At 35.1% G+C, this 126,747-nt stretch overlaps 1 protein-coding gene across 1 annotated transcript; it reads right to left on the bottom strand.

Annotated features, from left to right (window-relative positions):
* Positions 1–5,741: 5,741 nt before the first annotated feature.
* Positions 5,742–110,131, bottom strand: LOC148952658 (uncharacterized). The gene is made up of 12 exons (XM_089087325.1): positions 110,052–110,131; positions 104,236–104,369; positions 96,546–96,774; positions 54,839–55,103; positions 48,836–48,947; positions 41,477–41,643; positions 37,918–38,045; positions 34,986–35,189; positions 25,128–25,281; positions 22,828–23,187; positions 21,603–21,855; positions 5,742–8,665 (listed from the first exon to the last, which is right to left on the bottom strand). Exons 1-12 carry the CDS (start codon positions 110,129–110,131, stop codon positions 8,568–8,570), a joined length of 2,184 nt encoding a protein of 727 aa, XP_088943451.1. The 3' UTR covers positions 5,742–8,567.
* Between the last annotated feature and the right edge of the window lie 16,616 nt (positions 110,132–126,747).

The following is a 126,747-nucleotide window of genomic DNA, read 5'->3' on the forward strand; positions in this document are numbered from 1 at the left end:
ACATTTTTTTTACTTTGATATTGTTACTTTGATACTAGTTTTGACACTTTGATAAACATTTGATGTAGAATTAAAAATTTTATATTGAGATGAGGAATTTTTATAAACTTGAAACTTTTTTGCAATCAAAACGAACAAAATTAATTTAAAAAAAAAATCCGGAAAACAAAATTTTCAAAAAAAAATTGAAGGCCATTTTAAACTTAAGATCAGAAGATACAAATACCTGTTAAAATTTAAACTCAAAACGTACAGAAATTAAATAAACAATCATACAAAAAAAACATACAACAAGTAATAATATAAATGAATAAATAAATCTTAAAAGCTAGTAATGCTTAAATTGAATATTCAAATCAAGTCTAAAACGAAAAAAATACTTTGCTATTGAAGTATAAATGAAACCCAAACGAACGTAAATTAAATTAAAAGCAAATGAAAATATACATAAATTAGGTACCAACATAAATGAATAAATAAATATTAAAACGAGTTAAACGTGAACTTAATTTACATAACAAGGTTGAAACAAACAAATATCACCACAAACAAGAGTTTGGGTACCGCCTCTTTCTCACACTGTAAAAGTCTAAAACCTATTGCGTCATTGGCGCTTTACTGAAAACTATATATGTCTTAAACAGTCTTTGAAAAGTATAAACAAAATCAATTTTAATATTTGATATATGATGATATTAATTGTTGAAAGATCCATCAGTTCAAGATTTTATTTTACTGTAATTTAATATCATTTTCAATGTTGCAATAATTGGAAAAGTAAATATTTGTCATATAATTCGTTTTCAGTGAAGCGCCAATGAAGGAATAGGCTTTAGATTTTTACAGTCAAGGAAGGGGGCGGTATCAAAACTCTTGTTTGTAGTGAAACTATATTTGTCTTGAACAATTTTTGAAAGAACTAATAAATTAAACTGACTATTTGATGTATAATGATATTAATTGCTGAAAGCTTATCAGTTCAAATTTTACTGTAATTTTAAGGTTTATTTTCGATATTAAGTACAAAAGAGAATTGTTGGGGTTCCACCCCTGTTTCTTTTCCTTTCAGATAAATGACCTGTCTTCGTTTTCTTAATTACATTTGCTTATAGTATAATTCTAAAAGACAGGTTAAATACTCGTTGATAAGTTAGAGGTGTCGCAATAAGTAAGCTTTGAACCAAGTTCTATTTTTGTACTTCCTGGTTTGGGAGTCATTGAAAGATAAATCTAAGAGGTAAAATTGGATTTGAATGGGGATGGAGCTGATTGGCTGGGCCAAGTGAAGATCCACTCCTATAAACATTGCTGTGAAAATTATTATTATGTTTTAGTCTGCGTTTTGACCCCATTCGGGGATATATATATTTTTGTGGTACTATTGTGACCTTTTGGAAGAACACAAGTAAGGTATTTTCTACAAACTGTGTACTAGTTTCCGTAACCCAGGTAGGGTAGGAATAGAGCTACGAGGTACCGTCATTATTATATTGACAGGGAGGTTTGTTACCTCCAAGGAGAGAGTTAAGAGATTTTCTAGCCGTAACCCAAGGCGGGTACATTTGTCTTTAGAAAGTGGCCATTGGACCACTCGATCGCGTTATCATACCCGGGGACAGGGTATACTGTAAATCGGGTAGTACCAAACCCGATATTTGCAGAACGGTCGGAGTAAGAGCGGGAATCCCACTAACATTGGGGCCGACAAGGGGTTCTCCCCTTCGAGTAAGTGGCATAGCAACCTTCTTGCGCCATTTTTGCATCAATAAGTGGCGACACCCGTACATACACCCCAATAAAAATATTCGTAATAAAATTCGTTTTCAGTAAAGCGCCAATAACGCAGTACCTTTTAGACTTTTACAGAGAGAGAAGGAGGTCATACCTAAACTCTTGTTTGTGGTGATAATTGTTTGTTTCAACCTTGTTTTGCATATTCAATTTAAGTTTCGCTTGTTTTAAGATTTATTTATTCATTTATATTAGTATCTATTGTATGTATGTTTGCATTGACTGTTTATTTAATTTCCGTTCGTTTGGGTTTCATTTATACTTCAATAGAAAAATATCTTTTTTTCGTTTGAAGCTTGATTTGAATATTCAATTTGAGCATTACTCGCTTTTAAGATTTATTTATTCACTTATATTATTACTTGTTGTATGTTTTTTTATATGTTTGTTTATTTAATTTCTGTTCGTTTTGGGTTTCATTTTTTCTTTAATAGTAATTTCTGGTCGTTTTGAGTTTGAATTTTAACAGGTATTTTTATCTGTTAATCTTAAGTTTAAAGTAGCTTTTACTTTTCTTTGAAAAACTTCTTTTTCGGGAAGTTTTTTTTTTATTAATTCAAAAGAAACATCTGATTTCCAAATGTCAGGTAAGGCGGAAAAAACTTGTCCCTGTTACAAGTTTAAGTACAGCACAAATCAATAGCAGAGGAAAAAAACTAAATTGTTTCGCAAAAACTATATCGTTGTGCAAAAATTTGTTAGACAATAACTAGACACGTATATTTCATTATATTTTGAAGAGGGACCGCTATGAACCTTTCTTTCAAACCCTCCCTCTAACTAAATCAATGTTGTTGGAAGCAGTGTAGTTTAGACAGTGTATGTAATAAACTTTAGACATTTTAACAAAAAAAAAACTATACGTGTATAAAAAACGTGTCAGTGGTAGCGCTTAATTAGGCAGTGCGTGTAATAAATTTTAGACATTTCAACAACAACCCCGTATTCTGTCCGATGAGTATTTTGCCATAGTGTGATTCGCCAACCTATTGTTGATTTATTGATAACAAACTAAGAATAACTTGTTAATTCATTAAGATTAAATATTTATTTAGAACTGATCAGGACTAAATAACAATTACTAGTACTAACTAATCAGAACTTATAAGATTCCAACATATGGACTAAATACACTTAGAAAGATGGCAATCACAAGTGGCTAAAAAAGACAAAAAAGGGTTATTTAAGTATAATTATTTTTTCTTTATCTCAAACAATGATTATAGTCTTAAAAAACCTATTACTTTACAAACAACTAAAATAACTAAAAATCATTGAGTAAATTCAAAGATTGTCACCAGCACGGACGGACAAAGTTAAATAAAACAGCTGGAATGGGCACAACAACAAAAAATTTCAAACACAATATTTCTTTTTTCTTTTTTTAAAGGAACACTGGATTCGTAAGCACAAAACACCGATTTTCCTTAAGATGTTTTTTTTTTTTTGTCTTTTTTTTTATAGACAGAGAAAATCACAAATACAAGCAATGAAAAAAAAAATGCTAAATCATGATTTAATCGAATTATATAGATGGCGATCTGACAATTCCATGTTTTTATTGAAAGAATTAACCAAAAGTGTACAATCCAATGAATTGCTTGAAATTGTTTTTGATCAAAGTATAAGGGAACTTTTTTGGGCTGATTTTTTTGGCGTTTCGTCCGTAAAGCAGATCATGAAACCGGGTCTTACCGCCAGTCCCCGATGGTTTAAAAATTAAATATTACAAACACAGATAACAGGATAGCCTGACCTTTTTATGCTAATCAAGTCGTCAACATCCTAATTCTTAGGTTCAAGGCATTTCTTATCTGACTATATTTTTTTTCACTTAGGCGTCATTACAACAAGGAAACACTAAAAAATATAACTTTTTTGGCTAGTTATTTATACAAGATTACCAACCCTATTGTCAATTGTCCTATAATCCTTTTTCCCTAATCAAACATCTAGGGTGTTTTATGTTTCTAATGCTTTTCTAATATGATTTCTTTTTAAATTAAATTTAAGCTTTATTACAAAAAATACCAAAAATATTATTTGAAAAGTCGGTCCCTTAGACAAAATTTTAAATAGTACTGTAAATCGACCTCAAGCTCTTTTTTTTCATCAAATTGCTAAGGTGTTTAATTTATATAAGGCTTTCCTTTTCCTTTTTTGTGATTTTTCTCTTATGTGCAACGCAAAATAACGTCTATTATAAACCGACCATCAAGCCTTTTTTAAACCAACTGATAAGATCATTTATTTATCTAAGGCTTTCTCATCAGACTATTATTTTCATCTGGCATCAGCGTAGAAACACAGAAAAAACATATTTTTGATGCATAAGTTAACATTTTCGCCCAATCTTTTTTGTCAATACATTTTTTAACAAATTTGACTAGTATTTTTTTCACTAACCTACTGTTCACACAGAAAGGGGCGTTGTGGAAAACGCAATGCGTTGCGTTTTCTGCACCTCATCACTGCAGCGGTAAAACCGCAGACTCGGTTCACCTCAAAAGTTGCATTTATTACCTATCTCATTATGGTCCTATATTCCAAATTTACATGGATCTTCACAGTTTGTCACTTTTTCTGCATCCGAGTCAATAAATTCAATTTTTTAAACAAGTTTACCCTGCATGATCCCTGACATAGGATATTGCATCTTCCCAATGACTAAGGCCCAGCTATGACCCACAGTTTAGATATAGATAGCCTTGGCTGGTCTATTACAGTAAAATTACCAAGTCAATATGTGCATTTGTCAAAAAGAATGGTGGGAACACAGAATAGTGAAATAGATATTTCCCTCATTCGTTTAGTGGATTATGAGCCTTGGTTTTCATTTTTCTTATAAATTTACCGTTTTCATTTTTTTTTTTTTTTTCTTTTTTTTTTTTTACTAGTCAGATTTTCTGATGAGAATATAAATAAATTTGAACATCAGCAAGAACAACTTTATAAATCATATGAAACCTATTATAATAAACCCAATGCCTTTTTTCATTAAGAAAAATGATGTTACTAGTCAGACTAGCAAAGAACGGGGCCTATGTTATCAATATCGTCACTTATTTGAAAAATCAGCTATTTTCGCTTTTAAATCTTTTAGATCAGGCAATTTAAGATTTAAAATATCAGAAGAAAAATGCTTTATCACTTTTAATAAGTGAAGCACTACAATAATAAACCATCGCAAAAAAGAACAAATATCCTCAGTTTCATTCTAGTTAAATCTTCTAACTCTCTTATCACTAAAATAAAACTACGGTTACCAAAACAATGTAAAGAAGGAGGTATATTTAATCTACTTGTTACTGGGTATGTCATTTTCACTATTTCGGCTTTCTGATTGAAGCTCTAATCAGGGAAATTCCTGTTTGAATTGTCAGGTCAATTGTGTGCTAGTATAGAGCTTACCACATTTTTGTTGTTCTTATTCTAAGAAATATTTTATCTGCTTTGATGACGAAATTAATTCAGAGGAGTTAAATTAAAGAAAACGGAAAATATCGGCTGCAATAATTCAAGAGATAGTGTGCCATATAACTCAAATTTTATAGAGGCGAAGAAAAACTGAAAAATTTGAACTCAAATTATTCAACTGTTATTTTAAAATGATTATTCATAAAAGATGTAAATCGAGGAGAGGGGGATATAAGTTTTTTTAAGCCGTCAATTAGCTATTGAAGGAAAGAGATTTTTCGGGAGGTCTTGACTCAATTGCTTGTGCCTAAGAGAATGGTTTTAGGTACAAAAAAAAAAAAAAAAAAAAAAAAAAAAAAAAAAAAAAAAAAAAAACTCCATTAAGAGCTTTGTTAATGCTTTTGTTGCAAATTTTCAATTTTCTATAGAAATTCAAAATTTCTCCGAAATAGCAACAAATATTCAAAATTGGTTTTAAATTTGGTGGCAAGAACCTTAACCTTAATGCGTGAAATTAATCATTTGAAAAATTTCCCAACCGGAAAAGCGAATTCTTCGACTCTGATCCGAAATATGAAGGAACCAGATAGTTGCTTAAAAAAAGCTCATTATTTATGAATACAAAATGTGCCTGCCACATCAAATTTTACCCTGTCCAAAGAAAGCAAAAAAAAGGAAGCTAAAGCCTAATTATCAGAAAAATAGAGTTGACTTGGTCTTATAAAAGTGGAAAGGTTTGTAAAAGGCGCATATATCTATTTACGTAACACTTAAAGATGAAGACCGAATTAAATTAGGTTAGGTGGGGATACCTTAGCTACCCATTAGGTTTTAAATTAGTAAAAATTAAAAGAGAAATATCTAGTTACTTCTTTGAAGCTACCCATCACGATTGCAACCAGTAGCTCCATGTAACAAAAATTACAAAAATGTACATAATCATGTTAATAAGCCCTAGATCAAAGCACTAGATTTACAAAACAATAAAAAAAACGAAAAAGGAATAAAAAAAACTAAATATAAGTCAGAATTGTCTGAAAAAAATATAAAAGATACAAACAAGCCTTAAAAGATCTTATGTGACCAATAATATATATATATAAAATAATACCGAAATCAAAACATTAACAACAAAACAATTATAGACACAGTAATATATTAACTACAAACTCTTAAAATTTTACATCAAAATGTTAATACGTGGCTTTCACTCTTCGAACTCCTAACTAATTTTACTCTTATCCCTCTATTTAACATAAAACATGAGGATGGCCAAAATAGGGGCAGAACCTATTCTGCCATCCTACCATGTTCCAAGCTTCTGCTTTGGAAATCTACCAAAAATATAAATATAAAAACAATGATCTAAAGTCATTTTAACAATTCCACACAGACAAATACATCCAACCCAATCCATAATCCTATATTCACATCCGAATAGCTCCTGCCCTTCCTTTTACCTCCTTATATGGTTTTCAGTGATACTCCTGTGGCTATACGGCCTTTTTCCTCCTAGTGGGTGACAAGGAGAGAGCCCTCCTCCTCAATAAAGCCCTATTCGAAGCTTATGCTTTGATAGTCACCCAAGAAATCTCAGAAGATTGAAGACATTTCTATACTGCCTTCAAACCTTTTTATTGATGCACGATTTGACCAAATATTCAGTGGATGATTATTCGTTCGGCATAGTTGATGTGCAAATATATTCTTTATATATATAGTATATATAATATATATTCTTTATATATTAATATATATAGCAAATTTTCACATATATTTTTTGTTGCCTCTTTATTCCATATTCTTTTACCTTATCTTTAGTTCATTTGTGTTTTTTTTTCTGTTACTCTTTTTTCTCGTTGCATTTTTCTTATTTTGATTTTTAAATTCGGATCCCCCCCCCCTCAGCTTGCGATGAATGTTTAAATAGATAATTTTTTTAAATTCATTCCAGTTAATAACTTCCACCCAAACCTCAATCCAATAATTCCCCACTAGTAATCCTTATCTGTCTTTTACACCTTCACAAGTCTATTCAATAAAACTACCGTAGGTATACGATCTTTGTCTAAGAAGGAATTGAAGTTTAAGCAAGTTCAACAACGTATCTAATTATAAATACACAAAGTAGAGTCGAACCACTTCGCCGTAACAAAGGATCACTAATTTCAATTCCAAAAGTTGTTCTAAAGGTCGTGTCTTAGAAATAGCATGAAAAATGTTTAAGTAATTGAATCAAAACAGTAACTGAAATCTTAAAAAAGTGATACAATACGGCACTAATTAAATATCACATCTAATCAGAAACAAACATAAAAAAGAAGACTAACGGCAAAGAGGCAGTTCTCGCAAATGTCTTACTCGTTATTTAAGATATTCTGCTTGTCACAGCGAATTTACTGTAAGATATTCACAAAATACAAGGTTTCAAAATTGGTATTAAAAGATTAAAAAAAAGAATTGAGAACGTTTTTTTAGTTTATTTCTGAGTTTGGCCAATACAGATGTCCAGTTCTGGAGGAGGGCCTTATTGGAGGAGTTTCGGAGGCACCTTTTGGAGGAGTAACATGAAACATGTATTTGGATTTCAAAAATAACATGAAACAACGGTTGGCAAAACATTTTCCGATCTCTTACCAGTTCTTTCATTTAAATGACGTCTGGTGTTATACCCCACTCGCCATTTTACCACTTTTGGTACCGATGAACAACGCCAAACTCTACATTTTACTTTTTCCTCCTTTTTTAGACTTTATCGCAACTTACTATTTAATTGTTTGTAATATTCAGTTTATCTAACAAAGGCCATGGTGACGAAATTATGAATTTATTCTTTTAATTCAATTTATTTTTTCTATTTATACACGATAAAATAGGCGTAAAATAGGGAAATTTTTAAAGCTTGTATTGGCCAAGTATGAAAAAGAAAAAAAATCGAAAGATTTTATGCAGGTTGTTGTTTAAGGTGTGACCATGCAACCACCATCAACAGCAGCTAAACAGCAAACTTAATGCGAGGCGTAGAATAAAAATTATATTAATGCATTTTCTTGGGTTTTAGAGTCCGTTTTCTTTCGCTGTTATTTTGGTAACAGCTTACTTAGTTTTGGGACCTTAGGACGAGGCCTGAGAAACCTTGACGGATCTTCTATGGGATCTTGGTGGAATATATGATATGATTTTTCTTTGTCGATTTGTATTTCTTTGTTCTAATTTTTTTAGTGCTTAGGACAGTCCAAAATATTTTCCATTTCTGTAGTGTTCTTGGGCTTACCCCGTTGGTTTTATTGAAACCTTACGTCTTCGTATTCTAAAACAAATTAATTAGATCACACTTTTCTAAATACGATGTCAGAAATTTAATGTCCTTCTTCTTTAATTACTTTGACCAAATCAGTGAGTATATCTTCAATCTCAGCCGCTGCATTTAAAACTGCTGCCTCTTTGGGATTTTTGGCTAAAGAAAAGACAAGTAGGTTACAAAGGATACTAACTTAAATCCATATGAAATATAAGTATTAGTACACCTATAAGTAATTATTACATTAATAAATTGTTAATAATAAATTGTTTCATTAAACCAGGGCTATCATGACAAAAGGTGGAAATGGCTCAGCCACGTTTTACGGACAAAGGTTGGCAAATTGCCAAGGATTGTATTTTTTGGCCATCAATATGGTGCCAAACGAAAAGCAGGTCGTCCCGAAATTAGGGAGGGGGAGAATATGTACTTTACATTCCACTAATTGACTTCACAATTAATGGCATTGGCACCAATTTTAACGCATCAGAACAAGAATAAAGGTAAATGAAAATAGGAAACCAAGGGGAAATAAATAAGATTTATGTTTAAATAAGCAAATATTATAAACTAATTCTAGGCAATAACGAGGTTATGGGTTGCAAACTGCACGCAGATTGGATCTCTCCTCCTTCTCTAAGCATTCCTTGATAGCTTTAAGAAACTTCTTGTTTTTGTCATTTTTTTTGTTATTATTTGTTGTTTGTTTTTTGTTTTGTTTTTTGTAGTTTTTAAGAAGTTTTTCCCATCCCCATATCCTTTTCCTTGCATTATCATCTTAAAAAAAAGGAATATACATCAGCATACTTGTCAGGTCTACTCAGGGAGTGTCCTCCTCAAAAACATATTTTCTATCGGGAAGTCAACTACGCTGAACAAAATAGGCCTATATAAAAATTTTGATATAATGTGTTTGGGGGAATGATGGGCGTGGGGGGCTAGTTGCCCTCCATTCACTTTCGACTATTAAAAAGAGCACTAGCCCATTGAATTTCTAATCGAATGAGCCTTTTTTGAAGTTTCTACGACAACGCCTCTTATAAAAACATTATTTGCCCCCTGGGCATAACTTAAAACCCTTGCCCTGAGGGTTGTGGGGGAGTGTCCTCCTCAAAAACATATTTTCTATCTGGAAATCAACTACGCTGAACAAAATGGCTACATCAAAATTTTGATTGAATGTGTTCTAGGAATGATGGGCGTGGGGGGGGGGCTAGTTGCCATCCAATCACTTTCGACTATTAAGAAGGGCACTAGTCCGTTGAATTTCCAATCGAATGAGCTTTTTTTGAAGTTTCTACGACAATGCCTCCTATAAAAACATTATATGCCCTCAGGGCATAACTTAAAACCCTTGCCCTAAGGGTTGTGGGGGAGTGTCCTCTTCAAAAACAGATTTTCTATCTTTAAATCAACTACGCTGAACAAAATAGCTATCTCAAAATTTTGATTGGATGTGTTTGGGGGAATGATGGGCGTGGGGGGGCTAGTTGCCCTCCAATCACTTTCGACTATTAAAAAGGGCACTAGCCCTTTGAATTTCCAATCGAATGAGCCTTTCTTGAAGTTTCTACGACCATGCCTTCTACAAAAACCTTATATGCCTCCAGGCTAGTTGCCCTCCAATCACTTTCGACTATTAAAAAGGGTACTAGCCCTTTGAATTTCCAATCGAATGAGCCAGTTTTGAAGTTTCTACGACAACTCCTTCTATAAATACCTTATAAGCCCCAGAGCATAACTTAAAACCCTTGCCCTGAGGGTTTTGGGGGAGTGTCATCCTCAAAAACATATTTTCTATCTGGAAAACAACTACGCTGAACAAAATGGCTATCTTAAAATTTTGATTGGACGTGTTTGGGGGAATGATGGGCGTGGGGGGGGGGGAGGGCTAGTTGCCCTCCAATCACTTTCGACTATTAAAAAGGGCACTAGCCACTCCAATTTCCAATCGAGAGAGTCTTTTTCGAAGTTTTTACGACAACTCCTTTGATATGAATTCCCTGGTTGTAAAGAAAAAAAAACAAAAAACAACACATTTCGTCCCCGTCGGTCAGTAATGTGACACTATGAGCATGGTGATTATAAAAATGGTGGTTTGTAAGGGGGGTTATGTGACGTCCAGTACGGTTCAACTATTTTACAGGGATCGCGGACACTAAAAATCTAACTAAATTAGCCTTTTTTGAACTTTCAACGACAAAACTTTCTATAAAAAACCTGAATAGTCCTCAGGGCCCGACTCGAAACCCGTATATTTAGGATTGTTAGAGAGATTCTTTCTAAACCGAATTTATATTTGGAAATTAACTATTTTTCATCTAGTGACTACATAAATGTTCTTACTGTGTATGTTTGGGGAAAAGCTCAGCGTCAGAGGGGTTAGTCACTCTCAAATCATTTTTGGCTATTAAGGAAGGGACTAGCCCTTCGAATTTCTAATCAAATGAGCCTTTTTTGAAGTATCTACGACAACGCCTTCTATAAAAACTTTATATAATCCGAGGGCATAACTTAAAACCCTTGCCCTCAGGGTTGTGGGGGAGTGTCCTCCTCAAAATTTTTATTTGATGGGTTTGGGGGAATCCTGGGCGGGGGGGGGGGGCTAGTTGCCCTCCAATCACTATCGACTATTAAAAAGGACACTAGCCCTTTGAATTTCCAATCAAATGAGTCCTTTTTGAAGTTTCTACGACAACGCCTTCTATAAAAACCTTATATGCCCCCAGGGCATAACTTAAAACCCTTTCCCTGAGGGTTGTTGGGAAGTGTACTCCTCAAAAACGTATTTTCTATCAGGAAAACAATTACGCTGAACAAAATGGCTATCTCAAAATTTTGATTGCATATTTTTGGGGGAATGACGGGCTTGGGGGGGGGCTAGTTGCCCTCCAATCACTTTCGACTATTAAGAAGGGCACTAGCCACTCCAATTTCCAATCGAGAGAGTCTTTTTCGAAGTTTCTACGACGACTCCTTCGATACGAAGTGTCCTGGTATGGAGAAAAAAAACCCAAAAAACAACACATTGTTCCCACATCGTTCTTTACTTTGGTAGCGTTAGCGCGCTGCCTATGAAAAGGGGGGCGTGAAAGAGGGGCTATTTACCGTCCAATCACTTTCAACTATTAAAAAGGGCACTAGCCCTTTGAATTTCCAATCAAATGAGCCTTTTTTGAAGTTTCTACGACAACGCCTTCTACAAAAATCTTATATGCCTCCAGGCTAGTTGCCCTCCAATCACTTTCGACTATTAAAACGGAAACTAGCTGTTTGAATTTCCAATCGAATGAGCCTTTTTTGAAGTTTCTGCGACAACGCCTTCAATTAAAACCTTATATGCCCCCAGGGTCTAACTTAAAACCCTTGCCTCGAGGGTTGTGGGGGAGTGTCCTCCTCAAAAAGATATTTTCTATTTGGAAATCAACTACGCTGAATAAAATGGCTATATCAAAATTTTGATTGGGTGTGGTTGGGGGGATGATGGTTGTGGGGGGGGGAGCTAGTTACCCTAAAATAACTTTCGAGTATTAAAAAGGGCACTAGCCCTTTGAACTTCCGATCGAATGAGCCTTTTTTGAAATTTTTACGACAACACCTTCTATAAAAGCCTTATATGCCCCCAGGGCATAACTTAAAACCCTTGCCCCGAGGGTTGTTGGAGTGTCCTCCTCAAAAATATATTTTCTATCTGGAAATCAACTACGCTGAACAAAATGGCTATCTCCACATTTTGATTGGATGTTTTAGGGGGAATTAGGAGCGTGGGGGGGCTAGTTGCCCTGCAATCATTTTTAACTATAGAAAAGGGCACTAGCCCTTTAAATTTCCAATTGAATGAGCCTTTTTTGAAGTTTCTACGACAAAGCCTTCTATAAAAATCTTATATGCCCCCAGGGCATAAATTAAAACCCTTGCTCCGAGGGTTGTGGGGGAGTGTCCTCCTCAAAAAGATATTTCTTATCTGGAAATCAACTACGCTGAACAAAATGGCTATCCCAAAATTTTGATTGGATGTTTGGGGGAATGATAGGCATGGGGGGGGGGGTTAGTTGCCCTCCAATCACTTTCGACTATTAAAAAGGGCACTAGCCACTCCAGTTTGCAATCGAATGAGCCCTTTTCGAACTTTCTACGACAACTCCTTCGATACGAAGTGCCCCGGTATGGAGAAAAAAAACACACTGTGCCCACATCACTCTTTACTGAGGCAGCGCTAGCGCGCTGCCTATGATTTACAAACCTGTATGGCAAGTTTTTCTTTATAATAGGATATTCATTACAAGCTTTCAAGATTAGCTGTCGGGCTGAAATTCCCGGCGTATTTAAGATTGGATTTCGGAGTGAATTTTCCCTCCAGCTATGCAAGAAGGTGATCGCGTATTTGCGCAGTTTAAATATTACAAACTTTGGCCGTGCAAAATTAAGAGTGATTACTTTTCGTGACGGTCGATTCAATTATGAAGTTTGCTGTTATAGAACGGACGAAAGCAAGATCGTGACGTCTGATAATATTTGGCGCTATTCGATAAATTATTCAGAAGCGGTAAAAGATGGGAGAAAAAATGTACAAAGAGCGATTAAGCTTTGTATCGAAGATTCGGATGTACTGCCAGATGACTTATCTGAATCCGTGCTATCTCTACAGACTGATCTGGAGGAATTGCGAAGCGGTGTAGAAGATAAGATCCGGAAAAAAGTGGATGAAGAGTTTTCCAAGTTAGATATATCTCCGTCGCAGTTTAAAAACGAATTTTTAGACATGATTACGTAAGCGGTGTATAAAGCAATTGAGATGCAGTTTCAGTCAAAGTTTGAGCAGGTTGAAAAGGCTCTCAAGGATTTACGAGTGAAACTTGTTCAAAACGAGTCCAAGCTTGAAAAACTTGAGCCGAAGTTAGACCATTTAGGTCAGTCTGCCCTTCTAAATAAAGTCATTGTTGCTGTTGTCGAGACAACTGCCCGTGATCTCCCGGTACTAGGTGAGAAAGTTCTTGATCGTTTAAATTTGCAAATGGGACTTCAGCTTGAAAAATCGATCATTAAGGGGGCTAAACGTCTAGGAGCTAATGATCAAGCTCTAGCCCCTATCGAACTTACATTGATTTCAGAATCTGCAGCAGTCGAAATACTTCGCAATCGAAAAATGCTGAAGGGTTCCCGCGTCTTTGTTAATGAAGCATTAACTAGGGAGAGGCAGGAGGTTTTCAAGCTTGCTCGCAACAGATTTGAAAATAAGAATGTGTGGACGACGAGAGGCATCATTTTAGTGAAAAATGGCTCGCAAATTTTACCATGCAAAACAATAGCCGATGTGGCTCAGACTCTAAATCTGGCTAATGAACCTTCACTGTGAATAATTGAAGTTTGATTTGGTTTTCCTTTGTTTATTTGTGATATGGACAGATTTCAGTCGTTTTTGGAGTCCCGTTTAAACTTAGTTGCGATACTTAATGATTCAATAGGGAGTGATAAAAATGTACAGTATGTGAGAAATCTACCGGATTGTGATTTTTCGGATGACCCTTTAACTAATGAAGTTGAGCAATGTGAATTCCCGATGAGGGTATTACATGTTAATGCAAAGGGTTGCAGAGTGCGTATAGTGAACTTAAGTTTTTATTAAATTCTATTCCTAAAGATATTGTAGCTGTATGTGAAACTTTTTTGTCGCAAAAGTCTCCAATGTCTATGCTGTCCCTTTCGGGTATGAAATCTGTTTCAAGGTGTAGGTCTGAGAGTGCGAAAGGTGGTCAATTAATCTGGGTCCGACAGGATTGGTCTGTTAATATACTGATGATTTTTTCAGTTTGGGAAGAAGGTTTATGTGAGACTCTATTTGTTGAATTACATCCCATTGGCTGCGAACCTTTTATTTTTGGGTCAGTATATAGACCGCCATCTAGTAAACCCAAAGAGTTTTTAGATTTTTGAGCCCCTATTCGTAAAACTTAGCGGATGTAAAAGACCAGTAATAATTTCAGGTGATTTCAATTTTGATTTGTTGAACTTAGATGTTGCTTTTCATAAAGAATTCTTGAACATTATGCTGTGTTCAGGCCTTTTTCCAAGTATGTCACTTACTACGACAGTAACAAAGACTACTGTAACTTTTCTGAATAACATTTTCTTTTCTGGTGTTTCTTTTAAAGCGATAAAGTCTTCTGTTAGTATATGTGACATGTCTGATCATTTTCCAGTTAGTGTTGTTTTAGATGTAGCCCAAAGTTTATCTCAACCTGCATTTAAAAAAGATGGAAATAAAAATTCTTACTGACAGAAAAATTGATTAATTTTAAGCTTTTGCGTGAATTGATAGATAATAAAGACTGGACCCCCATTTTTGATTCAAATGATGTTAATGATGCTTTTTCGAAATTTATCCATGATATGATGCAGCTCCGAGATCAAGCAGCACCGACTAAATTTTCGCGCGGAAAGTTTTCAAAAAAATTTGACCCGTGGATTACGGATGTTATTTTGACGTCACTTAGGATGAAAAGGAAAAAACATCGTCAGTATCAGGCTGCCCAATCTGATGTATTTTATGAGGAATATAGAACTTATAGAAATAAACTGAATTCTATTATAAGATATGCTAAAAGAGAATATTTTTCCGATAAATTTTTACAGTATAAGTCAAATATGAAAAAGACATGGCAGCTAATCAATGATAAAATCCGTCCCAATCATCGTTCGAGTTCTGGAGTTAATTGTCTTGAACTTGATGGTTCAAAAGTGGCGGATACAAAAAAAAATTTGGATATTTTTGGCAAGCATTTCAGTACTACTGGGTCTAGGATTGTATCGAGTAAAAATAGGCAAGAGTCAGTCGACTGATTTTGTTGTTGAAGATGAAGCACCAAACTCATTTGATTTTCCTGAAATTGCACCCAGGAGGTTAAAAGACATATAATGAAACTAAAGCAAAGTTTTTCATTGGATGAATTTGGGTTTTCTACACAAATTGTGAAACAAATATCTCCTAATATTGCCCCATTGTTGGCACATATTTTTAATTTGTCTTTACTAAATGGAGTTTTTCCTGATCTTTTAAAAAATACCCATGTATTAGCTTTGTGTAAAGGTGGTACTTCTACGGATCCTTCAAATTATAGAGAAATTTCACTGTTATCTGTTTTTAGTAAAATTTTGGAAAAATTGCTCATAAACAACTTCAAAATTATTTATGTAATAATAAAATATTGCATCCTTCGCAGTATGAATTCATTAAAGGAAAATCAGCAGAACTAGCAATACATCACATCAGCTTTTAATTGAAATAAATAATGTGCTGGGCACTGGTCAAGGCGCCTTGGCGATATTCTTGGATGTGGCCAAGGCGTTTGACTCGGTGGATCACCGTCTTTTACTAAATAAACAAAATAAATATGGATTTCCTTCAAAATCTTTGAATTTTTTTGCATCTTGCTATGCTGAAAGAAAAATTGAATGCCATGATAGTAAAAATGGAAGCCGATCTAAGTCATTTTCCGTAAATTGTGGGGTTCCTCAGGGCTCTGTTTTGGGTCCTACCCTATTTCTTCTTTTTATTAATGATTTGCCTGAGTTTCTTCCAATCTGCAAAATTGTTATGTCTGCTGATGATGTTGTTATTTTTTCTTCCCATTCAGACTTAACACAGCTTTTCCTGAACATCCAAAGTACTCTATCAACTACTTCAGAGTGGTACTGTCGAAACCTTCTTCTATTATCGAGAGGAAATGCCAGTATATGCTATTTTCACGAGTTGGTTCAGCCAATTCTGATGTTTTTTCTCTTTATTTAAATAATGTGGAACTGAAACGGGTACAACAGTTTAGATATCTTGGGATAATTATTGATGAAAATTTGTCGTTCCATGAACATGTTAAAACTCTATCGGTAAAATTTTCTAGGAATGTTGGGATTCTGTGCCGTCTCCGCCATGTTTTTCCGGTTAATATACTTAAATCAATTTACTTTTCTCTGGTCCACCCTTTTTTTCTATATTGCGTTTCAGTGTGGGCTTCAACTTTTCCTTCAGTTTATAAACCCCTTCAAATTTTTACAAAACAAAGCGATAAGAATACTTTTTCAGATTGATAATAGGTCTTCTGTTACTCATCTTTATGGATTAGCTGGAATGTTTTCTTTACATTAACTTCAATTCATTGCAATATCCCAGATATGTCACAATTACGTTTTTGACAAGCTAGCATCATATTTCCATGGAATTTTCCCTCTTAACTCACAGCGTCATTCATATCCGATATAACTCAGGTTCAATTTCTCACAGGAGTTTAGGCGAACAACTAGAGCAGGATTTAGTTTGAGGCATATTGGTCCGAAGGTGTGGAATTATATTCCCCTGGATATTAGAGAGTGCGCTGATTACCAGCAGTTTCGCAGAATGGTAAGAAAGTTTATCTCTGAGAGTTGACTTTGGTTTTATTTACCTTGTTTGTATTTGGGCAGTTGTCCAAGAGGCTTGTTTTTTTTTTTTTTTTTTTTTTTTTTTTTTTTTTTTTTTTTTTCATTTAAATTGCTAATGGTGTTTAATAATTTGTTGTAATTTGTAATGCGCTCAATTATGCCACTAGGCATGTGCGCAGGTGTATTTTGTAGCATTATGTATAGCTCATAAATAAATTATCTATCTATCTATCTATCTCTCTATTACGTATATGAATGGGATTACCCCCTAATCAACACCTCACTCTCCTCACTAAAGTTTTTTTTTTAGTATTTAAAAAAAGCTCCTTATTGTTCTAATTAAACAACTCTTGTGTTTTAGGAGTCGTTATTAAAGAATTTTGAACTTTTGAATTTTGCCGGGACAAAATTCAAACTTTGGCGTAAAGAGACAGGTGTTGAGAAGAGAGTAACCCCCTTTAAATACGTAATAATTTCAGTTTGTGTTAGGTTTTAATGTTGCTCCTTACTTTCAGTTGAAAAAACTTGTTATCTTAATTTAATTTCTGATGAGTATTTAAATAATTACGGGAAATCCGGCTCCACTTCCAAGGAAAACTCCCCCCTTTCACTGAAAGATCCCCTAGACAATTCCATCCTGGTAAAAATTTACCCTAGACAATTACCCTTAACATCTCCACACGTAAAATTGAGTTGACAAAGGGAAAGTAAGACAAATGACAAGAATTTCGCATAGAGATTCTGGCATAGGGAAAAGTCTCTCTCTCTCTCTCTCTCCCCCCTGAAAATTTCCTCCCCCCCCCCCCCGCCCCGAAGAAAAATACATGCAAACTTCCCAATAACAGATGCAATACGTAAACAATACGTAAATTTCCACATTTTTGCAGATAAGAGCATGAACAGTTCTCTCATACTCTAAATCTTACGATGTGATTTTCGTTAAGATTCTTTGACTTTTAGGCTGTGCTTCCCCCCCTTTTCGAAAAGCAGACAAATTTTCTCAGACTAATAACCTTAAATGGGTAAAATTAAACTTAATGAACATTACATTTGGTTTGAGTCTGATAAGCCAATTCTTTTGATATATCTGTTGATATCCAAATTCCGTTGTTTAGAGTTTCGGTTACTATTGACCCGCGTTGCTCCTTACTTAACAGTTCGTTACCAAGACCTGTTTAAACCACAATCTTTCTCTCTCTCTCATGAAATATACTATAGTCAAAAATGCTCAAGAATCATGAAGAGGAGTCGAAACAGGGTTCAGAACTGCTCCAGGACCATTTTGTGGCCTGAAAACATTCAGGGGTTGGAGTTGGTTAAGGGAAAGGAAAAATTATATATTCATTGGTAAATAGGTGTGAAAAGAACTCTTCTTCTGAAATTTGTACACCAAAATTTAGATAAATTTGCTTCCAATCAGATTACAGAATTTACAGAATAACTTCATTTTATCATTTTCGTTCGAAAAACGTTTTACTGTCCGTCTGTGAGAATTGTTCACAAAAAGGTTTTTCAAATGCAAGTAAAGACCTATAATAAAACTTAACGCGAATATAAATTGGCAGTAATAGAGGGAGTCCTCCCCCTTCTCTTAACACACACAAATTCGACTAATTGTCCCAAAGGTATTTGACAGTGGCAAGGCATTTCAGACTGGTTAGTGTATACTTTTTATTTTGATTCCCTTTAAAAATGCTTGAACTAAGCATTTACTATTTAAAGCAAATTTGAATAATAATAATTGTCGTTTATTCTCGAGGCAATGTGAAAGAACATTTAAGCCTTTCAATATTTATCTAGTGTCGGAGGCGTCATTCCTGAAACACTGCGAAAAAAGGAAAGAAAACTTTAGCAGAGCTGAACTCAAGAGGAGGGCGACCCTAATAGCATAAAAAGAATAATTTAAAACTATTTTAATTTTTACACCCTTTACTTTCATTTTAAAAATACTTTTTATTCTAAAATAAATTTCGTTTTTTTTTTTTTACACAATGTTCAAGCTTATCCAGAATTTAAGTGCTATTGTCCTCTCGGTATAATCCCCAGTACAGCCAAAGTATATCCCTTCAAATAAAAGGGAGTAACAGGACGGTTTGAAAGTTTTGTCTTAACATGAAATTTTGAGGCTTGAGAACCCCTCTCTTCCAAAGAAATTCACTGACTTCTCACGTAATAGCTGGTTTACACTTAAGCAAGACAGCATAACTGTTAGCATTACTGAATAAATGAAATGCAGTCAACGGTAATTTTCGTAGAGTACATGTATGTTTAGGGGCAAAGACACCACCACGCGGCAGTGTGAACTCAGTAGCTGAGAAGCTCCACAGTTAGCTGTTTGACGGTTCTAAACAGAAGAGATAACTCAAAATTCTTGTCTGATAACTTTTTGACACTAATAAGGCAAGTAGTGCTGTATTGGAGCGAAAATGGCAAAAATATGGCACTGTTATGCCAAAAATAGCACTACACTCTACTCCTCTTCTATTACTACAACTGCTAACAACTCATCGCAGCACCAAGGCACCTGAGGCCAACATAGCTACGCACGCTCCTTCTCCATCCCGATCTTTTAAAAGCTTCCTTCTTTACACCCTCCCAAAAAGTTCACATTTCCTTTAAATCTTTCTTTATGACATCTTCCCACCCCAACTGCGGACGACCTGCCTTCCGTTTAGCCCTACACGGTTGGCCGAAAAGAACAATCTTCGGCAATCTGTCATCCTTCATCCGAAAAACGTACCCTAGCCACCTCAAGCTTTCTTTCATTATAGCCCTAGAGAGCGGTATTGAACCACATTTTTCGTATAGCCTATTGTTTGGAATACGGTCAGTAAGCCAGGTACCCAGAACAATCCTTAAGCAATTTCCCAGGAAAAGATCTAGCAAATCTTCAAATCACGCTCCTCCTCCATCCCGATCTATTCAAAGCTTCCTTCTTTACACCGTCCCAAAAAGTTCCCCATTTCCTTTAAATCTTTCTTTATGACATCTTCCCACCGCAACTGCGGACGACCTGCCTTCCGTGTAGCCCTAGACGGTTGATCAAAAAGTACAATCTTCGGCAATATGTCATCCTTCATCCGCAGAATGTGCCCTTACCATCTCAATCTTTCTCTCATTATAGCCCTAGAAAGCTGGATTGAACCTCTACTCCTCTTAGGGTTGATTCAGGTTGATTAGGGATGATGGATGATGTGTAGTTGTTCGAGACCAAGATTTTAAGAAAAATAATTTGTGCATGATATTAAGGTAATTCCACGGTGGAAGCGGCGCCCTATTGACGGAAAGACGCTCTACAAAACCGGGAAGGTTAGTTTTCGGTTTGGTAGTAGTATATTTTGTTTTAATCAATTATGTTTGGTTACCCAAATTTTAAAAAAATAATTGAAGATTGAAATTTATATCGATGACATTAAAGTAAAAGTAACTTTAAAGGAAAAGATTAATATGTCATTGAGTGGAGTTCAAGTGGGGTTTAATAAAAAAAAAGACAAATTTAGACTTCCGTATCTTTTATTACTTACAAAAAAAAAACTAAAGTTTAAATTTATATTTGAATATACCCTCGCTCGAAAGTCAAACCACTGGTTCAATCTTCACCCTTGACGAAGATAATGAGCCTCTCCTATTTCTGTTGATAAGAGCTTGCAAAACTCCATTCTAGGGTTCTCAGACACGTTGAATTTCATGGTGTATATTGAAGTTAAAATCAAATTTTGTTTATGGGGTATTTTTCCAATTTTCTAAAATATCGTAAATGTTTTTATACTGATAAATTTTTAGTAAGCATAAAACATAAGTAAGCATAAAAACATAATAAAGAAAAAAATAAGGATGAAGGAGGAGCGTGCTTGGTGGTATATGCCTCAGGTAGCTTGGTACTGAAGTGAGTTGTTAGCAGTAGTATTGGCATAAAATTCAGATTCCTCTGATGTAAAGAATGCTATCAAAATTCTGATTTTTAGACTGCCAGTTTCAGGGCCGTATCCAGGGAGGGGGGGGGTCTTATCGATTTTGACCCCCACCTTTCCTCTGAATTTTTGTCCGACTAGCAAACTGCATATAAAAAAAATGGGTTTTTGTTTTAATTTTCTGTAAAATCTCCGCCCGAACAAAATCCTGAACGCTCCTGGCCAGTTTCTATTGAAAAGCCTCGCTCTTCACTTATCCTTTTTTACTGTGCACGTTTTTAAGAGATCATTAAAGCAACAACAAATAGCTTCACCTCATTTTTCTTGGGCATATATTTTTCATACCCTTTACTTATATGAAAAATAAAGTATTTTCATGGTAGCTAAAGAGTGGCTTTAATCTGACAGAAAGACAGGCAGAAAGTGGCAGAGAGAAAAGGGCAAGGAATAAATGCTTTCAAAACAATCAAGTTTACTGAAGTCAAAGATTAAGTTAACATTTCCGAATTTTGATAACTCTTACAAGGGTCCCTGTTTACTTATGGCTCATTACTATCAGTGGTTTGACTTAGTTTCAAGAAATATTGGCCAGGATTTCTTCATAATACTTCTTGGTACGAAGAAAAAAGAAAGTTTTCAGGGTAATTCAGTTTTCAGGGTATTCTAAAATGACAGACAAACAGAAGGTTGCAGGTAAAAAGAAAAATCAGGAATTACTGGCTTCTTGACACATAAATTACTGATACAATCAAAAAAGAGTAATTTACCATTGGACACTGTTTTGTAATCATTTTCCTTAGGGAACATTCGTTCAACAGAGGCCATAATCTCTTCAAGCTCGGTAAAAATTTCAGAAACTGGCTCTTTGAAAACACCCTTATTTGCTTTGTCTTTAATAAAAGTAGAAAAAAGAGAGCGTTCCCCTTCGTAAGGTGAAGAAGGTCCAAGATGTCGGCTTAAATCTTCCAAACCTCTAACTGCTAGCCTTGATGTATCAGCATTTAAATTTCCAGAGGGAATCTAAGAAAGAAAAATACATTAAATTCAATAATTTATAGTTGACAAACACTGAAACATCAGTTATAGACCCAAAAACATGTCACCTAGAGTGGAGCTAGGCAAAAAAAAAGTAAAAAATAAATTGACTTCTTTTGAGAATTTAAATAGGTAAAAATAAAATCCACGGAAGCTTAAGCCTTTCTTTTTTTTTTAGAACGCGTAGATGCAAGGAAGGGGATAAAAACTGCGTCAAAATCACCCTTTACGGTGACCCTTGGTGGCATCAAGAAATTGCGTCAGCTATAGACTTATCTAACAAAAATTCTTATCTTTTATATATTTTTTTACTTTATCATTTTACAAATCTAAAAAATTATTTAAAATATGCAATCGACGGCTCTTCAAACAAACAATTAACGAAAATAATGGAGAGAGAGACTGTGTCCCACTCAGCCTTCTGTTAGCTGAAGTAGAACTTTATTATATTTACTATAGTTAATCCCACAAAAAACAAGGACAAAGCAATTGTTTTTTCAAGAATAAAGTAGATTGAATAAATTTGTAAAAATCTGATTAAACTGATATTAGCAATTAGGCTTACTGCAGCTTACCAACACTCCAAGTTACGTTACATAAGTTGTTTGAATAGATAGATAGATTTATTCTAAGCAAAACAAGGTCATAAGACACAGTACCCGAAAATTCAAATCACAAAATAGTAACTTCAATCTACTCTCCCCTCCCGGCAAAAACAACAACATAAAAACAAGAACTTACTCCTTTCCTTACATGATTAAAGAACGGGTTGCTTTTGAAGCTTACTATTTATAAAATTTTTATTTCTCACTTGATTATCAAACTTGAACACAGACTAATCAAAATTAGTATGATATCGCTTTTCTGCAGTGTTTTGTATACTTTTTTTGCAGTACAGCCTCCAAACAGGTAGGATTCTGGACTCCTTAATTAATGTCACTCATCTTCAAAACTTACCTCAAGTTCAGCTTCTTCGTCAATTTGTTCAATAGCTGTCGACCATCTACTTGTAACGGCTCTCATACTCTGCGTGCGATATGGAGTCTTCAACAATGTTTTAGGTGTTTCTCCCTTACAAGTGTCTCCAATTGATGCCACGTACTTATTTATATTGAGAGGAGTCTTCAGGCTAAAATCTGAGCGTACTGGGTTAATGGGCGACATATTCTCAATGGACTGCAAGTGTTTGAAGCGTTTTTCAAATACATTTTTCTGAGGATTTACAGGAATAAGTGGAGTGCTTTGCATCATTGGTGCTGTCGATCTGACGGGAGACACATTTTCCTTTTGGCTGGCATCGTTTGCGTCTCGTAAAAACTAAGGAAACAAACATTTACAATTCAATCAAAATTTAGCTTTGACAAAATATGGCTCTAATGGTTGTTTCCATGTGTTTCAGATGTTGGTATAAGCCTAAATAAGCCCCTTCACATAAAGAAACATGTTAGGAAAACAATTCTTACTTCATAATATGCAGAATAATCATAGTTAATACATTTGGCATGGAGGGATGGAAAACTTCTTTCATTGTTTTGCACTTCTTATACCACATTTCTAATTTCTTTCGAGTCTACTCTCTGCCTTAAAAGCCGTGTTCAAATAAACGCCCAACCCCCATCTAACCTAACCTAATTTCTCACTATTTTTCAATTACAATGTGGTATGAGAAATAATTAGATGGTACTGATAGTGTTTAATTTATATTTGAAAACGGAGAAAAACGTTTATGGAATCCATGCTTACTTTTCAGGAATTTGTTTTAAGAAAATTGTAGAACAATGAAAGAAGTGAAGATAAACGTCCCCCCCCCCCCCCCATACAAAATGCGTTAACTATGATTATTCTGCATATTATGAAGTAAGAATTGTTTTCTTAATATGTTCCCTTATGTGAAGGGGCTTATCCAGGCTTAGAGCCTGGATAATGTTTTTCGGACATGGAGCCAAAATCTTCGGACTTTTTTTTTCATTGCCTTAATTAAAAGTTTTACTCGTTGTTATATACTTTATTTTTAGTATACGAAAATGAAAAGATAGCATGATCTAAGGTACTATTTAGAACTTAAAGAGAGAGATAGAGTATTTTATTAAAGAGAGAGATAGAGTATTTTATTAAAGAATTAGACAATTTTAATGAACCCAGAACATTTAGTACTAATATGCCTCAAATAAAATACTTAAGTTACATACTTCTATATTTTCATTTTTATATACGTGGAATGACTGCTATATGTTTGCTACAACAAATTATTTAGATATTTAGGAAATATAAAAAAGGTTTTTTTAACCTCAAAGAAACAGAGAAAAATTTGTAAAAAAATGTTACGGCTAAAAAACTTTTCGCTCTTTTTTCTTTCTAAAAACTACGAAAAAAAAACTATTAAGGTTATGAATACTATACGTTCCTCATCCCAAACAAATCCATTTGATGTATGTTCAGGCGTTAATATTGAATTGAATTTATGGCTGAGCCGTTGTAAATACCCTGGCAAGCGGAAAATAGTGCATAAAAAAAGAAAAGACAGGAAATGCCAAGAAAATGCCAAATAAAACACAATAGAAATTCATAAACATAATACAAGCACTATAATTACACAAATAAAAATGCGATACATTTACTATTTTAAAATGGAATATTAAAGTAAATTCTAGGTATCTGCAAATTAAAGGGAGTCTTTGGATTAAGGGGACCTGATTTTAAGAGGCAAAGAAACATTTTTTTTAGTTTTTTAGGAGAAATTGTCTTTTACGTGAATATTTACGACCCATTGACAAGTCGAAGAAGTGTTTTGCGATAGAAGAGGGGGAGGGGGTTCAAACCCGGTATCCCACCTGGATATGGCAATGGTTATGATACAATTTTTTTTTTACAAATCTGAAGTTAAATGGACGATAATTTTGCATGTGTGGATTGTGAGATATATAATGTGGGGTTAAAGACGAATTTATAACAATCAACAACTATATGAAATCTTAGAAGACAGTAGGGTGTTTCAAAATATACAATTGATAAAAATGAGTTTTAACAAAGCAAGACGTTGAAAAGCAATTAAGGTTTTGAATTGCTTTGGTTTTTTTTTATTAGATTTCCTTTTATTTGTACGAGGGCCCTTCTCTCTGCTCAAACCCGCCATTATCTACTGTCTGATTTTGCTGTCCTGTCATCTTAACTTCATTTTCTTTTACCTTTGATAGATTTATGAGCATGTCTATAGCATCATTATTATTATATCTACATTTTTGTAAATACAAAAGTACCTTCAATAGGTTCCTTAACCTCATCATTTGAGCCTTTTGGTCCACCAATGTTTCTAGAACAGGCTCATTTGAAAGTTTCACATGTTTACGATTAGCTAAAGGAGTCACCAGCCCATCCAAGTTTTTGTGCTGAACGAGGTTCTGCTCCAATTGCCTTTCAAAAGTAAAAAAATTAAAAAAGATTCTATTTAAATTAGAATGGGAATATAAATATTTCTAGCAACATATTCTAAACCAGTGGTGGGAGGAGCAGTGTTAGGGGATTTTTCTATGATAGATTCACAATACACTAATTATAAAAATATATAGTATTATAGTATTATAATATATATATATATATATATATATATATATAATATATATATATAACATAATATATATAATATATATTATATTATGCAGTATATAATATATAGTATTATAGAAATATCTGGTAGAGAAAGAGGTTCGTTTTACGAAAACAAAAAAAACAATAAGGAAATCAATAGGTCTCCAATCAAAATGAAAACATTACAGGCTGTGTCATCGGCGAAGAGAAGGGTCAACCCTGGCTCCTCAACTGAACTACTAACATCATTAACTTATATTAAAGCAACACGGGCCCTAGAATTGAACCTCGGGGTACTCCAATCTGGTTTGACTGGTTCGAAGACGTTAATATAACTTCGCCCCCATCAATACACTTAACTCTATCACTTAAATATGGCAAGAATATTGATTTAGCCTGGTGACTTGTGTCACAATTAGACAATTATTCATTTAAAATCAAAAGACAAATAGTATCGAACATTTTCCTTATATCCACGAACATAGAAGATGGAATTTCATCCCTATTAAAGGCAGGATGAGAGAGGAAAGGATTTTCAGGAACAATCCTTTCGCAAACCCCCTCAGAGGCGAACCATCATCTAAAAAAATAGACCATTTTTTCTTTTTATAATCAGAACAAGAATAAATTCTTTTGCCCAAAATCTTTTTTTTCTAATTTATTCCTGCTTGAGGATCCTGAAATAAGACAACTAATTCTCCAAAGTTTGCAAAATTTCTAGTGAATTTTTTTCTTTCAGCATATTTAGTATATCCAAGAAGCAACACATCACGCTCCTACCTCAAAAATAAACTACTTAGGGACAACTTAATATCAAACACATACGAAACCCGTAACTGTCTTCTAGAGTCTAATGATTGAAAACATTGTGTCTCTTCTAGATTCCTAGAAAAAAAAAATTTGGAAAGGTCAATTTGAAAACCCCAAATTTCGGCTTTTTGTTGTTTCTTCAATTAAATTTTTGATTTTGCCAAGATTTGTCGAATTTTGTATGCATAAGTTGCTCGGGACCAGGAGTAGACTGAATCAAGTCCAACTGCGATTAAATCCATAGGTAAGGGAGGAGAAAGCTTTTTTTATTCTTGTCATAGGCAGTATTACCAAATGAGTAGTCAGATCTAACCAAACTATATAGGAAAGAAAAGCTAGTGTCTCATTGGGGTTTTGTCTAGTCCGGGTGGATTCCAACGGGGGGAGGTGTCCCAATTCTTGAGGATATCTAACAGAAGAAGCTGTCGGATCTTATCTAAACTTGTGAAAAGTAAGAATAGGTGTTTTAGTTAAACGTTTAAAGATCTATATCTAATCCGAGATAAAAGTGTGTGCAGGGGGGGGTTGTCAACGGGAAATTTAGCACACGACTAGCAGGTATCAATTACACTTCAAGCAAGAAAGAGAAAATTGCCTAGCTTCCGTTTTTGGTTTTACACTCATTCTGAGATCTCTTGGGAAAACAGGTAGCTAAAATCTTTTCTTCGAGACATCTACCAGAACGGGTTGTAACAACTCAGCAAACTGTAAAGGAAAGTGAGAGTATGTGTATAATTTGTGCTCTTACCCAATCATATTTCAAATCAACCAAACTTGGTTTGAAGTGAAAGTAACTGTGCTAGTCATGCTTTCTGGGAGTCATTAGCCTTTTTTACCTTGAGGGGGGGGGGGTATTTGGCACCGAAATCCTTATCTTCCAAGATATTTATAAAGAGAGGTTATCGGATCGTAACAAAACTCGGCGAAAAGGTTAAAGCTGATGTTCAAGTTTTACCTTCTGAAATAAGGACTGGATCTCAACTCCATTGGGGAAGGAAAGAGGTGTTCTTAAATTACCACAATCAGAACAATAACCAAAATGCTTTATCGAAGCTCAACCAAATTTAATTATACGCAATATATAATGTGCTATTCCTACCTTTCTGAAATCAGGAACCAATTCAACCTGTGCGGGGGGATAGGAAGGCAAACTCTAACTTCTTGTCATAAGACACTTTTCAGAAGGATTTTCGGATCTCAGCGAAACATATTGAGATGAACAGTAAGTTTTCTATTTGTAAATTTTGAAGCCCAGACCCGTTCCTGCCTTGCTAAGAAGAGGAGTTCCTTCATCATCGTTATCATGACCTTAACCAGAATGGGCTTCCAGATATAAATAGAGCTAGGTGGGAACTAAGATCGAGTGTCTCACTTGTGCTGTTTGGATTCCAGAGTCATTTCTAACCCTGTCAGTAAGGGCGAAGGGGGGAGAGCTTGAATCTTGTTGTCAGAACATGTTTTCAACTAAAGTTCATCTTGCGCTTTTTGAGGGGTAGAGCCAGGGAGCGGCTTAAAAAACTGTTCCATAAATAATGGCCGATTTTATAACAGGATTTAGTGGAAAGTTAGCGATGGCTTCCAGTTTTACTGGATGTTCAGGGTCCAAACACAACCCGACCCTTCCTTTGACGGAGGTCCCAAATTTTTGTCATCGTAAGATCTACCCAAGATGCCTATAAAATTTTCATCAAACGTGATGAGAGGTGTTAAATTTAAACCAGATTTCATAAGAGACAGCATATACTTGTCCTACTACTGGTTTTTGAAGGGTACGAGACCAATAAAAACCATTATGGAGGTTGGGGGGTTGGTATGTATTTATTACGACGTCTAACGAAATAGTTTGCTGTATCTCAACCCTCCAATTAATAGCTGTCTTAGTGGTGCCTCTTCATAATCAGATTCCACTTCCACAGCAGTAATGGTAGGGAATTTCTGAATTCTTGTCAAGAGCAAACAGCAGGGCTCATAGTTGTTTCTTTTTATTTTCTGAAACTCCCCCAAGCTCTATGGAAGTAGAAGGGCAAAGGTATTAGGAGCTCGTTTCATTAGCCTAATTGCTAGTTAAAACCCCTTTATAAGAAAGGTGATGAAAGTTAAAATCTCGTCGACATGTCCTCTCACATATTTTTTTCACTCTTAGATTAATAATTGAGAACTGTCTCAATCTTAAGACCCCTTTTGTCTTCAAGTCTTATAGATTTATGCTTGAACCTCACATCTGGCCGGATTGGCCGAATTGGGGCTTCACTTTTGACGGCATCATGACAGTATTTTCGTTATGGCTCCCTGCTTGTCGCAGTCCTTACCAGTACTGAGAAAAGTGATCAGAAAAGTTTTCGCGCCAATGCTTGGGAGGTCGTCCTCTTGGGCAAGAGGCATTAATTTTTCCTTCCGAGGCTGTTTGGGGAATTTGGTGTGGGGATATACGCTGAACATGTCCAGCCATCAAAGCTGTTGCAGTTGGATGGTGTGCATGATGATTTAAGAGTAGTTTAGAGACGACAGGAGCCGCTGGTTACATACGCGAACCAGGTAAGTGATTCCAGCAAGTTTTAAGAGTAATTTAGTTTCTAAAGCCGTCAGTAGGTGTTTGTCACCGGCTTTTAGGATCAATGTGTCCTCTTTACCTTGCCATCCGAATCACTAAAGCATGGTTAAGTCGTAAAGGAACTTATCATTCCAAATAGAGCGCAGTAACTTGTGGCAAGAGACAGACTCCGTCAAATATCTTTAGAGATATTATTTGGGGATGTCAGCACATTTCCCAGGTAAACATTCTGATTAAATTACTCGATTTCCTCACCGTGAATAGTGACTTCGGTGTGAGTGAGATCACTCTCTGTGTGTCGTACTACTCTCATCACCTTGGTCTTGCTTGCGTCTATTTCACCAGAGCCAGGAACAACCGGAACTAGTTTCGTAGTTAATAGTGTCTGCACTGGCTTGGCACCCTTTTATTTTTTCATTCAGACGATTAACGTCATCAGCAAATGCAAAAAGGCCGTATAGATATCCCCCTAATACTACTCTGGTGTTATTAGGGATAAGTGCCATCACCAAATTTAGGAACCGGGAAAAAAGTGGCTGAAGAGGCATCCTTGAAGAACGCCTGTAGATGTAGAAAAGGCTTCAGCAAGCCCTTCATTAGTCTACCGCATACTTCTCGCCTTTTTGTATACGCTCCTTATAATATATTTCAAATCAGAGAAAATTCGTAGTAAGTCAAGGTATGCCAGCGACCATCTCACCCGACCAGGTCGGATGCTCGCGTGAAGTCAAGGAATGCTAGCGTGAACAGTTGGTATAGTTCTTTGATATATTAAATTTACTATCATTTTCTATTATTTATTTGAAGATATAAGTTTGATTTATGGTGGATCTGTTCTAATGAAGTCCGGACTTCATTCTCGGGTATTATATGTCTTGCCACATTTCCCACGCGATCTAGGGTATTTTCATGAGGATTTCACAGGGATGGCAAGTAAGCTATAGGCTGTGCAATTACCACATTTACTTTCAGAATCTGTCTTGTGTGAGTAGACTATGACAGATTCTGATCAGTCTTATAGATTATGAAGAGGCGTCTGGCTAAGCCAAATTGAGAGCTTTGGTGAAGGTCCTACCAATGTAGAGTACACTAAGTAAGTAACATAAGTGACTAGTGCAACGTACGCGAGCAGTGTTATAGCGGGTAAAAAATTAGGCTAGTAGCTGGTTATGTGGTGAAAAAGGAGTTAAGTATGGTTGTATCCAGTCCCTATTTATATTGACTATTTTTATGGAAATTGTCCTAAGAAGCAAGGGAAAGGCTATGGGAAAACATTGAATCAAATGGGAGGGTAAAACTCTTCTAAACTTATATTATGTAAATGATTTGAGTTTCCTTGATAAAAAGTGGTACCAAAATAAATGAATATTTCGAGTTTTGTGAGTTCACGGTGCAAGAATGGTTTGAGAAATAGTTTCAAGAAGACTAAGTGGCTTAAACTAGGAAACAATGAAGGTAAATAGGTGACGTCGGGTAAGGAGAATTTCAGTCAAGTGTATGGCTTCACTTGCCTGGGTTAGATTATGAGTAATGAGGAACACAATGAAAATGTGAAATTCGAAAAGTTGAGACCCAGTTTGCTTTTTCACAGATGAAAAAAAATTGGAAGAATAGGAAAATAAGGGCGCAAACTCAAATTAGAATATTTGTAGATAAGATAATGACCATGGTCAATCGTAGGTCATAAAGAAAGATTTTGATGACACTGAAAATTCATGAAGGGGGGGGGGGTAGCGTGAAGCTTTAAATAAATTGGGTTGGAAGAAGAGCGTGCGTAACTGTGATGGCCTCAGGAAGCTTGGTGCTACAATGAGTTTTTAGCAGCAGTAACAGTCATGTGAGGCCTTAGATCCACACTTGCCACCAGAGACTATCAGGGTATCCGAAAGATTTCTTAAATCTCTTTAAGAATCTCATATATCTTTAATTGGGGTAAAGTATAAGGTGGCCTGATGGAATTCATTCAACAATGGCTGATCATTAACTGAAGTTAGAGTCAAATGTCTAGTTTTATCTGAATTCTGTCTGGGAAAGGCTACATTCTTGTCATACTTATCAGTAAAATAGCTTATTGGATTTCCAATTATATTTGTTAGGGACTATCAGAAAGGACTTTTATTTTGCCTTTAATGGGTTCAAGTCCAAACAAATAGACAGTGTGGCTTGTGTTGCTCCTTACCAGAGACACATGAATTACCAATACTCCATCAATTCACAAGACATTGGCACTGAAGGTTTAGTTTGTTATTATGTATCAAACAGTTCGTGGTAACGAACTGTAAGTAAGGAGCGACCCGGCTCAATGGTAACCGAAACTCTAGAAAACGGGTTTTTGATACCAATAGATATATCAAAAGAATCAGATTTCAATGTTGATTTCAAATATATACCTTTCATCAAGTTTAATGCTACCCATCAAAAGTAAAGCGCCTGAGAAAATTTGGCTGATTTTCAAAAAAAGGGGGAGAGACTCCCTAAAAGCTATAGAACCTTAATCGAAATCAAAACATCATATTCAGCGTATCAGAGAACCCTACTGTAGAGGTTTCAAGCTCCTATCTACAAAAATGTGGAATTTTACCTTTTTTGCCAGAAGAAAGATAACGGATGCGTGTTTATTTGTTTGTTTGTTTTGTTTTTTTTTCCCAGGGGTGATCGTATCGACCCAGTGGTCCTAGAATATCGTAGGAGGGCTCATTGGAACGGAAATTAAAAGTTATAGTGCCCTTTTTAAGTTACAAAAAAAAATGGAGGGCAACTAGGCCCCCTCCCACGCTTATTTTTTTCCCAAAGTCACCCGATCAAAATTTTGAGATAGCCATTTTGTTCAGCATGGTCGAAAATATGAAAAATATGTCTTTTAGGATGACTTAAGCCCCCGATGTTCCCAGAGGGTTGGATAAAAGAAATCAACTTTACCCAATGTAAACATATTGTTTGGTTTATGGGTATGTATAAAGAATTTTTATTGTTTTTTTTTTTCTAGTTGTGGTTGGTTGGGGTGGGTCGGTGGTTATGTTGGAGGATCTGTTCAAGAAGGAAGTTTTCATGGGGGAAGGGAAATTGCCATGAAGGGGGCGCCGGACTTGCCAGCATTATTTATTGGTTATTGGGAAGTATACAACCATTTTCAGGAAGGATTTTTTCTGGAGGGGGGGGCTAGAGGAGGGGGTTACTCTGGATAATATTTCCGTGGAGGATGTTTCTTTGGGGTAAGGGACATTTCTATGAAGGGGGCGCCGGATTTCCAAGCATTATTTAAGAAACATTCAGAAATTAAATAAAAAAAAATAAGTTTTTTCAACTGAAATGTAAGAAGGAATATTAGAACTTAAAACGAACAGAAATTATAACGTATATGAGGGGGTTCTTCCCCAAGTCAATGCCTCGCTCTTTACGCTACAGTTTTTTTTAGTGCTTTCAAAAGAGCTAGCTATTCTAATTAAACGGTCTTTGTGATTCAGGGGTTTGTGAATTAAAGTTTTTTTTAACTTTTAACGTAAAGAGCGTGGTATTGACTAAGGGGATAACCCCCTCATATAAGTAATAACATATACGTAATAAAAAAAACAATAAAAAAAACAAGCGATACGGCTCAATAGTAATCGAAACTTTTAAAAACAAAATTTTGATGTCAATAAATGTATCAAAAGAATGTGTTTATAATGCTAATCCTAAATATATAAATTTTATTAAGTTTAGTATTACTCATCAAAGGCTACGAGCCTGAGAAAATTTACTCGATTTTTTAAAGAGGGGGGAAACATCCCCTACAAGGGAAAGAATTTTAATGAAAATCACACCGTCAGATTCAGCGTATCAGAAAACACTATTATATAGGTTTCAAGCTCATATCTGCAAAAATCTGCAACTTTGTATTTTTTGCCAGAAGAAAAATATACGAATATAGAAGTTAGTTACGTAAGTTAATTTGTAAAGACATCCATTTAGCAAAAGAAAAGTAAAATTTTTATGCAAATAAGAGCTGCATTAACTAAAAAACGATCAGAAATTAAATAAAAAAACAAGTTTTTTAAACTGAAAGTAAGGAGCGACATTAAAACTTAAAACGAACAGAAATTATTCCGTATATGAAAGGGGCTCTCCCCTCCTCAACGCCTCGCTCTTTACGCTAAAGTTTGACTCTGTCTCACAACTTTATTTTTTAAAACAATAAAAAACTTTAGCGTAAAGAGCGAGGCGTTGAGGAGGGGACAGCCCCTTTCATATACGGAATAATTTCTGTTCGTTTTAAGTTTTAATGTCGCTCCTTACTTTCAGTTTAAAAAACTTGTTTTTTTTTATTTAATGTCAAATAAGGTCAAGTAAGCTTCTGAAGGATGGGCGCTCCGAGACACGGAGGAAGATTTGCTAGGTGTTTTTCAGAGAAATTGCATATAGATTGTTTTGGGTACCCAACTGACTGACCGTATTTCAAACAGTAGGCTGCAAGAAAATTGTGGTTCAGTCCCGCTTTTTACGGCTAGGGGCTTTAGATGGTTAAGGCAAGTTCTGTGGAGGAAGGGTGACAGATTTCCAAAGATTGTCCTTCCCCCCCCCCCCCGTCTAGGCCTAAACAACAAGCAGACCGTCCAGGTTTGGAGTGGGAGAATGTCGCAAAGAAAGATTTAGGGGAAATGAGAACTTCCTGAGAGGGTGTAAAGACGGAGGCTTTGAATAGAATGGGATGGAGGAGTGTGCGTAGATGTGTTGGCCTTAGGTGGCTTGCTGCTGCCGTGAGTTTTTATTAGTAGTGGCATGTAAAAATTACATAATATTAGGTTCTAAATATTCAATTCCATTTAGTTTCTTGGCAATCATGTAAATTTAAATACATTATAAAAATCCCCAGAAACAAACATAATTCTAAATACAATATATACTCTGAATAAATATAATATATACTCCAAGCATATTAAATTGATGATTTCACGTGGTAAGGCAGCTGCTTGCGCTCTACTTCGACAAAAACATATCATGGGAATCAAAAATATGAAGATGCACAAGAACCTTTTTATGACTAAAGTCCTACCTGTTGCCCATTATGGATTCGAGTTGTGGGGGACTACTAAGGTAAAACAACTGAAATCTCTGCAGTTTATGTATTTTAAAAGAGTTATAGGCCTCCAAAATAATTTTAGTAGTTTGGTCCTAAAGGGTGATTTGGGTTTGCAGGATCTACATCTTATGAGGAGTGCACAAATGATTGAGTTTCGGTTACAGGTTACGTGCTTGCCTGATAATCGCCTGAGAAAAGTGGCCTACACAGAGTTGTTGACTTATAGCAAAAAGGCGGCATGGCCCAAACAAGTTAAAGTCCTGTTGGATAATTCTGGTTTATAATGGGCATGAAATGAGGGGCAGGGTCCTCTAGTTAAACCTGAAGATTTCCTCGGTAAGTTTGTATCGCGCCTTCGGGACCAGGAGATTCAGGTTTGGCTAACGGGTCTGGAAAAGTCTAGTAGTCGCAATTTTTATAGATAGATTAAAGATGTGTATGGGGAGGAGTTTTATTTGAAGCTGAACCTACCGTGGAGAACCCTTAAGTATTGGTTGCAGGCACGGGCAAATTGCATACCACTGCGTAAAGGCTACTGGGAGTCTTATGATGAGGATGGCTCGGGAAGTAGGCGTGCCTGCCCCCTCTGTAGGGAGTTTGAAGATGGGATAGACCATTTTCTGAGTAGATGCCAAAGTTTGGTGAATTTTAGGGATAATTTTTTCCATGGGGATGTACCGCTGCTCCCGGATGTTTTGGGGACTACTTCGAGGGACCTAATTATTGCGTTAGGTTGTTTTATAGAGAATAGTCTGATGGTGCGGGCGGAAAGAAGCTGTAGTCTAAATTTGTTGAATGTTATTGTTCTTTCCTTATTGTTTTTTTATTTATTTGTTTTTGTGTATATGGCCACTGGTTTTTAAATACACGCATGTATGCATAATCTAAATACACTATATATTTTTAAGCTCCGTCAATCTGATACTGTTCCTTTAGTCAATCTGTAATCACCTGACTTTCCTTAACTAATTTATCTGTAGCTAACAGATATGTAGAAGATAACGAACATTTTGAATTTGTATATAATGTAATTTCAACTCCTTTGGGGATGTGAAGATTTTTTTTCTTCGGTTAAACACTTTTTGATTTTAGTAATTCAAAAATAAGAACCTGCTTCCACTTTCCAAGTGCCCAAGAATGGATTCCAATTCCCTCACAGCATTTGGCCTCTTGGAAAATATTTGTCGGCCCGTTTCTTCCGAAAGAGTTATGACAGTTCTTGATGCTACTTCATCTGCAAAATCATTAGCCGATTCAGTTCTCTCATCAGAATCAGCTCCCGGACTACTTGTAGAAGATCCATTACGATTCGGCCTAAATAAACAATAATCATTAAAATTTCTTTTAACATTAAAAAAAAGTCAATAAATTCAATCCATTTCACTTTCAGATGCTAATCTCATCAAAGAAGCAGTCTTTCATTCCAAAACAGGTGATGTCCTTCACTTTTAACCAAATATGGCAGCAGAGACATTACGCATTTTGCAGGACACATGTTGGTGAATTGGTTTTCTAGATGAACCCTCCAGAAAAATGCTACTTTCACAGAGTTTTGCATACCGAAAGCTATGCTTAGATCAAAAAGCACTAAAAGTACTTGGGTTCTACCCCCCCCCCCCCCAGCAACTCTGTTCTGAACCTTTGTGCTTTTGTCAAAATTAGTGCATAAAGTATACGTTAAGCTAACGAAAAGAGGGGAAACCCCGACCTGGAGTATCAAAGCGACTTTTAAAAATCGTAACATCGGAAAATTGTTCAACCCTCTCGGACAAATTGTTCAAGCTAGAGCCGTAAATGCTTAAACTTTAAAAATACACGTTTCTCTGAATAATAAATATTGAAATAACGCGATAAAAAGTTTTACATTCATTTATTTTTTTCTGTAAAAATTGAAATCGTAAAAATATTGTAATGCAGCACAAGTGGTACATGAGCCAAAGTTTGAGAACTCAAAGGATAAAATTTCTGCAAAATTTCAGTGCCTTCGAAAAGTCAGAAAAACTGCTCGAGGCACCGTAAGTTGAATTGAGGCTTCCTGCTTTATCTTCACTCTTTATTGGCAACTTAGTAAAACAATTCTAGGGCATATGGCTATCGCTGTTAATGTCAGCCACAAAAACGAAACAAAAACACTCACAAATTACATGAAAATACACGAGATTATTGGAAGATCGTAAAAATTTGGGATTTCAGGTAGATGGCCCAACCGACAGGTGCCCTCCATACATAGAGGCCTGGCTCACCATCCTACAGGTGCCCCACATACACAGAAGCCTGGGTCACCAACCTACAGGTATCCCCCATACAAAGAGGCCTGGTTCACCAACCTACAGGTGCCCCCCATACAAAGAGTCCTGGTTCACCAGCCTACAGGTACCCCCATACACAGAGGCCTGGTTCACGAACCTACGGGTGCCCCCCATACACAGAGGTCTGTTCAAATACAATAAACCCTGTTGGGAAATAATGTAAAAGTACTGAAAAAGAAAAATTGACCTTTGAATCAAATAGAAATCCAAAGATAATTTTTTTTTTTTTTCACCTATGATAATTACAAAGACCCTGTAGTATATAAAGAGAAATTTATTACTCGATAAAAGTACAAACAAAAAGAATATACAATAAAGAGAAAAAGAAAATTAATAAATACACACAGCAAATCTAAGTAAAGACACCAAACGGGACTCTAAAGAGTCAAAATGTTCAGGGATGGACTCTTTTTTTATACAATAAAAGAATAAACTATCCAAAATATCCCTTTTTACATTCTTTTTTATAGTAGAATAATAACAAATTTCATTACAATGAAATCAATTTTTAGCAAAACGAGATACTTATAATGTCTGAAATATCGCACTCACAGGGTTTTATTAATTAGGGAGGATATTTTGAGGATCAGATAAATTTAGAAAGTTCTGAAAATGCGTCATATAATTTCGCTTGCTCATAGGGATTTAACAATCCCTATTGGCAACTTTTGCAAAACTAGCTTTTGATTTGTCATTTATATTTTGTGGTAAATTAACTTAAAAAAAAAAATTTCCAAAACATAAGTTTTTTTTAGAAAAAGTGAAGAACTCCATTAAACCAAAAATGATCAAAAATAGAATCAAATAATCTACCAAGCATACAACTACCACAAATAAGTATCAACAAATAAATGAAACCCAAAACAAACAGAAACTAAAATATATAAGAGAGTCAAACTCAAAACGATCAAAAACTAATATGAGTAGGGTTCTAAACCCCATGCTTCCTAAAAGCCAGAATATAATTTGTACTTCACTGAAAAAAATTTTTAATGAATTTACTAAAAAAAAATCTGCATTGTCAGTTTAATAAAAATGCTGATATTTATTCCTTAAAATCTTAATTAATTTTTGATTTCTTAAAGTTATAAAAGTGAAAACATTTAAAATGATTTTTTTCAGTAAAGTACAAATTATATTCTGGCTTTCAGAAGGCGTGGGGTTTAGAATTTTTTTTTTTTTTTTTTTTTTTTTTTTTTTTTTTGCCTAAATACAAGAGATTATAATCTTGTTATATATATTACATGTGCTCAGGATAAGGTAACGATTTTAATACGCTGTTTTCTAAGTACATCCTGTTTTGTCTCACGGCTTGGGATCAAGTTGAAACATTCAGGAAATTTTTTGTCTTTTTTGGTGAAGGGAGATAACTTCAGGGGACTTGTAATTTTGGGGGAGGGAGGTGAGCTATTTTTCATTCAAAAGACCTCACAAAAATAGTATATACTATCTTTTTTTCTATCCTGTCGTCCCAAATAGGCTTTTTGGTTATTTATGCTATTAAACCGCGTAGTTAAAAAGTTCAACTACGAAGAATCATCAAACGTAAATTTTAGCATATTAAATTATATTTCTCGCCAAAGAATTGTCACTATAAACAAGTGAATTGCTACTTATTCTTTTTATTTTATTTCCAAGAAATATTTCTGAGATAAATAGAAATTATGTTATTAAGCTTTGCTTATTATTGTAGTTAAAAAAGAACAAGAATATAAAAAGAAAAAAAAACTTACGAATCATTGGGTTCTGATCCATCTGACGATGCACCGAACTGAAGATGTCTTGGATAGGGGTTGGACTTTCCTGCAAACTTCAGTTTAATTTTCTGCAAAAATGTCTTGGTGCGCTCCTTCCTCGAAGCCTGAACAGACAATGAAATGAACAAATGAATGAAATGAACAGATAACGAAATTAAACAGTTTTGTTTTATTTTTTGTCTTTCTTGAAAAGTTAGTTGATTTCCTGATTTATTTCCTCAAAATTATTCATTAAAACGTTATGTGATTTTTATTGCCACCTAAAACCAGTACAATTTCGACTTTTATGGCCTAGGTAGCCAGTGTGATTTTTATAATTATAGCCACCTATTGCCAGTACATTTTATATATTTTCTACTTATTGCAATAGTTGCAGTTTTTTGTAATAAGTTGTTTCAATCTAATGATTTGATACAAAAGGGCGTTTATTTCCATGATCGAGTGTTTAAGTTGCCACGATCAAAAGTCCAGTCATCACCCAATCCTTATAACCGATGAATAAATTATAAATTCTATTAATTTATTTGTAATTAAAAAAGCATTTAAAATAAAAATTTGCCACTTATAAAGAATTTTGTGCGCAAAACGAATATATTCGCCATAATTAAATTCTCTAAATGTAAAAGGTTTCTGGGAAGTAATGACGATAGATATTGTGTCGTTTTCCGTTTTGTTGATCTTTATGCCTATGGAGACATAAAGCTGAGCTGGTTGGGAGAGTGAAACATTCAACCCAGCTGTGTCCAAGATGTAGTGCAGTCCCTTGATATATCTTGTACAAGTGAGATGACAGAGAACTGGAAAGATATCAGTCAACTATGTTAAAATGAAAATAAACACAAAATTTTGAAGAAATCTGCATGACAGTGTTCTTGCATACACAGGGCTAATTAAACATGCATGGCAAAAACACGATTCAGCCCCTTTCTTCGGCATAACCAACCAGCGTTAGAATAGTACAAAAGTAACTCAAAATTATATCTCATTTCTTTATACAGCTCCCTAAAGATGTGATTCTCCAGAGCATTTTTTTCGGAAATAGTTCATACATTTCACTATGATTTTTAATACTTTTTCCAGTTTTAGAGGCAAAGTTTTGGTTACCAATGCATGCTGTTGCAAAGTGCTTAAAAATGATTTATGGTGCATCGCCTTTCAGTAGCGCAGTAAAGCCAGATTTTCTTCCCAGCATAGCTGGAGCTCCCCCGTACAAACTGCATAAACCATTTCCCACGAAATATTGCCGTCTTTTCAGAAGTCATCCACAAGTTTCTTAACATCGGCTGCATTAGTTGTTGTTGCAAGAGGCTTACAGCAAAAAAAATTCCTTTATCAAGTCGTTTTTCGCATAGCGCACGAATATTACTACGAGCTGCCCTATTTTTGTATGGTCTGTTGACAGTTTTGACGGATCTTGACAGTTTTTAAATTTAGCTATTAAATCTAAGTTTTAATTAATGTGTCTAAGTTTTAATTAATATTGGCTGGATGGTTTCAAAAAAGGGATCCAAAGATTATGGGACAATAAGAAAGATAGCAAGATATATAAAATATGTAATCACACAGAGGGAGATTGTTTTTTGTAAGGGGGAGGGGGGCGAGTGCTGAAAATATTGTTGTATGTGTGTTTTTTTTGCAATTTTTTGTGGCCATGGCCCTTGCTGCTTTAGAGCATCAAATATCTATCTATTTATGTAAGTACAAAGTTAAAAAAAAAAACAAGTTTTTTCAACTGAAAGTAAGGAGCAACATTAAAACTTAAAACGTCAGAAATTAATACGTATATGAGGGGGTTCGCCTCCTAATAAATACTTCGCTCTTTACGCTAAAGTTCAAATTTTGTTCGAATCACAAATCACTGAATCATAAAGGCCGTTTAATTAGAATAGATAGCTCTTTTGAAAGTACTAAAAAAAAAATTTAGCGTAAAGAGCGAGGTATTGACTAGGGGGCGAACCTCTTCATATATGGAATAATTTCTGTTCGTTTTTAATTTTAACGTTGCTCCTTACTTTCAATTGAAAAAAAAATTTTTTTTTTCTTTATTTAATTTCTGATCGTTTTTTAAATAATGCTGGGAAATCCGGCGCCCCCTTCATAGAAATGTCAGTTCCCCCATGAAAACATCCTCCGTTGAAAGCTACTCCCACGTAACCAGGAACCAAAAAAAATCACTACCAAGTATCTTATTTTCTCCTTACGTGTCAATAGTCCTTAACTCAGTTTGAAATTAGGGTATGCAAATCGGTTAAACCTTTTCTTGAAAAAAGAACTTGTCTCCTTGCTGCCAGGCAAAGAAAACGGCAGTTATAATGTGTACTGATGAGGTTGGTAAAAATCAGCTCCCACTGACTTTCTTTTCCTTATATATTCAACACCTGCTCTAGAAAGAAATCCGTTCTCGGTTGAACATTAGATTGTGCTAAATGGGAATCATTAGTATCTTTTATAATTCTGCTTTTTATCATTTTCACATTATTTCCGGTTTTTCACAGTGTAAAGAAGTGCAACTAAAAACTGTTATCATCATAAAGATCAACTAGAGGAAAAAAGAGAAAAATCAAAAAAATCGACTGAATAAAGTACAGGACAAAGTCTCTGAAATTCCAAAGACTTTACAGGACAAAGACTCTAAGTTCCACAAAGTTTAAACTTTAAGGAAAGTCACCAAAATAAAGGAAATTACCAAAATGGAGTGAAAAATTAAAATTTGTCATTTATATACCTCTTTGTGTAGCTATGACTATGCTGAAAATTACGTTTCTGACATCAGGAACTGATGTTTGACTCTAGGGACTCTAGGGGATTACGGTATAGACAGCCATGGCTGACGACTAGGGGTTTCACATTGAATTTTTAGCTTGAATATTACAGATTCCCAATTCGGCAAACATTTCACCATATGACCATAACACCCATAATGCCCTGTCTACAGAAATATTTCTAAAAAATAGGCGTCTAAAAATATTATAAGGTATGAGAAATTAAAGAATTTACTTTGACCATATTTTGGCCATTTTGACCATAAAAACATTTGACTTTATGACCATAATACCATGTTTTCGTAAATTCTTATAAAAAAAAGACCACTAAAGAAAATTAAAATCCATGCGAAATAAAAAAGTTATTTTGACCGTTTGATCACATCTTGGCCATTCTGACCACATATTTGACCACATTACCGTAATCCCATAATGCCCTATTTGTGGAAACCCTTATAAAAAGGGCGCTATAGAAATTAAAAACGAGAAATTATAGAACTTATTCTGACCACGTTTTGTACATAATCATATGATCATAATACCCATAATGCCATGTTTTTGTAAACCCTTATTAAAAATAAGAGGCTAAAGAAATTAAAAGGCATGAGAAATTTATGAAAGTAAAAGACAATGAATTATGAGAGAAGAAGCCACATTTTGTTGTTTTTTTTTGTATGTCATTTCGGCTGAAATTTCGGGATGTAAGGGAAATTTGCTGACCAGACTAAGCCTAATTATAGATTTTGAATAGTAAAAAGAACATGGGACGTTACCAGTCTACAATGCTCCTGCATTGGATGCTGAGTTTTGTGATTACTAGCGACACGACCAGCCCAAAAACAGGACTGACAAGATTCATATCTCATGCATCGTAAACACTCGTATCTTAGACCGATAATCGGCGCAGTGCCACATGCGCTGCATTGTCCTCCATGCGAAACTAAAAGCAAGCATAATATAAATTTTACTGATTAGCATATCGAAATCAAAATGCACAAAGTAGGCGTAAACCGTTTCTAATTACTCTAATTTATAGATAAGGTGGACAAAATTGACACAAATAGATAGAGGGATGAAAATCATCATTTATACAAGTGAAAACTACGTTTGAATTCGATACATTTTGTTGCCCTTAGCAACATGATTACTAACAATACAGCCAGCCGAAGTAATGACTTCTACGATTCCTTTATCATGCATTGTAAATTAACATATCTTAAAACTAATTATTGGCGCAGTGCCACATGCGCTGATTGCTCCCCATGAGAAATTGAAAACAAACAAAATACATATATTATTAATGATAATAATATCTAAATCAAAGTAAAACAGAACCATGAGAAAGTTCTCATTATTTTTTTCTACATAATAATTTGAATAGTTTAAATTCAAACTATCAAATTTAATTTAAACTGTCAAGCTGTCAAAAATCAAATTTAAAACTTAAATTAAACATAAACCTAAATTAATTTTAAATAAACTAACCTACAAACTACCAAGATCCTGCACATAAAAATCGAAACTGAATGGTTGAACAGACGTAGCACAACATAACTTCAATTCCAACACATTATGTTTCTTATACCGACAGCATTGTTTGACATTTATAGGGTGCTTTTTTCAATTAGTCCTAGAAATATTTAGAGTATTTAGCCCTTGGGCATTTAGTCCTAGAGCATATATATTTAGTTACTTTTTCAAGTCCTTTCAGTAGTTATTTTGTATGCAAACTTTTTGTTTTTCGTTAGTGATTGTTACCATCAGCTTGTGACAAAATAAACAAAATTTCTCCTTTTTAAATTTTATTTTATTCTTTTCCCTAAAAATTAACTAAGTCAAATTATAGTAAATGTTAACTTATTAAGTAAGTAAGCTGTAAGTAAGCATAGTTAAAATAACTAAATTAATAAACAGATTACCTTTGTAAGCAGCTATTTTCAGTTTTTTCACTGCTATTAATTTAAAAACGTTTAAAACTACAACAGCTGATTCAAGGTCCCTGTGTATGAGTAAATAAAAAAAAAACAAGCTATCAACTGAAAATAAGGAGCAATATTAAAGCTTAAAATGAGCAGAAATTATGCCGTAAAGAATTGGGACAAAATTCAAACTTTTGAGAGGATAGAAACTTGAATTAGTGCAAATAAATTATATGTCAATATGTCAAAAACCAATTTCATGATTTTCTCTCGTACTGACCAGTCATTACCTGAACTTAGTAGACTACCCATTGATGAATCTACTTATTTAGAGCATGTATCTACTATGAGATATTTAGGTGTGCTATTTGATCAGAATACGAGTTGGAAGGAACACATTGCTAAATTGCGGATGAAGTTGGGAAAGAATGTTGGAATATTGCAGCATTTGAAATTTATTCTACCTTTTCATGCAATGAGATCGGTATATTTTGCCCTAGTCCATTCTTATCTGAGTTATTGTCCCCTGACTTTTCTGAATACATTTAAAACTCTTATAGAACCACGTCAAAAGCAGCAAAATAAAGCACTGCATATCCTCAAAACTTTCATCCCCTCCCAATATCCCTACCATCAAAGTTGTCAATTAAAAGTATATATTCTTTCCTTAATATATTACCAGTGGAATTATTATTATCTTTTCATTGATTAATGTTTTGTGTTAAGTACGGTATTTTGCTAAAATTCTACCGAAAAAATGTTATGCATGGATCTATTTAGCCAGTGTGAGCATGATTATGGAACGAGGGGATCTTCTAAGTATTTTGAAATGCACTGAGAGATCGAGGTTCTCACTCAGGCACTGCATAACAATTTTCTGTTGGTACACTGCGGGGGCTATTAAAAACTCTTTAACTAACCCTTTGATCATCATATTTTTTTTTTTTTTTTTTTTTTTAATTCAGTTATGGTCTTCCCGCTGGCTCATTCTCTTGGTAGGGTTTCCCCACGGCTTCACTTCCCTATTTTTGGTGTTTTTGTTTTAGTTTGTTCTCAATTTGGCTGCTGGCTTGGGGTGATGCTTGGTAAGTCATACATTTTTTTTTTTACTTATTTATTTACTAAGTGTGATTGTGTACAAATACAGTTATATATTATGTTTTTGTTGTTTTTTATTTGTTATTGGTTGCCTGATAATACGAGCTAGACTCTCAGCCGGGCATATCCATATTGTAGTTATATTTAGTTTGTAAATAAAAGAACCTGAACCTTTTCAAGAAACTTTTTTTAAACAGGTAAATCTTGAGGGTAAACTTTCTCACCCTTATATAATTTATCTCCCAATGAAGGTTTTGCTACTACTTCTTCTACTGCTAACAACCCACTGCATCCCTAAGCTGCCTGAGGCCAATGCTGCTACACTTGCTCCTCCTATATTCCAATTTATTCAAAGCCTCCCTCTTTACACCCTCTGAGGAATATCCAATCACCCTTAAATTTTTTCTTACATCCTCCTTCAACCCAATTTGGGGAAGACCAACTTTTCGTTCAGCCCTAAACGGTTGGCAAACAAGGACAATCTTGGCCGGTCTGTCATCCTTCATCCGCAGAACGTGTCCTAGCCACCTCCACCTTTCTCATATTTTACCCCTAGAAAGCGAGATTGAACCACATCTTGCATAGGGCTTAATGTTTGAAATATGGTCAGTCCGACAGTTAGAATGCAGAAAAATCATAGGCAGTGCGCTAGCGCTGCCTAAGTAAAGAACGATGTGGCCACACTGTGTTTTTTTTTTTTTTTTTTTTCGACAGGCACTTCGTATCGAAGGAGTTGTCGTAGAAACTTCGAAAAGGGCTCATTCGATTGGAAATTGGGGTGGCTAGTGCCCTTTTTAATAGCTGAAAGTGATTGGAGGGCAACTAAGAGCCCCCCCCAAGCCCATCATTCCCCCAAACACAGCCAATCAAAATTTTGAGATAGCCATTTTGTTCGGCGTAGTTGATTTCCAGATAGAAAATATCTTTTGGAGAGGACATTCTCCCAAAACCCTCGGGGCAAGGGTTTTAAGTTATGCCCTGAGGGCATATAAGAACAATGTTGGCACAATGTACCATATATTATTTTTTTACTTTAGAGCAGGGCACTTCATATGGAAGGGGTCGTCGTAGAGACTTCAAAAGGGGCTCATTCGATTGGAAATCGAGAGTTCTAGTGCCCTTTTTAATAGTCGAAAGTGATTGCAGGGCAACTAGCCCCCCACGCCCATCATTCCCCCAAACACATCCAATCAAAATTTCGAGAGAGCCATTTCCTTCAGCATAGTTGATTTCTATGTAGAAAATGTTTTTGAGGAGAACACTCCCCCACAGCCCTCAGGCCAAGGATTGTAAGTTATGCACGGGGGGTGTATAAGGTTTTTGTAGAAGACGTCGTAGAAACTTCAAAACAGGCTCATTCTATTTGAAATTCAAAGGGCTAGTACCATTTTTAATTGTCGAAAGTGATTAGTGATATTTTTTGTTGTTGTTGTTGTTTAGACCGGAGCACTTCGTATCGAAGGAGTCGTCGTTGGAACTTCGAAAGCGGCTCATTGGATTGAAAATAGAAAGGGCTGATGCCCTTTTTAATAGTCGAAAGTGATTGGAGGGCAACTAATCCCCCTTCCACTCCCACCCTCCTACGCCAACCCTCCCATTTGCCAATTATGTTTAAAAACTAAATATTGCCTTAAGATTAAATCAAAATGCACTGTGATAAAGCTAATTCCAAATAAGGCATCTCAGAAGTATTCCAAGAACGACTGAGGGTATTATGTTCAATCTTTTTGGGCTACTTTTGCTCTTAAAATTTAACCAAATCAAAATAGCGTAAGTGTATTCAAGCTATCAAAGAAAGTAAACAGATTTTTTGGCGAATGCTATCAAGTTTTCTATTTCAGGGCAGATAGCGGAGGTATGAAACTAAATTAAACACTACTATGTGGGGCCTTATCTTAAAAAGTTTGTATATTGCTAAAAATTGATGAAAATTTTTCTCCGTATTATAAATAGCTGGCCAAACTATAAAGTCTTAAAAAAACAAAAAGATTTAAAGTATAATTTTCTTTTTCCCTGAAAAGACTATGTCAATATAAAACGAACAGAAATTAATTAAATAAAACTTTTTCCAAAAAAAAAAGTTTTTCAAAGAAAAGTAAAGAACTCCATTAAACAAAAAATGAACAATAATAAAATCAAATAATCTACCAGGCGTGAAACTACCACAAATCAGCATCGATAAATAAATGAAACCCAAAACGAACAGAAATTATAATAAATAACCGAGTCAAACTCAAAACGAGCAGAAATTAACATAAGTTGGGCGCAAAACCCCTATGCCTTCCCAAGGCCAGAACAAAATTTGCACTTTACTGAAAAAATAGAAATGAATGTGCATTGTCAGTTTAATCTACATATACTGATGTTTAGTAATCAAAATGTTAATATCATTTGATTTATTAAGGTTATAAAAGTAAAAACATTTATATTTTTTTCAGTAAAATGCAAATTTTGTTCTGGGCTTGGGAAGGCATAGGGGTTTTGCGCCCAACTTATGTTAATTTCTGCTCGTTTTGAGTTTGACTAGGTTATTTATTCTAATTTCTGTTCGTTTTGGGTTTCATTTATTTATCGATGCTGATTTGTGGTAGTTTCACGCTTGGTAGATTATTTGATTTTATTTTTGCCCATTTCTTGTTTAATGGAGTTCTTTACTTTTCTTTGAAATACTTATTTTGTGGAAAAAGTTTTTTCAATTAATTTCTTTTAAAATGACAAAATCTGCATTAGAGACAAAATCTACCGTGTTTCACTATTTATAGTGATTAATCAAAAAACTTTTTGCACAAAATAAATTTTTCAAAAAAAAGTAAAGAACTCCATTAAACTAAAACTGAACAAAAATAGAATCAAATAATCTACCAAGCTTACAACTACCACCAATCAGGATCAATAAACAAATGAAACCCAAAACAAACAGCAATTAAAATAAGTCAAACTAAAAACGAGCAGAAATTAATCTGAGTAGAATTCTAAACCCTATGCTTTCTAACAGCCCGAATAAAATTTGTACTTTACTGAAAAAAAATCAAATGAATTTACAGAACAAAATGTACATTGTCAGTTTAATATATATATGCTGATATTTATTCCTTGAAATCTTAATTAATTTTTGATTTCTTAAAGTTATAAAAGTGAAAACATTTAAAATAAATTTTTTTTCACTAAAGTATGAATTATATTCTGGCTGTTTCATGTTTGAAAATTAATGTTAAGAAGACTAAGTCACTAAGGCTAGGAATAAGTGATGATGAAAAGGTGACGTTGGGTAATGAAAATATTGATCAGGTGGGCAGCTTCCCTCACCTTGGTAGTATTATTAGTACAGATGGTGGGAGCAGTGAAGATGTTAAAAGTAGAATAGCCAAGGCCCAGGGTGTTTTCTCACAGTGAAAAAAACGTTTGGAAGAATATGAATATAAGTCTGCAAACCAAGAAAAGAATATTAGAAGCTACAGTGATGACAGTAGTCAAACATGGCTCTGAAGCATGGGCGCTTCGAAAAGCGGATGAAGATTTGCTAGATGTTTTCCAGAGAAATTGCTTAAGGATTGTTCTGGGTACCCGGCTTACTAACGTTACTTCAAAAACTAGGCTGTAGAAAAATGTGGTCCAATACCGCTCTCTAGGGCTATAAAGAAAGAAAGGTTGAGGTGGCTAGGGCACGTTGTGCGGATGAAGGATGACAGATTGCCGAAGATTGTTCTTGTCGGCAAACAGTCTAGGGCTAAACGGAAAGCAGGTCGTCCTCGTCTGGGTTGGGAGGACGTCATACAGAAAGATTTAAAGGAAATGGGAACTTCGTGGGAGGGTGTAAAAAGTGAGGCTTTGAATAGATTGGGGTGGAGGAGGAGCGTGCGTAGCTGCCTTGGCCTCAGGCGGCTTGGTGCTGCGGTGAGTTGTTAATAGTAGTAGTAGTATATGCCCCCAGGGCATAACTTATAACCCTTGCCCTAAAGACTGTGAGAGGAGTTTCCTACTCAAAGATGTAATTTCCAGAACAGTATATTTCCAGAACATTTACATTAATATCTATTGTATGTTTTTTTGCATTGATTGTTTATTTAATTTCTGTCCGTTTTAAGTTTCATTTATGCTTCTATAGCAAAATAGTTTTTTTTCGTTTTAAGCTTTATTTTCATATTCAATCTAAGCTTTACTCGCTTTAAGATCAATTTATTCATTTATATTATTACTTGTTGTATGTTTTTGCTATGATTGCTTATTTAATTTATGTTCGTTTTGGGTTTCATTTATTCTTTAATAGTAATTTCTGGTCGTGTTTTGTTTGTATTTTAACAGTTATTTTTATATGATGGTCTTAAGTTTAAAATGGCCTTTACATTTCTTTGAAAAAATTATTTTTCGGTAATTTTTTTTAATAAATTATAAATGAGGCCTACTTCATTTACTTGTGAATTCTGTTTTTTTTTTTTTTTTTTTTTTTTTTTTTTTTCACCCATAAGAAGTACAAAAAAAGGAAAAAGAACTCTGGAGAGGGAAAATTTCCCAAGATGGTGAATTAATTACATTAATATACATTTTTGGTTATACCATTGCTAAAAAAGATTTCTTAGTCGTTTTGGCGAAACATAAGACACTTGGCTGAAGCAGAACATATTCTCATTGGAAAATTCGAAGTCTTTTAATTAGCGTTTTATGAATTTGTTCTGTAAAAATAAATGAATTAAACTATGAAAAGTAACTACTTTGAGAATCACTACACTAAGCGGGTGAATGAAGATACTTATTGCGCTCTCACAGCAGAAAACCTTTATCTCTTTTTCCCCTTCTAGAATAGCAGAAATAATCAAAAAGTGCATAATTTTGAAATATTCAAAATATGACCCATCTGGGTAAAACAACACTTCTTTTTTTTTATTGTTGATAAGAAAATATTCATATCCAAAAGACAATCGCTAGCCCTAATGGAGCTAAAGTTCGTATCTTTTTATATATATATAAAAAAAAAAAAAAAAAAAAAAAAAAAAAAAAAAAAACACACAAACCATAAACGAGCCTTAATATTGCGAAGAAAGAAACGGAAACGAAAAAAAAAGAAGAAAGAAAAGGGAAAGGAAAGAAAAAGAGAATGAAAAGAAAACCGAATCTTACCATTCTCAGAAACTTGTAGTCGATACAATGTGGATATCCAAATGAACTGCTGAGGTTCTTTGAGCAGCCAATCTGACAAAACAGAACATGAAATTCCTTCTGAATTCTTTTCCTGAGATCAAATTGGAAATGAATATAAATTACATTAAAATGTTTCACTTAAAGACAAAATATTGTATTTCACTTTAACTGTTTGTATTAACATGGCATATTTATCCAAATTCATATTTAGATGTGTTAGGGTGATCTGACATCACATCTGTGGTGTCTGACATGTTCATCTTTTACTTTATTTTGAGGAACATTAAATTAAAGAACAATTTGGAACTGAAGGGAAAACAATAGAAAATCTTGAATAAAAATGAAAAATTGTTATTTTTCAAGTTCGGTAATTTTTTTTTCATTATTGTTATTTATGTTATTTTATTGTTATTTCATGTTATTTATGTTATAATTGTTATTTTTCATTACCTCGGTAATGCTCCTTTACCGAGGAGGATTTCTTTTTGCAACATATAAACATAACTTTCTTCAATACGAAGTTTAATAAAAAAAAATCCAACAAAAATGTAATCAGGCAATAATAGAGCAAGTCTAAACCCCGTTTCCTTTGCATAGAAATTTATGGACCCCCCTGTATAGAAAAAAAAGAATAAAATCCAAAGGCAAAATGTTGATAGCGAAAACGACTAAGAGAATTTTCAAAAATCAGGATAAATCACAAAGTTTTGATTTAGATTTTTTTTTTTAGATGGTAGTAACAGTTTCTTCAGCTAAATCACAAAAAGAAATCAATGGTTTTCCATCAGACTAAAGTAAATCACCCTCGTTGAAACCCTGTGATCACCTCTATGGTCTCTAACCATCCCTAACACCCAGTAGTCAAGTTTTTTAATGACTTCATGGCGTGTCACTTGCCTGAAATTCTGGGGAATCTCTCCTAAAACCTAAGAAATAATTTCATGAAGAAGGGTAAATCTTGCACATGGTTTAAACTATATACACCACAAAATGATATATAATTGAATTTATTTAGTTTCAATTATTTTGAAAAGTTGAAATTATGTTTAAAGGTAAAGGAAACTCTGAAAAAAAGGAAAAGAAACAAAAACAAGAAAGCCAAACTATGTTACAAACAAAAAAAAAACAAAAAACTCGGATATGTATTGCATTTTTTTCTTTTTTTTCATTTTTTCAGTCTAGGAAACTCAAAAGTTGAAACCTAGTTGAAGTTTAATAAGACACGAATAAGTTGTGCGACCACAAAGGCTAAACACGTCAAGGAATGGAACATTAACCATCCATCTCTTGTGTTGTTTAGCAGTACACTGTTACTGCCATCTGTAATGAAAATTTTTCAACTACTAAGTGTCATTTATTGGAAAAACACAGTAGGGTTCTTTTAAATACAACTTTAACTATAGGAACATAAAAAAGATCTGTTAAATTAATGCGGGTTTTTCATTTATATTCTTTTACTTAGGCCAGTACAAGATCACCATCTAGTAGTGTCAAGGGTTAATTTAAAGCTGAAATTTCGGAAGGGTAACTACCTCTCGGGAAGTTATGATTTTGGTAAACTCCAGGATAAGAAATTGTGAGAAATTTGTGAGAAATGACGTCGGTAGACTCCTAATAAGTCCAGTTCAAATCGTCTGAATTCGTCAGTCAATTTTCACTCTTAGGTTAATAATTGAGAAGTGTCTGATTTGTCAAACACCTCTGGTCCTCAGTTTTATAGATTATGAGCAAGCGTTCGATTTTGTTGATAGAAGAGCTTTAATAAAGGTTTTATCCTTGAAAGTTATACCAGACAAATACATTAAAGTGATTAGTGCTATGTATGAGAATAACATTGCTGCAGTTAAGGTAAGAAATGTGGTTAGTAGCTGGTTTTGTATTAACCCAGGAGTTCAGCAGGGTTGAGTTCTATCCCCCTTTATATGGATTATTTTGATGGACTTTGTCTTAAGGAGCACAGGAAAGGCAATGGGAGACCATAGAATCAAACGGGGAGGAAAAATTCACCTGGACTTAGATTATGCTGATGATTTAAGCATCCTAGATGAAAGTGTGAGCAAAATGAATGAACTTTTATAGGTCTTGCGAATTCAGGGTGCTAGAATTGGTTTGAAAATTAATTTTAAGAAGACCATTAAGGCTAGGAATAAGTGAAGATGCAAAGGTGACGTTGAGTAATGACAAGATTGATCGGGTGGGCAGCTTCACTTACCTTGGTAGTATTATTAGTAAAGATGGTGGAAGCAGTGAAGATGTTAAAAGTAGAATAGCCAAGGCTCAGGGTGTTTTTTCACAGTTAAAAAAAGTTTAGAACAATGAGAAGAAAAAGTCTGCAAACCAAGATTAGAGTATTAGAAGCTACAGTGATGACAGTTGTCAAATACGGCTCTTAAGCATGGGCGCTCCGAAAAGCAGATGAAGATTTTCTAGATGTTTCCAGAGAAATTGCTTAAAGATTGTTCTGGGTACCCGGCTGACTGACCCTATTTCAAATAATAGGCTGTACGAAAAATGTGGTTCGATACCAATCTCTAGGGCTATAAAGAAAGATTGAGGTGGATACGACACGTTTTGCGGATGAAGGATGACAGATTACCGAAGATTTTTCTTTTCGTCCAACCGTCTAGGGCTAAACGGAAAGCAGGCCGTCCTCGTCTGGGTTGGGAGGACGTCATAAAGAAAGATTTAAAGGAAATGGGAACTTCATGGGAGGGTGTAAAAAGGAAGGCTTTGAACAGATTTGGATGGAGGAGGATCGTGCGTAGCTGTGTTGGCCTCAGGCGGCTTGGTGTTGCGGTGAGTTTTTAGTAGTAGTAGTGATAGTAATTTTGAACCTTTTTTTTCTTCAGTATGAACAGTGTTTACATCGTCAAGAAAAAAGTTAAAATGTCGAGAAAAAAAAAATCAAAATGAAGATTTCTCATTATCTCCTTTGTGTATGCCTAGGAGTAATAGTGGAGTAAATTTTGTTCGTCAAAAGCCCGTAACTGACGTCTATACCCTTTAAATGGTCAAAAAAGCAGAAGTCGGTAACCTCGGTAACCTCACGTTCTCACTTGCCATTCCAGTTCAGAAAACCAAAGAAACACGATTATACGCAAGGGTAAATATTAGGTATGGATTTGAATACACACAGAGTAAAGTGATATAAATTCGGTTTGGACTATTACAAATAGCTGAAATTATGTTGCATAGTACAGAAAATTCATTGTTTATGCGTTACTTTTGTAAGCAGAGGAAAGTTTGTTAAAAATTCTGATTTTAGTTGGATCTTTTCAGTTTAGCAAACTCGGAAGGCAGGCCTAAGTTTGAAGCCTATTCAAAGTTTAATAGGTCATAAATAAGTTCTTAAGACCACGGCGGATAAACACGTCTCGAAAGCAGATATAAATCACCAATGTCTTGTTCTTTTTAGCAGCTATCACTGTTACTGGCAATTGTAATAAACAACATCCCACTAGTAAAAGGTATTTGTAGCAAATTTATAGTAAGCCTTTTAATTATTTTTTTTTTAAGTGATAGGAATGGACACAAAATTATTAAAAATATTCGTTTGAATTTTATTTATTTATTTTAACTTAATTTTAACCTAACCTAATTTTAAATTAGGCCTTGTTTTTCAGCTTCCTTTGATTATTTCCTTGTGTATAAATTGTTTTTACGACCTGTGCAAAAAAAAAGGAAAAATACTAAAAAAAAATTCTTTTAAACAAAGATTTTTTTGTGGCCTCCTTTTTAAGCATACCATTGGATTCACACTGGAGTGAATCCCCCTCCCCCCGTCAAAATCTTGTAGACTGCCTTTAGACCCTTTGCCTAGCTTTAAAAGTTAGTAGTCGATGACTTTGTAGTTAATCAATTTAAATTATTGTAAAAAGATTGTAGTTGGTCTCCATAGTAAAGAAAACTGGTCGTTTATGCGGCAGTGTCTTGAACAAAGTAATGTTTTTCAGCTTTGATATTTTTTACATTTTGTTTCAGTTAAGACCCTAACTCAGGCCTAAATTTGAAGCTTCTTTCTTCTTTTTGACTTTTAATTAAAAAAGCTTATAATTCTGCGGTAAATGTTTACCGCTATTTTACTTTCTGCACTATTTTTAATTTTAAGAAATTAGAGCTTATACTCTTACTTTTACTACTACTAATAACTTACTGCAGCACCAAGCCGATTGAAGCCAACACAGCTACGAATACTCCTCCTCCATCCCAACCTATTCACAACCTCCCTCTTTACGCCCTCAAAAGAACTCCCGTTTCCCTTAAACCTTTCCTTACGGTATTCTCCCATCCCATTAAGAAATGATTTGCTTTTCGCTTGGCCCAAGATGGTTGGCCGACAAGGACGATCTTCGGCAATATGTCATCCTTCAATGGCAGAACGTGTCTACCCATCTCAACATTTCTCCCATTATAGCTCTAGAGTGCGGGATCAAATCACATTTTTCGTACAGTTTACTGTTTGAGATAATTTCAGTTAGTCAGTCAAGCTTCTGCCAAAGCGTTGTACCTAATCTAATAAGCACGCTAGTTAGAATGAGAAAATTTACGATGAGACGGTACTTTCCATTTTTTCAAATCCCCCCCCCTCCCGAATGTTACCCCCTCATATAAAATTTTGGTAGCTTGTGCCACTCGTGGCATTTTTTGCCACTCTTACTATTTGAAAGGCTTGAAATGCTGGGTAATATATAAATATTTTTCCAAATTCAGCTGGTTTTTTTTTTGGTTTTTTTTACAGATCAGTGAAAGTCATCTCCTGAAACTATTCTGAAGCATTAAACCTCTGCGACTAAAAACTAGATCATACTAACCCAAGACAAAAAAAACTAGCTCAGAATCTAATACATAAGTAGAAAGAATATAACTTATAAAGTAGATAATTTCGGAAACCACCCTGCCTTTCCATGACGATAAACAAAAGTTCAAATAGGGATATAATCCTTTTAATATACAGTGATAGAAATTCACAAAAATACCAGATATTTCGGTCACACTTGCAGTGACCGTCATCAGTAGTAAAACTAAACTAAAACAATTTAAAACAAATTTTATATACAAAATCAAATAAAAATACATATTCTTTATTTCTCTAATTCTTTTCAAAGCAAAAGCGGAAGCTAGCCTCCTTGACCTTCTTGGATTCGGTTTATTAGCTTTTTTTTTTTTTTTTTTTTTTTTTTTTTTTTTTCATTAGCGTTGAGACAACAAACTTCATTGGGGCAAGAAAGTGGGGTCTATCAGATCCTATGTACTTGCGAAAGCTCATATGTGGGACGTACTAACCAGAATTTGGAAATGAGATTTTTAGAGCATTAAGATTCTTTTTCTTCTGCTTTAAAGCAAGATTCTAAGTCTGAAGATTTTACTACAGCCCTTTCAAAACATATTTTCAATTTTCCAGACCATTTTATTTTGTTCGATAATGTCTCTTTGATTTCTAGGGATCAGGGTTTAAAGCAAAATTTTGGTGAAACTCTTGAAATAAAGAAAATCTTATTCAAGAATATTGCTTTGAGTCGTGACACAGGTGAAATTGGGCTAAATTCTATCTACGATAATTCATTATAATCTGACAGAGTAAAGTTCAATTCACCCAATGTAGTTGACATCTGTCCAAGTGTTATATCATTGAACGCTAATGAACCGAATCCAAGAAGGTCAAAGAGGCTAGCTTCCGCATTTGCTTTGAAAAGAATTAGAGAATTAAACAATATGTAGTTTTATTTGATTTTGCATATAAACTATTGTTTTAAATTGTTTAGTTTAGTTTTACTGCTGATGACGGTCACTGCATATGTGACCAAAATATCTGGTATTTTTGTGAATTTCTATCACTTTTATCGTCATCACTGTTTATTAAAAGGATTTTATCCCTATTTGAACTTGTATTTATTAACTTATAAAGAATATACAACATACAACTGTTATATACAATATTACAGTTTATTTTTAAGAAGAATACAGACAAATAGATAAACCTACCGTATGCTTTAAACAATTGCTTAGCGCCAATGGAACATGTGCAGAGCCAAAAGCTGGGCCTTCATTCACAAATTCAACAATGTTTGAAATGTATCTGAACAGCAGCACCAATGAGCTTCTGCTAATATTTTTCTGTTCAGTTGATGCCCTTACGCTTGCAGTCCAATAGCAAAGTAGATTCAATCTATCTGGTAGTTTCCCTCCACTTAGACAAACCAGAAATGTAATTACAGCCAATCGTCCAACTTTTCCACACTTGTACGAACTTCAAAAAATAAAAAATTATTACATCAAGAATCAACAAGATAACATGCTATTTGGTTGACAGGAAATTTAACGTTGGCAGAGGAAATGGTGTGGCAAAGTATAGGGCATATAGCAAAATTAGGGGCAAAGTATAGGACATATAGGAAAAGGCGGGGCAAAGTGTAGGATATATAGGAAAAGGCGGGGCAAAATATAGGACATATATCAAAATGAGGGGCAAAGTATAAGACATTGTTGAATCATCGTAACAAGTATTGTATTTTCAGGAGGGGGTAATACCGGGAATATATCCAATTTATTTTACCTGAACTTGACACACCAAAATTTAATCAAAACTAATCTTTCAATTTTTCAAAGAGTTTGTGGTAACGAACAGTAAGGAGCGACACAGCTCAATAGTAACCAAAACTATAAAAAACAGAATTTTAATATCAAGAGATATATCAAAAGAATCAGCTTATTATGCTGATTCCGAAATTTGATTGTTTCTATCAATTTTATAAGAACGACTCCTGAAACACAAGGGCCGTTTAATTAGAATAGGAACCTTTTCAGAAGCGCTAAAAACTTTAGCGTGAAGAGCATGGTATTGGGGAGAAGGTAACCCCTTCATATACGGAATACTTGATGTTCCTTATTGAGTTTTAAATTTCCTCCTTACTGGATTCCTCCTTTAATGCTGTTCCTTACTGTAACAACATGTTGTTTTTTTATTTGATCAACACTATATGCGAGTTTTACAATATATTTTTCAAAGCGAAAAGATCTTCGAATTTTTTTTTTATACTTCAATATCCTTGAAAATAGAAAAAATACCATCAATATTCAAGAAGATAATATGATTAGGAGTAAATTGGACCGATTATGATCAAATAAGGACCAGTGAATTCGACCGGTATACCTTGGAATCATTTTTGGGGAAGAACTAGTGAAAACAACAAGAAATCGGACAAATTACAGAAATATAATAAAACTTTGAATTTTAAGAATGGGGGAATGATGGGCGTGGGGGGGGGGCAAGTTGCCCTCCAGTCACTTTTTACCCTTAAAAAGGGCACTAGAACTCTCGATTTCCATTCGAATGAGCCCCGTTTGAAGTTTTTACGACGACCCCTTCCATGTGAAGTGCCTCTGGGAAAAGGCCGTATGGCCTTTACTATAGGCAACGCTATAGCGTTGCCTCTGATTATCTTCACAGCAGAATATATGGAATCTTCATCACTATAAATTAAAAGCTCTACTACAAGACGTCCTCTTCTGTTTGTGGTTCTACAGTTACACCTTGCAATAGAATGAGAATTGAAATTTCAAGCTAGGAGAAAAATTTCTCATGGGGTAGTATTTGTGACTATACTTTGAATTTTAAGAATGGGGGAATGATGGGCGGGGGGGGGGGCAAGTTGCCCTCCAGTCACTTTTTACCCTTAAAAAGGGCACTAGAACTCTCGATTTCCATTAGAATGAGCCCCGTTTGAAGTTTCTACGACGACCCCTTCCATGTGAAGTGCCTCTGGGAAAAGGCCGTATGGCCTTTACTATAGGCAACGCTATAGCGTTGCCTCTGATTATCTTCACAGCAGAATATATGGAATCTTCATCACTATAAATTAAAAGCTCTACTACAAGACGTCCTCTTCTGTTTGTGGTTCTACAGTTACACCTTGCAATAGAATGAGAATTGAAATTTCAAGCTAGGAGGAAAATTTCTCATGGGGTATTATTTGTGACTATTGTAGACAATTCATGACTAATTTGGGATGAATCACCATGAAGGTTGAAGACATTGAAAGTATTAACAGTCTTAGAACTACTTAAAATCACTCCACAGCCCAAAACTTCAATTTTTTCAAATCTCTCAAGGTATTGAGTACAGACGAACAAAAGGAACATTTTCCTTCATGCCAATTAATATTCCACCCTTATCTCCACAATTTCAATCCTTCCTCAAAATAATATATCCTTTACAATCTACATTAATGTATGGCTCAAGGAAAAAAAAATACAAGATGCCCGGTTGGAACCCCAAGCAAATTGTTGAGGAATGGAAGGCGATGCAGGTAACAATGACCGACAAAGGTGACATTATTGACTTTTGGACGAGTGGGGCGGTGGTTAGAACGCCAGCTGGGGCACCTCGGTTTGGGAATGTTCTATCGGTGGTTAGGCACTTACTCATTTTGTCCGTTTCTATCACTGGTGTTGGGGGATTTTTCAGCGTTGTGAATAACGTGAAACAGAAAAGCGCAACAAGCTGAAAAATGATACGCTAAGAGCCATTTTACAGTCGACAATCCGCATGAGACACAAATCACGGAGAGGAGCCCTCGCCATCCTATTCTCCATGGTTGCACAGCGAAAAATCTTGGGAGATGTGACGTATGGCGATTAGTGTCAGATTTCATCTTGGTCGATTTATTTATCTATGGTGCAGTCTTGAAGTGCTCATATGTCTGAGCCGGTTTCCACGAAGTCTCTTATTTTTTTTTGTATTTTCTGCTGGTCCTCTCATATTTGATATGTTTTGTTTATTCGACAATCTTCTAGTCTTTTTTGTATGAAGTTCTGAGAAGTAAAAGATTTGCAAACACTACGCCTGATGTAGTTCGAAGAGTTCCTTATACGTACGGAAGGAACTTTACCAAAGGTGAGTTCGACGATCCACTAAGTCAAAGACTGTAATCCAACTGTAATGAAACTTCGAAGTTTCGTTTCCCGCCAATCCAGGGAATCCGCTTACATTGAAATTAGTAGAAAATAAGATTTCGTTCTTCATCACAGTTCGATTATAAAAATCAAAGGAACAAGAATCTTTATAACTACCTTTATAGAATCTTTATAGCTAAACTGCAGAAAGGGAAAAAATAAAAATCGGATATAGCTACAAAAAATACGTCCAAAAAGGGAGACCAATACCGCTGACGGTAGACTACTTCTTTTTTTCAAGACTGAGACGTATACTTTAGATCTTATTCCTTTTTCTGACTTTCAGCATCACTTATGTGTTAAAAATGAACAGAAATTGCGGTTGCTCTGGAAAATCAACATAGCTGTACAGGGTTATATTTATTTCCCGCCAGGAAAAATTTCGGGATTTTTCGGTTCTGCTGACAAGAATTTTCACGATGTTTGGCCGGCGGGAGAAGATTTAAAAATTTTCGAAGGGGAAACACTGGTACAGCCTGTGTATAAGTCTTGCGTACAGCAGAGGTTTTTTTTGTATTTTAATTGGTACTTTTTTAGCAAAGTTTAAGGCTTGTTGATTTTTTCGTCTTTCTGGGCAGATTTGAAAGATTAATGAATGGTTGCCTTTACAATTTATAAATCTATATTTGGAGGGCTGTTTGTTAGAACGCCATAAGTATGTAGAGTATTCTACTTTACAATTCTATGCAGTGTGACCGTCTTTTTTACATTTAAAACACTGTGAAACTTTTCTGTTGTACTCATGGATTTCTCTGTCTCTTCCACTGCAGGGCCAGAAGTAGAGTCAAATCTATCTGGTCGTTTGCCTCCATTTCATCAGCACAGAAACATAATTCAATAAGTAAGATGTAATAAAACACATTAACACGGAGTCCCTTCACCTAAAACAAGCCTTAATTTGGTGGATTGGCACCAACATGAAGAAGAAGATGGAAATGATGGCAGTGAGGACAATATTTCTTTATAGCCGAAAGGAGATTGTTTTAGATTTTCTCAGATTAAAAAGCGAAAAGCTAACTTTTCAAACCGTTCGTGGTAACGAACTGTAACTAAGGAGCGATCCGGCGCAATAGTAACCGAAACTCTAAAAATTGGATTTTGATATCAATAGATACATCAAAAGAATCAGATTTTTATGGTGATTTCAAATATATAAGTTTCATCAAGTTTAAATCCATCACAAGTTACGCACCTGAGAAAATATGCCTTATTTTTGAAAAAAGGGGGAAACGCCCCCTAAAAGTCATAGAACTTTAATGAAAATCACACCATCAGATTCAGTGTATCAGAAAACCCTACTATAGAAGTTTCAAGATCCTATCTGCAAAAAATGTGGAATTTTGTATTTTTTGCCAGAAGAAAGATCACCGATGCGTGTTTTTTTCTTCTTTTTTTTCTTTTTTTCAGGGGTGATCTTGTCGACCCAGCAGTCCTAGAATATCGAGGGAGGGCTCATTCGAACGAAAATCAAAAGCTCTGGTGCTCTTTTTAAGTGACCAAAAAATGGAGGGCAACTAGGCCCCCTCCCACGCTCATTTTTTTCCCAAATTCACCAGATCAAAATTGTGAGATACCCATTTTGTTCAACATGGTCAAAATATACAATAACTATGTCTTCGAGGATGACTTAATCCCCCACAGTCCCCGGGGGAAGGTCTGCAAGTTATGAACTTTGCCCAATGTTTATATATAGTATTTGTTATTGGGAAGTATACAGAAGTTTTCAGGGGGGATTGTTTCTGGTAGTTGGGGAAAAGGCGGGTGTTGTGTGGGAGAATCTTTCCATGGAGGAAGTTTTCATGGGGGAAGGGACATTGCTATGAAAGGGGTGCCGGATTTCCCAGAATTTTTTAAAAAAAGATCAGAAATTAAATTTTAAAAAAAACAATTTTTTCAACTGAAAGTACGGAGCAACATCAAAACTTAAAACGAACAGACATTATTACGTGTATGACAGGGTTCGCCCCTAGTCATTAACTCGCTCTTTACGCTAAAGTTTTTTTTGTACTTTTATCAGAACTATTTATTCTAATTACCCGCTTTTGTGATTAAGGGGCCATTCTTAAAGAATTGGAACACAATTTTAAGTTTAGCGTAAAGAGCGACGTATTGACAAGGGGGCGAACTCCCTAATATACGCAATAGAAAAATACGAAATATAGGAGTTCCTTACGTAAGTTAATTCGTAAGTTACGTCAGAACAAAATTTCGAGAAAGCCATTTAGCCAAAAAAAAAGTAAAATTAATACGTACGCAAATTTCATTTTAATTATTCATGTACGGTGAGCCAAAATCAAAACCTGCATTAATTCAAAAACGTATTGACGCTAAAGTTTGCCTCTGTCTCGCGACTTTATTTTTTTAAACAATAAAAAACTTTAGCGTAAAGAGGGAGGCGTTGAGGAGGGGACAGCCCCTTTCATATACGGCATAATTTCTGTTCGTTTTAAGTTTTAATGTCGCTCCTTACTTTCAGTTTTAAAAAAAAACTTTTTTTTTATTTAATTGCATACTTAAACGAAATAGAAAAGGGAAAACAATAGTGTTAATAATTTACAACATATTTGACAAAGCCTTGACAACATAAGATATATTTTATTAAAAATTAAATTAGTTATGCATCCTTTAGACTCTCTATCTAAAAATAGTTGGAGCTGGAGACACGTACGGGTGAATTATATTTAGGAAGGAACTCAATAAAACAGAAGAAAATCAGCCCAAGTAAGAAATTATGGGAAATTAAATAGGAATATGTGGGGAGAAATCAGTTGGAGACATGGGCCCCCATAAGAGGGGAGCAGATGGGGTGCCAGCCTGGCCGAATGACCCTGCATTATTTTTATATTTTTGTTTTGAGATTTCGATTATACAACATTGGATGTGCCAATTAGACCAGGTAAGCCCCCATCCCTAAAATTCAGCTTAAGGGCGCCCATGGTTGGAGACTATGGAACAATCATAAAATTCATGAATTTTGTGGGTTTGATTGGGTCAGAAGTAGATAGAATCCATCCGCTAGTTTATCTGTACTTAAATAGCACAAAAGATAACTACCGCAAATAAGTCTGTCTTTGAACTAAGATTGGGATATTGGCAGCAAAGTTTATGAGATTGGTCAGGTATGGCTCTGAAGCACAGGCACTTGCAAATATTGAGAAAGATTTTTCCAGGACTACAATAAGAAGGAAAGGTCTAGATGACTAGGTCAAGTTCCATGGATGATTCATCTCCAAAAATCGTGCTTTTGCCCAGCCATCTAAGGCCAAACAAAAAGCAAGTCGTCCTCGAATAAGATGAAACAGGTTCATAAAAATGGATTAAAAAATACAACCTTCATGGGGTGGGGGGAGTAAAGAGTGAAGCTTCAAATAGATTGGGGTGTAGAGGAGATAGCACATCTATATTGGCCTCAGGCAGTTTGGCGCAGCAGTGAGTTATCAATAGTAGCAGCCCATTTTTACTTGAATGGGCAACAATTGGAGCTTTAAGAGAAATAAAATTAGAAAAAAAGTTTCAATAATGGACAAATTATCACTAATCTTAAATTTGGTTCAAAGTAAGTTGTTTATAGCATAGGGTTATAAGATCCTGGTGGGATAGGGTCTTAAGAAAAGACTAATGAAAAAATAGAACTTCATGAGGGGGAGTAAAGAGTGAAGCTTCAAATAGATTGCAGTGAAGAGGAGAGCGGACATCTATGTTGGCCTCAGGCGTTTTGAGCAGCAATGAATTGTCAATAGTAGCAGTCAATTTTTACTTGAATGACTAAATCTAAAACTTTAAGAGTACTTAAAAAAACTAGTTTCAAGATGGACAAATTATCATTAATCTTGAATTTGGTTCATAGCAAGTTGTTCTTAGTACTAAGAGACAGTGTTGTTTTGTTTGTTTTTTCTAAAGTAAGACATTACAACTTGCTAACATAGAAGCGTTGGCTTAGTAAGGAGCACTGTCACCCAAGTGGTTGGAAAAGGCTAATTTTAATCACACACTCCAAACTCTAGCACCCACTTTCAGGGCTACAACCAGGGTTGCCACCTGTACCACGAAAGTGCTATTTAGCACTATTTCATTATGTGTAGCACTGTAGCACGTGATTAGGGTTGCCAGATGTGGCACGAACTGCTATTTCAGAACTATTAAAGTAATGTTTTTTACTGTAACACCAGAAATCGCTGTTTAGCAAGCAAATTTGGGCGATTGTAGCACTTTCGGAACTGACCGTGGTGGCAATCCTGGCTAGAACTTAACAGAGAATAACCTGGTACCCTCGATAGCAGCGTAGATATAACTGTCATGTTAGTTTGCCTCCACATGAACAACACAGAAATGTAATGACCCACAATCGTCCAAGTCTCCCACGCTTTATGCACTTATAAAGACAAAAACGGCACAAATGATTATCAAGCTATTATAGCATTTTGTTCAGAGTAAATCTGCTATACCACAAAAATACGGCATTTTTCAGAAGTTTAAATGTATAAAACCTTTAAACTGCAAAAACAATTTTTAGAACATGGAATTTAGCGAACAAAACAAGGGTGCCGGCAGAAAATTTTCCATGGGGGGGGGGCAAACACCAAAATATCAGTAGTGGTTGGGTGACAGGAATATATTTCAGGAATTTTTTTTCGTAGGAATAAGTTTATTTTTAAATACTTTTAGGAAAAGAACTGTCAAATAAAAAGAGCGATTAAATTACATGCAAAATGAAACAAAATACCCCCCCCCCAAAAAAAAAGCAAGCGATCTTATTGAAAATATTTTTATTAGATGCATCATATCAGAGAACCCTACCGTAGAGGTTTCAAGCTCCAATCTTCCAAATCTGGAATTTTGCATCATTTTTTCAGAAGAAATATCGTTGATGCATGTTTATTTGTTTTAATGTTTCCCAAGGGTGATTGTATCAAACTGAAGGCCCAAGATAAATGGGAGGGAGCCTATTCAAACGTAAATTTAAAGCTCTTTTTTAAGTGACCATAAAGATTGGACTAGGGAAAAATCTTGTTTTCTTGCTATTTTAGGGCACAAAACTACGACTTTGCCCTGAAGAGAATGAATTTACAATCAATTTAAAATTCTGAAAAGCTAATTGATTCGAGTGTATGAATAATTATGAAGATAATTTCTTTCTTTATGTTTTAAGAAATTATCTTTATATGGTTCTTATAGAAGGAATGCTCATATAAACTTCGGAGAGGGATCATTTGATTAAAAATGGAAAATTCTAGTTCACTTTTAAAGATTCAAAAGTGATCGAAGGGGAAGTAGCCCCCCCCCCGCTCTTTTTCACAAACCCATCCAATAAAAATTTTGAGATATCTATTTTGTCAAAAATAGTTCAAACATCAGATAATAAAAACTCCGAGGTAGACACGAGCCCATTTTTTTACTTTGATATTGTTACTTTGATACTAGTTTTGATACTTTGATAAACATGTGATTTTGAAAAAAAGTTTGATTTTGAAATAAGGTAGGTTTCAAAACTTGAAAATTTTTGCAATCAAAAACGAACAAATATTAATCAAAAAACAAACTTTCCGAAAAAGAAGTTTTTCAAAGAAAAATATGGGCCATTTTAAACCTAGGATCACCAGGTACAAATACCTGTTAAAATTCAAACTCAAAACGACCATAGATTACTATTAAAGAATAAATTAAACCCAAAACGAACAGAAATTAAATAAACAATCATAGCAAAAAAACATACAAAAAGTAACAATATAAATGAATAAATAAATCTTAAAGCGAGTAATGCTTAAATTGAATATGCAAATCAAGCTTAAAACGAAAAAAAAATTCCTATTGAAGTATAAATGAAACCCAAAACGAACAGAAATTAAATAAAGAATCAATGCAAACAGACATACAATAGATACTAATGTAAATGAATAAATAAATCTTAAAACGAGTGAAACTTAAATTGAATATGTAAATCAAGCTCGAAATGAACTAAAATCACTATAAACAAGAGTTTGGGTATCACCTCCTTCTCTCACTATAAAAGTCTAACACCTACTGCGTCATGGCGCTTTACTGAAAACTCTATGTGTCTTGAACAGTCTTGGAAAGTGTAAACAAAATCAAATTGAATATTTGGTATATAATGATATTAGGCCTAATTGTTTAAGGATCCGTCAGTTCAAAGATTTTATTTCACTGTAATTTTATTTTCATTTCCAATGCTGTAAGAACTGGAAAAGAAAAAATTTGTAATATGAGTCGTTTTCTGTGACGTAGCAGGCCTTAGGTTTTTACAGTTAAGGAAGGCGACAATTTTAGGGGTCTTGCACAATTTTAGAAAGAACTAATAAATTGAGCTGAATATTTGATGTATAATGATATTAATTGCTGAAAGCTCATCAGTTAAAAATTTTACTGTAATTTTAATGTTTATTTTCAATATTGAGTACAAAAGAAAATATTTGTAATACAATTCGTTTTTAGTAAAGCCCCAATGACACAGCAGGTTTTAGACTTTTGTACTGAGAGAAGGAGGCGATTTTCAAATTATGGATGTCTTAGAGCAGTGTTGCACTAATATATATATATATATATATATATATATATATATATATATATATATATATATATATATATATATATATATATATATATATATATATATATATATATATATATATATATATATATATATATATATATATATATATATATATATATATATATATATATATATATGTATATATATATATATATATTATTTAAAAATATCAGTAAATCTATAATTCTGTTCATTTTTGTGAGATCAAAATAAAATTTCCTAGAAATAGCCAAATAACAAAAAACGACGTGTTTATCTCTCTTTCAGTCTCATATAAAAGAAAGGGAATCCCCCCTCCCAACCATCTTAAGATTAATAAAAGAGTGACTTTCTGGACAAAAAGTCACGTAAAAATGTGATTTTTAAAATTTTTACACCTCCTTTAAAAAATTACTGATCCCTCCCCTACCCCCACAAAGTTCGGACCTCAGTACACTCAATTTAACTTAAAACAATTTTACATCTTTCTTTCTCGTGATCTTCATGTTTCGTGATTTACATGTTTTTTTCAAAGAGAAATTTGAGATCTGGTCTCTGTCCTTCTTTCTGCATAATGTCAATTCGTCTAGCTTTTTTTATCTCCCTCTTGCTATTTCATGGTCAATTTCCCCTTGTTTTTCATTTAGGATTTAAACTTCTGAGTATTCTGTGAATCCTAATGTTTCAAATGTTTTGTCATTTAACGTTTTTCTCTTGTCCTTTAGTCGATAAAATTCGGGCAACTAGTTTGGCACTAATATTGCATCGGCAGCTGGCATTCTCTAGCCTAAGCGTACAGGAAAAAGGAAATCCAGATGTACCCTTCTTGTCCTACCCAGATGTGAAGATGTTAATATATGATATATTAAGCTCCGTTGAAAGAGACTTTTTAGTTTCAACTGATGCCTCGGTTAATGTAGATGTCGTTTGCAGCATGATTTTTTCATGTTTCAGGTATTTAATTAAAATATGATAATATTGTAGCTACCAAAAGTTTTTATTTTGAATGGATGTATTTTAGGTACACATAAATTCAACCCTTAGATAAGGGGGGGTATCTTAGGATGGTTTTGGAGATGGCAAATCTACAAAAAAGGGATTATTGCACAATTAATTTTTTTTTATGGGATGGGGGGGGGGGGAGAAGGGTGTCTTTTCTACCAGTTTAAGGAGAGGAATAACTTAAAAAGCAAAACGTTCCTGGTTGGAGTCCTGACTTTGAATTAAATAAAAAAAAGTTTATCCTACTGAAAGTAAGGAGCATCATTAAAACTTAATACGAACAGATAGTATTCCGTATATGAGGGGGGTATAAAAAGGATACGAAACTAGACCCTTAAAGTCCAAGTCGGCGGTGCTGTACTCCGTTTCAACGCCATTCAGCCAGGAAGTGCAGTGGGGGGTTGGGGGCCAGTCCTCCTATATTTTCGCATACCCTTCCTGCCTACCTTCCCCAGAGATATCCAGGTTCCCATCTAGAGCTGGGTTGACCGTTGCTGAGCTTAAAGTATTACGCCACCGACCCTGGTTCCAAAGGAAAATACCGGCCACACCAGAAATCGGACCCCCACCCTTCGGCCAAAGGATTCCGAATCTAGCGCGCCAACCACGCGGCTAGGATGGCGTATATGAGAGGGGCTTCTCCCCCTCAATACCCCACTCTTTACGCTTAAGGTTTGAATAACGTTTAATAAAGGTTTTGATCCAATTACACGGCCCTTGTGGTTCAAGAATCGTTCTTGAAGAATTGAGACCAAAGGATGAACTTCAGCGTAAAGAGCGGGGTATTGAGGAATGGGCAACTCCTCTCATATTCGGAATAATTTCTATTCGTCGTAAGTTTGAAAGTTGTTCTTTACTTTCGGTAGAAAATCTTGTTTTTTCTATATTTAATTTCTGGTCGTTTTTCAAGTAATCTTAGGAAATCCTCCCTCCTCCATGGAAGATCACCCCATAAAACATTCTTCCGTAGAAATTTCCTCCCATGTAAGTTTTTCCCTGGGAATTTACCTCCGGACAATTCCATCCTTGCTGTGAATTCCTCCCAGAAAATTTCTTGCTTACGATTCCGCCTGAAAAATACTCCTTAGCATACTTCCATTTTAAGAAAGAACTTGTTTATATTTAATTTCTGATCTTTTTAAGGAAAATATTTCCTGGAAATCCTCCCAAGTAAAAAATGTCTCCTGGTGATAATTCCCTCATGGAAAATTGTTCCCGTGGACAATCCCTTTCCCACGTAAAAATCCCCAGAGAAACACAACTCCGCTGAAAATTTCCTCTGGACAATTCCCACAAATCATCTCCACATGTAAAATGGGGACGACAACGAGAAAGTAATACAAATAAAACAAATTTCGTATACGAATTCGGGCAAGTTCCCACCGTTTAAAACTTTCCCTGGAAAGTTCACCCTTGAAACTTCCATCCCAATGGAAAATTCTTCCCGTAGAAAATCTATCCCCCGAAAATCCCCTCCCCCCCCCCTCTCTGAAAAATGTCGGTATACTTCGCTATAACAAATACTATATTTAAACGATGGGCATTATGATTTCATAACTTGTGGTCCTCATGTACCGGGAGTAAAACACGATATATTTGAAATACCAAAATAAAGTTCCTTCTTTAGTTCGGACTCCTATAATTAAGCTAAATCTAGTTTCAAAAATGAAAAAGTCCTTAATCAGCAAAGAAAAGAAACTGCAGTCTTTGGATTTCGCTAAGACAATGAGCAATAAGAAAAGTGTTACGCACAATATTTTTAAGGACGTTTAAACGCTAAGAACCGTGTGAACGCCTAAATCATCAAAATATTTAAGACGGATTATTGGACGAGGGCTCGCGTCCTTGGGCCACGTAAGCCAATGGCAGGCAGTCCCTATAGCGCAGGACGAAAGAACTGCGTTTGGGAGTGGGGTCAATGTGTTCTTAATTTGAATGTTATGTTGGATCTAAAAGAGCTCGCACCGCAAATAATCTCGGTCACCATTTATTGTCCTTGAAGTGACCCATTGCTGTACAACTAAGCATGTAAGTTTAATAAATCTATTGTCTTTTTATGAGTGTTCGTTTCTCTTATATGTCTAAGTGTAGTCCGATAACGGGTAACTAGTTCGCCAGTCTCCAAGGTAAAGGCTCCCAAAGGAATCTGATCTCCAGATAGCTCAAGAAAGAAGAAGCCACATTTGTATGTCTACATATTCAATTTTCTCTCATTACTTGAGAGCGGTGCTAGCCTAGTTGACACAATCCCCATCGCTATAAGTGGCGCTATAGGAGAAATCTCTATCGCCACGAGCAAATCTTTTCTATTACCGCAAACAATTCTTCAATGGTACACTCCCTCCGGTAGTTCTAGGGGTGGTGTCATCTCAAAAGACATTGTTGTTGTACCTTTCAACTATACTGAACAAAATGCCTGTCAAGATTTTGATGAGACGACTTTTTGAAAAAAGGGCGTGGAAGGGGGGTTAGTTGCCCCAAATTTTTTTCGGTCACTTAAAAAATGCAGTAGAACTTTTAATTTCGGTTCGAATGAGCCCTCTTGTGATTTTCTAGGACTATTGGTTCGATATGATCACACTTAAAAAAAAAAAAAAATCTGTGACTTTTTTTCTGGCAAACAATACAGTTTCACATATTTGTAGATAGGAGCTCGGAACTTCTCTACTGTAGGGTTCTCTGATCCGCTGAATCTGATCGTTTGATTTTCAATAAGATTCTTATGACTTTTAGGGGTATTTCCCCCTTTTTTCAAAAATTCGGCTTATTTCCTCAGGCTCTTAGCCTTTGATGGGTAACACTAAACTTAATCGTATTTATTATTATTTTTTTCCCAGAGGCACTTCATATGGAAGAGGTCGTCGTAGAAACTTCAAAGGGGGCTCATTCGATTGGAAATCGAGAGTTCTAATGCCCTTTTTAATAATTGAAAGTGATCGGAGGGCAACTAGCCCCCCCACCCCACGCCCATTATTTCCCCAAAAACAACCCATAAAAAATTTGAGATAACGATTTTGTTAAGCGTAGTTGATTTCCAGATAGAAAATATTTTTTTGAGGAGGACACTCCCCTACAATCCTTAGGGCAAGGGTTTTAAGTTATGCCCTGGGGGCATATAAAGTTTTTATAGAACGCGTTCTCGTAGAAACCTCAAAAAGGACTCATTGGATTGGAAATTCAAAAGGCTAGTGCCCTTTTTAATAGTCGAAAGTGATTGGAGGGCAATTAACCACCCCCACGCCCATTATTCCCCCAAACACATCCAATCAAAATTTTGAGATAGCCATTTTTTTCAGCGTAGTTGATTTCCAGATAGAAAATATGATTTTGAGGAGGACACTCCCATACAACCCTCAGGGCAAGGGTTTTAAGTTGTGCCCTGGGGGCATATAAGGTTTTTAATGATAGAGTTGTCATAAAAACTTCAAAAGGGGCTCATTCGATTAGAAATTGAGAGGGCTAGTGCCCTTTTTAATAGTTGAAAGTGATTGGAGGGTAACTAACCCCTCTCTCACGCCCACCCTTTCCCCAAACACATCCAATAAAAATTTTGAGATAGCCATTTTGTTCAACGTAGTAGAAATTTCTGGAAATTAGGTCTGTGAGGATGACAACCCCCCACCCAGCCCTCAGGGCATAGGTTGTAAGTTATCCCCTGGGGGCATATAAGGTTTTTATTGAAAGCGTTGTCGTAGAAACTTCAAAAGGGCTCATTTGATTGTAAATTGAAAGGGCTAGTGCCTTTTTTAATAGTTGAAAGTGATTGGAGAAAGACTAACGCCCCTCTCACGCCCACCATTTTCCCAGACACATCCCATCAAAATTTTTAGATAGCCATTTTGTGTAATGTAGTTGACTGGAAATTTGGTCTTAGAGGATGACAACCACCCTCACAGCCCTTAGGGTAAGAGTTGTAATTTATGCCCTGGGGCCATATAAGGTGTTTATAGGAAGTGTTGTCGTAGAAACTTGAAAAAGGCTCATTCGATTGGAATTCGAAAGGCTTAGTGCCCTTTTTAATAGTCAAAAGTAATTGGAAGGCTTGACATTTTTATAGTATTAATTAAAAAAAAACTTTCATAAAAATCTGTTTTTAAAATAAAATTAATGTAAATTTTAAACTTAAGATATGGATATGAAAAGAACTGCTAAACTTAAAACACAAAAAGACAAGAATCTACTAACAAAGAATAAATGAAGCCCAAAACGAACAGAAATTAAATAAACAATCATAGGAAGAAAAATACAACAAGTATTAAAATAAATGAATAAATAGATCTTAAAGCGATTAATGGTTAGATTGAATATGAAAATATAGTTTAAAACGAATATAAATATTTTGCTATTAAAGTATAAATGAAACTTAAAACGAACAGAAATTAAATAAACAATAAAAACGAACAAAACATACAATATATATTAATGTAAATGAATAAATAAATCTTAAAACGAGTGAAACTTAAATTGAATATATAAATAAAGTTTGAATCAAATAAAAATAACTACAAACAAGAGTTTGGGTATCGTCTCACTGCAAAAGCCTAAAACCTACTGTGTCATTGGTGCTTTACTGAAAACAATTCTTTGAAATATTTTCACTTTTGTAACTTTAATAAATAAAAAATTAATTAAGATTTTATGGAATTAATTTCACCATATGTATATCAAACGGGCAATGCACATTTTTCAGATAACTTATTTGAATTTTTTTTCAGTAAAGTACAAATTATATTCTGGTTCTTAGAAAGCGTACGGGTTTTGAACCCTACTCATATTAATTTATGCTCGTTTCGAGTTTGACTCAAATATTTATTTTAATTTTTGTTCGTGTTGGGTTTCATTTATTTATTGATACTCATTTGGGGTAGTTGTGTGCCTGGTAGATTTTATGATAGTCCGGATGCGAGGTGTCGAAAATGTGAACCATACCATGACGGTATGGGGCTGCTACGAGTATTAGTCTACCCTCCACTCCCTAAATTGACCACGCAGATTCAAAAATGCTAATAGCACTTGCTTGCGAGTGGTGGAACACTCCGAAACTTGACATTTTATCATATTTTGGTGTTTCATGCAAGAAAATACATGTTCCACAAAGTTTGAGGTGCAGTTATCCGCTCAAATAGAAATGCCTAGAAGCCATTGAATGTTTTCATAATAAACTAACACGATTAGTTAAAAAAATTGCACAGTTTAAAAAAAATGGCAAAACTTTATGAGTCTTGAACAGTCTTGGAAAGTATAAACAAAATCAAATTGAATATTAGATATATAATGATATTAATTGTTGAAAGATCAATTAGTTCAAGTTTTTTTTTCACTGTAATTTTTATTTTCATTTTCAATGATGTAAGAACTGGAAAATAATAAATTTGTAATATACGAGTAATTCGTTTTCAGTGAAGCACCAAAGACCCAGAAGACTTTAGGTTTTTACAGTTAAGGAAGGGGGCAGTATCCAAATTTTGCTTGTAGTGAAACTATATTTGTCTTGACCAAACTTGAAAAGAAATAATAAATTAAACTGAATATTTGATGCATAATGATATTTATTTCCAAAAGCTCATCAGTTCAAAATTTTACTGTAATTTTAATATTTATTTTCAATATTAAGTACAAAAGAAAACATTTGTAATATAATTCGTTTTCAATAAAGCCCCAATGACGCAGTAGGTTTTACGCTTCTGTAGTGAGACGATACCCAAACTCTTGTTTGTAGTTATTTTTATTCGATTCAAACTTGATTTGCATATTCAACTTAAGTTTCACTCGTTTTAAGATTTATTTATTCATTTAAATTAATATATATTGTATGTTTTGTTCGCATTGATTGTTTATTTAATTTCAGTTCGTTTTAAGTTTCATTTATACTTTAATACCAAAATATTTGTTTTAGTTTTAAGCTTGATTTCCATATTCAATTTAAGCATTACTCACTTTAAGATCTATTTATTCATTTATATTATTACTTGTTGTATGTTTTTTGCTATGATTGTTTATTTAATTTCTGTTCGTTTTGGGTTTCATTTATTCTTTATTAGTAATTTCTGGTCATTTTGAGTTTGAATGTTAACAGGTATTTGTATCTCCGGAGGTTAAGTTTAAAATGGCATTTACTTTTCTTTGAAAAACTTATTTTTCGGAAAGTTTTTTTTAATTAATTTTTGTTCGTTTTTGATTGCAAAAAGTTTCAAGTTTTTTTTTTGGCATGGGGATGGGTGTGCGTACTGTCTGAGTATTATTGGTTTTAAAAAACCGATCTAGAGCTTTCAATTTATATCAAATGAGGCTATTATCCAAATCAATACCATAATCTCTTTCATAACAACCTTATATATGAATAATAGACAGTTTGCATACCTTGTTGACAGCGATTTATAACAATGAATGCATTGAAAAAATAGCTCCAATAAGGGGGTTTAGATCATTTCACTTGCTGACACAAAGGGATCACGGCTGTTTGGAATTGACCTTAATAGGAATTTGTGTGCCAAAGCAATTTTGTATCTATCACAGAGTATGTATTTTAACAATATAATTGGATAATTATAATAGATTTCCTATGTGTTCTTCCCATACAAAAACCCTTCCCATAAGTTATAAACCCCCCTTAATAAGTTATGCCCCAGGGCATAACTTACAACGCCTACCCCTGGGCCCTGATGGGTGTCGACACCGGAGTTTTTGTTATCAGAACTTTGAACTATTTTAACAAAATGCCTATCTCAAAATTTTTATCTGATTTTGATGTCGCGGATTAACTTATTTATATACAAATTATTAATTAATATTTTATTTACATCCCGTGGACTAAACTTTTTGGAATTTTTATTATTTGATAACACAGGGGGCGGGGGGTTGATGAAATTTGTGAAAATAAGGAATTTTTTTTTCTTCAAATAACTGGTGGAATAGATGTGATGGTTTCAGGGGCGGATCCAGGATTTTTTAGGGGGGGGCGCAAAATATGTTGATCCGATAAACTTACGTTATGAGCAAGTTTAATTAATGCAAACTTGCGTTAATTTGGTAAATTGCACTACGTTAGACTACTTTAAGGGGGGGGGCTATTAAGATGGACTCTAATTTCATGCTTCCTACCCCTGGGATATGAATTCTGAAACTACTAATAAATCCAGTTCGAATCGTCTGAATTCGTCAGTCAAAATGTCGATACGATAGTCATTTTTTAATGTCGTAACATTCCAAGTTCCAATTTTCATGTTTTTTAAATCATTGAAATTATTTTCACCGCAGGGAAAGCAATGATCCCGGATACCAGTGCAGGACGGGGATCACATATATTCTCAAGTCTACACCCAAGTGCTTAAGCCGGCTTAGAACCGGACAACAAGAAGTCCCAGGGACCTCCATGAATGGAGGCTTTGTGCAATCCTGGGCCCATCTTGGTCACAACATGGTTTTCAGCAGTAAAATTCCCAGTAAAATGCCAGAAAAGAGCACTAAGAAAGTGCTCCAGTGATAAACCTTACATAAATAATCACATAAAAATATTAATCCGCACGAAAATAAGCTTATTTAAGAGGGGTAATTTAGCTGAAGCAAATAAGTTAAGAAAGGAATTAAAAAGTCAAATTAGAAAAGCTGCCAGAGCCTATTATAAAAATAAAATTAAATACTTGCGCCATGATAAACCAAAGAACTGGTACTCTGAAATTAAAAAACTTACCACCAAGAGTCAAGAATAACTAAATTTTAATATAAATGAGCCTCCAAAGACCACATCCGGGATCTATTTTTGTTTTATTTCATTAGCATTAACCAAACTTGACTTCTCGTGTGCACCAGTTAATTGACAAGTACCAAATCATCTTATAATCACTTATTTAAAAAGGAATTATAAAGAAAATAGCTTTTATTATTATTTGCATGTTTTAATTATAGATTTTCCTTCCTGACTTCAGCTAGCTCCTTTTCCATATAATTTCGGTATGACTCCGAAATAGACCACATCCGGGATCTATTTTTGTTTTATTTCATTAGCATTAACCAAACTTGACTTCTCGTGTGCACCAGTTAATTGAGAAGTACCAAATCATCTTATAATCACTTATTTAAAAAGGAATTATAAAGAAGCAGGCATTTTATAACCATCTTGGTATAACCAGGGTTACCCCCTGAACATCATGCCAGTCAAAAAGAAACTTTTAGCCAAGCCAGATTTCATGTTGCCCTCTTTGGCACTTTTTTTTAACCCGTACTTTCCTATATACTAGTACATGCAGTGTTCGTGTCTCGTGACCTTATCCAAGCCAGCCAGCCAGCGTGACCTTCTATTCAACTCCGCTGAACAAAATGGCTATCTCAAAATTTTTTTTGGTTGTGTTTGGGGTATTGCGGGGGGGGGGGGGGCTAGTTGTCCTCGAATCACTTTCAACTATTAAAAAGGGCACTAGCCATTCCAATTTGCAATCGAATCAGCCCTTTTCGGAGTTTTTACGACAACTCCTTCGATACGAAGTGCCCGGGTATGGAGGAAAAAAAAGAAGGAGGAAAAAGAGGGCGTGTAGGAGGGAGAGGAGCTAGTTGCCCTTCAATCTCTTTTGACGAGGGCTTTGGGGGAGTTGTAATCCTCAAAGACCTAATTTTCAGAACTTAAAACTACGTTTAATAAAATGGCTGTCTTAAAATTTTGATTGGATGTGTTTAGGGGAATGATGGGCGTGGGAGGGGGGGGGGTTAGTTGCCCTCCAATCATTTTGGACTATTAAAAAGGGCAATAGCCCTTTAATTTCCTAACGAATGAGCCTGTTTTGAAGTTTCTACGACAACGCCTTCTTTAAAAACCTTATATGCCCCCAGGGCATAACTTAAAACCCTTTCCATGAGGGTTGTGGGGGATATCCTCCTCAAAAACATATTTTCTATCTGGAAAGCAACTACGCTGAAAAAAATGGCTATCTCAAAATTTTGATTGGATGTGTTTGGGGAAATGATGGGCGTGGGTGGGGGGCTAGTTGCCCTCCAATCACTTTCGACTATTAAAAAGGGCATGAGCTCTTTAATTTCCAATTTAATGAGCCTGTTTTGAAGTTTCTACGACAACGCCTTGTATAAACACCTTATATGCCCCCAGGGCATAGCTTTAAACTCTAGCCCTGAGGGATGTGGGGGGTATCCTCCTCAAAAACATATTCTCTGTCTGGAAATAAACTACGCTGAACAAAATGGCTATCTCAAAATTTTGATTAGATGTGTTAGGGGGAATGATGGGCGTCGGGAGGGAGTATTTGCCTTCCAATCCTTTTCGACTATTAAAAAGGGCACTAGAACTCTGATTTCCAATTGAATGATCACCCTTTGAAGTTTCTACGACAACCCCCTCCATATGAAGTGCCTCTGGGAAAAAAAAATCATAAGTAATAAAACATTGGAGCCGTATGGCCTTTACTATAGGCAACGCTACAGCGTTGCCTATGAAAGATCGATGTGGATATAATGTATTATTTTGTTGTTGTTGTTGTTGTTTAGACCAGGGCACTTTGTATCAAAGGAGTTGTCGCAGGAACTTTGAAAAGGGCTCATTCGATTGAAAATAGAAAGGGCTGATGCCCTTTTTAATAGTCGAAAGTGATTGGAGGGAGAGTAATCCCCCTTCCACACCCACCCTCCCATTTGACTTTATTTTTAAAAACTAAATGTTGCCATAAGATTAAATAAAATGCACTGTGTTAATTCTAATTACCAATAAGGCATCTCAGCAGTACCCCAAGAACGACTAAGGGTATTATGTTCAAACTTTTGAGTCTGCTTCTGCTTTTAAAATTTAACCAAATCAAAATAGCGTAAGTGTATCCAAGCTATCAAAGAAAGTAAACAGATTTTTTGGCGAATGGTATCAAGTTTTCCATTTCAGGTCAAATAGAGGAGGTAGAAAACTAAATTAAACAATACTATTTGCGTCCAGATTTTTAAAAGGGTGTATGCTGTTAAAAATTGCTGATGAAAACTCTAAATTCTTAAAAAAACGAAAAGATTTGAAGTATTATTTTCTTTTTCTCTGAAAAGACTATGTCAATATAAAACGAACAAAAATTAATTAAAAGAACTTTTTCCACAAAATAAGTTTTTCAAAGAAAAGTAAAGAACTCCATTAAACAAAAAATGAGCAAAAATAAAATCAAACAATCTACCAAGCGTGAAACTACCACAAATCAGCATCAATAAATAAATGAAACTCAAAACAAGCAGAAATTACAATAAATAACCGAGTCTAACTAAAAACGACCAGAAAATAACATTAGTTGGGCTCAAAACCCCTATGCCTTCCCAAGGCCAGAACATAATTTGCACTTTACTGAAAAAAATACAAATGAATGTGCATTGTCAGTTTGATATACATTTACTGATATTTAGTAATGAAAATCTTAATATAATTTGATTTATTAAAATTATAAAAGTAAAAACATTTATATTTTAAATATATATTTGGCAACTAACCCCCCTCAGACGCCCGCCTTTCCCCCAAACACATCCAATCAAAATTTCGAGACAGCCATTTTATTTAACGAAGTTTTAAGTTCTGGAAATTAGGTCTTTCAGGATGACAACTCCCCCACAGCCCTCAGGGCAAGGGTTGTAAGTTATGCCCTGGGGGCATATAAGGTTTTGTTAAGACAACGTTGTCGTAAAAACTTCAGAAAGGGCTCATTCGATTGGAAATTTAAATGGCTAGTTCCCTTTTTAATAGTCGAAAGTGATTCTAAGGCAACTGACACCCCTTCCACAGCCACCATTTCCCCAAACGCATCCAATCAAAATTTTGATATAGCCATTTTGTACAACGTAGTTGAAAGTTCTAGAATTTATGTTTGAGCAGGACACTCCCCCCACAGTCTTCAGGAGCAAGGGTTATAAGTTATGCCCCGGGGGCATATATGGTTTTTATGGAAGCAATGCTTTTATAAACCTCAGAGAGGGCTCATTTGACTGAAAATTGAAAGTTCTAGTTCACTTTTCAAGCGTCAAAAGATATGAGAGGGTAACCAGCTTCCCCCCCCCCAAACTCTTTTTTCCCAAATGCATCCAATAAAATTTTTAATATAGCTGTTTAGTAAAAAATAGTTCAAAGATCATATAACAAAAATTCCGGTGTCGACACACCCACCAGGGCCCGGGGTCAGGCGTTGTAAGTTATGCCCTGGGGGCATATATGGGTCTTATGGAAGGGATGCTCGAATTAACTTCAAAGAGAGATCATTTGATTGGAAATTGTAAGTTCTAGTTCACTTTTTAAGAACCAAAAGAGATTGGAGCGCACCTAGCAACCCCCCCCCCCATGCCCTTTTTTCTTCAAACCCATCCGATAAGAACTTTGAGATAGCTTTTTTAAAATAGTTCAATGACCATATAACGAAAACTAAGGGGTCAACACAGCCCCCCAGGGCCCGGGGGCAGGTGTTGTAAGTTATGCCCTGGGGGCATATATGTTTCTTATGGAAGCAATGCTCGGATAAACTTCAGAGAGGGATTATTTGATTGGAAAGTGAAAGTTCTAGTTCAATTTTTAAGCGTCAAAAGATATCGGAGGGTAACCAGCTTCCCCCCCCCAAACTCTTTTATCCAAAATTCATCCAATAAAAATTTTGAGATGGCTATTTTGTTAAAAATAGTTCAAAGATCATATAACAAAAATTCCGGTGTCGACACAACCCACCAGGGCCCGAGGGCAGGCGTCGTAAGTTGTACCCTGGGGGCATATATGGGTCTTACGGAAGGGATGCTCACATTAACTGCAAAGAGAGATCATTTGATTGGAAATTGTAAGTTCTAGTTCACTTTTTAAGAACCAAAAGAGATTGGAGCGCACCTAGAACCCCCCCCCCCTGCCGTTTTTTCTTCAAACCCATACGATAAAAACTTTGAGATAGCTTTTTTTAAAATAGTTCAATGACCATATAACGAAAACTCAGGGGTCAACACAGCCCCGCATGGCGCGAGGGCAGGTATTATAAGTTATGTCCTGGGGGAATATATGGTTCTTATTGAAGGGATGCTCATAAAAAGTTCAGAAATGGCTCATTTGATTGAAAGTTGAAAGTTCCAGTCCAGTGTTTTAGAGTCAAATGAGATTGGAGGGTAACTAGCCCCCCCCCCCCCACGCCCCTTTTTCCCCAAATGCATCTAATAAAAATTTTTAGATAGCCATTAAGTTAAAAATTTTTCAAGTCAGATAACAAAAACTCAGGTGTCGTCACAACCCCCCAGGGCCCGGGGGCAGGCGTTGTAAGTTATGCCCTGGGGCATATATTGTTTTTATGAAAGGGATGCTCGTATAAACTTCAGAGAGGGCTCGTTTGATTGGATATTGAAAGTTCGAGCTCACTTTTTAATAGTCAAAAGAGATCCGAAGGCAGATAGCCCCCCCCCCCCGACGCCTTCTTTTTCAAAATCCATCTGAAGAAAATTTTGAGATAGACATCTTGTTAAAAAATAGTTCAAAGCTCGGATAAGAAAAAATCCAGTGACAATAGAACCCCCCAGGGCACAGGGGAAGGCGTTCTAAGTTATGCCATAAGGGCCTGTATGGTTCTTATGAAAGGGATGCTCGTATAAACTTCATAGATGGCTCATTTGATTGGAAATTGAAAGTTCTAGTTCAATTTTTAATAGTCAAGAGAGTTAAACTAGCCCCACCACGCTCTTTTTTCCCCAAACCCGCCCGCTACAAATTTTGAGAGAGCCTGTGTTTTGGAAATTGTTCAAAAATTAGATAACAAAAACGCCCCCCAGACCCCGGGGGACAGGCTATGTAAGTGTTGTCCTGGGGGCGTATATGGTTCTTATGAAAGGGATGCTCGTATAAACTTCAGAGGGGGCTCATTTTATTGGAAATTGAAAGTTCTAGTTCAATTTTTAAGCGTCAAAAGATATCCGAGGGCAACTAGTCCCCCCCCACACACCCTTTTTTCCCTAAGCCCATCCGATAAATTTTTTATAACAGCCATTTCATTAAAAATAGTTCAAAGGTCAGATAAGAAAAATCCCTGTGTCGACGGAACCCGCCAGGGCACGCAGGCAGGCGTTATGAGTAATGCTCTAAGGGCATAAATAGTTCTTATGGAAGGGATGCTCGTATAAACTTCGGAGAGGGCTCATTTGATTGGAAATTGAAAGTTTAAGAGTCAAAAGAGATCAAAGGGCAACTAGCCCCCCTCCTCCACGCCCTAAATGCATCAGATAAAAATTTTGAGATGGACATTTTGTTAAAAATAGTTCAAAGTTCTGATAAATAAAAACTCCGGTGTCGACACAGCCCCCCAGGACCCGGAGGTGGGCGTTGTAAGTTATGCCCTGGAGGCATATATGGTTGTTATGGAAGGTATGTTCGTATAAAATTCCTAGAGGGCTCATTTGATTGGAAATTGAACGTTTTAATTCACTTTTTAAGAGTCAAACGGGATCGATGGACAGCTAGCCTCCCCCCATACTACGGTGATTTTTTTCCCAGGTGCATTTCACACACAGGTTTTTACATCAACTTCAAAGGGGGTTCGTTAAACTGAAAATCGAAAATACTAGTGCCTTTTTAAAGAGTCAAAAGTAATCAGAGGGCAACCGCCCCCCCCCAAGCCCCTTTTCACCGCATACAACTGATAAAAAAATTGAGGTAGCCATTTTGTTAAAAATAGTTCAAAGATCATATAACAAAAACTCCTTTACGTATGGTCGTTTCATTAAAAATAGTTCAAAGACCAGATAAGAAAAACTCCTGTGTCGACACATCCCCCCCCGACCCGGGGCAGGCGTTATAAGTATTGCTGTGGGGCCATATATGGTTCTTATGGAAGGTATGCTCGTATAAACTTCAGAGAGGGTTCATTTGAATGGAAATTAAAAGTTGTAGTTCATTTTCTTAGAGTGAAAAGAGATCAGAGGGCAACTAGCCCCTCCCGAGCTCCCCTCCTTTGGGTGTATCGGATGGATAAACCCATCCGACAAAAATGTCAGGTGCCATTTTGTTAAAAATAGTTCAACCATCAGATATTAAAACTCCAGGGTCGACACAACCCCCAAGGGCTCAGGAATAGGCGTTGTAAGTTATACTCTGGGGATATATATGGTTCTTATAGAAGTAATATTCGTATAAACTTCTGAGAGGGCTCATTTTATTGAAAATAGAAAGTTCTAGTTCACTTTTAAAGAGTCAAAAGAGACCGAAGTTTAATTTAATCTAACACCCTTTTTCCCCAAACCCATCCGATAAAAGTTTTGAGATAGCAATTTTGTTAAAAATAGTTCAAACATCAGATAATAAAAACTCCGAGGTTGACACAAACCCATTTTTTCACTTTGATATTGTTACTTTGATACCAGTTTTCAAACTTTGATGAATATTTTTTTTTTTTTATTATTTTTAAATAAGGAATTTTTAAAAACTGGAAATTTTTTGCAATCAAAAACGAACAAAAATTAATTAAAAAAAACTTTCCGAAAAATAATTATTTCTAAGAAAAGTAAAGGCCATTTTAAACTTAAGCTCAGCAGATACAAATACCTTTTAATATTCAAACTCAAAACGACCAGAAATTACTATTAAAGAATAAATGAAACCCAAAACAAATAGAAATTAAATAAACCATCATAGCAAAAAAAAAGTACAATAACTAATGATATAAATGAATAAATAGATCTTAAAGAGAGTAATGCTTAGATTGAATAAGAATATCAAGCTTAAAACTAAAAAGAATATTTTCCTATTGAAGTATAAATGAAACTTAAAACGAACAGAAATTAAATAAAAAATCAATGCAAAAAAAAATACAACAGATATTAATGTAGATTAATAAAAAAATCTTAAAACGAGTGAAATTTAAATTGAATATGCAAATCAAGCTTGAGACGAACAAAAATCACCACAAACAAGAGTTTGGGTATGACCTCTTTCACTCACTGTAAAAGTCTAAAACCTACTGCGTCATTGGCGCTCTACGGAAAACTATACTTACCTCTAACTGTCACGGTGAACCTAAACAACATCGTACTGAGTGTTTAGTGTGTAACGACACATGCTGTCGAAAGATCCGAACGCCCGAGGATTTATTTCCTTGCAATTCTATCTGTATTTTCAATGCTATGAGAACTGGAAAAGAAAATATCTGTAATATAATCCCTTTTCAGTTAAGCGCCAATGACACAGTAGGCTTCTGGTTTTTATTTACAGTTAGAAAAGGAGACGGTATCCAAACACTTGTTTGTAGGGAAACTATATTCGTCTTTAACAAATTTAAAAAGAGCTAATAAATTAAACTGAAAATTCGATGTATAATGATGTTAATTGCTGAAACCTTATCCATTCAATATGTTACTATACTTTTAATGATTATTTTCCATGTTGAGTTCAGAAAAGATATTAGTCATAAAATGGGTTTTCAGTAAAACGCCAACGATGCATTTGATCCAAGATTTTGAAAGTGAGAGAAGGAGATCATACCCGAACTCTTGTTTGTGGTGATTTTTGTTCGTTTCAAGCTTGATTTGCATATTCAATTTAAGTTTAAAAGTTTCACTCGTTTTAAGATTGATTTATTAATTTACATTAATATCTATTATATGTTTGTTTGCATTGATTTGTTTATTTAATTGTTTATTTAATATTTAACCTTGTATGCCGCAGGGCAAAACTTACAACCCTCGCCCTGAGGGCTGTGGTTTGAGTGTCATCCTCAAAGATATAATTTTTGGACCTTCCGACTGAGTTAAACAAAATCGCTATCTCAATTTTGATTGGATGTGTTTGGGAAAATGGTGGGCGTGTAAGGGGTGTCGGTTCCCTTACGATCACTTTCAGCTATTAAAAAGGGCACAACCCCTTCTAATTTCCAATCGAATTAGCCGTTTTCGAAGTTTTTACGACAACTCCTTCGATACGAAGTGCCCTGTTCTAAAAGAAAAAAAAAACAAAAGATAATACATTGCGCCAACATCATTCTTTGCTTAGGCAGCACCATTGCGCTGCCAATGATAATCTGTTGGATGTGTCAGTGGCTGGGGCGTCATTTCAACAGGAGGCTTATATTCAAAACTTAAATAAATCCAAAAAAATCGTCATGTATCAGAATATTAAATGTAACAATGTTATCTGTCACGGGCTGGGGTCCCAAATCTGACTTCTTGATTGAATTTTCCATCAAGTACATATATTTACTGATGCTTCTAAAATGTAATAAGGTTAGAGCTGGATTTTTTGTTCCATTTAAATTTATAGTTAAAAAATTCAAGCTTGATAAATACTTGACTGAATTTCATGCTGAAGTCATTGCATTAACCAAGGCTGCCAACATCGTATCTCTCCTTTAGCCCTGGGGCTAATATAAGAAGCTGCTCTGACTCTAAGAGCATTTTTATAGCCCTTAAAAGTTTTTACTTGTCTAAGAAAGCAGCCCCAAAGAGCATTCTATGCCGCACATCATTGCAAGAAGTTGTCTATATGGGAATACATTTTGCCCTTTAGTGGATTAATTAAAAAAAACTTTTTCCACAAAATAAGTTTTTCAAAGAAAAGTAAAGAACTCCATTTAACAAAAAATGAGCAAAAACCAAATCAAATAATCTACCAAGCTCGAAACTACTACAAATCAGCATCGATAAATAAATGAAACCCAAAACGAACAGAAATTAAAATAAATAACCGAGTCAAACTCAAAACGAGCAGAAATTAACATAAGTTGGGCGCAAAACCCTTATGCCTTCCCAAGGCCAGAAAAAATTTGTACTTTACTGAAAATATACAAATGAATGTGCATTGTCAGTTTAATATACATATACTGATATTTAGTAATAAAAATGTTAAAATTATTCGATTTATTAAAGTTATAAAAGTAAAAACATTTATATTTTTTTCAGTAAAGTGCAAATTTTGTTCTGGCCCTGGGAAGGCGTATGGGTTTTGCGCCCAACTTATGTTAATTTCCGCTCGTTTTGAGTTTAACTCGGTTATCTATTTTAATTTCTGTTCGTTCTGGGTTTCATTTATTTATCAATGCTGATTTGTGGTAGTTTCGAGCTTGGTAGATTATTTGATTTTATTTTTGCTTATTTTTTGTTTAATGGAGTTCTTTACTTTTCTTTGAAAAACTTATTTTGTGGAATTTTTTTTTTTTAATTAATTTCTGTTCGTTTTATATTGACATAGTGTTTTCAGGGAAAGAAAAAATAACACTTTATATATTTTCGTTTTTTAAGACTTCATAGTTTGGCCTGCTATTTGTATGCAGGAGAAAAATTTTAAGCAATTTTTAACAACATACACCATTTTAAAAATTTGGACAAAAATAGTACTGTTTAATTTTGTTTCATACCTCCTCTAGTTGACCTGATATAGAAACCTTGATACCATTCGCAAGAAAATCTGTTTACTTTCTTTGATAGCTTTGATACACTTACACTATTTTGATTTGGTTAAATTTTAAGAGCAGAAGTAGCCCCGAAAGTTTGAACATAATACCCCCAGTCGTTATTGGGATACTGCTGAGATGCCTTATTGGGAATTAGCATTATCACAGTGCATTTTGATTTAATCTTGAGGCAACATTTAGTTTTTAAACATAATGGGCAAATGGGAGGGGGGTGGAAGGGGGATTAGTCACCCTCAAATCACTTTCGACTATTAAAGAGGGCTTCAGCCTTTTCTATTTTCAATCAAATGAGCTCCCTTCAAAGTTCCCACGACAACTCCTTCAATACGAAGTGCCCTGGTCTAAACAACAACAACAACAACAAAAATATTACTAATCACTTTCGACTATTAAAAAGGACAATAGCCCTTTGAATGTCAAATCGAATGAGCCCTTTTCTGAAGTTTCTACGGTAATGTATTTTATAAAAACCTTATCTGGACACAAGGCATAACTTAAACGACTTGCCCTGAGGGCTTTGGTAGAGTATCCTTCTGAAAAATCTAATTTCTAACCGTGAATGATCTCCGCCGAACACAAGAGCTACCTTAAAATTGTAGTTGAATGTTTTTGGGGGAATGATGGGCATGGGGGGGGGGGGCTAGTTGCCGGCTAATCACTTTCGACTATTATAAAGGGCACTAGCCCTTTGAATTTCCAATCGAATGAGCTTTTTTTGAAGTTACTTCGACAACGCCTTCTGTAAAAACATTATATGCCCCCTGGGCATAACCTAAAACCCTTGCCCTGTGGGTTGAAGGGGAGTGTCCTCGTCAAAAACATATTTTCTATCTGGAAATAAACCACGCTGAACAAAATGGCTATCTCAAAATTTTGATTGGATGTGTTTGGGTGAATGATGGACGTGGGGGGGGGGGGGTTAGTTGCCCTCCAATCACTTTTCGACTAATAAGAATGGAACTAGCCCTTTAAATTTTCAATCAAATAAGCCCCTTTTGAAGTTTCTATGACAACACTTCCTATAATAACCTTATATCCACAATGATATAACTTAACACCCTGGCTCCGAAGGTTATGGGAGAGTCTCCTCCTCAAAAACGTTTTGTATATCTGGACCTCAACTCCGTTGAACAAAATGGATCTCTGAAAAATTTAAGTGGCGGGATTTGGGGAAATGACGGGCGTGGGGGGGAAGTGCTAGGTGCCCTCCAGTCACTTTCGACCTAAAAAACAGAGTACTAGCCCTTTAAATGTCCAGACGAATGAGACTTTTTTGAAGTTTTTACTACAACTCCTTCTATAGAAACCTTATATGCCCCCAGGGCATAACTTAAAACCCTAGCCCTGAGGGTTGTGGGGGAGTGTCCTCCTCAAAAACATATTTTCTATATGGAAAACAACTACGCTGAACAAAATAGCTATCTCAAAATTTTGATTGGATGTGTTTGGGGGAATGAGGGGCCTGGGGGGACTATTTGCCCTCCAATCAATTTCGAAGATTGAAAAGGGTACTAGCCACTCCAATTTCCAATCGAATAAGCCCTTTTCGAAGTTTCTGCGACGCCTCCTTCGATACGAAGTGCCCGAAAATGGAGAAAAAAAAACAAAAAACAACACATTGTGCCCACATCGTTCTTTACTTAGGCAGCGCTAGCACGCTGCCTATAAAAGGTGGGCGTGAGAGTGGGGTTAGTTACCGTCCAATAACTTTCAACTATTAAAAAGGGCACTAGCCCTTTGAATTTCCAATCAAATGAGCCTTTTTTGAAGTTTCTACGACAACACCTTCTATAAAACATTATATGCCCCCAGGGCATAACAAATACGGAAAAACAAATACGCTAAACAAAATGGCTATTTCAAAATTTTGATTGGATGTGTTTGGGGGAATGATGGGCGTGGGGAAGGGGCTATTTGCCCTCCAATCACTTTTGACTATTAAAAAAAGCACTAGCCCTTTGAATTTCCAATCGAATGAGCCTTTCTTGAAGTTTCTACGACAACACCTTCTATAAAAACCTTATATGCCCCCAGGGCATAACTTAAAACCCTTGCCCCGAGGGTTTTAGGGGAGTGTCCTCCTCAGAAACATGTTTTCTATTTCGAAATCAACTACGTTGAACAAAATGGCTATCTCAAAATTTTGATTGGATGTGTTTGGGGGAATGATGGGCGCGGGGGGGGGGACCTAGTTGCCCTCCAATCACTTTTGACTATTAAAACAGGCACTAGCCGTTTGAATTTCCAATCGAATGAGCCTTTTTTCGAAGTTTCTACGACAACGCCTTCTATAAAAACATTATATGCCCCCAGGGCATAACTTAAAACCCTTGCCCCGAGGGTTGTGGGGGAGTGTTCTCCTCAAAAAGATGTTTTCTATCTGGAAATCAACTACGCTGAACAAAATGGCTATCTCAAAATTTTAATTGAATGTGTTTGGGGGAATGATGGGAGTGGGGGGGCTAGTTGCCCTTCAATTACTTTCGACTATTAAAAAGGGCACTAGCCTTTTGAATTTCCAATCAAATTAGCCTTTTTTGAAGTTTCTACGACAACGCCTTCTATAAAAGCCTTATATGCCCGCAGGACATAACTTAAAACCCATGTCCCTGGGGTGGTGGGGTAGTGTCCTTCTCAAAAAGATATTTTCTATCTGGAAATCAACTACGCAGAACAAAATGGCTATCTCAAAATTTTGATTGGATGTGTTTGGGGGAATGATGGGGCGGGGGGGGCTAGTTGCCCTCCAATCACTTCCGACTATTAAAAAGGGCACTAGTCCTTTGAATTTCCAATCGAATGAGCCTCTTTTGAAGTTTCTACGACAACGCCTTCTATAAAAAACTTACGAAAGAACTAATACCATAACACCACCTATAGCTTATTCCATTAATTTAACAATCCAGAATTTAAAACCACATTATTATCAGCATTGAGCTAGCTCCTTCAGGCAACACCAAAAGATCAACAATGGGTTACTTTCCTAAAATAGGAGACTAAGTTCTATTTCTGATGTCACTGGGAGATGTCTTAACACAAGGATGGAGATATTTTCGTCGATTTGAATAGCAATGGAAATTCTCAAAGAAGTTGCAAGTGAAGCAGCCCAGTCAAAAATAAAAGTGAATTCCTATAAATCTAATATTATGACCCTTAGTTTTTTTTTAAATCAAAGCCATCATTTATAACTCCAATACCTAATGAAATAATTACAATAAAAACTGATACTCTTAGGGGTCACACTGGCGAGCAATTTGAAATGGTAGTCCCACATTTCCTCTATTTTTAAACAGGCTAGTACATCTTTGTTTCTCCTTAAGTTATTCGTAAAATTTTCATCCCCAAAATCACATATCCTACGTCTTTATATATCTTTTATCCATCCACAGCTTGAGTATGCTTGCCTGGTGTGGCATTACGTCGGAGGATATTTCCATAGAGGAAGTTTTCATGGGGGAAGGGACATTGCTATGAAGGGGGCGCCAGATTTCCCAGCATTATTTAAAAAACGATAAGAAATTAAATTAAAATTTTTCAACTGAAAGTAAGGAGCAACATCAAAACTTAAAACGAACAGAAATTATTACGTATATGATTGGGTTTGCTCCCTAGTCAATACCTCGCTCTTTATTAAGTACCTAAGGTATCACCTTGTGACTAAGGTGTAATTTTTAGAGAATTGGAACAAAATTTGAATTTTAGCGTAAAGAGCGAGGTATTGACTAGGGGGCAAACCCCATAATATACGTACCAAAAATATATGAATATAGAAGTCCGTTACGTAAGTTAATTTGTAAATTACTTATATTTATTACTAATAAAAACGTTCGTAAATAAGATTAAACAACTTTCGAGAAAGCCATTTAACCAAATAGAAAGTGAAATTAATATGCAAATTTCGTTTTAATTATTCTGTACGGTGAGCCTAAATCAAAACCTGCATTAATTCAAAAACGTTCAGAAATTAAATAAAAAACAAGATTTTTTTTATCTGAAAGTAAGGAGCGATATTCAAACTTAAAACGAACAGAAATTATTCCATATATGAAAGGGGCTGTCCCCTCCTCAACGCCTCGCTCTTTACGCTAAAGTTTGACTCTTTATCACAACTCTATTTTTTTAAACAATAAAAAAATGGTGCGTGAAGAGCGAGACGTCGAGGAGGGGAAAGCCCCTTTCATATACGGAATAATTTCTGTTCGTTTTAAGTTTGAATGTTGCTCCTTACTTTCAGTTAAAAAAAAAACTTGTTTTTTTTTATTTTTATGAAAAAAACTCCATATGCAGTTATGTAGTTTCAAAACTTAGCGAGCGCCATGTTTGAAAATAAGGGACGTGCATTAAAAATTAGTAGAAAAAGAGCGAAAAAAAACATATCATCATGGAGTTCAAGAAAGTGATAGCTATAGCCAAAGGCAAACACTGCAATTAATTGGCAATAAACTGTGGAAAAACAGCAGTGATTGAATGAATGAAACTATGTAAGAATATAACCCTAACATTTTGTTAGTAAATAACATTTGAAAAAAAAGCATATATCATTGAATAACTAAAAAAGGCTATGCATTAAAGTGGTTATTGTTAGAAATATTTCAATATTAAATACTTCGAATTATTATTGGTTATTTGACTTACCTACAAGACTATCATTTTAGAACGGCACATTATACAATTTTGCTATTATATATATTCTCTTAGCGTTCAAATTTATCCGCATATCAATAGAATCCTAATTTTCTTCTGATTCCAAAAATATATATCTTTCATTAATTAACTCCTATTGCGTAAAGCAAAAATATATATTACATTTTTGCTTCTGACACCAATATAAAATCTAGTTTTCAGTATCATAGACACACAATAGCACTGACCGAAAGATAAGTCTAACCTTGATGTATTAACTTGTTTAGCTCCATCCCTTGATAGTATAACAATAAATTAGATCCATAATTTGCGTTAAAAAAAAGTGTGAGATTAAGACACTAGGATTCAACAAATAGTCTATGTTTGAGTTCTTACAAATGGAAACTTTATCAAATTTATTAGATTAGTTTATGCTTATTTTTCGACTCATCTCAGCGTGACAACAATAATGGAACTTGGTCCATAGCTTATAATCTTCATAATTTTATAAAAACCAATAGAAAAAATCGTAGAAAATCACAGCTTTCAGGTATGATTAGACCTAAGACGAAGCTAGGGGCAAAAAATGTTTTCAGGTTAATTTTCTGGTAGTTAAAGGTACTAATCTTGCTACAGCATTGAGTACGTTCCGCCTATTTCTGAACGCATACTATAGGCGTGGTAAGTGTTTGTTATGGGAGATTCATTCCTTTGTTTAAGCTCTAACAATACAAAAGTAAGGTTTTGATAGTTATATCTGCGTACCTTTACCCTAAAACATTAAGGGAATAAATGATGTCATATAGCAGTTGGCTTCTAGAATTTAGCACTCCCAGGTTGAGTGAAATATGAGGCTTTGTCCATATTGGAGACTGGAAGGCATTCTTCTCCTCTTTAAAACTGCATACCTCCTTTATACCTCCTCCTATATATACTCCTTTATACCTACCTAAACTTCCTCCATCTTCCCCAAAAAATATTAAGATAGGGCCTAAATTAATTATTATATCAAACAGTTCTTGGTAATTAACTATAGGTAAGGAGCGACGCGGCTCAATAGTAACCGAAACTCAAAAAAAAAAAATTTTGATATCAATAGAAATATCAAAAGAATTGGCTTTTTATCCTGATGAATTAAAAAAAAAACTTTCCGAATTATAAGTTTTTCAAAAAAAGGTAAAGGTCATTTTAAACTTAAGCTCAGCAGATACAAATACCTTTTAAAATTCAAACTCAAAACGACCAGAAATTACTATTAAAGAATAAATGAAACCCAAAACGAACAGAAACTGATTAAACAATCATAGCGAAAAAGTGCAACAAGTAATACTCTAAATAAACAGATAGATCTTAAAGCAAGTGATATTTAGAGTGAATATGAAAATCAAGGTTAAAACGAAAAAAAATATTTTCCTATTGAAGTATAAATGAAACTTAAAACGAACAGAAATTAAATAAACCATCAATGCAGACAAACATACAGTAGATATTAATGTCAATTAATAAATAAATCTTAAAACGAGTGAAACTTAAATTGAGTATGCAAGTCAAGCTTGAGACGAACAAAAATCACCACAAACAAGAATTTGGGTATGACCTCCTTCTCTCACTGTAAAAGTCTAAAACCTACTGCGTCATTCTCAAAACCAATTTTATGACAAATATTTTCTTTTGTACTTAATATTGCACTTTACTGAAAACTATATGGGTCTTGAACAGTCTTCAAAAATACAAACAACATCAAATTGAATATTTGATGTATAATTGTTGGGGTTCTACCCCTCTTTCTTTTCTTTTCAGATAAATGACCTGTTTTCGTTCCGTAATTACATTTGCTTAGATTTGCCTATAGTATAATTTTCAATGACAATTTAAAGTCTTGTTGCTAAGCTATAATTGTTTTGCAATAAGTAAGCTTTGAACTAAATTCTATTTTGGACTTCCTGGTTTGAGTCATTGAAAGGTAAAGCTAAGAAAAAGTGGAATGGGTTTTGAATGGGGATTGAGAGGATTGGCTGGGCCAAGCGAAGGTCCACCCCTATGCAAGGTTTATGTACAGTATATTATTTTTGAGTTAGTCTGCATTTAGAGCCCGTTCGGGGAAGCATATTTTTTGGTTGTTATATGTGACCGTTTGGAAGAATACAAGTAAGGTATTTTCTACAAATTGTGTACTAATTTTCCCGGAACCCAGGCAGGGTAGGAATAGAGTTACGAGATGCCGTCATTATTATATTGACAGGGGGGTTGTTACCTCCAAGGAGAGAGTTGGAGATTTTTAGTGGTAACCCAGAGGGGGTACACTTGGCTTTAGAAAGTGGCAATTTGACCACTCGATCACGTTTTCATACCCTGGGACAGGGTATACTGTAAATAGGGTAGTACCAAGTTCGATATTTGCAGAACCGGTGTGGTAGACGCGGGCATCACATTATAATTTGGGGCCGGGGCTTTCCCCTCCAATAAGTGGTGACACCCGTATATTACCACGCCAATACTGGTGGCATTGTAGCTTACCACTATAACTTACCACTGGTCGCATCGTGGCCTACCGGTATAACATTGGTGGCTATCAACACCAACAATAATGATATTAATTGTTAAAAGATACATCAGTTCAAGAATTTATTTTACTGTAATTGTATTTTCAATGCTGTAAGAACTGGAAAAGAAGTATTTGTAATATAATCCGTTTTCAGTTAGGGGCCAATGACGCAGTAGGCTTTTGGTTTTTATTTACAGTTAGGAAAGGAGGCAGTATCCAAACACTTGTTTGTAGGGAAACTACATTAGTCTTTAACAACTTTAAAAAGAGCTAATAAATTAAACTGAATATTTGATGTATAATGATATTAATTGCTGAAAGCTCATCAGTTCAAAATGTTAATATAATTTTAATGTTTATTTTCAATATTAAGTACAAAAGAAACTATTTGTAATAAAACTGGTTTTCAGTAAAGCGCCAATGACGCAGTAGGTTTTAGACTTTTACAGTGAGAGAAGGAGGTCATACCCAAACTCTTGTCTGTGGTGATTTTTGTTCGTTTCAAGCTTGATTTGCATATTCAATTTGAGCTTCACTCATTTTAAGATTTATTTATTCGTTTACAATATTTATTGTATGTTTGTTTGCATTGATAGTTTGTTTAATTTCTGTTCGTTTTTAAGTTTCATTTATACTTCAATAGGAAAATATTTTTTTCCTTTTTAAGCTTGATTTTCATATTCAATCTAAACATTACTCGCTTTAAGATCTATTTATTCACTTATACTATTACTTGTTGTATGTTTTTGCTATGATTGTTTATTTAATTTCTGTTCGTTTTGGGTTTCATTTATTCTTTAATAGTAATATCTGGTCGTTTTTTGTTTGAATTTTAAAATTTATTTGTATCTGCTGAGTTTAAGTTTAAAATGGCCTTAAATTTTCTTTGAAAAACTTATAATTCGGAAAGTTTTTTTTTAATTAATTTTTGTTCGTTTTTGATAGCGAAAAATTTCAAGTTTTTAATCAATCAAATGAGCCCTCTCCAAAGTTTATACGAGCATCCCTTCCATAAGAACTATACATGCCCCTAGAGCATTACTCATAACACCTGCCTCAGGGCCCTGGCGGGTTCCGTCGACAAAGGAATTTTTCTTATCTGACCTTTGAACTATTTTTAATAAAATGGCTATTATAAAAAAAATTTCGGGTGTCTTGGGGAAAAAAGGGTGTGTGGGGGCGGGGGGGGGCTAGTTTCCCTCGGATATCTTCTGACTCTTAAAAATTGACCTAGAATTTTCAATTTCAAATCAAATGAGCCCTCTCTGTATTTTGTATTAGCATCTCTTTTATAAAAACCAAATACATCCCCAAGACGACACTTACAACACCTCTCATCCGGACTCTAATGGGAGTTTTTGTTATCTAATTTTTGAACAATTCCCAAAACACTGGCTATCTCAAAATTTGTAGCGGACGGGTTTGGGGAAAAAAGAGCGTGGTGGGGGGGGTAGTTTAGCTCTCTTGACTCTTAAAAAGTGAACTAGAACTTATAATTTCCAATCAAATGAGCCCTCTATGTAGTTTATGCGAGCATCCCTTTCATAAGAACCATAAATGCCCTTAGGGCATAACTTAGAACGCCATAACTTAGAACTCTTATAAATTGAACTAGAACTTTTAATTTCCAATCAAATGAGCCCCCTCTGAAGTTTATAAGAGCATCCCTTTCATAAGAACCATATAAGCACCCAGGACAACACTTACAACGCCCATCCCCCGGGCTCTGGGGGAAGTTTTTGTTATCTAATTTTTGAACAATTTCCAAAACGCTGGCTATCTCAAAATTTGTAGCGGAAGGGTTTGGTGAAAAAGAGCGTGGGGGGCTAGTTTAACTCTCTTGACTCTTAAAAAGTAAACTAGACAATCAAATGAGCCCTCTATGAAGCTTATACGAGCATCTCTATCATAAGAACCATACATGTCTTTAGGGCATAACTTAGAACGCCTTCCCCTGCGCCCTGGGAGGTTCTAATGACACCAGATTTTTTCTTATCCGACCTTTCAACTATTTTTAACAAAACGTCTATTTCAAAATTTCCATCAGATGGGTTATGAAAAAGAAGGTGGGGGGGGCTAGCTGCCCTCTTTCTACTTTTAAAAAGTGAACTAGAACTTTTAATTTCCAATCAAATGAGCCCTCTTTGAAGTTAATACGAGCCTCCCTTCCATAATACTCATATGTGCCCCAGGGCATAACTTACAACACCTGTCCCCGTGCCCTGGGGTTCGTGTTGACACCAGAATTTTTGTTATACAATCTTTGAACCATTTTTAACAAAATAGCTATCTTAAAATTTTTATTGGATGAATTGGGGAAAAAGAGTTTGGGGGGGGGGGAGAGCTGGTTACCCTCCAATATCTTTTGAAACTTAAAAAGTGAACTAGAACTTTCGATTTACAGTCAAATGAGCCCTCTCTGAAGTTTAAAAGGGCATTCCTTCGGTAAAAATTTAAAATTGTGGCCCCTGATAAGGAGACATGTTAAGAAAACAATTCTTACTTTAAAATATGTATAATGATCCTAGTTAACATATTATCCAATGGGAGAACCTTTATCATCAAGTCTTTCCTCTAAAAATCCTTCTTTTTCCAGCTTAAAAGAAAAAGTTTCCAAAAACCACCATGCTGAGATTCAATGCTTAACTCTTTTGAAATTGCCGCTATAAATTGCCGCTATGAGATGCCAAATAAGTTGTTTTATAGATATCGTTCATGCCGGTCTTTAGAGTTCATATTTTGATTTTTGCCACTGCTATTAATATTTTGTATTTGCGCCACTGCTCATTAAAAAAACTTTTAAAAAGACCGGCATGAACGCTATCTATAAAACAACTTATTTGGCGGCAATTTATAGCGGTAATTTCAAAGGACTTAAGCATTGAATCTCAGCATGGTGGTTTTAGGAAACTTTTTCTTTTAAGCTGGAAAAAGAAGGATTTTTAGAGGAAAGGCTTGATGATAAATGTTCTCCCCTTGGATAATATGTTAACTAGGATCATTATACATATTTTAAAGTAAGAATTGTTTTATTAACATGTCTCCTTATCAGGGGCCACAATTCTAAATTTTTAATCTAAATTTTTCCAGTCAAATGAGCCATCTCTGAAGTTTAAACGGGCATTCCTTCCATAAGAACCATATATGCCCCCAGGGCATAACTTATAACCCGTGCCCCTGAAGACTGTGGGGGGAGTGTCCTGCTCAAACATATAATTTCCAAAACTTAAACTACGTTGGACAAAATGGCTATCTCTAAACTTTGATTGAAAATGTTTGGGGAAATGGAGGGCGTGGAAGGGGTGTCAGTTGCCATAGAATCATTTTCGACTATTAAAAAGGGAACAACCCATTAAAATTTCTTATCGAATGAGCCCTTTCTGAAGTTTCTACGACAACGTTGTCTATGCAAAACCTTATATGCCCCCAGGGCATAACTTACAACCCTTGCCCTGAGGGTTGTGGGGGAGTTGTCTTCCTCAAAGACCTAATTTCCAGAACTTAAAACTACGTTTAAATAAAATGGCTACCTCAAAATTTTGATTGGATGTGTTAGGGGATAAGGTGGGCGTGAGAGGGGGATTAGTTGCCCTTCAATCACTTTCGACTATTAAAAAGGGCACTAGCTCTTTGAATTTCCAATCGAATAAGCCTTTTTTGAAGTTTCTACGACAACAACTTCTATAAAAACCTTATATGCCCCAAGGGCATAACTTAAAACCCTTGCCCTGAAGGTTGTGGGGGAGTGTCCTCCTCAAAAACATATTTTCTATCTGGAAATAAACTACGCTGAAAAAAATGGCTATATCAAAATTTTGATTGGATGTGTTTGGGGGAATGCTGGGCATGGGGGGGAGGGGCAAGTTGCCCTCGAAATACTTTCCACTATTAAAAAAGGCACTAGCCCTTTGAATTTTCAATCGTATGAGTCCTTTTTGAAGTTTCTAAGACAAGGCCTTCTATAAAAACCTTATATGCCCCCAGGGCATAACTTAAAACCCTTGCCCTGAGGGTTGTATGGGAGTGTCCTCCTCAAAATCATATTTTCTATCTGGAAATCAACTACACTGAACAAAATGGCTATCTCAAAATTTTGATTGGATGTATTTGGGGGAATAATGGACGTGGGGGGTTTAATTGCCCTCCAATCACTTTCGACTATCAAAAAGGGCACTAGCCTTTTGAATTTCCAATCCAATGAGTCCTTTTTGAGGTTTCTACGAGAACGCGTTCTATAAAAACTTTATATGCCCCCAGGGCATAACTTAAAACCCTTGCCCTAAGGATTGTAGGGGAGTGTCCTCCTCAAAAAAATATTTTCTATCTGCAAATAAACTACGTTGAAAAAATTGGCTATCTCAAATTTTTTTTTGGTTTTGTTTGGGGAAATAAGGGGCGGGGGGTGGGGGGGCTAGTTGCCCTCCAATCACTTTTAAATCTTAAAAAGGGAATTAGAACTCTCGATTTCCAATCGAATGAACCCTCTTTGAAGTTTCTACGACGACCTCTTCCATATGAAGTGCCTCTGGGAAAAAAATAATAATAAATACGATTAAGTTTAGTGTTACCCATCAAAGGCTAAGAGCCTGAGGAAATAAGCCGAATTTTTGAAAAAAGGGGGAAATACCCCTAAAAGTCATAAGAATCTTATTGAAAATCAAACGATCAGATTCAGCGGATCAGAGAACCCTACAGTAGAGAAGTTCCGAGCTCCTATATACAAATATGTGAAACTGTATTTTTTGACATAAAAAAAGTAACATATTTTTTTTTTTTTTTTAAGTGTGATCATATCGAACCAATAGTCCTAGAAAATCACAAGAGGGCTCATTCGAACCGAAATTAAAAGTTCTACTGCATTTTTTAAGTGACCGAAAAAAAATTTGGGGCAACTAACCCCCCTTCCACACCCTTTTTTCAAAAAGTCGTCTCATCAAAATCTTGACAGGCATTTTGTTCAGTATAGTTGAAAGGTACAACAACAATGTCTTTTGAGATGACACCACCCCTAGAACTACCGGAGGGAGGACCACAAGTTATGAAATCATAATGCCCATCGTTTAAATATAGTATTTGTTATAGCGAAGTATACCGACATTTTTCAGAGAGGGGGGAGGGGATTTTCGGGGGATAGATTTTCTACGGGAAGAATTTTCCATTGGGATGGAAGTTTCAAGGGTGAACTTTCCAGGGAAAGTTTTAAACGGTGGGAACTTGCCCGAATTCGTATACGAAATTTGTTTTATTTGTATTACTTTCTCGTTGTCGTCCCCATTTTACATGTGGAGATGATTTGTGGGAATTGTCCAGAGGAAATTTTCAGCGGAGTTGTGTTTCTCTGGGGATTTTTACGTGGGAAAGGGATTGTCCACGGGAACAATTTTCCATGAGGGAATTATCACCAGGAGACATTTTTTACTTGGGAGGATTTCCAGGAAATATTTTCCTTAAAAAGATCAGAAATTAAATATAAACAAGTTCTTTCTTAAAATGGAAGTATGCTAAGGAGTATTTTTCAGGCGGAATCGTAAGCAAGAAATTTTCTGGGAGGAATTCACAGCAAGGATGGAATTGTCCGGAGGTAAATTCCCAGGGAAAAAACTTACATGGGAGGAAATTTCTACGGAAGAATGTTTTATGGGGTGATCTTCCATGGAGGAGGGAGGATTTCCTAAGATTACTTGAAAAACGACCAGAAATTAAATATAGAAAAAACAAGATTTTCTACCGAAAGTAAAGAACAACTTTCAAACTTACGACGAATAGAAATTATTCCGAATATGAGAGGAGTTGCCCATTCCTCAATACCCCGCTCTTTACGCTGAAGTTCATCCTTTGGTCTCAATTCTTCAAGAACGATTCTTGAACCACAAGGGCCGTGTAATTGGATCAAAACCTTTATTAAACGTTATTCAAACCTTAAGCGTAAAGAGTGGGGTATTGAGGGGGGAGAAGCCCCTCTCATATACGCCATCCTAGCCGCGTGGTTGGCACGCTAGATTCGGAATCCTTTGGCCGAAGGGTGGGGGTCCGATTTCTGGTGTGGCCGGTATTTTCCTTTGGAACCAGGGTCGGTGGCGTAATACTTTAAGCTCAGCAACGGTCAACCCAGCTCTAGATGGGAACCTGGATATCTCTGGGGAAGGTAGGCAGGAAGGGTATGCGAAAATATAGGAGGACTGGCCCCCAACCCCCCACTGCACTTCCTGGCTGAATGGCGTTGAAACGGAGTACAGCACCGCCGACTTGGACTTTAAGGGTCTAGTTTCGTATCCTTTTTATACCCCCCTCATATACGGAATACTATCTGTTCGTATTAAGTTTTAATGATGCTCCTTACTTTCAGTAGGAAAAACTTTTTTTTATTTAATTCAAAGTCAGGACTCCAACCAGGAACGTTTTGCTTTTTAAGTTATTCCTCTCCTTAAACTGGTAGAAAAGACCCCCTTCTCCCCCCCCCCATCCCATAAAAAAAAATTAATTGTGCAATAATCCCTTTTTTGTAGATTTGCCATCTCCAAAACCATCCTAAGATACCCCCCCCCCCCTTATCTAAGGGTTGAATTTATGTGTACCTAAAATACATCCATTCAAAATAAAAACTTTTGGTAGCTACAATATTATCATATTTTAATTAAATACCTGAAACATGAAAAAATCATGCTGCAAACGACATCTACATTAACCGAGGCATCAGTTGAAACTAAAAAGTCTCTTTCAACGGAGCTTAATATATCATATATTAACATCTTCACATCTGGGTAGGACAAGAAGGGTACATCTGGATTTCCTTTTTCCTGTACGCTTAGGCTAGAGAATGCCAGCTGCCGATGCAATATTAGTGCCAAACTAGTTGCCCGAATTTTATCGACTAAAGGACAAGAGAAAAACGTTAAATGACAAAACATTTGAAACATTAGGATTCACAGAATACTCAGAAGTTTAAATCCTAAATGAAAAACAAGGGGAAATTGACCATGAAATAGCAAGAGGGAGATAAAAAAAAGCTAGACGAATTGACATTATGCAGAAAGAAGGACAGAGACCAGATCTCAAATTTCTCTTTGAAAAAAACATGTAAATCACGAAACATGAAGATCACGAGAAAGAAAGATGTAAAATTGTTTTAAGTTAAATTGAGTGTACTGAGGTCCGAACTTTGTGGGGGTAGGGGAGGGATCAGTAATTTTTTTAAAGGAGGTGTAAAATTTTTTAAAAAATCACATTTTTACGTGACTTTTTGTCCAGAAAGTCACTCTTTTATTAATCTTAAGATGGTTGGGAGGGGGGATTCCCTTTCTTTTATATGAGACTGAAAGAGAGATAAACACGTCGTTTTTTGTTATTTGGCTATTTCTAGGAAATTTTATTTTGATCTCACAAAAATGAACAGAATTATAGATTTACTGATATTTTTAAATAATATATATATATATATATATATATATATATATATATATATATATATATATATATATATATATATATATATATATATATATATATATATATATATATATATATATATATATATATATATATACATATACATATACATACATATATATATATATATATATATATATATATATATATATATATATATATATATATATATATATATATATATATATATATATATATATATATATATATATATATATATATATATATATATATATATATATATATATATATATATATATATATATATATATATATATATATATATATATATATATATATATATATATATATAGCAACGAGAGACCACGGAAGGCTTCTATATATGGATTGTCACTGTCTCTTGTCTTCTAACCGCAGACAATTGGTTGTCTTCATAAAGATATTTAATTATTAAAGCAAGTCGGATTTCTAACAACGATATCTACTAAATTTCAAGCTTATGGTTTTCTTTTTAAGGTTTCTGAATTGTAGTAACCCCTTGTTCAAATAAATACAAATATCTTTGCAATTACCAGTTTATTGCTGTTTACGCAATTTAATGTCTTTCAGTACTGTGTCTTTTCAAAGATAATTGATTATTAAAGCAAGTCTAATTGCTAAGAACGATTTCTACTAAGCTACAAACTTTTGGTTTTATTTTTTAAGGTTTTGTTAAAATGTATACAAACATTTTTGCAATCACCAATTTATTTACTCTTTACATAATTAAATGTCTTTTCATACTGCAATCTATTCAAAGATATTTGAATATCTTTCATATCTTTGTTAGAATGTCCGATTTCTAACAACGATTTCTACTAAGCTTCAAACTTTTGATTCTATTTTTCAAGGTTTTTGAATTGTTGGAATCCCTTGTTAAAATATATACAAATATTTTTGCAATTATCCGTTTTTTTGCTCTTTCCGCAATTCAATGTCTTTTCATACTGCAGTCTATTCAAAGATATTTGATTATTACAGCAAGTCCGATTTCTAACAATGATTTCTACTAAGCTTCAAACTTTTGTTTTTTTTTTAAGATTTTTGAAATGTTATAGTTCCTTGCTAAAATATACACAAATATGTTTGCAATAACTAATTTTTTGCTCTTTAGTCAAATTAATGTCTTTTCATACTGAATCTATTCAAAAATATTAGATTATTACAGCAAGTCCGTTCTAACAACGATTTCTACTAAGCTTCAAACTTTTGGTTTTTGTTTTTTAAAGTTTTGAAATTGTTGTAATCCCTTGTCAAAATATATACAAATATAGTTGGAATTACCAGTTTTTTGCTCTTTGAGCAATTTAATGTATTTCTCCATGCCTAAAAATCTTCAATTTTTCCTCTTAATTGTGACAAGTGTGACAGCGTCATTGCAATACTGATGTATATAAAAATGATGTCACTCACATAAATAGTTTTTTTTTACAAAATTAAGCCTCTTAACGAATTTTCTCAAACTTCTCAAACTTCTTAAAATTAGATTATGCTGATGTTTAAATCATCAGCATAATCTAACTTCAGGAGATTTTTTCCTCCCCATTTGATTCCGTGGTCTCCCATTGCCTTTCCTGTGCTCCTTTACACAAAGTCCATCACAATAATCCATATAAAGGGGGATAGAATACAACCTCTTTTAACTCTTGATTTAATAAAAAACCAGCTGCTAACCTCATTTCCTACCTTAACCGCAGCAGTGTTATTCTCGTACATAGTACTAATCACTTAATGTATTTGTCTGGTATACCATACAAGGATAAAACCTTTACTAAAGCTCTTCCATCAACAGAATCGAACGCTTGCTCATAATTTATAAAACTGAGGACCAAAGGTGTTAGAAAACTCAGGCACTTCTCAATTATTAACCTAAGAGTGAAAATTTGGTCGACATATCCTCTACCTTTTCTAAAACCGCACTGTTCTTCTCTTAAAACTTTGTCAACGGCATCTCTCAGTCTAAAAAGTTTCGTATTACTAAGTAATTTGCTACCTAGAGAGACCAGACTAATGCCTCGATAATTACCATACTCCCTTTTATCACCTTTCTTATAAAGTGGCTTAATTAAGGTTTTCCTAAAATCGTTAGATAATTCCCCTTTTTCAAAAATCATATTCATAATTTTTAGTAACTTATTTCTAACCTCAGAGCCACCATATTTAAGAAACTATCAGCACCTGGAGCCTTATTATTTTTTAATCCTTTTAGTACTGTCGCTAATTCCTCCTCACAAAAAAGATCTTCCTTCACATCCATGGTATCACACACTTTTTCATTTTCCTCTATAACTTTTCCTGCAACTCTATGTCGGTTAAGCAAATTCTCAAAAAGTTCGGCCCATCTCTCTTTAGTTCTTTCCTTATCGCTAATTGTGGCCCCATTCATATCTTTAACTGGGCCAAGTCCGGATTGACTAAACCCACTCAATTTTTTAGCATGCCAGTACAATATTTTACAATTATGCCGTCTAGCTGCATCTTCCAGATCCTCGGCAATTTTATCCATTGCCTTCACTTCACATCTTCTTAGTTCATATTTTAATGCTTTCTCCACTTTCTTTCCATTCCTTTTGTTTTCATATGATCTATTACTCAGATAATTCTTGTACAAGTCCTTTCTCCTTTCTAATAAACATAAAGATTTTTCACTAATATTCTTAGCTGCAGTTCTAGCTTTCTTCCCTAATACACTTTCAGCAATTCAAAAATTATTTTTCTAAAATTACCCCAACCATATTCCACATTGCAAAATTTTAAACTATTAAATTTAGTATTCAACTGTTCCTGGGAAGTTTCTCTCAAATTCTCATCCTGGAGTCTACCAGCATCATTACTTCTCGGTAGGCAGTTACCCGTCCGATATTTCAGCTTTAAATTAACCCTTGATACTATTAGATGGTGATCTGTGCTTTTTAACATCGATAACGGCACTTCCGTATACCCTAATATCTGGTATTAATCCTGCTATTCTTGGGCTTTCTATATAACATAATCAATAAGGTTTGCTGTCTTACCATCACGTGAATACCATGTTAACTTATGAGCCATTTTATGACCAAACACCGTATTGGTTATAACTAGATGGTATCCTATGCTAGGATACCATCTATCCCTATTTCTACCGACCTGAGCATTAAAATTTCCCAGTAACAACATAATATTTCTACCTGCGACCCTGTCTATTTGCGCCTATAACTGTAAGTAAAATTCATCTAAGTCACTAGTATCTCCGTCAGTCGGTTCTACAGGGGCGTCTACTACTATAACTGATACCCTGAACTTTTTAGTCATAAAATGAGCAATTACTTTTCTATTATTAATACCTTCCAAGCATAAACGAGAATTAGCAGCTTCCTTATTCATCACAAGCACTACTCCCTGTCTATGTAATCCATCCTTCCTGCCTGAGTAAACAAATTCTATATCATCTAATTTCATGCTTCCTACCCCTGGGATATGAGTGTCTGAAACTCCTAATAAATCCAGTTCGAATCATCTGAATTCTTCAGTCAAAATGTCGATACGATAGTCATTTTTTAACGTCGTAACATTCCAAGTTCCAATTTTTATGTTCTTTAAATCATTGGAATTATTTTCGCCTCGGGAAAAGCAATGATCCCAGATACCAGTGCAGGACGGGGATCACATATCTTCTCAAGTCAACACCGAAATGCTTAAGCCGGCTTAGAACCGGACAGCAAGAAGTTCCTGGGACCTCCATGAATGGAGGCTTTGTGCAATCCTGGGCCCATCTTGGTCACAACATGGTTTTCAGCAGTTGGCGATGCTGTTCTATCAACAAGAGTCGAAATCCTGCACAGACAATCTCAAGCCTATTACCTCCGACTCATTATATATTCATGCCTAAAAATATTATGCTACTACGGGGATGCAGTCCATAATAGATAAATTAGCTAGGAAGAGGCTTTTCAGCCGGAGGACGCCCGTCAAAACATACCCAGCCCAAAAAAAATTGTCCATTAGTCAGAATCCCGTGCAAATGCTGTGTCGTTTACAGGGCTATAATTTCCTCGAAGAGCGCCACTCCTCAAGTGGAAATAGAGTTGACCGCAAGGTCCCCAGTCTTGCAGGTACCCCTAAAGGGTCGAGGCAGCCCTTTGCAGAGGCCGTTGTCCATGGACCTGGATCTTACGCCCTGTCACAGTTGTCCTCCTATAGAGGATCCTCCCGCGATGGTGTTCTGCCTCACCATGCAATTTAACCCATTACTCATGGGACTTGTGGACAAACCAGTGGGCCCTTTTGATTGCACATTTGAGGGGCCTTCTTCCTCCTCAGCCTGTATTTATGACCCCGGGTAAGGGTGGCTCAGTTTCTATTATGGACCCCAGGGATTAGGTCCCCCCTTGGTCCGTGCCTCCTATGGAATGGCCTGGCTGAATGAAACACGCTGAATGGCCTGGGGGGAGGCCAGGAACATAAAAATGAAATTAATTAAAAATATTATGTTTTATTTAAACATGGAAAATGATATAATCTTCTGTATGACTTTTTAAACATCAAATTATTATAGAGAAGTATGAATAAAGTTGCACAGAAGACTTTTTGGTTTTCTTATTTAATATAACTCAACATTAGCTTGTAAAACTAACGTAAAACAATAATGTAAAACTAATACCAGCCTACTTTATTGATTTATTTCAGGATTAGCTTGTAAAACTAGTGTCTGGCCTAATTTATTGATTTACTTCAACAATTGCTTGTAAAACTGATGTAGATAACTAATGTAAAATTAATGTCTGGCCTAAGTTATTGATTCACTTCAACATTAGCTTGCAAACCTAATGTCTAGCCTAATTTATTCATTTACTTCAACATTAGCTTGTAAAACTAATGTAAAAATCTAATGTAAAATTAATGTCTAGCCTAATTTATTGATTTACTTCAACATTAGCTTGCAAAACTAATGTCAAATTAATGTCTAGCCTAATTTAATGATTCAATTCAATATTAGCTGGCAAAACTAATGTAAAAAACTACTGTAAAATTAATGTCTGGCCTAATTTATTCATTTACTTCAACATGAGCTTGCAAAACTAATGTAAAACTAATGTCTAGCGTAATTTAATAATTTACTTCAATAGTAGCTGGTAAAACTAATGTAAAACTAATGTCTAGCCTAATTTATTGATTTACTTCAACATTAGCTTGTAAAACTAATATCTAGCCTAATTTATTGATTTACTTCAACATTAGCTTATAAAATTGAAGTAAAAAAAACTAATGTAAAATTAATGTGTAGCCTTATTTATTGGTTAACTTCAACATTAGCTTGTAAAACTAATATAAAACTAATGTTTAGCGTGATTTATTGATTTACTTCAAAATTGGCTTGTAAAACTAATGTAAAACTCATGTCTAGCCTAATTTATTGATTTACTTCAACATTAGCTTGTAAAACTAATGTAAAATTAATGTCTAGCCTAATTTATTGATTTAATTCAACATTAGCTTGCAAAACTAATTTAAAACTAATGTCTAGCCTAATTTACTGATTTACTTCAATATTAGCTTGAAAAACTAATGTAAAATTAATATCTAGCCTAATTTATTGATTCACTTCAACATTAGCTTCTCAAACTAATGTCTAGCCTAATTTATTTATTAATTTCAACATTAGCTTGTAAAACTAATGTAAAACGAATGTCTAGCCTAATTTATTGATTTACTTCAACATTAGCTTGTAAAAATAATATCTAGCGTAATTTAGTGATTTACTTCAACATTAGCTTGTAAAACTAATGTAAAAAACTAATGTTAAATTAATTTCTAGCTAATTTATTGATTCACTTCAACATTTTCTTGCAAAACTAATGTAAAACTAATATCTAGCCTAATTTATTGATTTATTTCAACATTAGCTTGTAAAACTAATGCCTAGCCTAAGTTATTGATTTACTTCAACATTAGCTTGAAAAAAATATTGTGCAAAACTAAAAAGCTTGTAAAACTAATGTCTAGCCTAATTTATTAATTCACTTCAACATTAGCTTGCAAAACTAATGTAAAACTAATGTCTAGCCTAATTTATTGTCAAACATATAACACATAACTATAAAGATTAGAAATGCTTATGTATATAGTCTATGTTTAAAGACACCATTTAACTAATGGGGTATAAATAAGTTCCAAGACCATACTGTCTAAACACACCTAAGAATTGGGAACAAATAAGTTCCAAGCCATGTTGATTTGATGCAACCGAAGAAAAAATCAATAACCGTGAACAAAATTCCGATATTTCAGTCAAGGCCTAGGCTCAGCCCTCCTCAAAGCAAGACGAAGATGTAGGCTACGTATAGAATAAAAAACACAAAGCAATATAAAAAGATAATCCTTAAATAAAAGATCAGTACTTATGGGACATGAAGCTACTTCAAGGTTACCAAACTTCTGTAAAAATTTAGACAATGTTTAACAATTGCCGTAGAAAGACCCTTCCCCTGCACTAACACTTTTGTATGAAGTTTATTCTTATTAGTTTCATGAATAGAAATGGAGGGTGACGGAAAGAGGCAAGAAACCAATCATTCAACTTCAAAAATTAATTCCCGAAAAGAATTTAGAGTAAATGTTTAGCCCAACAATATAGATCTGATCATTTTGAATTTTCCTATGAAAAAATAGCGAATTTCAAACAAAACAAAAAGAAAGTTTAAATTTCCTTGTTTCTTTGACAAGGAATTACCGTGACTAAATGATATTGTTTCTGAAAACAAAAACATCTACCTTTATCAACTAAAAAATAAACATCAAACATATAAAATTTGATTTGTGCCTGGTTGTTTAATTTTCCAGCTTTTTTTTGTTTAGAAAAATAACAAGCAGCCAACGAAAATAGGAAAGAAAACAACAAATAACTTACAAAAAATTCGTTTCTGAAGAAGCCGTAGCTTTTGAGCTGTTCGGTAAGTGCTGTATCTTGTTGTTTCAGTCAAATGATAAATTTGATTTAAGAGATCTGAGTGTACAGGATGCTCAAACTGGGAGGCTCCATTCCTGAAAGAAAAAGGCTGGTTACCAGGAGCATCAATCGGAGGGGAGTTTTATCCCCCCCCCCTTAGATTTTCATAAATACCATTTGTGATGCTTTCATTGGAAAATGATTTATCGAGTATTTTTATTGAAAAAATAATAAAAAAAATTGCCCACCCCAGTTTTGAAAAACACATTTCGCCCCCTCCCCATATTTTCTGGAACTTACGATACTACTGGTGACTAATGTACAGAACTAAATAAATAAGTAACAGTCCAAGGAGGGGGAGGTCTTGGTTTTAAGTCGTATAATTTTCAAATTGTTTAGGTCAAACAAGACTCTTGTGCAATGTCATATACATGAATGATTCATATTGCATTAATTTCTTACACAAATTATATAAAATATAACTATCGTAAATTACGTAGATGTAAACTGAATCCAATACTTTTTGTATAAACATACAAATTAATGGCTATAAAAGTTCCTGCAGTTTATGTGCTCTAATTTCTGTAGCATCTGCTACAACCTGTATGGTGTTGTCTTGTATTTAGCATGAATGTTTACTACCTTCCTGTTTTATGGCATGTGCATACCTACACATGGAAGAGAAGGAATACCCCTGCAGCGTTGAGACGAGTGATTAATGCGACAATTGAGACCATTGAATCATTCAATCGTACTCCCTGCCTAATTCGACTCTTCTCCCTTTCCATTCAATAGTCAATCTCTTCCAGTAAATCTATCAGTATTTTTTGGCATACTATTTTTTTCGTTTCTTCTTTGACTGTATATCGTTCCGTTGTTGCATTTGTTATGGGCATACTTGTGAAAATCTACACTATGTTTTAGGATAGCTATGTTTCTATTGAAATTGAATCATTCTATCTTACTTTTGGCCTGTTTCAACGTCCCTTTTTTCCACTTTAATGCTCAATTTCTGGTATATATATCAATTATTTCTGCGTATCTTTTTTTCCTTTTATTGTCGCATTTAGGCTATTTTATTTTGCACTTACGCTGGGTTTCCAAGTAATATTGACACTTGTGATTAAAAAACATTTTCTATTTAAAGCGGATGATTCTATCTTAATCCTGGTCTGTTTCGACGTCTCTTTTTTTTCACTTAAACAATCTTCCATTTCTGGTATGTCTATCAGTCTTTTCTTTTGTATATAACTTTTCTCATTTTATTTTTGCTTTTATGACATTTTATTTTTGGCTTCACACAGGGATTCCATGTGATATTCAGACTTGTGATTGTGATTTCTATTTAATTTGGATTACTCTAATTACAATTGGTTATTTCAAAGCCTCTTTTTATATTCGGTCTATTCCTTATTTCGTTGGTCTGTTCTATTTTCGGTCGTTTGGTCTATTTTACTTTCATTCTATTCTGGTCTATTTATCTTTATATGCCTCCCAATTCCCCATTGCACTTCCTGGCTGAAGGGCCACAAAATGGAGATCAGCACCGCCGGTTTGAACCTTGATGGTCTATTACCATCATACTTGCTTACTTACTATATGCCTTTCTATATCCTATTCCCCTTTTTTCCACTTTTATATATTTTCGGTAGACATATCCATATTTGTTTTTTTTTTTTCAGAAAGACCAATTTACAAAAATTTTAAGTTAAAAAACTACTTTCAAAACGTTAGAAGTCAACAGAGGAAGCTGTAAAAACTACGTGTTCTTTCTCACAATTTTTAGGTTTCTTATTAAAATCTTAAAGCAGCAGAAGCATAGAATCCCCCATGATCCGGAGAACACCCCATCCTTCCCTAGTAAGACTGAAAAACTTTAACATAAAACCCCTTATTATCTGTGTTGCATTTAAAACTAAGGTCTACTTAGTTTCACTTAATGTCCATACAGGGCACACCGATAGTTCCACATAACCAAAACCAGGGGGACCAGAGGATATTTTACCTTGTTTTCAACACTGATTTCTACATATTCTTAGGCACTATGTTTAAGGTTTCTTTCACATGCGTGTCTAGCTAGAATCTCATGTCTAGACACGTGTCTGGCCAGAAATCAATGTCTACAAAATTACCGTTCACAAGAAGAATTCAGTGCTTATTTAAACTACAACTTTAGTTTCAAATAGATTACAGTTGTCATTTCTAGCCAATCAAGAGAACTTTTGCAGATAAAACCTTCGAAATTGTAATCCCTATTTTTACTGTCGCAAGATAGTGGATGAGACAAGCCAAACAATTGCCTTAAAGTGATTCACTATTATGTCTGGTGTTCGATATTTGCCTAAAATTTAAAAAAATAATTAATGAGAAAACAAAAACTAAATTCGAGTTTAAAAATGTAAACATAGATGATGAAAATAGTGGAACTTGACACGTTCTGATCGGCTGTAATCAAAAATCCTAGACTTTGCGTTGTAGAGTCTAGAACTGGATCCTTAAATGTAACTTGTCTAGCCAAGCATCAAATTTTACTTGTGAACGGTAGTTGTCTAGACATTGATGTCTGGTCAGACACATGTATAGACATGGGATTTTAGCTAGACATGCATGTGAAAGCCACTTTAAAGTCTAACATGAAGCTGAAAAGACAAAACACAATCATCAGAAAAAAAACTCGAACTGTTTTAGCCTTCTCTTTAAGTTGTACAAAAGAAGGATTAAACATCAATAGTTTTTTCACTTAAATGTTATTGCAGATGGGTAATTTAATTAATAACTTGGGTCAGGGGTGAAACAATGAGTTTAGAAGGGGTTTTAATAACAAGTTGTAAAAAGGGCATTAACCTGATAATTAGGATCAGGGCCCCAATCATTGCCTTGAGGTACTCTAGCACAAACTATTTCCGCTTCTAAACTTTGTGTTTGAAAAACAAATTAATTAATAAACAGTGTTATCAATTCACGAAAATTTGGGTAACAAACCTTATTTTTTGAATTTCTAGGGCGGGAGCAAATTTATCAATTTCTTCCATCAGAATACAAAAAAGGCATTTTTCAATTGAAATGCCCGCAAGAAAGGTATTTTTTAATTTCAAGGGGCGCATCCCCCCCCCCACCTCAATTGACATTAATGTTGATACAGTATCCACTTAACAATTCAACTATTTAATATAACTATTTAATATATATATATATATATATATATATATATATATATATATATATATATATATATATATATATATATATATATATATATATATATATATATATATATATATATATATATATATATATATATATATATATATATATATATATATATATATATATATATATATATCTCTTTTGGGATTGACGGGATCAGTGCACTCCATCTAAAAAGTGGTGGGCCCGCTCTCATTAGTCATGTAACCCTCCTAATGCAGATTATCCTCATTCGGGGTATTGTCCCAACCACTTTCTCAATTGGAGACCTTACGCCAGTTCCTAAAAAAGGAAAAGTTACCATGCAATGCTCCTCTTTCCGTCCAATCACGGTTGCTACCACTCTCTGCAAGTTATTTGAACTTTTATTCGTAGATGAGATTGAAAAACTGTGTTGTAGTCCACCAAGACAATTCGGTTTCCAACGCGGCATTGGTTGTGCGGAAGTGCTCCATGTCGTTGCATATGCACTCCTGGATGCACACAAATCAGGAGAAAGTCTTGCGATCGGGGGCTTAGACCTGCAGAGAGCGTTTGACTCATTGATTCATGCACGTATGTTGCTAAACTCAGCTAAAAGAGGAGTGAACTCAAATATCATCCGGGCTTTCCGTGATATTTATTCTCACCTTCGCGTGCGACTTAAGCTCCCTCCCGACAAAGGCCTTCCGCCAGCCCCACGGTCAGCTTTGATACCAGTCCATAAAGGTGCCCGTCAGGGAGCAGTTTTATCCCCCAATTTCTTCAATAACTACATTATTGTACCTCAAGACAGCTGTCCTTCATCATGCATTCTCAGTTCCATTGACATCTCCCTAGTGTGCTATGCCGATGACACGCTGAATCTCAGTCGGACGCTTAACCGCCTTTCAGAAATATTCTCATGTCTGCATTCCAACTACGAGAAAGTCGGTCTGAGATTTAACTCCCAAACGTCGGAAGTTTTGTTTTATAATTGGAAGAATGACCCTCCTACTAATATCACACTAGGTGATTGTTCAGTAAAACCAGTTGATAAAATAATATATCTAGGGCTTCCACTAGGTTCCTCATTACAGTATACCCATTCCCTTCTGATCTCACATCTTGAACGGTGAATATCCAGCTCCTATGCTTTGATCGTTAAATCCACTCTGAGATTTAACCATCCACTACTGGCAAGTATTTACAACGCTACCGCGCTGCCACATATATTATATGTAACATCTTTCTGGACTTTAGTGGCGAACCGTGAAAAGTCTAAAATCCGCTATGTATTTTTCCGTTTTGCAAAGTACCTACTAAAATTGCAACCTTGGACAAAAAATATTTTTCTGATTCGGCGCTATAACCTAGCGGACCCAAATCTAGCTGTTCAGACACTTATTAGCCGGCAAAAAACAAAACCAGCAATTCTAAAGCACGAGTGGGCAAGTTAGCTTGTTTAATTTTCCCTCTTGTTTCCCTTTTTATTTATTTCTTTTTTTTTTCTTTTTTTTTCTTTTTTTTCTCCTTTCAAAAGTTGTTGTCTTTGTTGCTGTTTTCGAAGAAGTTGTTGTTTATGTTGTAATCTTTGAGTATGCTATCTTTCAGTTTCCACTTTTCGTACTATTTTGTATACTATTTAAGAAGTTGTTGCTTTTGTTGTTATTATTATCGTTTTGTTCCCTCTTTTCGTATTTTTGTATACTCTGTCATTGTACATTTATTGTATACGACGGGTTTTCATATATATATATATATATATATATATATATATATATATATATATATATATATATATATATATATATATATATATATATATATATATATATATATATATATATATATATATATATATATATATATATATATATATATATATATATATATATATATATATATATATATATATATATATATATATATATATATATATATATATATATGACAACGATAAAGGCTAAAAGCAATATTTCCTCCAAGTTGTAGCAAATGCCGAGTATTGCATTCTGACTTTTCAAATACTATTTTAATAAAAGCTCCAAAATAGATTATACAACAATGTAAAATTATCAACTCATGATTGTACTACGTCTGTATCATTTTTGGCTCAGTTTTGTGTGTATTATATACCTGACTTTTATATTTTAAAATAAAAAAACGTCATTAGACTTATCAGTATTACTTTTTTTTTATTATATTTCTGCTTTAAACTAATATATAGTTTAAAGTTAAAATATATAAAGTTAAAAGTTTAAAGTTTAAAGTTAAAATATAGTTAAAATATATAGTTTAAAATATATTGAAAATCCGTCTAGGAGTGCACTTTGTGTATTTTGTTGTTAAGTAATAAATTTTGTTTTCTTTGGTATATTTTTTAGTATGGCAAACTATATTTGCTCACGTTTGAGTCTGTATTCTCTGCACCTGATCTGGTTCTGGAAACTAAGTTTGAACAGAAATTTTACAATTGTAGTAATGTCAATTGGAGCAGACAGTGCCTTGCTTGTTCGAGTATTATGATTGTTGCAATCAGACCTAACCTTAAACATGCCTGAGAAGCATAAAGGTAGATTATTATTATTATGCCATACTAAAAAATATACCAGGAAATATTGCTTTTAGCCTTTATCGTTGTCAGAAGGCTGTTAAAGCCATTTATCAATTTAACACCACGCTCAGCCATATCATTAATTTCTTTTAATTTTTTGACAATTTACAATCCTTCTTAGAAGCCATTATTTGAGGCCAGCTGTTTGGATATTGTCTTAGGAAATCCGTTTTTAAATTAAATCGGTTTAAGAATGTAAACGTTGTTTTTGTTAGTAAATCTACCAATTTATTTTTGAATACGCCTTTATTTTTGTTTTGAATAAGCCTCTTAACAGAATTTCCAAGATCTGATCTGAAGGGCAATCTAAATAACTCTCTTCCGAACATTTGCTCCAATATGAGGCTTGCTCCTTTGAGTCTTCTCGTGTTAGATGCTTTAGTGTCGAAGCATATCATCTTGAAGTTGTTGGAAAGATCCCATTCATGTAGGCATTCCTCTCCAGAGATGTTTGCTGTTACAGGAACTCCCAGCAACTGTTACTTTTTGCCATATAAAACTGTAATAGTTATTCGCTCACATTGTTAATTTTTTTAAACACCCGGTAAAAGTTTACCGTCCCAATTGACAACCAGGGGCTCTTTTTCAGGAATGTTTACTTTATAAAAAAATTTCAGTGTATTGTTCTCTGAACATTTGCCTTCTATGGTGTAATGAAGTTTTCAAGACTTTGTACTCAAGAGGGTTAAGATACAGTGCTTCTAGAGAGCTATTAAAATTCTTGTGGCATTTCTGTCGGATAACTTACATCGATCTAACACAGGGCTTCCTAAACTTTTTTCATTTACGACCCCATTTCTGATTGCAAGTTTCCTGGCGACCCTATATAAATATAATTGAAAGATAAATAAATATTTTTTGATGATTCTTTTATTAGGTAACAATGTACACATACACATGAAAATATATAGTTTTAGTATTCGTTTAAAAATGTACAAAAATCTAAAATAAAAATTCCACAAAAGTTGAAAAGTTGTCTTTATTATACTTACAAAAATTATATGCCCTATTCATAATCAAAATTGAATTTTTTGCAATAACATAAATAAAAGAGAATTCTGACCGTCTTAGTTGAATTGTATATATTCAAATACAGTCGCGTTGGGTGGTAAATATTAAATTAAAATAAAGGAAAGACTTTAGTGAAATGGATGTGCCTGTTATTTATTGCATAACAAATCAAATCTTGGTGGAATGTTTGACACTGCTGGACATAAGACCTCTTTAACAGTTTCTAGCGATGAACGATATTGATATGTGTTAAAGCTCAGACAGTATCTTTACATAAATTATTTTAAAAAAACTTTCCTAAAAATTGGTTTTTCAAAGAAAATTAAAAGCCATTTTAAACTTAAGATCAACCGATAAAAATACATTTTAAAATTCAAACTCAAAGCGACAAGAAATTACTATTGAACAGTAAATGAAACCCAAATCTAAAAGAAATTAAATAAAAGATCATAACAAAAACATACAAAAAGTAGTACTATAAACGAATAGATAGATCTTAATTCGAGTAATGCTCAGATTGAGTATTAAAATCAAGCTTAAAATGAAAAAAAATGTTTTCCAATTTAAATATAAATGAAACTTAAAACGAACAGAAATTAAATAAACAATCAATGCAAACAAACATACAATAGATATTAATGTAAATTAATAAATAAATCTTAAAACGAGTGAGACTTAAATTGAATATGCAAATCAAGCATGAAACGAACAAAAATCACTACAAACAAGAGTTCGGGTATGACCTCCTTCTCTCACTGTAAGTCTAAAACCTACTGCATCATTGGCCCTTTACTGAAAACCAATTTTATGACAAATATTTTCTTTTGTACTTAATATTGAAAATAAAAATTAAAATTATAGTAACATTTTGAACTGATGAGCTTTCAGCAATTAATATCATTATACATCAAATATTCAGTTTAATTTATTATCTCTTTTTAAAGTTGTTAAAGACGATTATAGTTTCCCTACAAAAAAGTGTTTGGATACTGCTTCCTTTCCTAACTTCGAGTAAAAACCAAAATTTTACTGCGTCATTGGTTCTTAACTGAAAACGAATTATATTAAATCAATTTTATTTTCCAGTTTTTAAAACATTGAAAATAAAAATGACATTACATTAGAATAGAATACGGAACTAATGTATATCTCAACAACTATTATGTTTATTCATAACGTATTCATTTAGTCGTAGTTATTAAGTTGAAAGACTGTTCAAGACGTATATAGGTATCAATAAAGCGTCAGTGATGCTGTAGGTTTTAGGATTTTACATTGAGAGAAGGAGGTAACACCCAAACTCTTGTTTGTGGTGACTTTTGTTCGTTTAAAGCTTGATCTGCATATTCAATTTAAGTTTCACTCGTCTTAAGATTTATTTATTATTTTACATTAATATCTATTGTATGTCTGTTTGCATTGATTGTTTATTTAATTTCTGTTCGTTTTAAGTTTCATTTATACTTCAATAGGGATTTTTTTTTTCATTTTAAGCTTGATTTTCATATTCAATCTAAGCATTACTCGCTTTAAGGTCTATTTATTCATTTATATTATTACTTGTTGTATGTTTTTGCTATGATTGCTTATTTAATTTCTGTTCGTTTTGGGTTTCATTTATTCTTTAACCGTAATTTATGGTTGTTTCGAGTTGTAATATTAACAAGTATTTGCATCTGCTGAGATTCAGTTTAAAATGGCCTTTACTTTCCTTTGAAAACTAATTTTTTCGGAAGGTTTTTTTTTAATTAATTTTTGTTCGTTTTTGATTGCAAAAAGTTTAAAGTTTTTAAGAATTCCTTATTTCAAAATCAAAATATTTGAAAATAAATCAAATATTCATCAAATTGACGAAAATGTTATCAAAGTAGCAATATTAAGGTTAGATATTGGTCTTGTGTCAACTTCGGACTTCTTTTAATCTGATGTTTGAACTATTTTTGACACAATGGCTATCTCTAAATTATTATCGGATTGGTTTAGGGGAAAAGGGTGTGGGGGGACTACATTAAGCTTCGGTCTCTTTTGACTCTTTAAAAGTGAACTAGAAATTTTTTATTTTCAATCAAATGAGCCCTCTCTGAAGATTATACGAGTATCCCATCTATAAGAACCATATATATATCCCCAGAGTATAGCTTACAACGCCTGTCCCTTGCCCTGGGGGGTTGTGTCGACCCTGGAGTTTTAATATCTGATGGTTGAACTACTTTTAACAAAATGGCCACCTGAAATTTTTATCAGATGAGTTTATCCATCCGATACACCTAAAGGCGTGGAGGGGCTAGTTGCCCTCCGAAATTTTTTCACTCTGAGAAAATGAACTACAACTTTTAATGCCTTTAACGCCTGCCCCGGCCCTGGGGGGGTGGGGGTGTCGACACAGGAGTTTTTCTTATCTGACCTTTGAACTATTTTTAACAAAATGGCTAACTCAAATTTTTTATCAGATGTAAATGGGGGAAAAGGGCCTGGGGGGCCAGTAGCCCTATGATTACTTTTGACTCATAAAAAAGGCACTAGTACTCTTGATTTCCAATCGAATGAGACGCCTTTGGAGTTTGTCCGACGACTCCTTCTATACGAAGGATCTGGGAAAAAAAATGGAGTGTGGGGGAAGGCTAGCTGCCCTCCAATCACTTTTGACTCTTAAAAAGTGAATTACAACTTTCAATTTCCAATCAAATGATCCCTCTATGAATTTTATACGAGCATCCCTTCCATAACAACCATATATGTCCCCAGGGCATAACTTAAAACGCCTACCCCCAGGCCCTGGGGGGCTGTGTTGACACCGGAGGTTTTTTTTGTTATCAGAACTTTGAACAATTTTCAACAAAATGTCTATCTCAAAAATTTGATCTGATTCATTTAGGGCGTGGAGGAGGGGGGGCTAGTTGCCCTCCGATCTCTTGTCTCTTAAAAAGTGTACAAGAACCTTCAATTTCCAATCAAATGAGCCCACTCCAAAGTTTATACGAGCATCGCTTCCATAAGAACTATATATGCCCCTAGAGCATTACTCATAACGCCTGCCTCCAGGCCCTGGCGGGTTCCTTCGATACAGAAATTTTTCTTTTCTGACCTTTGAACTAATTTTAAGGAAATGGCTATTATAAAAAATTTATCGGATGGGCTTGGGGAAAAAAGGGTGTGTGGGGGGGGTAGTTGTCCTCATATATCTTTTGACTCTTAAAAATTGAACTAGAACTAATAATTTCCAAAGAAATGAGCCCCCTCTGAAGTTTATACGAGCATCCCTTTCATAAGAACCATATACGCCCCCAGGATAACACTTATAACGCCTATCCCCCAGGCTTTGGGGGGATATCTAATTTTTTATCTAATTGTTATCTAATTTTTGAACAATTTCCAAAACATTGGCTATCTCAAAATTTGTAGCGGACGGGTTTGGGGATAAAAGCGTGGGGGGCTAGTTTAACTCTCTTGACTCCTAAAAAGTGAACTAGAACTTTCAATTTCCATTCAAATGAGCCCTCTATGAAGTTTATACGAGCATCCCTTTCATAAGAACCATATACGCCCCAGAATAACGCTTACAACGCCTATCCCCCAGACTTTAGGGGGCGTTTTTGTTATCTAATTTTTGAACAATTTACAAAACACTGGCTATCTCAAAATTTGTAGCGGACGGGTTTGGGGATAAGAGCGTGGGGGGCTAATTTAACTCTCTTGACTATTAAAAAGTGAACTAGAACTTTCAATTTCCATTCAAATGAGCCATCTATGAAGTTTATACGAGCATCCCTTTCATAAGAACCATATACGCCCCCAGAATAACGCTTACAACGCCTATCCCCCAGACTTTAGGGGGCGTTTTTGTTATCTAATTTTTGAACAATTTACAAAACACTGGCTATCTCAAAATTTGTAGCGGACGGGTTTGGGGATAAGAGCGTGGGGGGCTAATTTAACTCTCTTGACTATTAAAAATTGAACTAGAACTTTTAATTTCCATTCAAATGAGCCCTCTATGAAGTTTATACGAGCATCCCTTTCATAAGAACCATACATGCCCTAAGGCCATAACTTAGAACGCCTACCTCTGTGCCCTGGGGGGTTTTATTGACACTGGCTTTTTTCTTGTCCCACCTTTGAACTATTTTTAACAAAATGTCTATCTCAAAATTTCCATCAGATGGGTTTTGAAAAAGAAGGCGTGGGGGGGCTTGCTGCACTCGGATCTGTTTTGACTAATAAAAAGTGAGCCCAAACTTTCAATATCCAATCAAATGAGCCCTCTGAAGTTTATACGAGCATCCCTTTCATATGAACAATATATGCCCCAGGGCATAGCTTATTACACCTGCCCCCGGGTCCTGGGGGGTTGTGACAAGTTTTGTTATCTGACTTTTGAGCAATTTTTAGCTTAATAACTATTTCAAAATTTTTATTGGATGCATTTAGGGAAAAAGGGGAGTGGGGGGCTAGTTGCCCTCCTATCTATTTTGACTCTCAAAAACTGAACTAGGACTTTCAATTTCCCATCAAATGAACCCTCTCTAAGTTTTTTACGAGCATCCCTTCAATAATAACCATATATTCCCCAGGGCATACCTTACAACACCTGCCCTCGGGCCCTTGGGGGCTGTGTTGACCTCTGAGCTTTCATTATATGGTCTCTGAACTATTTAAAAAAAAGCTATCTCAACGTTCTTATCGGTGGGTTTTAGGAAAAAAGGGCATGGAGGGGGGGGGATAGGTGCCCTCCAATCTCTTTTGACTCTTAAAAAGTGAACTAGAACTTTCAATGTCCAATCAAATGATCCCTCTTTGAAGTTAATACCAGCATCCCTTCCATAAGACCCATATTTGCCCCCAGGGCATAACTTACAACGCCTGCCCCCGGGTCCTGGTGGGTTGTGTCGACAAAATAATTTTTGTTATGTGATCTTTGAACTATTTTCAACAAAATAGATATCTTAAAATTTTTATTGGATGCATTTGGAAAAAAAGGGTTTGGGGGGGGGGGGGAACTGGTTACCCTCCAATATCTTTTGACGCTTAAAAAGTGAACTAGAAATTTCAATTTCCATTCAAATAAGCCTTCTCTGAAGTTTATACGAGCATTCCTTTCATAAGAACAATATATGCCTCCAGGGCATAGCTTATAACCCTTGCCCCTGAAGACTATGGGGGGAGTGTCCTTCTCAAACATACAATTTCCAGAACTTTCAACTACGATGAGCAAAATGGCTATATCAAAATTTTGATTAGATGTGTTTGGGGAAATGATGGGCGTGGAAGGGATGTCAGTTGCTTCAGAATCACTTTCGACTATTAAAAAGAGAACTAGCCATTTAAATTTCCAATCGAATGAGCTCTTTCTGAAGTTTTTGCGACAACGTTGTCTATACAAAACCTTACATGCCCCCACGGCATAACTTACAACCCTTGCCCTGTGGGCTGTGGGGGAGTTGTCATCCTCAAAGAAATAATTTCTAGAACTTAAAACTACGTTTAATAAAATGGCAATCTAAAAATTTTGATTGGATGTGCTTGGGCAACATGTGGGCGTGAGAGGGGGATTAGTGGCCCTCTAATCACTTTCTACTATCAAAAAGGGCACTAATCCTTTGTATTTCCAATCGAATGAGCCCTATTTGGAGTTTGTAAGACAACTCTTTCTATAAAAAAAAACCTTGTAGGCCCCCAGGGCATAACTTACAACCCTTGCCCTGTGGGCTGTGGGGGAGTTGTCATCCTCAAATACCTAATTTCCAGAACTTAATAGTACGTTTAATCAAATGGCTATCTCAAAATTTTGATTGGATGTGTTTGGGGAAAAGGTGGGCGTGAGAAGGGGGTTAGTTGTCCTTTGAATTTCCAATCGAATGAGCCTTTTTTGAAGTTTCTACAACAACGCCTTCTATAAAAACCTTATGTGCCCCCTTGGCATAACTTAAAACCCTTGCCCTGAGGGTTGAGGGGGAGTTTCCTCCTCAAAAACATATTTTCTATCTGGAAATCAACTACGCCGAACAAAATGGTTATCTCAAAATTTTGATTGGATGTGTTTGGGGAATGATGGGCGTGGGGGGGGCTAGAAGCCTTCCAATCACTTTCGACTACTAAAAAGGGCACTAGCCCTTTGAATTTCCAATCGAATGAGCCTGTTTCGAAGTTTCTACGACAACGCCTTCTATTAAAACCTTATATGCCTCCAGGGCATAACTTAAACCCTGGGAGTTATGGGGGAGTGTCCTCCTCAAAAACATATTTTCGATCTGGAAATCAACTACGCTGAACATAATGGCTATCTCAAAATTTTGATTGGATGTGTTTTGGGGAATGATGGGCGTGGGGGGTGCTAGTTGCCTTCCAATCACTTTCTACTATTAAGAAGGGCACTAGAACTCTCAATTTCCAATCAAATAAGCCCTCTCTGAATTTTATACGAGCATTCCTTCCATAAGAACCATATATGCCTCCAGGGCATAACTGATAACCCATACCCCTGAAGACTGTGGGGTGAGTGTCCTGCTCAAATATATAATTTCCAGAACTTTCAACTATTTTGAACAAAATGGCTATATCAAAATTTTGATTGGATGTGTTTGGGGAAATGGTGGGCGTGGAAGGGATGTCAGTTGCTTCAGAATCACTTTCGACTATTAAAAAGAGAACTAGCCATTTAAATTTCCAATCGAATGAGCTCTTTCTGAAGTTTTTGCGACAACGTTGTCTATACAAAACCTTACATGCCCCCACGGCATAACTTACAACCCTTGCCCTGTGGGCTGTGGGGGAGTTATCATCCTCAAAGACCTAATTTCTAGAACTTAATACTACGTTTAATCAAATGGCTATCTCAAAATTTTAATTGGATGTGTTTGGAGAAAAGGTGGGCGTGAGAAGGGGGTTAGTTGCCCTCCAATCACTTTCGACTATTAAAGAGGGCACTAGCCCTTTGACTTTTCCATTTGAATGAGCCTTTTTTGAAGTTTCTACGACAACGCCTTCTATAAAAAAAAACCTTGTATGCCCCCAGGGCATAACTTACAACCCTTGCCCTGTGGGCTGTGGGGGAGTTGTCATCCTCAAATACCTAATTTCCAGAACTTAATAGTACGTTTAATCAAATGGCTATCTCAAAATTTTGATTGGATGTGTTTGGGGAAAAGGTGGGCGTGAGAAGGGGGGTTAGTTGTCCTTTGAATTTCCAATCGAATGAGCCTTTTTTTAAAGTTTCTACAACAACACCTTCTATAAAAACCTTATGTGCCCCCTTGGCATAACTTAAAAGCCTTGCCCCGAGGGTTGAGGGGGAGTTTCCTCCTCAAAAACATATTTTCTATCTGGAAATCAACTACGCTGAACAAAATGGCTATCTCAAAATTTTGATTTGATTTGTTTGGGGGAATGATGGGCGTGGGGGGGGGGGGGGCTAGTAGCCTTCCAATCACTTTCGACTACTAAAAAGGGCACTAGCCCTTTGAATTTCCAATCGAATGAGCCTGTTTCGAAGTTTCTACGACAACGCCTTCTATTAAAACCTTATATGCCTCCAGGGCATAACTTAAACCGAGGGTTGTGGGGGAGTGTCCTCCTCAAAAACATATTTTCGATCTGGAAATCAACTACGCTGAACATAATGGCTATCTAAAAATTTTGATTGGATGTGTTTTGGGGAATGACGGGCGTGGGGGCGCTAGTTGCCTTTCAATCACTTTCGACTATTAAAAAGGGCACTAGAACTCCCAATTTTCAATCGAATGAGCCCCCTTTGAAGTTTTACGACGACCCGTTCCATATGAAGTGCCTCTGGGAAAAGAAATTAAATAATAATAAAACATTGGAGCCGTATGGCCTTTACTATAGGCAACGCTATAGCATTGCCTCTGATAAGTAGTGTTGAATGGCGGAAGAATAGGCTATGCATTGCCATATCTGTTATTGTGGGGAATTCAGTTCTAGTTCTGATCCAGAATTCAGTCAAGGGTTTTTTTGGAACTTGTAGTTTTAAGTTTGAATAACTCAAAAGGTCAGCAAATTCCTCTTGGGCTTTAAGTGGCATGTTATCAATCTGAGTTAAATCAATACAAAAAGGATTTTGAATCCAAGCTACCTTTTTGAAATCAGTATGTAACATAAAATATGTACAAAACTAGGTTTCTAGCACTTTTAAGTGATCTACAATCATTTTTGCAATAAAAATTTTACAATAATTTCACTTGATCATCAAATTGTCAACACTGGAAAATATTTCGAACAATTTTTTCTCTATCCTATCTTTCCAAATTTTAATCTTTTTAATAAAGCTTTCAATTTTATCATTAGACGTAAATATATTGCTAATTCTTTTCTTGAAGAGACAAATTGAGATCGTTTAACTTCGCAAAGATATCCAACAAATAACACAGCTTTGAAGTCGTTTCGAAGAAAAGCAGCAAGTTCACATTTTCGTTCGATTAAGAATATTTCAATTCCTTCTTTTAATAATAATAATCTTTTTAAACTTTTACCTCTTGACAACCATCTTACTTCTGCATGTAATAATAAAGTTGTATAGACGGAATCCATATCCTTACAAAGATTTGAAAATAAGTGACTGTTAAGGGCATGGCTCTTAATAAAATTTAAAATCTTAACAGCATTCTGAAGCGCATTGTTCGATTATGGTGCTACCTTTTTTGCTGCAAGCGTCTTTTGGTGAATAAGGCAGTGAATAAAAGTTATATGGTCATAATGAGTAGCTTGAAAAATGATTTAAAACCAATGTTTTCGCCCATCATCACTCTTGCACCTTCTGTGCATATTCCACAGCAATTTTTCCATTCTAGATCTTTAGTCTTTAAAAAATCATCAACTTTACAATACAAATATTTTCCTATAGTATGTTATAAATATTTGACTTTAATATCTAAATATTTCACTTTAAAATCTCTTGCAACCCCATTATTTTGATACGCAACCCCATTTGGGGTTGGTAAACTAGTCAGGTAATCCCCATAGAATAGAAGATTAAATTTTAACAAAAGACTCATTATGTTTGAAAATTGAGTTTCAAAATACTTTTTAATAAAAAAAAAATGTTAATTACGAGACTGATTATGCAAAAACCCATAAAATTCTTAGAATACCCCAAACTGGCTCCTAAGGGTAGCAGATGGAATTACTGGGACTAAAGAGTGTTGTAACTCTGTTTTCCTTAAAATTACAACTATTATGTATGGAATACAAAGTTTCACGTACAATTTTGGCTTTCTGTTCAGATATTAAGCTTGTTTTACTATTTACCATTCTGGAGTTACGGCTCCATTCATCAGCTTTTTGTCCAAAAATTTTGATTTTTTCGAACTCTAAGTGACGAACGGCACGGGTTAACGTCGCTTAATCGAGCTCAAATTTCGGCCATCTCAATAACTGGAAAGGGGAATCGTTTTGTTCGGTTAAGACAAACAAACTTCCAACATCAATTTTTTGCAGTCACCCTAATATATGTACATATGCCATATACAATTATCGTTCATATATAAAGATAGTGTATATATACATATATATATATATATATATATATATATATATATATATATATATATATATATATATATATATATATATATATATATATATATATATATATATATATATATATATATATATACATATATATATATATATATAATAATAATATATTGAAAACCCGTCTTATACAATAAATGTACAATGACAGAGTATACAAAAATGCGAAAAGAGGAAACAAAAAGAAAACATACTAAAAATAACGAAAAAAGCAACAACTTCTTAAATAGTATACAGAATAGTACAAAAAGAGGAAACAGAAAGATAACATACTCAAAAATTACAACAGAAACAACAACTTCTTCGAAAATAGCAACAAGGACAACAAACTTCTGAAAGGAGAAAAAAAAAGCAAACAAGAGGGAAAATTAACCAAGCAAACTTGCCCACTCGTGTTTTAGAATTGCTGGTTTTGTTTTTTGCCGGCTAATAAGTGTCTCAACAGCTAGATTTGGGTCCGCTAGGTTGTAGCGCCGAATCAGAAAACTATTTTTGTCCCAGGTGGTAGTTTTAGTAGGTACTTGGCAAAACGGAAAAATAAAGAGCGGATGTTAGACTTTTCAAGGTTTGCCAAAATTACCAGAAAGAGGTCACATATGATGCATGTGGCAGAGCGGTAGCGTTGTAAATACTTGTCAGTAGTGGACGGTTAGATCTCCAAGTTGATTTAATAATGAAAGTATAGGAGCTGGAAATTCATCGTCCAAGATGAGAGACCAGGAGGGAGCGTGTATGTTGCAATGAGGTACCTATTGGCAGCCCCAGATATAGTATTTTATCAACTGGTTTTACTGAGCAATCACCTATTGTTAGGGGCGAATCTCCAGCATATTTATTGGAGGGGGGGGCAAAAGGGGTCCATGTCTGGATAGTCAGAGGGCATGGGATGTATAATATATTTTTTCTCCATATTATTGGGGGGGGGCAACTGCCCCCCCCCTTTCCATCCCCAAACGAAGCCCCTGCCTAGTTTGACATTAGTAGGAGGGTCATTCTTCCAATTGTAAAGCAAGACTTCTGACTTTTGGGAATTAAATCTCAGATTGACTTTCTCGTAATTCGACTGCAGACATGAGAATATTTCTGAAAAGCGGTTAAGCGTCCGGCTGAGATTCAGCGTGTCATCAGCATAACATACTAGGGAGATGTCAATAGAACTGAGAATGCATGATGAAGGACAGCTGTCTTGAGGCTCAATAATGTAGTTGTTGAAGAAATTGGGGGTTAAAACTGCCCCCTGGCGGGCACCTTTACGGGCTGGTGTCAAAGCTGATCGTGGGGCTGGCGAAAGGCCTTTATCGGGAGGGAGCTTGAGTCACACGCGAAAACTCCATTTCGCCAAGATGTTGATGCTTTTTAGCCTTTCAACTGCTTCTTTGGTATTTCTTATTGTGTGTTGGCTGCTAAGAGTTATGGATCTTAAAATACCAGCCAACTTATCAACTAGCCATCTTAAAATACCTTTCCAACTTTTGTGTAGCTGAACCTATTGTTGAAACAATAGGTCTAAGGGGAATATCTGGTTTGTGAATTTTGGGTGCACCATAAAATCTAGGAATGACCGGTCTGACAGGAATAAGTTTCCGATAAAGTTGATCATTAATCCTATTTGTGAGACTAAGATTATCCAAAGGATTAATCCAAAGGATAAACAAATAGGATTAATGATCAACTTTATCGGAAACTCTGGAAATTGCTAAAAACAAACCAGCCATTAATAAAGACAATGGAGAGTTCCGCATCAGCGAAATTTGGGAACCCATTACCCATAGTATAAGACCTCGAAAAACACTCAACCCTACGTCGATACACCCCAACTTTTTGAGACCGTCAAGGAGTTTAGCAATACCTATCCTTATAGAACTACAGCAAGTTTTACAACAGTTGGTCCGAGTTCAAAGGAGTAGTAGGGTTTTTCACTGAGGTCGTTTTTATTTTATTTATTTATTTTATATTTTGTTAAGTCTTGAAGTTGAACATGATGATGACAGGCACAGGTCCTGTCGAAATTATCGTTCCAAGATAACACAATACCTGACATCCATAGCTTAGGTAAGCTTATTACCATTATCATGTACAAGAGTCAGGTTGGCCTCAGAGAATATATTTGAGTTCACTCCTCTTTTAGCTGAGTTTAGCAACATAAGTGCATGAATCAATGAATCAAACGCTCTCTGCAGGTCTAAGCCATTGATCTCTAGGATCTTTCCTGATTTGTTTGAATCCATGAGTTCCTATGCAGCGACATAGAACGCTTCAGACTAACCAATACCATGTTAGAGGTTGAATGATCTTGGTGGATTGCAACACAGATTTTCAAATTAATCTACAAATAGAAGTTCAAGTAACTTGCAAAGAGAAGTAGGAATCGTGATTTGATGGAAAGAGGAGCACTGCATGGTAATTTTTCCTTTTTAGGAACTGGCGTAAGATCTCCAATGGAGAAAGTGGTTGGGATAATACCCTGAATGGGGATAATCTGCATCAGGAGAGTTACGCGACTAATGAGAGCGGGCCCACCACTTTTTAGATGGAGTGCGCTGATCTCATCAATTCCGAAAGATTGTTTAGGTTTTAGGCGAGAGATGGCCTTGCATACAACTCCCTCTGTTACAACATAATCACCCTGAGGACAACTATCTAAGAAGTCGTCCAACTCAGCTTCGTATCTTTCGTTGAGGGCTAGTTCAGGAGGCAAAAATTCTGACCCATAGTACGCGTACCATTCAGAATCAGGGATAGCAGATGCGGACAAAGACTCATCACTTTTAAAGGACAGAAAATGCCAAAGGAGAGAAGGATTAATTTTGGTCCTTGTAGATTCGATATCAATCATCTTTTTTCTGTGAGCTTTGAGCTCCTTCACGAATTTTCTTTTTGTGAGCAGGCAGATTGAACTGACTACCCCCGAACGGGGTCGTGCACAAGAAATCCAAAGTTGAAGCCAAAATTTAGACTTAGAATGGGTAACCACTAAATCTGGATTTTCAGACCAGCCAGGAAGGGAAGGATGACGGAGTCTACTTAGAGGGAAGGCAGCTTTTTCAGCACAGCGAAGGGCATGGCCAATTTCTGCGCAATAAATATCGACTGATAGTTGTGTTTCCTCCTTTGAAAGAGCAGTTAATCTAGAGAGAAGATGGAAAGGGACACGGATCTTACGAAGGACTCTGGCGGCTTCTTCTTGAAATAAGACAGGGTTAATTTTACGCCAATCACGGCGAGACCTAGGAGGTGTTTTCGAAGTTTTTTGCGTTTGTGTATCTGAGCTGTGGCAAGAAATCTCGGCTGAGAACTGTATTGGTAAGTGATCAGATAGCTGAAAATCAAGCACAACCTTGACAGACGAAATCCTGAGATTTGCGGACGCAACAACCTGATCGAGATCTGATGTAGACATTGAGGTGTGTACGTGTGTAAAGTTTAAATCTTTGCACTTGAGATCAGACTGGTCTTCAAAAATACTACGCAACAACGTAAATCGTAAACATCTAGATAAGAACGGCTCATTCAAATCGCAACTGAAGTCACCAGCTAATATGCATTGAAGGCTTAAGGATCTAATACGCTTAATACACTGGCCGAGTTTAACACTAAAATAAGTAGAAGCACGCTCCGAACGCTCGTCATGGTAATTTGTAGGCAAATATACATTAATAAAAGCACAGCCCTCAACACGAATCGCTAGAAAATTATCATTGACTTCAAATACACTAGATCTTAGAGTCGAACGAACGAAAGTTGCAATACCACCGGAGGGTCGCCCTTTTCCACTTAGCTGCTTCGCTGAAACTGAATAAACCGATACTGAACTATTAAAACTAAGAATACTTTTACTGCGGCTAGTGACGAAATGTTCTTGTAAGCAGACAACTTCATTTTGCTCAAATACAACATCTAAGATCGGAATTTTTTTTCGCGAACAAGCCATTTATGTTCCACGATAAACAATTAACTGCAAAAGCTTCAGATGTCATTTCTTTTGTGGATTACTGTTTGAGGGACTGTTTACACTGTAACACGTGTGACTGCCGATTTTGCATTCAACGCAGAATGTCGGCTATCTGCATGGTTCATCTCACGTAGAACGATTTTCATTTGAAGCACATCTAGAGCATAAAGGTTGAGCCGTACACTGGGAAGCGAGGTGACCGATTTTGTGACAGTTATAGCATCGTCTTGGAAAGAACTTAAACGGATCAGCAGGTAGACGCTCGTAGCCGATAATCATCGAAACACTCAGAAATTGTTGGAGCTCACTGATAGTGTTAAAGAACGGGATTTTCCGCATTGTTAAGTCTTCGTACTATTCGGGATTAGATTTTTTAGTCCTTCGCAGTTTATATCCTCAGGGACATTTTGAAGCACAGCTATGTGCAGGGGTTCTCGAACAGCAATTTTGAGAAAGATTTCGCTTTCTCAACGATTTTCGTTGCTGCAGCTTTTGACCTGACCACAAGCTTCCATTCGTTTGTAGATTTGCGAAGTTCGCTAACGTCATTTCCATTTTCACAGAAACTGTCTATGAAAGCTTTCCGGTCATTTGGGCCATTGAGTTCCTTGAGGGGATTTTTCAAGACAACAGAATAGGAAGGATCTTTGGGCTTGGACGTTTCAGGTGCACTACGACTGCTTAAGAAAATACTGACGGCTGGATCGGACTGGGTAGCTAAAAACCTATCAAGCTTCTGAGAGAGTTTATTTACTTTGGCAGTAACTGTTGCATTCACCGCATCTCCGATGACAGGAACCACGCAGGGGTTAAAGATGACAAATTTTGGCATGCTGACATTATTTTTCGCAGCTGCTGCTAGAAGTTTGCACATTTCAATGATATTGTCTTCATCTTTAGAGTAAGTCACAAGACGATTCGTAATATTCAACTCAGTATGAAGGATTCGCATTGCCTTTATAACATCTTCATGTGTATAGAAAGCAACACACGCTTTTACGATACAGCCCAATTTTATTCCATCTGTAAGTGTTCTCGTAACACAGTTCAGTAACGGATTCAAAATAGTTTTTTCACTTTAAAACATCGTAGGTCCAAGCGTAATCAAATCTCAATGTAAAGTCGCAAAACGAAGACTTACCCGCAAAGGGGGGCTTTTTTAAGTCCCCCCACTTTCGAATAAACACCTTCTAATTATCCAAAATGACATAATTCAATCCTAATGAAATAGTACAAATAGTTCAATCACATAGCCTGACAGTCAATACAACCAAAAACCGGTTTTTTCAACAGATAATCCTCTCGGAAAATAAGAGGTGTTAACTGCATGAATTCTTGACCTTGACTGACCTTGGTGTTAACTGCATGACAATATATATATATATATATATATATATATATATATATATATATATATATATATATATATATATATATATATATATATATATATATATATATATATATATATATATATATATATATATATATATATATATATATATATATATATATATATATATATATATATATATATATATATATATATATATATATATATATATATATATATATATATATATATATATATATATATATATATATATATATATATATATATATATATATATATATATATATATATATATATATATATATATACATATATGTACATAAGTCAAAAAACGAAGACTTACCCGCAGGGGGGGGCTTTTTTAAGTCCCCCCACTTTCAAATAAACGCCTTCTAATGATCCAAAATGAAATAATTCTATCCTAATGAAATAGTACAAATAGTTCAATCACATAGCCTGACAGTCAATATAACCAAAAACCGGTTTTTTCAACAGATAATCCTCTCGGAAAATAAGAGGTGTTAACTGCATGAATTCTTGACCTTGACTGACCTTGGTGTTAACACCTTCTTATTTTCCGAGACACCCTCTCGGATTATCTGTTGAAAAACCGGTTTTTGGTTATATTGACTGTCAGGCTGTGAGTGAACTATTTGTACTATTTCATTAGGATAGATTATTTCATTTGGATAATTAGGAAGGCGTTTATTTGGAAAGTGGGGGACTTAAAAAAAGCCCCCCCTTGCGAATAAAGTCTTCGTTTTGCGACTTATGTATATATATATATATATATATATATATATATATATACATAAGTCGCAAAACGGA

This window comes from Artemia sp. Qi Xiang Cuo, chromosome 4, assembly GCF_049724085.1.
Source record: "Artemia sp. Qi Xiang Cuo chromosome 4, ASM4972408v1, whole genome shotgun sequence".
Taxonomy (NCBI): domain Eukaryota; kingdom Metazoa; phylum Arthropoda; class Branchiopoda; order Anostraca; family Artemiidae; genus Artemia; species Artemia sp. Qi Xiang Cuo.

What these genes read in the sequence shown, in the direction of transcription:
- LOC148952658 (XM_089087325.1), bottom strand. Translation starts at nt 110,131, where the DNA reads ATGGCTGAGCGTGGTGTTAAATTGATAAATGGCTTTAACAGCCTTCTG. An exon ending in GCTAAAAGCAATATTTCCTG is followed by an intron (nt 104,370 to 110,051) that starts GTATATTTTTTA and finishes TTTTTCTTTCAG; the next exon opens with GAATGGAGCCTCCCAGTTTG. An exon ending in GGTTAAGGAACCTATTGAAG is followed by an intron (nt 23,188 to 25,127) that starts GTACTTTTGTAT and finishes TTGTTTCCTTAG; the next exon opens with TTTTTACGAGACGCAAACGA.